At 43.7% G+C, this 143,115-nt stretch overlaps 4 protein-coding genes and 2 long non-coding RNA genes across 19 annotated transcripts; 3 read left to right on the forward strand and 3 right to left on the reverse strand.

Moving 5' to 3' along the window:
- Positions 1-258: 258 nt before the first annotated feature.
- On the reverse strand, positions 259-22,526 carry LRIT2 (leucine rich repeat, Ig-like and transmembrane domains 2). 6 transcript variants are annotated; one of them, XM_081861192.1, is made up of 4 exons: positions 22,472-22,526; positions 8,636-8,912; positions 7,279-8,060; positions 259-1,737 (listed from the first exon to the last, which is right to left on the reverse strand). In XM_081861192.1, the coding sequence occupies exons 1-4, from the start codon at positions 22,485-22,487 to the stop codon at positions 938-940; spliced, it is 1,875 nt and encodes a 624-aa protein (XP_081717318.1). In that variant the 5' UTR covers positions 22,488-22,526; the 3' UTR covers positions 259-937. The 6 variants fall into 6 exon arrangements, with proteins under 6 accessions (XP_081717318.1, XP_081717317.1, XP_081717320.1 ...); XM_081861191.1 differs by lacking the exon at positions 22,472-22,526 and adding an exon at positions 17,552-17,881; XM_081861194.1 differs by lacking the exon at positions 22,472-22,526 and adding an exon at positions 17,355-17,490.
- Positions 22,527-27,899: 5,373 nt separating this feature from the next.
- On the reverse strand, positions 27,900-50,968 carry LRIT1 (leucine rich repeat, Ig-like and transmembrane domains 1). 4 transcript variants are annotated; one of them, XM_081861197.1, is made up of 5 exons: positions 50,914-50,968; positions 47,333-47,571; positions 41,455-41,921; positions 32,645-32,950; positions 27,900-29,597 (listed from the first exon to the last, which is right to left on the reverse strand). In XM_081861197.1, exons 2-5 carry the CDS (start codon positions 47,452-47,454, stop codon positions 28,597-28,599), a joined length of 1,896 nt encoding a protein of 631 aa, XP_081717323.1. In that variant the 5' UTR covers positions 47,455-47,571; positions 50,914-50,968; the 3' UTR covers positions 27,900-28,596. The 4 variants fall into 4 exon arrangements, with proteins under 4 accessions (XP_081717323.1, XP_081717326.1, XP_081717324.1 ...); XM_081861200.1 differs by lacking the exon at positions 47,333-47,571 and having other exon boundaries at positions 50,914-50,956; XM_081861198.1 differs by lacking the exons at positions 47,333-47,571; positions 50,914-50,968 and adding an exon at positions 43,400-43,584.
- On the forward strand, positions 40,537-45,365 carry LOC309341661. The gene is made up of 3 exons (XR_014156510.1): positions 40,537-40,582; positions 41,434-41,566; positions 45,080-45,365. It is a non-coding gene; the product is annotated as an uncharacterized lncRNA (long non-coding RNA).
- A 20,213-nt stretch (positions 50,969-71,181) lies between the features above and the next one.
- On the forward strand, positions 71,182-87,894 carry RGR (retinal G protein coupled receptor). 3 transcript variants are annotated; one of them, XM_081861268.1, is made up of 7 exons: positions 71,182-71,490; positions 80,209-80,365; positions 83,167-83,288; positions 84,631-84,784; positions 85,514-85,631; positions 85,935-86,048; positions 86,752-87,894. In XM_081861268.1, the coding sequence occupies exons 1-7, from the start codon at positions 71,409-71,411 to the stop codon at positions 86,893-86,895; spliced, it is 891 nt and encodes a 296-aa protein (XP_081717394.1). In that variant the 5' UTR covers positions 71,182-71,408; the 3' UTR covers positions 86,896-87,894. The 3 variants fall into 3 exon arrangements, with proteins under 3 accessions (XP_081717394.1, XP_081717395.1, XP_081717396.1); XM_081861269.1 differs by lacking the exon at positions 71,182-71,490 and adding an exon at positions 76,489-76,640; XM_081861270.1 differs by lacking the exons at positions 71,182-71,490; positions 80,209-80,365 and adding an exon at positions 82,841-82,962.
- Positions 87,895-97,659: 9,765 nt separating this feature from the next.
- Positions 97,660-111,634, reverse strand: LOC309341636. 4 transcript variants are annotated; one of them, XR_014156477.1, is made up of 5 exons: positions 101,041-101,826; positions 100,697-100,936; positions 99,893-99,959; positions 99,114-99,162; positions 97,660-97,911 (listed from the first exon to the last, which is right to left on the reverse strand). It is a non-coding gene; the product is annotated as an uncharacterized lncRNA (long non-coding RNA). The 4 variants fall into 4 exon arrangements; XR_014156474.1 differs by lacking the exon at positions 101,041-101,826 and adding an exon at positions 111,342-111,634 and having other exon boundaries at positions 99,114-99,959; positions 100,697-100,881; XR_014156475.1 differs by lacking the exon at positions 101,041-101,826 and adding an exon at positions 102,081-102,190 and having other exon boundaries at positions 99,114-99,959; positions 100,697-100,881.
- A 15,509-nt stretch (positions 111,635-127,143) lies between these two features.
- SLC18A3 (solute carrier family 18 member A3) lies at positions 127,144-129,805 on the forward strand. The gene has a single exon (XM_081863855.1). It carries the CDS (start codon positions 127,149-127,151, stop codon positions 128,793-128,795), a length of 1,647 nt encoding a protein of 548 aa, XP_081719981.1. The 5' UTR covers positions 127,144-127,148; the 3' UTR covers positions 128,796-129,805.
- The last annotated feature ends 13,310 nt before the right edge of the window (positions 129,806-143,115 follow it).

Here is a 143,115-nt window from a genome sequence, read left to right on the forward strand (position 1 = left end):
AAGAGAGATCTACAAGAACCTAGGAAGAGGCTGCTGGATCTAACCAAAGCTGCATACATACCAGACATTGAAAGCACATCCCTGCCCCAAACAAACATGATAACTGTATTGTGCTAGGAACTGTAACTCAGTTAAGGGTAAACGCTGTTATGGGTGTGCTTTAAATGTTCTTTAATGTTCTTTTCATGCTGGTAGAGATGCATGTTTACTTCTGAAACCAATAGTCATTACACATTTGGACTGATGTGATTTTAAAACAAACAAACAAACAGTTTATTTTAAGAAAACCATTTTGTTTCTATTTCTTTAACAGTTTCGGTCTTTCTGAGTTATTTTTGTGCAGAAGAGTTCTTAATCTGAATTAGAAATCTCCACCACCTTTTGCACCTTTTAAATGCACTTGGACAAACTCTCCTGGTCTGACCAGTGCTATTGCTAAGGTCCTATTTCTGAACTTGCCTTATTTATTTATTTATTTATTTATTTATTTATTTATTTAAAAAAAAAGCCATCACCAGCAGCTACAATGGGAAGGAAAGGTGTGGGGATGTCCTAAAACAATTCAGTAATCTAAATTACAGATATGCCTCTAGAAAAAACCCTCTGGTTGTATATTGATAGATCATACTGTATGCTCGTTCAACAAGTAATGCAATTCCATTCATCTCCTGCATTGTTAACCATAAGTCACAGCTAGAAGGCTGGCAGAGGCATAGCGTTCCTGCTAAAATGATGACCCTGTGCGTTCCTCTCTTTGCCTTCCAACAACTTCAACCGCTGTAGGTTTTTGGTGGCCTCAGAAGTTCTGTTATATGTTTGTCACCTGTTGACACTGATGTATCATGAAAACCTACTGTCCACATGTGTGAGATATTTCCACCAGTCTTTCTATATTTACCTTTCTCTTATCTAACATGGGATTGTGCTTGGAGATCGGCTAATAGAGATCAGCGCTATTTCTGTGCTCGGGTTTCTGTTTGTTGGCCTTCTCCTTGTCCTCGCAAGCCTTCAGCTTTTTCTTGTCATCACTGGAGTCTCGGTGGCACAGCCCCTCTTCACTGCCCGTTGGCAAGCTGTCAAACGTGTTCTCTTTATTGACCGCCCGAAGATTTTGCCCTTTCCTGCTCTGGCGGCAGAAGTCAGCACATTTCTCCATGCAATTAAACCTGGTCTCGGTGGTACACGCGTACATCCCAGCAGGGACAGCGAGCACCATGGCACATACAATGATGATGATATGGATGAGCTTCTCCCGCTGCTCCAGCTCGCTGATGTCACTTCCTGTAACAAACACAATGCACTGCCCCTTTTGAGGCATCTGGTTCCTCAGAGTAACACACACTTCATACTTGGTGGCAGGGAGAAGGTCGTTGACAGAGTAGCTATTGATACCGGGGCCAATGTATATCATGTCTTTCTTAGAGTCATCATACTTCCCAAAATGGAGTGTATACCAGGCTTCTCCTGGATTCTCTGTCAAGCTGTACCACTCCAAAGTGATCCCATAGACCGTCTGCTTGGCAATCCTCACATCGATGTATGAATTCTCACCTGAGACTGAGGAAGAGAAGGAGGAGGCCGCCGCCCTTGGAGCTTGAACTTTCAGCATCATTGTGGCTGAGGTGTTGCCAAGGAAGTTAGCAGCTGTGCATGTATAATTGCCTTCATCCACAAGGTGGGCAGAAGGAATAATCAATTCTGACTTAATTCTATCTTCACTAATATGGGTGGTGGATGCTAGGGAGGGGGAAGGAAAAAAGGACACACATGTTAGTAGTACCAGCACTCTAGATCCCTGATGTTTTAATAGAACAACATAGAGATGTGCAAAAATTCCTTTAAAATTGCAGCGGTTTCAACGCAATGATTTCAGCTATTATTTATTTATTTATTTATTTATACCCCGCCCATCTGGCTGGGTTTCCCCAGCCACTCTGGTCGGCTCCCAACAGAATATTAAAAACACGTTAAAACATCAAACATTAAAAACATCCCTAAACAGGTTTGCCTTCAGGTGTCTTCTAAAAATCAGATAGTTGTTTATTTCCTTGACATCTGATGGGAGGGCGTTCCACAGGGTGGGCACCACCACTAAGAAGGCCCTCTGCCTGGTTCCCTATAACCTCACTTCTCGCAGTGAGGGAGCCGCCAAAAGGCCTTCAGAGCTGGACGTCAGTGTCCGGGCAGAATGATGGGGGTGGAGACGCTCCTTCAGGTATACTGGGCCAAGGCTTGATGTTCCTTAAATGGTTTGCCAAATTAGGAGAGCAGGTGTGATATACTTAAAGTACTGATTCTGGACTGGGGAGACCTGGGCTGAGATCCATGCTCATTCATGAAGTTCCCTCAGCGATATTGGATTAGGACTTACTATTTCTCTGCTTATGCCAGCCATTTCCTTTTTAATCTCTCTAGGGTTCAACATATCCTATAACTTATGATGATGCTGGTTGCTGTCATCATAATAAAAGTGTTGTATTTAATGCAAGTCTTACTCAGAGTAACCCATTAGAGCAGAGCTTTCCAAACTTTTCACGTCGGGTACACACTTTTTAGACATGCATCATTTTGCAACACAGTCATTCAGTTTCACTAACAAACTGGTGGTTAACCTAACCCCTTTCCAGCCCCAGGAGGAGTGCAGGGAGCGTTTGTGTGACACCCACACACTGCAGCCAACAGACAAATGTGTCACAACACACAGTTTGGAAAGCTCTGCCTTAGAGCTAGTGAACATAACTGACGTAGGTCCATTAATTTTACTCGGTAGAATTCAGCAGCATAAAACTCATTGTTTTGCTGTAAATGCAGATAATGGGTGAAATCCCACACTGTGCAAGTAGACTTGCTCATGGAATTTCCCTTCCACTCCTTCCCCCACGTAGCCGTTCAATACTCTGCAGAATATTTTCAGGGTATGCGGAGGGCTGTAAGAAGAAGGCGAGGCAGGGGAAGTCCCATTGCATGAGCCGATCCTATTCTGCTCAGGTAACAGGAGTGTGGATGCAACCCCAAGGGTGGAAGTCATTATTCTTCCCTTATCCCTTCTCCCATGATTGATGGATCCTTCAAATTCTCTGTTCCATGCTACCTCACCTGTGTCCCACGGTTGGGATTGCATGATACTGCTTCCAACAACACTCAATAAAATGTTTTCTTTTTATTTATTTTTAAATAAAAACCCCAGCCTAAAAGACTTCTGTTGTGAGGATCAAGTGGGAAACTTTATCCTCGCACTATGTGAAGGATAAAACAGGGAAGTCCCACACATGCTACTTAGGAGGAAAAGGAAGTATGCAAATATGACCAAACTAATCTCCCAGAAGGTTTGCTTTTTTGGAAAGTCTTCCCCAGAAATTTCACTGCCCTTCTTGTCACTTCTCTCACAATGACCTCAGGTGTTCTTGCCTGAAAAGAACCTCCAAACTCATCTTTGAAAGGTATCATACTAGACAATTCTAAACTTCCGAAGTTGAAAGACAGCTGTGTTGGCCCATAAGAAAAGCAGCAAATTCCACATTAGGGCAATGCCATGAAAAATGTCAGAAGAGTGTGCAAGCTTTCAATGAAGAGTTCTGGGAAACCCAGAAACTTGCTTCTTATTTTGGTTAGCCTTAAAACAGTCTTGCCTGAATGTGGACTCTGGAATTCAGATCCTGTTATTCTCTGAGGACCTCCTGAGCAAGATGGGACCCTCACTACAATCACCACTAGACCTCATCATATTCGTTACCAAGACGATGAGACGATGGCGGAGAAGGTGCCATCGAAGGGCACAGGCTGAAGAAGGCCTCAGATACCCCTACACTTATTTAGTGCACATTATCACCTAGTGATCGAGGAAATGACAGCTTCTGTACATTTCATACACCATGGAGACCCAAGAGAGCTTGCTATGAAGAACATGGATTTATCCAGTGATCGTAGAACTCTCAGGTGTGACATGGCAGGTCTTGACTGAAGGTAGCTACGCAGTGGCAAACCCTAACTTCAAAAATGATGAAGTGTCTAGTGTCATTCAGGATTTTTAAGTCAACAGAGCAGCAGTCATCCATACTGGTTGCCAACTGACCCCCAAATGCCAGAATAATATGGAACTCTTTTACCGTGCTCTTGAGACTTTCCTTTCCTCTCCATAAGGTCTATGAATCAAATCAAGGTCACTGTTTCTAGCTACAACCATTCAGGTGAACTGCAAAAGAAGCAATTAAGACCTATGGGAATGAATGTGTATATATATATATATACTCAGAAACTAGCTGAAGCAATTTCATTTCAACTGTCTAGAATAATTTACTTCAAGGCTGAGTCCAGCCTAGGAAAATTCCAGCCCTGTAGGAATCAGTTTAGGAAAGCTGCATGCAATTTAGCCAATACAGTAAGACTGCAAATGTGGCTATAGCAATCCTCACCCCCCGTTTATGGCTTGGAGGGGGTCAGGATGTGTCAAAGGATTCCTTCCACTTGGTTCCACTCAGCTCTACAAGGCTTTGCTATTAGGGGGTCCCTGCTGCTAGGGAGGTCCCTACTGTTTCTGCTGGCAACACATGCTACCAATTGGTTGGTTATATGCTCGCCTGTGGTAGCCAGCATAAACTCCCCAAATGGGGTCACTTTGTGGGAAGGGAGGATGCCCACCAAGCCTCTGCTGTATCCTAAGCCAGTGCAGCTACTGGCAATGGGGCAACCCAGGATTCTCTTCTGTGGCAGCCTGGAAGTGGGACAGCAAGAATCACCCGTTTTACTGATCTACTCTGCCAACTTCAGCCATGGTTGGCACGAGCAGCAGGGATTCAAATGCAGCTCCGTTCAGCCCTACTGCCTCCAATTGGAACTTTGGGTTGCAGCCTTTGGTTGTATGCAAGACTACGTCTCCTTGAAGTCAACGGAGCTTGCTTCCAGCTATAAGTGTATAGAATTGCTTGGTTGATATTGTTAACTCTTGCCTTCATTTTATACACCATTCAGATATTCATAAGCAGTAAATGGCTGTCTGAAAAGCTCCAGGATCAAATATGCCTTAAAGAGTCACAGTCCAGCAAAAATTTACTGACAACTATTTCTTATCAAAAACAATGGAAAGGGGCTTCATTGTGACTAATGAAACCCTCTGTGATGTGAGGGTGGTGACTCATGACAGGGCCTTCTCTGAAGTGTCCTCAAAACTGTGGAATTTTCCTCCCATAGGGGCACATCTTTCACCTCTCCTTTTGTAACTGAAGTATTTTGTCGTTGTCGTCCTCCCTGTAAATTGTATCATTAGTTGTATCTCATTCATTGCTACTGTTGTTTTATGGTTTGTGGGTTATATTTACTATTTCATGATTGTTTTTTAGCTTGTGTAAGTCATCCCAGGACATTAGAGGAAAGCACAGTTAAGAAATCAAAGGGTGGGGGAGAGAAAAACATAAAGAGGGAAGGAAGGGAAAGAAAATAATTCAGCTTCCCTTGATTTTAGCTGAATGCAGTTGTGGCTAATTTGTGCTGGATTATCCGCAAAGCCCACAATTCAATTTGTTTCAATTGGATGCTATACCATGGCCAATGTATAAAGTAATTAATAAACGAAGTATTGCTAATGAAGCAAGTCATACGAGATATAGAGAAGTCATTGTTACAAAATGGCACTCCAGTGATGGGTCAACCCAGAGAATGTGAGGGGGGGGGGTCTGGAAGAAGGGAAATATGAGTAGACTTGGCAATCTCATTAAGATGTTTCAAAGAAAATGTGAGAGAGCACATGGCATATGATGGATATATTCAGCTATTTTCAGCAATTCATTGACACTGGAGCAGTCCAATTAAAATCATTTGATGTACTCTAAGGAACATAGAGTGCTATTTCATATCCAGTCTGACTATTCACCCATCTACCCCATTATAGTCTTACTAGTACTAGTAAGATCTCAGGCAGGAATCACTGGGTACCTGATCCTTTTAGCTTAGAGTTTCCAAGGATTAAATCTGTGACTTTCTACATTCAAAGAATGTGATCAGCCACTGGGTTATGCTCCTTCCCTAAGTCACCGTGGTATGGGTTTCATACCCAAAGGATGGTATTTTTAAGCAAGTCATAATAAATGTGAGCATCCAGGAAGCTCAGCATATCCATCCAGGCATAGTATGTTTGTTTTTGTTTTAATTCCACCCCCCCCCCAAAAAAATATATATATTATGGAACCAGAGAAACAAGTAAACAACAATATAATTTCAATAATATAGCCAACTGAAGACAGGGCATACAAAACCTAAATCAAATGATAATACTCAATCTGAAATCATGACAATCATATTTCTCTTGATGACACACAGAGAGATTTTTGTACGTCTAAACCAAAACTATGCTTGTTTCATCAGTCTCCTGCTCATATAGAGGGGAGCCATTGTTGGTTGTTGGTTGTACCTGAAGGAGCGTCTCCACCCCCATCGTTCTGCCCGGACGCTGAGGTCCAGCACCAAGGGCCTTCTGGCGGTTCCCTCATTGCAAGAAGCAAAGCTACAGGGAACCAGGCAGAGGGCCTTCTCGGTATTGGCGCCCGCCCTGTGGAACGCCCTCCCATCAGATGTTAAAGAGATAAACAACTACCTGACATTCAGAAGACATCTTAAGGCAGCCCTCTTCAGGGAAGTTTTTAATGTATGACATATTAGTGTATTTTTGGTATTTGTGGAAGCCGCCCAGAATGGCTGGGGAAACCCACCCAGATGGGCGGGGTACAAATAAATTATTATTATTATTATTATTATTATTATTATTATTATTAATCAAACAGGACTGAGAAGACCCAGGTTCAAAGCCACACTCAACCATGAACCTCATTCAGTGATCTTGTGCAGTTGCTATCCCTTTGCCAGTCAATTTCACAGAAATGTTATAAGAACAAAATGGAGGGAAGGGACACGGAAATGTTGTAAGAACAAAATGGAGGGAGGGGACAATGCATGCTACCCTGAGCTTCTTAGAGGAAAGGTGGAATAGAGACATAATAGGCAGAGAAGGGACTGGTGGTGAAGTTATCTAATACTTCAGCCCTCCTAAATCAACATGATTTTTTAACAAGAATCTGACCGGCTTTACTCATATAATATCACACAATGGTTGTCCACTTTTCACCCACCTTTTCTATTTGGTAAGTGGCAGCCCATTCACAAAAAAGTGAATAAGCCAGTTTAGTCTCATTGAATCTAGTGGGCTAACTCAGCTTAACTGGTTTGCAGTCAGCCCCTGACTAGAAGTTCAGAGGCAAATGAATATAACTTTCCTTGGAGTAATCTTACCATTAAATCCTCGTAGGTGCTTTAACATATAGGTCCACCAGATTGCTGGGGAAGGGCTGGCCTGCACCAGACAGGTCAAGGTCACATTCAGCCCAACATATACAGTGGGATTTGGCTCAGAGGGTGATACCAACGGCTTCATGCAGTTATTCAGCTCCACTTCATGAAAGTACTTTCCTGCTCTGAATTTGGGGCTTGAGCAAGTTAAGTAAGAATTCATCAGAATGATGGGTGGGCTAATAGATTTGATAAACTGGACAAACCCTCGCAGGCGACAGTCACATATCCATGGGTTGTCATGCAAAGCCAAGACCGCGTTGGAAATAGCATCTAGCTTCTTCTCCAGCTGCTGGGTTTTTTGGTACACAGGCCAGTTATAGAAAACATCCTTGGAGATGACAGTAAGCTGATTGGAAGAGATGTCTAAATAGGTCAGGCTAGGCAGATAGCGGAGGGCATGTTCTGGAAGGACATCGAGCCTGTTGTGCTTTAGATCCAGTATTTTCAAAGCCGGTGTGTCTTGGAACGCTGTCCATGGTACTGAAGTCAGCTTGTTCCCCTGCAATCTCAGCTCAGTCAAATCCGTCAGGTACTCGAGGCTTTTCAGATGCATGACCGTGATGTTATTGAAATTAAGCCAAAGATATTCCAAGGCACTGACATTAGAGAATGACCCACGAGGCAATTCTGTTAGGTGAGAATTTTCTATTCTAATTTTTTTTATATCTTCAGGGATGCCCCCAGGGATCTTTCTCAATGATGTTGACATGCAAAGCAAACTCCTAGAAAGCAAAACAGCAAAGTTAACATATTGCTTAGTTGGTTTTAATCCATTACAGTGGTACCTCAGGTTACATCCGCTTCAGGTTACATACGCTTCAGGTTACAGATTTCACTAACCCAGAAATAGTGCTTCAGGTTAAGAACTTTGCTTCAGGATGAGAACAGAAATCGTGCTCCGGCGGCACAGCAGCAGCAGGAGGCCCCATTAGCTAAAGTGGTGCTTCAGGTTAAGAACAGTTTCAGGTTAAGAACGGACCTCCGGAACGAATTAAGTACTTAACCCGAGGTACCACTGTACATGGAATGACAGCAAAGTGAAGGTTTCTGTTTTTATGACACTGTTAAGAATGCACTTGCTTCATTTTCATCTTTCTTGTTTTAACACCCAAACAAAAGTACATTAACATCGCTATTAGCATCATATCCGAAGACTTACTATTTCAGAAAACTAATCATGCCCTAAAAATGAACTTGAAATTAAACAGAATTCTTAAAAATACTAGCAATATTGGGCACAATTCAGCCACTACTTGTTGTTCCCAGGTTTCTCTATAGTCCTACCAATGTTTCTTACCTTCCAAAGTTATCGTTGGAACAGGTGCATCCTGTGACACAAGATGAAATTGTTGGGTTTGTCCCATAAGAGAAAAGCAGCAGAAGAAGAAGACATGCATGACAGATGAGATCCATATTCTTCCTGAAGTAAACACTGTGCAGGTTTTGCAACAGACAGAACAACAGCCTCCAAGTAGCAAATCCTATTAGGAGTAATCTTCTTTGACGCAGGGATAGCTGCTTCTGAAGACCTGGTGGGATCCTATGGATTTTTGCACATATTTTTCCAAACATCACTGTATCAAGAAGTAACTGCTCTGTTAGGTAGCTATAAATCTGTCCCTAAGTAACAGTTATATTTAATTCAATGGATGACGTGAGAATATAGAATACGGCAAAGGAAACTGCAGTGGACATTCAGCCAGGAAGCCCATGGTTAAGTGATAGGTTAACTCTGTTTAGAGACCAGCTTTCAACATGACACAAGTTCCCAATATAAGAATAAACAGGCCTGATTTTCAGCTGAAACTCAACAAAACTCAGTTCCAGCACCTCTCAGGTGGGCGCCATTGCTAGAAAAATAGCACTGAAAATGTAATTAATTACCCTCCCTCCCCCCCCCCTCAAAAAATTGGAAGGTCATAAAAGAAAATAAAAATGGAATCTCAATCTAATTCCCAAATGTCTGGTGGAGGTGGGATGTTCACATGCCTGTGATAAGAGACCAGGGAAGAACATATATAGGCTTCTTGGGGGGAGGGGTATAAGGCTAAGGTGAGGTTTAAACAAGGGGCTTTCTAGCTCATAGCCACATTGCTTCACTGGCTCTGCTATACCATCTCTGGAAATGCAACACACCCCAGGTGTAAACAACACAGCAGAAAACAATCTAAATGACCCAAAATTACCTAAAAGCCTCAAAAGAAAATAACACACCCCAGGTGTAAATGACACAAGAGAAAATAAACCTCTAAAGTCACTAGATCTTCTACACAAGAAATTGGTGAACATCAAATGGAGTGGGAGAGTTCAGTGACACCGGGGGTAGTCTCACAATTTTCATCTAAAGGGGCCTGTGAGACGGATAAAAGGTGGTGCAAAGCAACAGTTCACCTATGACATTATGCCCACATGTCATAATGGAGGGCTTAGTGATGTTTGCATGGATCCACCGTCTGTAAAAGGGTAAAGGTAAAGGAACCCTGGATGGTTAAGTCCAGTCAAAGGCAACTATGGGGTTGCGGCACTCATCTTGCTTTCAGGCTGAGGGAGCCGGCGTTTGTCCACAGACAGCTTTCCAGGTCATGCGGCCAGCATGACTAAACAGCTTCTGGTGCAACGGGACACTGTGACGGAAACCAGAGCGCACAGAAATGCCATTTACCTTCCCACCGGAGCGGTACCTATTTGTCTACTTGCACTGGTGTGCTTTCGAAAAACTAGGTTGGCAGGAGCTGGGACAGAGCAAAGGGAGCTCACCCTGTCTCAGGGATCTGAACTGCCGACCTTCTGATCAGCAAGCCCAGAGGCTCAGTGGTTTAAACCATAGCATCTCCACCACTGAAACATACACGACACCCATGTTGGTGGTTCACACAAACAGTAATTCCTGTACAAGACTGTTAGGATATAGTTCTGTTCCACCTTAAAGGGTCAGGCATGATTGTTGTGTATCACATGCCTGTTTACTCCCAGCACTGTCTGCTGGGAACTTCCATTTTGTATATAGCTTTTGTTTCTGACTTACAGTATTTCCTGGACACGGAGGCAAGCAGTCATGCTTTCCTTTGTTCTGAACTACGTTGAATAAAGCTGTAAATATGCTCTCCTGTCTGCATCTTTCATTGTGGAGACTGCTGAAAGGGTGTGCACAGGTCTTGGAATGTCTCTGAGGCTCGTGTCGCTAATTGACTGATGCTGTTCCACAGGAGACCGGTGATCGTCTGGAGACAACTGGAGGCCTGACTGATGCCTCCGTCTCCCTGGCAGTATCCCAACAAAGACAGCCATGGCTGCAATGTTGCTGCAATGTTCTCACAAGCCAACTGCATGGGGCCCACTATTACGAATGAAATATCTCTTAAAATTTGGTGCCTAAGGACTTCCGGAGGCGGCGCGAAGGGTAATGGCTGCCCTTTCCTAACGGGAAGGGAAGCTCCGCACGAGAAAGGATCGTCCGCTACGGCGCAGCGGAGACCCAAAAACGGAAAACCGCAGGCAGCAGAAGCCTGCGGTCCCGGGACCCGGCGGGCGCCAGAAGCGGCCACCGAAACGTTGAGGGAGCCTCGTAAGGGGCTCCGGATCGCGGAGGAGGCTGCGGCGCTGTGGGTCGTTCCGCAATCGGCGGAGTGAAGCCGCGTAGCTGTTGCCAGTGAGCGCTGACCTTTCTTCCTGAAATTTATGCTTTAAAAACAACAACCCGTGAGTAAACAACTGACTGTATGTAATTCGGGACTTTAAAACATTAAATTTGGCTGAAAGCGGATTGACGAAAAACAGGAAGTCCGTCTTCCGCTCCCATTGAACTTGAACGCAAAGAGCGTGGAGGAGTGGAGGCAAAGAGAGACCTTTTAAACTATTTGATCTGAGCACCCATTGAACTTTATTTTAAGTGGAATAAATAACCTCATGTGCTGGACTCTTATGAATTTTAGTTATATTTTAATCTTTCTCCCTTTGGAGCTACATTTTAACTAAAAACCCCAGGCGCTGGAACTGCCTGAGAAACTGAGCTGTCAGCTTGCAGTTTGCAGCTTGGATACTTTGAATCTGAACTTTGAAACAATCTGAGAGAGTCTGAACTTGTTACTTTGAAGCATTTGGATTACCAGCTTACACCATCAGAAATACTGTTGTTGTACTAAACCTTAACTCTGCTGAAAAATCTTTTTATTGAAGGTTCTTGGACTTAGAAATTTGACTTTATTTTAACTGAAATTGATTTCTTCCCTGAAATATTTTAAACTCCCCCTAGAGGATTTGGGACTTATAACAGTGACTTTTATTTTACTTTCTTTTTCCCGGCCCCTTATTGACTGTGACCATCTGTGCCGGGGCTTTCTCATGGGAACAACTCAGCTTGACCTTGAATTTTAGATAACTTTGGAATGAGTGGTACAAGAAGGAGAGGAAGAACTAAACAAACAACTTTGACAACTTTAACCGCAGCCTCACAGGCACGTAGATCATCTGTGCCTACTTTGCCCTCTGAGGTCGAAACTGTTTCTCTGCCACGGGCAGGGGAGGGAGAAACTGAGGAATTACAACTGGAAGATATGGCCTCAGGGGCAAGCACTACTATTTTAGAGAAAATTTTTGAAAAATTAGAATCTTTGGATAAGAAAGTAGAATCTTTGGACAAGAAAGCTGATGAGCAAACATATAAAATTGAGCAGAACATAGAATGTTTAAATAAATTATCTGGACAAGTCGCACAGAATACTCAAGCAATCGGAGAATTGAAGGAGGCTGCAGGGGAAAATCGGAAATTGGCTGAAGATACCAGCCAAAAACTTGAAAATTTAGAACAAGAGGTAAGACCACTCTGCAAGCAAGTAGGCGAACATCAGACCTATTTGTCCATGCTTGAACTGCGGAACAGGGAGAGCAATTTAAGGATAAGAGCAATACCAGAAGTGGAAGAAGGCAACCTAGCTGAGTTTCTGACTAAAGAATTCTCCAAATTTTGGAGTTTAGAGGAAAAGGACTTTAAAATTGTTTCAGCTTTTAGGCTCGGAAGACTTCTAAAGAAAGAGAAGCCCAGAGACTGTTTGATAATATTGAGGTCAAAGGAGGAAAGGGATAAGATTTTGGGCCTACACTACGGAAAGTCACTGGACATTTTGGACAAAAGAATTGAGATCTACAAGGATATTCCTAAACAACTGCTAGATCTTAGATCTGACTATTTGGAGTTGACAAGACTACTAAGGAAGAATTCAATCATCTTTAGGTGGGAATTTCCTCAAGGACTATCTTTTACCTTTAGAGGGAAGAAGATCAAAATCAGAACATCGGAAGACAGAGATAAATTTCTGAACGTATACGGAGAGGACCTTCACAAAGGAATTGACCAACTTCCAGGGCCTGAAACACCAGAGGTATCTGCACCCTTGGACTCTGAAGATTCTCTGAACAAGATACCACCCCTTGAAAAATAACCAGATTTATTCAGGATGTCTCTGCAACTTTTGAGTTGGAACATTAATGGCTGCAATATCCCGGAAAAAAGGAGAAAAATTTTTCATATACTAAAAAAAGAACAATTGGATATTATCTGCTTACAAGAAACACACGTGACTAGGCTCCATAGAAAGGTGTTAATAAACAAAAGACTTGGCCAAGAATTTATATCTTCGGACAGAGTAAAGAAGCGAGGAGTGGTGATATATGCAAAAGAGAGCCTGTCACCTAAATTCTTATTCAAAGATGAACATGGAAGAATATTAGGAATTGAGATACAACATCAAGGAGAAAAGATTCTGATATTAGGAATCTACGCACCAAATGACGGGAAATCGGAATTTTACAAGAAGTTGCATGAGACTATGCTGGACTATCTGGACTACAACAACATCATTATGATGGGAGATATGAATGGGGTCGTATCGACAAACATGGATAAGTCACAAAATCAAAACGTTACAAAAGACGGCAGACTACCAAAGACCTTTTTTGAAATGGCTGACAATATGGACTGGATTGATATTTGGAGAACTAAGAACCCCCTGGGAAGAGAGGGAACATTCTTCTCTGAAGCCCAACTGACTTGGACAAGAATCGACCAAATATGGATATCTAGAGGTCTGGCACCCAAGGTCAGAAAAGTAGAAATCTGCCCAAAGACCTGCTCCGACCATAATGCGCTGAAGATGGATATGACACTATTGCCAACCGGCTCCTTTAGATGGAAGATGAATGATAGCTTGTTTAGAGATCAGGAGATTGTCAAGAAGGCCCAAAAAACTTTGAAGGATTATTTTGAAATAAATATGAACACTACGGTGGAAAAAAGAACTATCTGGGACGCAAGCAAAGCTGTGATGAGGGGGTTCTTGATACAACAGAACACTGTAAAGAAAAGAACACAAAATGAAAGGAAAGATAAGATTTTGCAGAAAATTAAAGAATTGGAGAAGAAATTAAGATCAAACCCGAAGTCACAGCCGATTCTGAGAGAAATTAAACTATATCAAGCCCAATATTCTAAATTGATAAACCAAGAAATAGAATGGAAGATTAAATTAATGAAACAAAAAACTTTTGAATCGGCAAACAAATGTGGAAAACTGCTAGCTTGGCAGTTGAAGAAGAGACAGAAATTAAATACAGTTACAAACCTAGAAATTGAAGGAAGAAATATCCAGAACCCCATGGAAATTAGAAAGTGCTTCCAGAGATACTTTAAAAAATTATACACTCAAGGGCCGCAAGATGAGGTTGAGATTAAACAATTTCTGGAAAGAAATGGATTAACAAAGTTGTCACAAAAAAACAGATTAATCCTGAACAACAAAATAACACAACAAGAGATTGAACAAGCTATTCAGAACATGCAACTGGGCAAATCTCCAGGGCCAGACGGTTTGACCTCCAAGTATTACAAGACATTAAAAGACTATCTGACCCAACCAATGATGGAGGTCTGTAATGAAATTATGGAAGGGAAGAAGGCGCCGGAATCGTGGAAGGAAGCCTTTATCACATTGATACCAAAATCTGAAGCTGAAAAGACACAACTCAAAAACTATCGTCCCATCTCCCTTTTGAATGTGGATTACAAAATATTTGCAGACATTTTGGCAAGTAGATTCAAAAGAGTGCTTAATGAAGTAATTCATAAAGACCAGGCAGGCTTTCTCCCAGGTAGACATATGTTTGCAAATACTAGGAACATTATTGACGTTTTGGAACTTTTGCAAACAGACATAAATACAAAAGCAGTGTTAATTTTCATAGATGCGGAGAAGGCCTTTGACAATATTTCTTGGAAATTTATGAAGGGAAATTTGAATGAAATGGGAGTGGGACGGGGGTTTGAGAATGGGATTGACGCAATATATTCAGAACAAAAGGCCAAACTGATAGTTAACAATGTGGTTACAGAAGAGTTCAAAATTGAAAAAGGAACACGACAAGGCTGCCCGATTTCCCCTTTGTTATTTATTTCGGTTCTGGAGGTGCTCTTGAACTTGATCAGAGGGGACCGGTTGGTGGAAGGGATTCAGGTCGGAGCGAAACAATATAAATTGAAAGCTTTTGCAGATGACCTAGTTTTGACCCTGCAGGAGCCAGAGTCTAGTACGAAAAGAGTATTACAATTGATACAGGATTTTGGTCGGGTGGCGGGATTTAAATTAAACAAACAGAAAACTAAAGTGTTGGGGAAAAATTTGACAGATATAGAGTCGGAACGGTTTCAGAGAGAAACAGAACTAACTATGGTTAAAAAAGTAAAATACCTAGGGGTAAACATAACAGTAAAAAACCTGAGCCTATTTAAGGATAATTATGAAAAATGTTGGTCTGAAATTAAGAGAGACTTGGATAGTTGGACAAAATTGAAGCTTTCTTTGTTAGGCCGAATTGCTGCTATTAAGATGAATGTATTGCCAAAAATGTTGTTTTAGTTTCAAACATTACAGATTGTGGACAAAACGGAGTGCTTCCGGAAGTGGCAGAAAGATATATCTAAATTTGTCTGGCAGGGCAAAAAGCCCAGAATTAAGTTTAAGATATTAACAGATGCGAAAGAAAGAGGTGGCTTTGCCCTGCCAGACTTAAAGTTGTACTATGAAGCCGCAGCTTTCTGCTGGCTAAAAGATTGGCTACTTCTCGAAGACACTGACGTGCTGGATTTGGAAGGTTTTAACAATGCTTTTGGTTGGCATGCATACTTATGGTATGACAAAGTTAAGATCAATAAGGCCTTTAAGAACCATATTGTCAGGAAAGCACTGTTCAATGTCTGGACGAAATATAAAGACTTATTGGAAAACAAAACTCCAAGGTGGCTCTCACCTCTGGAGGCTAAGGCCCGAAAAAGACCCAATATGGAGGCCAAATGGCCAAAATATTGGGAATTATTAGAAAAAGATGGAGACAATTGGAAATTGCAGAGTTTGGAGAAAATGAAGGATAAGGTGCGAGACTGGTTACATTATGCTCAGATTAAAGAAGTTTTTAAAAATGACAAAAAGTTAGGGTTCCAGGTGGAGAAATCGAAGTTAGAAACAGAATTGTTAGAACCCAAAACCAAGGTACTATCTAGAATGTATAACTTGCTGCTAAAATGGAACACACAAGACGAAATGGTTAAATCGGCTATGATAAAATGGGCACAGGATATTGGGCATAACATTATGTTTGAGGACTGGGAAAGGTTGTGGACCACTGGGTTGAACTTCACTGCATGCAATGCTCTGAAGGAAAATGTTATGAAAATGATATATAGATGGTACATGACCCCAGTTAAACTTGCCAAAATATACCATTCGTCTGACAATAAATGTTGGAAATGTAAAGAAAATGAAGGAACATTCTTCCACCTCTGGTGGACATGCCCTAAGGTGAAGGCCTTCTGGGAAATGATATACAATGAGCTGAAAAAGGTATTTAAGTATACCTTCACTAAGAAACCAGAGGCCTTCCTTCTGGGTATTGTCGGCCAGAAGGTGTTAAAGAAGGATCGAACATTTTTCATGTATGCAACAACGGCAGCAAGGATTCTCATCGCAAAAAATTGGAAAACTCAAGATTTACCCACACTGGAAGAGTGGCAGATGCAGCTGATGGACTATATGCAACTGGCCGAGATGACTGGCAGAATCCGAGATCTGGGAGAAGAAAAGATGGAGGAAGACTGGGAGAAATTCAAGATGTATCTACAAAAACATTGTAATTTGTTTGAATGTTAAGAAGGATGCTAGATTATAAAAAACTGGCCACCACTAAACTAGATTTAAATTTGATGATAAGTGAGACTAAAGAAAATATAAAAATTTTATTGGAAAAAGTGTTAAATCATATTGGAATGTGTGGACATGAGATTGTAAACAAGTTGATAATTTGTTTGGAAAAATTTTTTTTTTAATGATGTAAATGGGAGAGGGGGACGCGAGGGAGTCCAAAGAAGTGAAGAATTTGTTGTTATAAAAGTAAGATTGTTTTATGTGTGCATTTATATTTTAAAAAAAACCTTAATAAATATTTATAAAAAAAAAAAATAAAATTTGGTGCCTAAGTTGTTGGGCAAAGACCAAGGTACTCCCATCAGCCTAATCCTATATATAATTGTTCACCGGTGTTAACAGGGGAGAGGGGGACCCATCAGCTTTTTGCTCTGCAATGAAAACCCCAAACTAAATGCTTAGATGCTACTCTTTACTTGGTTCAATGGAGATCACCAAAAGTGATATGGCACTTAAAAAACATCGACACAGGGCTGAAACATTTTGAAATGAGAAATCTGTATTCCTTTGGCAACATCTAGTGCTAGTTTTGTAGTTATCAGCAAGCTCTCACAAATTGTAACCCAAATGTAGCATAAATATGGCTTAAGTAACAGAGCATAAATAAGAACAGTAACAAAAATAAAACAATAAAAACCTAGATATGTCATAAGCAAGGAGCAAAGGCAGAAACCCTGCTGATGGAACAACAATCCTTAGGAAGATGGGTCAGAAACAGGTATTAGCCTTCACCTGCATGAAAATGTGTCAACAACACAGAGCCAGCACCTTTTGGAGTGGGAAATGATCTATTCTTTTGGTGACATCTAGTGTCAGTAGTTGGTATTAGTGTTTTCAGAGAACACTATGTTGATGGAAAAATGATTAGTCTCATCCCCATGAAGCCTAGCTGAAAACAGAGATTAGCCTGAACCTGCTTAACCCATCACCTTAGAAGACTAGGATAGAAAAGTATTTATAGCTACCTAGGTGACAGATTTGGTCTATAAACATCTTTGTCCTACTTGGTTTGGAGAGAGAGAGAGAGAGAACACTGGTCCTGATTCTGTAGAGCCCTTTAAGTCACAGGAGCCTTTGAATCCCCAGTAGGAAATGGACATAGTCAACATGGCAGACATATTCTGGAAAAGTTCTGCTGTATAAAGAGAGCCCCCAAGATACCTGCTTTGCATATTTGGTTCTATGTGTCATTAGCTAACTATAACAAAGCCCATCAGGCTGTGTGCTCAGTGTTGCTCCCAAATAAGCTATTTAATTCCTGGCTGTTTTTACAGCATGAGCTATCCTCCTGTTATGCCGGCTGGACAAGGCAGGGTCACTCACTACTAAGTCCCCTAGCATGCCATAATCTGACATTGTGATGCTGCTGTCATGCTGTGCCCCGTGTCATTACTAAAGCATTGCAATGTCAACGAAGGTCAAAATGGGTGATGATGGAAAGGGTGCAAGCAGGGAGGGGCAAGAATGGGATAAGTAACCTCAGTTGGAATCCTATTTACTCAGACTGGATCAGTGCTATGTATAAACCCCCATACAGTCATCCTAACCACGACAGTATTTCCTCTGAGTGGGAAGTCCCTGTCTTGACTAAGCTGTTGTAGGGAGCTTGCTTTTGCTCTCACTTTAGATCTGCAGTACTTCTCGCCGCAAAATGTTGGTTTTGACACTGTGGCTATCCTATGGAAAAGTGAAGCTTGTATTTTTTATTAACTATTTGGAGAGTTTCTATATCACTTTTCACTTCTGGGACATCTCATCAAAGTGGTTTACATATAAAACATAAAGGTAAAGGTAAGGCCAGTGTGGTGTAGTGGTTAAGAGTGGTAGACTCGTAATCTGGTGAACCGAGTTCAATTCCCTGCTCCTCCACATGCAGCTGCTGGGTGACCTTGGGCCAGTCACACTTCTTTGAAATCTCTCAGCCTCACTCACCTCACAGAGTGTTTGTTGTGGGGGAGGAAGGGAAAGGAGATTGTTAGCCACTTTGAGACTCCTTAGGGTAGTAATAAAGCGGGATATCAAATCCAAACTCCTCCTCCTCCTCCTCCTCCTCCTCTTCTTCTTCTTCTTCTTCTTCTTCTCTTCTGGACAGTTAAGTCCAGTCAAAGGCGATTATGGGGTGTGGCGCTCATCTCACTTTCAGGCTGAGGGAGCTAGCGTTTGTCCACAGACAGCTTTCCAGGTCATATGGCCAGCATGACCATATAAAACATATAAAGATAAAACATATAAACATCGTAGCACATCATCAAGAAAACCCAGCTACTGTATTTGAAACCATATCAGAACAGGGGGTGGGATTAAAAAGGGGGGGAAATCAATACCAGATCAGCAAAAATGGTCAGGGGCAGGTTCATCGCAGAAATCAATTCATCACAGAATATGGGGCTGGTTCATTACAGGTGTTTTGCCCCACTGTTCTCAAGAGCAGCCCTCGGTTTCCTCCATAGATATGAATGGCAGCCATGCTCCACTGCCCTCAAAGACACCACTGAAATAAAAATTGGATCTGTCTGCTGTTCCTGGTGGCCTCAGTGTCTAGAGACATTGCATTGTGTCGATTTGGCAAGAGCAAATGGTAGGCTTGAACCATCCTCCCAAGGGACAATGTTTAGGTTTGATTTTTGAAGCCCAGTTCCACAAGTCACCTTCCTCACCACTCAGCAATGGGGACAGAGCTAAGAGGGGCCAACAAAGGAAGGGTACCGTTGTCCCCTTGGGGGAGTGGGCTAAGTGAGGTATGCTCTGCGTTTCTGATGTCATTGCCTGTTGCTTGGTGTAATGATGCATGCAAGTGATGTCATGACTGGTGAGGGTCTTCAAAATTGCCAGTGGCTGTTGTGGCTGCTGCAGCTTTTTCCTCCCGGTGACAGGAAGGTTGCCTTGAAAGGTGTGGTGTTTGCATGACTGCTAACCAAGATCTCTGAGGTGTCTGTGGGGACGGACGACTTTAGGGAGCAACCGCAGAGGTATCAGGAAACACACTGTCGCAAGGTATGTGTAGTGCTGCTGCATCAGATATTTGTATCACATGATACAAGACCAACCAAAAGATGAGATATAGAATAAAGGCCAACATATAGATCTCGCATCTGCCATCTCTCCAAGCCTAGGAATCACAAAAATGTGCAATCTGCTGTTAGATTGGGAAACAAAAGATGAGCTTGTTAAAGTTTCTATAATACAAGGGGCAATAGATATAGGACATAATATAGATTTGAATCTCTGGGGAAAACTTTGAAAGAGCGATTTGAAGTTCACTGCATGTTATTCTTTGCAGAAAAACTACCCGAAAATGATTTATAGATGGTACTTAATTCCAAGTAGACTCGCTAAAATGTTTAAGTCCAAATCAGATAAGCATTGGAAATGTAATGAGGTTGAGGGTACGTTTTATCATATGTGGTGGACTTGTAAAAGGGTAAAAGAGTATTGGGGAATGATATATAATGAATTGAAAAGTAAGTTTAAAAGTACCTTTTCAAAAAAAAAAAGTCCTTTTTGTTGGGGATAATTCAGAGGGAAACTCTCAGGTGTGTGTGTGTGTGTGTGTGTGTGTGTGTGCGTGCCACTACTGCGGCCCATGTTTTTGTTAGCCCAAAAATGGAAAACGAGTGAGGTCCCAACCAAAGAAGAATGGCAACTTAAACTGATGCAATATGCTCAGCTTGAATATTTAACATATAGAATTAGAGAACAAGAAGAATGCACATTTAAAGAAGACTGGAAAATGTTTACTGAATACATAGGTGAAAACTGTTCATTTCAAAATGCTGGTAGCATTAAGATAAATTCCACAGTGTAAATAAGTTTTGATGGATGTAACAATGGGTTACTGAATGGTTTAGCTCATGTAAAATATGCAGGGATGTACGGTATGCAAAATGAACCACGGAAAGATAAGGAGGGAAGTCATTGATTTAACGTTGTTCAAATGAATATTTTGAAATGTAAATTAGAAAATTTAATAAAAATTATATATACTATGTAAAGGAATCACTCAACACAATAAGCAGACATATTCTAGAACACTCTGTTACAAGAATACTGCTACACAACTTATAGAAAATATGAGAAACTGGGTATTAAACCAGAAGTAGACAACAATAGGCTATAATAAGCATAAGATATTAAGCTTGCATCTGCCCTCTGGTGGCCATGTGTCCAATTACATTTAAATTAGAGCAGCAAGAAAAAGAATGCTCTGGAGGAGCATTTCAAAATGAAAATTATATTTCAAAATGAAATCATATTTGCTCAATCCCACCACAATTATATCGCAAACATTCACCAAATGTTCTGTAATTTTTATGTTTGCTTCGGAGCCTAGCATTCAACACAGCGAAACAGATTGCCCCCTCGGATGCTTACCTTATCAAAATGCCGAAAAGATTTTTGTTTAGACAAGCCTAGCCGGATATTTAGAAAGTTGCTGCAAGTGTTAACTCTTTTTTTGGTTGATTGTTATTTTTTGCTTTCCAAAAATCTCAGAGTTTTGCTAATAATTCTTATTGTACAAGTGTGATCTTGCTCCCACGCAAAACAGTGGTGGCTCAACATCTAGATGGCTTTTAAAAAGGATTGGACAAATCCATGGAGGAGATAGCTATCAAGCTTATTACTAGCCAAACACTCCACAGTTGGAGGCCATAATGCTTCTGATTATTATTATTATTATTATTATTATTATTATTATTATTTGAATTTATATACCGCCCTATACCTGGGGGTCTCAGGGCAGTTCACAGAATAAAATCAAGATAGAAAACCACAAAATACATAATAAAAATAACAACCCAATAGCCCCCCCCAAAAAAAACCCACATTTTAAAAGAGCATAGGATGTAAATCAGATCAACCAAAGGCCTGGTTAAAAAGGGACATATTTGCTTGGCACCTAAAGGTGTACAATGAAGGCGCCAGGCAAACTTCCCTGGGGAGAGCATTTCACAGATGGGGAGCCACTGCAGTTGCCACCCTTCGGATCTCTCAAGGAGGGGGCACACGTTGGAGGGCCTCAGAGGGGTAGGTTCATATGGGAAGAGGCAGTCCTTGAGGTATTGCAGTCCTGAGCTGTTTAAGGCTTTATAGGTCAAAACCAGCACTTTGAATTGGGCCCAGAATCTAATTGGTAGCCAGTGCAGTCAGACCAGGATTGGTGTAAACTGTCTTGCTCCGGTGAGCAACCTGGCAACTGAACCCTGCACTAGCTGAAGTTTCTGAACCGTAATCTAACCTTGAGGTTACCAGAGCATAGACAACAGTAGGAAGAAGGAGGAGGAGGAGGAGGAGGAGGAGGAGGAGGAGGAGGAGGAGGAGGAGGAGAGTAGTAGTAGTAGTAGTAGTAGTAGTAGTAGTAGTTTGGATTTGATATCTTGCTTTATCACTACCCGAAGGAGTCTCAAAGCAGCTAACATTATTCTTTCCCTTCCTCCCCCACAACAAACACTCTGTGAGGTGAGTGAGGCTGAAAGACTTCAGAGAAGTGTGACTAGCCCAAGGTCACCCAGCAGCTGCATGTGGAAGAGCGGAGACGCGAACCCAGTTCACCAGATTACGAGTCTACCGCTCCTAACCACTACACCACACTGGCTCTCTCTGTCTGGATAGGGGAGCTGCTAGAAGCCAGAAATGGGATAGTGCTCTTGCGTTTGGGTCCTGCTTGAAGGTTTCCCACAGGAATCTAGTCAACCACTGTGAGGATAGGGTATTTAACTAAATGGGCTATTGGCCTGATGCAACAGGCTCTTGTGTTTTTTATGCTGCTCCTACACCTCGTCTGTATAACCACCTCAGACAACAGCATTTACAATAGCAGCTGTGCCCGCCACCCTAATCCCGCCAGACTGGTCAGGGCAATGTGATACAGAAAGAAATGTCCCTACTCTGAACTGGCAACATTGGCTTCCCGTGTCATTGCTGCACTGTTGATTCTGTTGAGCTGTTTGGCATTGTGACATCAGCAAAGTAATCCCTGATTGGCTGGAATAGCATTATGAAGAAGAATCCCCAATAGGACCAAAAAAAGGGGGCACCAAAACAGCCTCCTGGAAAAGAAGTGGACAACAGGCACCCTGGGAGTCTCTCACCACTTGGAGATTGGGGTGGGACAAAGCAATAGCCTGATCCTCATTCTAATGTGTGCCCTGCAGTTGCTGCAGGAAGGAATTGTGCTGTCTGTAGGTGGGACTAAAGATCTGGGCCAGGATCAACACAGCCAAGACTTACATGCAAGCAACATATGAAGAGGCCTTCTGTTGAATGTGTAGTACAGCTTCTTCTACAGCTTGAGATAGTTAAATTGTGTGGAAATGGACTGGATGGCGCTTGTGCCACTAGAAAAAGACGGGAGGTGAAGCAAGAGAGGAAGTAAAAGCAGGCAGAGGTCTACATGTAAAGAAGATCTTCATTCTCCCAGACAATCTCTGCTTAAAATATAGAAATGCTGGAGTAGCTTTGTCCAGGCAAGGTGGCTGCTTCTTATGCTGTCAATGGAATGCATGTTTAGGCAGGAGATGGAAGAGTTTTTATGCTGCTTGAAGGTTAAGTGGGACAGCCCTGCTTCTTAGCTCTTGCCTCTTCTGTGAGCTGTCCAAGGTACTGATGCTGAACTAAACACTACATGCCATCAGCTCTGCAGCCTATTGATAGTTAACACTGCACGTAATCCACCAGCTCTCCTATGAAATTCACTCTCAAACAAAAAACTATCTAGAGGTGATTGCTGGTTGGATGTGTATGTCACTTTCCAATTTTCATCTATTATCTTGCCTTGTGGCCTCCAACACACCTTATGAATTCAGCTCCAAGAGTTCACTGTGCATAGTAAATGGAATTCCATTATAATTTTCTCCTGTTTTCCAACTCCCAAATATATAGCACAATTTACATTTAAAAAAAATATTTTTAAAAGTCCTATTTAGCATCTCACATTTTCCAATCATCATTCCAAATTCAAATGTTGAGCTTGGATTTCATTATTTGAGGTCTGCGTGTCAAGGTTGATCTCATGTGAACAGTTGAGAGACAACAAGAGAGAATGGCTCCGATTTGGGTTAGAAGACTGTGTCCCATCAAAAAAGTTTTATGGAACTCAAATTTTATCACATTCCTAAAAAATCAATGCCTTTTTGTGTACAGTGGTACCTTGGTTTTCAAACGTAATCCATTCCGGAAGACCATTTGACTTCAGAAACGTTCAAAAACTGAGGCGCAAAGGGCAGCCTGCAAATTTACAGAGGAAATTGAGAAAAATACAGTGGTACCTCAGCGGAAGCTGTTTGACTTCCAAGGCACGTCCGAAAATGGAAGCCTTTACTTTCAGGTTTTCAGCGTTCAAAAACCGAAACATTCGACTTCTGAGACACTCAGAAACTGAGGTACCACTGTATTACAATTTTAACTGGGTTCACATTAGAGATCCACATCTGTTTGACTTGCATCCTGCTTGCAAGCTTCCCATAGGCATCTAGTTGGCCACTGTAAGAATAGGATGCTGGACTAGCTGGGCCTTTGGTCCAATCTAGCAGGGCTGCTCTTATGTATTCATTTATTTTATTATTACATTTAGATTCCACTCTTCCTCCAAGCAGTTCAAGGCATTGTACATGACTCTCCCCCTTCCCACTGTATCCTCATGACAAGCCTGCAAGGTAGAGTAGGCTGAGAGATCGTGACTGGCCCAAGATCACCCCGTGAGCTTCATGGCTGAGTGGGGTTTTGAACCTGCGTCTTCAGTTCAGCACTCTAACATTTGAGGTGTATACTTGATGCTTCCCGTTCCCTGTTATTTTATACCATGGTGTTGCAACATTAGAGATAGACTTGATGGTTTCTGTATTTTGTAACCCATTAGAGTAAGAAGTAGGAAGCAACTGTAACAGTCTGAACTTGTCAGTCTAGTAGTAGAATAATGATTATTTGTATGTGATTTGCTGAAAACTCCAATCTGAGTCTGGAATTACAGGTGATACTCTGCAATGCAGCACTTCTTGAATAACTGGGCTTTGAACATATCACCAGTTTTCTTTCAGCACTAAACTAACAAGGCTCCTTCATTTGCCTTTTCTCTTGACTAAAGCTGTCTTCCACAAAATTTGGCAGACAGTCAAAATATTGACTAAACAATGACGGGATTCTCAGTATATACAGTCTGTCTCCAGGAGACCACAGGAGTCAGTGGGGGTGGTGTGTGTGTGTGTGTGTGTGTGTGTGTGAGAGAGAGAGAGAGAGAGAGAGAGAGAGAGAGAGAGAGAGAGAGAGAGATGAAGCTGCTGTAGACTGAACATTTACTACTGTAGAGCCCGCATTTTACGCATCCTAGTCTTGCTGAAATTGAAGCAGTTGTAATTCAATCTACTCCACACCATTTCTCTTCATGGGCCTTGTTCCAGAACAATGCATCATTCGGGCTTTGCTCCATTTACCCCCCAAAAGCCATACATTGTCCTGACTATATAAAATCCTAGGCACAGTTGAGATGCAAGAAGCATCTGCAAGATATATTCACCCAGATATCTCAACAACTTTTTTAGAAGATGCAGCACAACATGAAAGCCACCCATCATCTTGGCGATCTTTCAACAAACTTAACAGCTGGTGCATGTCGGGGCAAGAGGTGTGATATGTTTTGGAAATACTTTATTCAACATTTGCCATAGCCAAGTCAGAGATTTTAGGTCATCTCATCATCTAGCCAATCTCCTTGAGGACCCAACTCTAAAAAAAGCGAAACGAAACGCAACATTGTCATTCACCCCCATCCACACTCAATACAAAGTTTAACTTTGTGCCATTGCTGGTGGGTTTTGACTTTGTGATCTGGCAATCAAAGTATTTTCTAAAAGGCCTGAAGCTGTTACAACATTCTCTCCACCACATGGGGAAGAGTCCAGCTCGTTTGGAATTATGAGGAGTGGAAGGGTGTCCCATTGATCAGCACTCTGACTTGTCAGCAGGGGAAGAGAGATTTCTAGGACCAATGCACAGCTCATCATATTGTCCTTTCTGGGGGGTGGCGGATAGGAAGGTGCAGAGGACAATGAGGAGCAATTGCCACTCCTTTTTAACCCTTCCCATTCAGCAGTTCCAGCTACCTTTTTTAAAAAAAGAAAAAGCCTATGAGTAGTCTGCTCTAGCAGCAGCTGATCTTGCTTAGCTAGACAAAGGCAGTGGCTGCTAGAAAACTTGATTCAGTAGCAGATATAACTGCTAAATAGTACTGTATTTTTTGCTCTATAAGACTCACTTTTTCCCTCCTAAAAAGTAAGGGGAAATGTGTGTGCGTCTTATGGAGCAAAAGCAGGCTGCGCAGCTATCACAGAAGCCAGAACAGCAAGAGGGATCGCTGCTTTCACTGCGCAGTGATCCCTCTTGCTGTTCTGGTTTCTGAGATTCATAATATTTTTTTTCTTGTTTTCCTCCTCCAAACACTAGGTGCATCTTGTGGTCTTGTGTGTCTTATAGAGCAAAAAATACTGTATTTTGTTGATGTGGAGCAACAACAGATGCAGCTCTTTGTCTTCCTCCCACTCTAAGAGAATAGAGAATGATGAGACACCCAGCCCTTGAAGTCACTCCTCTTTTAGGTCAGAAGGATGACTGTGAATCTGGACAGTAATTTAATTTTACCTTATCGTTATCAAAAGCCATTTCTCTGCGTAGCATCCTAAAATAAATTTAGGAAACCATGTTTTAAATTATTTAATGTACTTCAAAACTGAGAATAGACAACACACCATAATATACATTTAACAACGTGACATATATGTACATGTATTCATGGAATGGGGTTTATTTTGCAGAAGGGAACCATAGGCCTAGACTGCTTGGGGGACATTCCCACTATCCATCCTTCTTCCTTCCCTAATCTTTGATCACAAATTCCTTCCAGGAAACCATGCAGTTATTAGGAGCAGGAGTGGTGAGAGAATTTGGGACTAGACAGATACTTTAAGGCAGGGGTAGACATTGTGGTTCCCTCCAGATGTTGTTGGACTGCAACTGCTTTGATTCACTGACCATTGGTCATGATAGAAGTTGATGAAAGTTAGAGCCCAACAACATCTAGAGAGCATCACATTGTCTACCTTTGCTTTAAAGTATTCACCTAGATGAAGCCTTTGGTCGTTATCTCTTGTGAGTCCTTGATAAGTTGTCTCCTCCTTGGGGGCCCACTAGGGGGTGCATTGGAAGATGGCCGACAATACCATCTCTCCGACCCACACGGGGTAATTAAGAGGCTGTTATGGGAGTAGGCAGCCTCCCTTGTTGCCCCAAGGAAATGGGGAACACTGCCCTTGCCTGTTGTGCCCATAAATCACCTCCTAATTCGAAAGAAGGGGGTGAGGGCTCTAGGCAGAATGTCCCCGTGTGGACCTCGGCTCTCCTGGACGCTGTCTCTGATCACGCACTAGTTGCAGCAATTTGGAATAATTAATTACAAAAGAAGCAAATGCACATATTTCAAGTGAAGAAGGGGAGTGAAGTCTGCTAATATAAGTGACCTCTGTGAAAGAAGACGACGGGCTGGAGAAACAGGAATATTTTACAATGAAGAAACACCAAAGGCGGGGTATGTTGACAACGGGGCTGAATGGGGGGGGGACCTTTTTTACTTTCCTTCTATGTGATTTACAAGAACCCCTCCTCATTAGAACCGTCGGTTGAACTGACCCAAGCAGGATGATTAAGGTCTGTGTGGAGATAAACTTTAACCAAAAGTATGCTTTATGGAGAAGCAATAAGAGCTTTTGGGAATGGCGCAGCAATTAATTCGGAGTCGCCATCTTGCCAAAGGATTTATAGCCGGGAGGAAGAATGGACTTGGTTTTCAGACTGCATTCCTAGTGAATCTCCTCAGAGGTTTTGAGAAAGGAGGCAGATTGGTGAAGATTAATGACGCTAAGACTGTTTTGATGTATGGAAGTGATGTTATATGGAAAATGTCTGGATATGGCTACTGGATAAAAAAATAATAATAACCACGCAGGATTACAAACTGTTCTAACCAGCTTGCGGAGACTGTTAGCGGTCACAAAGAGAAAGGAAAAATATATGAAAATAACAACAAGAGATGTGGAAAAATAATAAGAAAGGACTGGATAGTACTGTGAACATCATAAGGTTAGATTTGTGGACATTAAAACAGCAGTAAGAAGCAAGAAGTTGATTGGATCCCTTCGGAACTTGAAATATGGGTACCCCCAACAAAAATTTAAAATTCGGCTGTGTAATTTGGAATTTATGTAATTTGGTTTGATTTGATGTGATTGGTTGGTTAATAAAAATTATTCTTAAAAAAAAAAAGATAAGTTGTCTCCTCCTTTACTTTGTATTTTAACAGGAGAATAGTTGTAATTGATTCCCTGAAGATGAGTGTTATTCTACATGTGTTCACATTTCATTTTGTCCTTGATCAGACTTTTTGTACTTGATAATATTATAACGTTTATTCTGCACCTGAGTCATTTCCCACATTTTCTTTCTATTTTTCTGTGATGGAGGTGTGTTCTTCCTTTTTGCATCATCTACCTGACAAAGACTCAAGTCATTCCCATATCAATCTGCTTCTTTGCATATAAATATACCCACTCATCTTCCATCCCCTCAGCCTAAACATTTTCACACCCACTCCCTTTCTGGAGTCCCAGGAAACTAGAATCCAGCCATCATCTGCTGGGTCCTAATAACTTACAATTTCCACTTCTATCCTCCTTCCTGCATGCCCCAACAGACAAAAATTAAAAACGAAATCTTCTCAGTGTAGATTCAATAAGTACTCCACTCAGTTCTGGACTGGATTGGCAGGAGGGAGGTCTCAGCAAATGTACACATAGACTTTTTGCTGTTGAAGTGTGAGGGGAACACAGTCCAGGTAGAGCTGTCCATTGTTCTTTTGACAAATATATTGAGACAATACTTGCGACATGTGAGTCTTCAAAGTCATGCCATTTCTGCACTGTCCAATGGAGGTGTAAGCACAATCGCTTTGCACACTAACAGATCAATGTCAGCAAAAGTACTCATTTGGCTGTCCCTCTGCCTTTGGTATTGCTTCTGAGTCCACACTCGACCTGGCAGAGAGCAACCTATTGGATTCGTCAGGTGTGTGTCTAGTCAAGTATTCCCCTTCCATTCCTTTGGCTTTGGCGCCTGGAGAGAGGCTTTCAAAAGTGACGTAAGAGTCCTGGATTTCCTTGGGTTTCCGGGTGAAACATTTTTTGCAGCGCCGTTTCAGCGCCCCGCAACACACCACTAACGTCAGAGGGACGGCAATGACGCAGGCCACGCTGATGACCACAACGTTGATAAGTTTCTGGGTTCCACCTGCACTGGCTACTTCATCTGTGGAAAAGATGATACACTGCTCTTTCTTGGGAATCAGCCCTTTCACACAGACACACACTATATATTTGGTCTTCGGCATCAAGCCATTGATAGTGATCTTGGTCTTACCTGGCTCCACGTTAATTCTACGCATGTCCCTTTCTCCAAAGATTGCATAAAGGATGCTGAAGACAGTTGTGTTCTTGGCTTGAGGAGCTTTCCATGCCAAGGAGACGCTGTGGTCAGTATCTCCTATGACTCTGACAGACCTCACAATGCGCTCTGGCTCCTGTTGGGCAGTAGGTGGACTCGCTAAGAGATTTCTTGGGTTGTTGATCACATTTAGTGCCTGATCTCGAAGTGCCAGGTTCCCTTCTGTGTTGGCACGAATGGACCGAGCACCCATGGTAGGGGAAGTTGACGTGGTGATCACGTACCTGGCTACCAAATTGTCGTTGTAAGCCGCTGCTTCCATCCCACTCACTTTTCCATTCCATGTCCCTTTTGAGTTTGTGGTGGGGTCATCTGTGCTTTCTGAGTCAGTGATGATAAGGGAGATGAAAGCTTCTGTTGCTCCCAGGAAGTTTTTTGCTTTGCATATATATTCTCCAGAATCAAGGTACGAAACAACAGGCAAGCCTAGAATAGACCAGCTCATTCCATCGCTGGAAATTTCTTGGTGCACTGGAAGAAAGAAACAGGATGGAATTCAGCAAAACGGACTGCTTAGATTCCATTCCCCCCTCTTTTAGATAATCATTTCATTACCTAAAAGTTATCATTGTTCTGATAACTTCATTGGATTTCTACTGAATTAGGACATTAGTTCAAATTTTTTTTAAAAAAAAAAAAAAAGGTAAAGGACCCCTGAACAGTTAAGTCTAGTCAAAGGCTGATGCTGGCTTAGTCATGTGTGCAAAGTCCAATCAAAGGTGAGTGTTGGGTTGCGGCACTCATCTCGCTTTCAGGCCAAGGGAGCCAGTGTTTGTCCACAGACACCTTTCCGGGTCATGTGCATTACTAAACCACTTCTGGCACAACAGAACACCAGAGCGCACAGAAACGCTGTTTACCTTCCCGCCACAACGGTACCTATTTATCTACTTGCACTGGCGTGCTTTCGAACTGCTAGGTTGGCAGGAGCTGGGACAGAGCAATGGGAACTCACCCCATCACGGGGACTTGAACCGCCAATCTTCTGATCGGCAAGCCCAAGCGTCTCAGTGGTTTAGACCACAGTGCCACCCAAGTCCTGCAGTTATCTTTACCTAGCCCATCTAGATCAGTGATGCATGTAATGACTGAAAGCAACTCTCCTGAGTTTCAAACAGGAAGTATTTTGCATCCCTGCCTGGCATTTTTGAGGAATGAACCTGGGACTTTCTACTTGCAAAGTGTGTGTTCTACTACTGAACTATGGCTGTTCCCTAAACATCAAAATACCGTATTTTTCACCCTATAGGGCGCACCAGCCCATAGGACGCACTTATTTTTTTGGGGGGGGAATAAAGGAAAATAAATTTATTGTTCCCCCCCAGCCCCAAAGAGCAAAGAAGCCAAGACAGCGAGCGGGATGGATCCCGCTCGCTGTCCTGGCTTTGTTTTTAGCCTCGGGGCTGGGGGTCCGGGAGCGAAGGCGAGGTTGCGCAACCTCGCCATTGCTCCCGGAGCTTGCGGGGCTGGGGGCGGGGGAGGGGCTTCCCCCGACCCCAGCCCCCAGAACGGGTCCCAGAGCGATGGAGAAGTTGTGCGCAGCTTCGCCATCGCTCCTGGAGCTTGCGGGGCTGGGGGCGGGGGAAGCCCGAGCTTCCCCCGACCCCAGCCCCCAGAACGGGTCCGAGAGCGATGGTGAGGTTGCGCGCAAGCTCCCGGAGCTTGCTGGGCTGGGGGGATAGCTTCCTGAAGTGCACACCGACCCCTCTCGCTCTCCAGGCTTCAGCGAAAGCCTGCCTTCGCCCCATAGGACGCACACACATTTCCCCTTCATTTTTGGAGGGGGAAAAGTGCGTCCTATAGGGCAAAAAATACGGTACATCAGATCAGAATAGATTTTACAGTGATGTCATTCTTAAGATGATAGCCCAGTTGAGACCAGAAGTGGTGCTCTGCTTGGCTGGACAAACTTCCATCTGCTCCACCCTGAATGCTTGAGCAAAACTTGTAGACATTACTCAAGTGAGCTTGGGAACAACCATAGCAGTGGCAAGAACCTCTGTTTAAGAACTGCCTCGCTAACTAGAACCAGTGTGGTCCAGCAATCTTTTTCCAATAGCAGCCAGCCAAGATGCCTTTAGGAATCTCAGAAGAGGATGACAGCCACCTTCTGCCATTTGTCTCCAGAATCCGGTTACCTGAGATATACCCCTCCCCCTGGACATGGAGGCATCCCTTTAGTTACGATGGCTAACATCCATGGATAGACCCATTATCCATGCAGTTGTAGAATCCTTTTAAAAGCCATCTCTAAGCTAGTGTCCAAAAGTCAATTCACACTGTGTGAAGAAGTGCTTCTATTTATTCAGTTCCCAAGGGTGACACCTGAGTCCCAGTGTTAATAAAAAGACCATCCCTGCAACCAATCTTGGAGCACCATTGTTTAATAAACCTCAGCCATGTCCCACTGAAAATCCTGAGATGCTTTTGCTTTCCTTAAAGGGAAAGTGCTCTGAACATATGATCATATCAGTTGCCGCTGTTTATTGCAAGAATGGGGTACCTGTACTGTGGTCCTCCAGGTGTTGTAAGACTCCTGTTACCATCAGTCTGATGATAGGAGGTATAGCCCAACAACATCTAGATGGCCACAAGTTCCCTATCCCTAGTGTATTTCTAAAGAAGTCTAATTAGGGCCCCATGGTATCTTTTGACATAAGAACAGGATGCCTTTGCAGATGCAAGATGCTAATGCAATTTAAAGTATATCTTTAAACCATGACCTGAGCAGCAGGCTTGGGCTACAATCCTATACCCATTTACATGAGAATAATCACCATTAAATTAACAAGGTCTTATTTCTGAATAGGCACGTATAGGATTGTAGCTGTGTAGCTCAAGAAATCATCTGCCCTTGGAGCAGATTATTTCTGCTGGCTTTAAATGCTGTTGTGCTGTTTATGTTAGTTTCTAGGCAGTGAACCACATCAATAGATTTTTAATGTCTCAATTAATGTTCCAATGGCTTAATTGAACATGGTTTGAACTTGATGTAAACTGCCCAAAGGACTTTGTTGAATATTCTAACAAATTATTTAGCAGAGCTAAAGGCAAAGGACCTCTGGACGGTGAAGTCCAGTCAAACTTGACTATGGGGTTGTGGCGCTCATCCCTCTTTCAGGCTGAGAGAGCTGGCGTTTATCCATGGACAGCTTTCTGGGTCATGTGGCCAGCATGACTAAACCGCTTCTGGTGCAACAGAATCTGGTGACGGAAACCAGAGTGCACAGAAATGCTGTTTACCTTCCTGCTGCAGTGGTACCTATTTATCTACTTGAACTGGTGTGCTTTCGAACTGCTAGGTTGGCAGGAGCTGGGGCAGAGCAACGGGAACTCACCCCCTTGCATGGATTCAAATCGCCGACCTTCTGATTGGCAAGCCCAAGGGGCTCGGTGGCTTAAACCACAGCGCCAACTCCGTCCCATTTACCTACTTAGCAGAATCCTTTAGGGACACCATGACACTCTTCTTTACAAACCACAGTCACAGGGCCTGCAACCGAAAAAGGAGAACCTACCTGTGCCATTTAGAGGGTTTCCATCAGCCCTCCTCCAGCTTAGCTCAGGAATGGGCACTCCCGTGGTGCCACAGCGCAGAAGCACAGTGCTTCCCAGTATGGTCCTCACTTTGGCGACGGATGTGTGCACGACGGGACTCTGACACTTCCGCAGTTCAACCTGGCTGAAGAAAACTCCGGCCAAGCTCCGGGGAGTGAAGCATTTCAGTCTGGATTCAATGAATGCTACATTAGGGGACTGGAAGTTGAGGAAGTGGACCATTTCATAGAGGCTGCAGTCGCACGTCCAAGGATTGTCCTGCAAACCTGGGAAGAGAAGGAAGCGTGTGTTACTAGCCCAAAGATGGAAAACAGATAAGGTACCAACAAAAGAAGAATGGCATATTAAACTGTTAGAATATGTGGAGCTTGCAGGAATGACCACTAGAATAAGAAATGTATTTTTATTGGATATATGAAAAAGTATTATAAGCAAACAATCTACCTAGCAGGATGGTAAGATTTTCAGCAGTGTAAGAAATAAATAAAGTTTATAAAAGTAGTTACAATAGATGGGGTGAACCAACAAAACATGGGGAAAAGAGATAAAAGGAACCATGGAAGGAGAGGAGAGGAAGTTGGCTAAGGATTGTTTTTTGGTCTATTTTTAGAAATTTTAAATTGCAACCTATTTTTTATTTCAGAGTTTCTTTTCTTATTGTGTTCTTTTTGTCCATATTTTGCTGACATGGAATTATACCAAAAATGCAAATAATTAAAATTATAAAATGGAAGAGCCTGCTGGATCAGGTTTGAGGCCTATCTAGTCCAAAATCAGGCGCCTATGTGACTCCCACAAACAGGACCAAGTGCAACAGCATTCTCCCTAAACTTAAATGTAGTTACTTCTCTTAATTTATCATTTTTCCAATATTAAATTGAGTTTTCCACATTTCCACAGCAATCTGCTTTTTAAAAAAAATTCCTCATCCAAATCACATTTTTGTGCAAATTTCTCCTGAGAAACACACTGGACTCAGCTACGTTAGTAAACAAAAAGCACTTTATATAAGTTATAACGCTGTGACACCAGATGGCACTGTGAATATCTTTTGCCAACAGGATTTCCCTTTACGAAGTTTACAAGGCGTTTAACTGCATGGCTTTTTTGATGTGTCTAGATCCAGCCACTGTTGAATGCAATCCTGCCTAATATACACATTTTTGCAAACCAATGTTCCCCAATATAGTGAATGCTATTTTCACCAAAATCTGCATCACACAAACACACACACAGAGAGAGAGAGAGCGCCAGCTTACGCTTATATGCATTTTTGCACACATTACATGGCTGGAAAACTGCACTGCAAAAATTCAGAAAAGTGCCATTTTCAAAGGATGGCTGTGTTTGAGTTTGAATATTGTTTCAGAAAATGCTTCAGAAAGCGAATTTCTCCTCCACCCTTAAGCATAGTAAATTATATGCCTTAAAAGGGTAATCCAAAGCTGGTCTTGATCTTGCAAATAGGTTCAATATTTACTATACTGTATTTAGATTCTGAAGAGTTTTCAACACACACACATTTTCTGTCCTTGATACAAACACCTTGGGGTGCAAAAAATGTGCTTCAAACATGTGCATCTCTGGAAAAGGAGGAAGATGAATCTCAGTAAGAGGATCTTCTGAATTGTATATTGTTGTTGTTATTTAGTCACATTTTTTCACTCAAGTGCCTCAAAGTAACACAGTGAAGTAAAATAGCACAGATATCAAAAATCAGATAAACATACATAATAACAATACACAAAAACAAAAATATTCATCTGACAATATATTTAAACAGAAAAAGTCCTCCCCACCCCACTTAAAAGATCACCACAATCAAGGCCACTAACATATCTAACTATTCTTCCTATTATCAGTAACAGAACATGCCCCATCCATGTTCCTATGCCAAAAATTACACATACTTTAGTACCTTTTAATTGCTAGCCAAAGGTACTTCTGTTTACCCAAGATCTTTGATAATATTCAGTTATGCAACTGTAATGTGATTATTTGTTCCTACTTTGGTTAAATGGTTTATTTTCCCCCTGATGTGATTTGAATGCCACCATGTGGCAGAAAGAGGGCACAAAACATCTAAAATGTTGCCGTTTAGTGTATCTGTGCACTCTCTGGGTTCCTTAGAAGCAAACAGGATGCAACCGCAACAAATCGTTATCATTCTTCTTTGAACCTGGAGTAGGGTTGCCATACTTCAAACAGTGAAAATCTGGACAGAAATGTTATTGAGTTTTTTTAGCAAAGTTGATGAGCTTTCTTTTCATTGTTTTTGGGGGGTTTCGGCCAAAGTTGTTGAGCTATTTTGGGTCTGGCCAAAGTTGTTGAAGTGAATTTAGTGATTTTTAAAATCTATTTTTATAGATGAACCACCATACGTCACAACATGAACCACCATACGTCCGGATTTTCCCGGACATTTGGGTGCCAACAACACTATTCTGGATATGTCCGAGAAAATTGGGATGTATGGTGATCCTAACCTGGAGTAACATAAGAATTTATACAAGGCATCAGGACTGTTGCTATTGAGACTCTTATGCCCCTTCTCTACCTTACCATTTGCTGGCTGGACTATTTTTTATCTGCATAACCAGGAAATAAAATTCTCCTATGGTATTCTGTTCAATAATTTGTTGATGCCCACCAAACCACCTTGACACAAACACATCATAAGAAGAGTCTCCCAAATCAGGGCAATGGCCTGTCTAACATCCTTTTCTAATTGTTGATATAATATTTATACCCCACCCATCTGGCTGGGTTTCCTCAGCCACTCTGCGTGACACCCAGCAGACCAGGTGGCGATGAGATGCCCACAAGCAGGAGCTGAGTGCAAAAGCATTATCACTGCCTGTGATTCTAGCAAATGATATTCAGTGGCAAATTGCTTCCAACAGCATAGACAGAAAATAGTCATTGTGGCAAGTAATAGCCACAAATTTTTGTATTCGTCTTTTAAAACCATCTAAGATGGTGGCCATCATTACCTCTTGTGTGAGGAAATTTAAATGCTTATGCACTTTGCCTCTCCTGGATCTTCCAGGACTCAACTTCCTGAGTTCTAGTATTAATGGAGAAAGGCCAAAACTTTCTCTACACTTTACACATGTGCATGTGCACACACACTATCTTCCTCCTTCATATCACCATCATCATCATCGCCTCATGTGGCTTTTATATATATAATTTTTATTAAATTTTTTGTTTTACAATTTAGGGTATTCATTTAGACAACCTTAAAATATCAGTGACTTCCATTCTTCTCTTTCCATGGTTCATTTTGCATAGCATAAATCCCTGCATATTTTAGGTAAACTAAACCATTCAGTATTCCATTATTACTTCCATCAAAACTTGTTTACACTGTTGAATTTATCTTAATGCTGCAAACATTTTCAAATGCACACAATTCCCCCCCCCATATATTCAATAAACACTTTCAAATCTTCTTTAAACATTATGTTCTTCTTGTTCTCCTATTCTATAAATTAGGTCCGCAAGCTGCACATATTCCATCAGTTTGAGCTGCCATTCTTCTTTAGTTGGGACCTCGCTCGTTTTCCAGTTTGGGGCTAACAAAACATGGGCCACTGTAGTGGCATACATAAATAACCTTTTTTGAGACCTGGGAATTTCCATCCGAATTATCCCCAACTAAAAGGACTCTGGTGGGTTTTGTGGGGGGTTTTTTAAGGTCCTTTTAACATTTTTTTAAATTCATTATAAATTATTTCTCAATACTCTTTTATCCTTTTACAGGTCCACCACATATGAAAGAATGTACCCTCGACCTCATTGCGTCTCCAGCACTTATCTGATTCAGTCTTATTCATCTTAGCAAGTCTCCTCGGAGTTAAATACCATCTGTAAATCATTTTCAACAATTTCTCATGTGGCTTTTACTTGCTGCTGCTGTTTTAAACTGTCTGGGCGTTTTTTATATCTGCACGATTTTACTGCTTCTTTTAACATCTTTGTCTGCTCCTGAGCAAGTTTATTGGAAAAGCAGTCTATAAATATCATGGGAGAGGAAGCAAAGATTGTCAAAAAGACTGCAGAGGGGGAAATGTGGCAAGCTTGCCTATTTTTTGAAATTACCCTAATATGTTTCTGCTTTAATTTTTAGGATAAAAATATCCAGTGCCGGTTTCTAAATCTCTTTAGGCTAGCCAAATTTCTCCTGATTATCTTCAACACTCAGAGAAAGAATAGTTCAAGATCACAGCTTCTGTGATCCAAAAGACAGATATAGCCCTGAAAACAGATCGCCAATATTATAGCTTCAGCTTGCAGTATGATGTGTTATTGTGTACCCATGTGGTCTGGTTGCCTTCTCCTGTTGCGTGCTCTGTAGCCTCAGGGGGGAAGTGATGTGTTTACAGCACAGACAGTCCCCTACATAGCCTTTAACCATCCTGAAAAGAGTGCTTTGAATTTGCTTTTAAATTCATTTGATGCCCTTCTAATGGCCAATGCACACTTGATGCAAGTCTCTCTCCACAGATGTTGACTCTTGGAATTTCTCCAGGTCAAACAGAGGTTGATTCTGGCCATTCCTTCTTCTCTGCTTCACTCCTTGTTTCTGGTTCTAACCAGCCCTGATTCCTCACCCAAGATCATGAATGACTCTGAGATTTGTGGGTTCAGCATGGCAAAGTCACAGCAATGGAAAGGTCAACACAAAACCTCGGGGAAGGGTCAATGCTAAAGCACACAGTTTGCACTCAGAAAGCAAGTTCAGTCCCAAGCATCTCCACATAACACTGAGAGATATTCCTGTCTGAACCCTTGGTGAGCTATTGCCAGTCATGTACTGAGCTGGATTACAGAGCTAGATTGATCAATGGAATAGCTGTCAACCTTCCCTTTTTTTGTGGGAAATTCCCTTATTCCAGTGCCATTTCCTGCTGCTTCCCATTGCTATCCCGGATTGTTAGATATCCCGTAGACTGTCCCCGGGACAGGTGAGGCTGCTGATCCCTTATTTTCAAATCTGAAAGTTGACAGCTATGATCAATGGCTTGATTCAGCGGCCTCATTCATATGTCACTATAAGCCAAACAATGTTATACTGGGACTGATCACACCCACTTTGTTTATCCCTGAACCTTTCAGCACAGCATAATGCAGCAGCTAAGTGAAGATCTGGATTAGGGTGCCATCGGAACTCAGGACCATGGTTAGACCATGGTTTTCAACCTTTCTGGATCCATGGCTCCCTTGACTAACTGCATTCATTCTGTGGCATCCCTGTGGAGCTCTGGAGCCCCCAGTTATGTCACCCTTTGCCTGCAGAGCTGGCAGCCTCTCACCCCTTTTTGAACACTCTCCCTTTTGGCGTGTTCCATCTGCCTCCTCTATTCTCCCTTCTCCATGAGAGTCCTTTGGGCAGCCGCAGCTGCCGCCCCTGGTCTCTGAGCTACCCCCCTGCCCCCCAAAAAGGTGCCTCCTCCCACTGCCCTACAGGGGCCTGGGAAGCACCCCCTGGCCAGCCCCAGAGGCTCCATTCACCTACAGAGCTTGTAGCCAGGGCTAATGCAACAAACAGCCATGCAAGACTTTGGGAGGCAGAGATGCAAAAGGGCATCACAGAAGGGAGGGAAGGAAAAGAGGGACAGAGGCCAGTGTTGCCCGCGGCACCCCTGACCATCATTCAAGGCACCCCAGGGTGCCACGACACACTGGCTGAAAACCACTGGTTGTTCTTTGATTACAGATTGTGATTCAGAAGGAAAAACCTTTACTATGACACCAGGAAATACTCTGCTAAACCTTGGATTGCTGTTCTGTGCTGAAAGGGCCAAGGAGGAGCAGATGGAAGTGAGCATTCTTGCATTGTCCCAGAAAGCTATAGTTGGGCTTACCATGATGTGCAAACAAGGAAAGGCAGCTTCCTGTGTCTTTATAAAAGAATCATCCCCTAGTCTACAGATCATTCCATAAAATGCTGACTGTCAGACTGTACAGAAACACTTCGGCATGGAAATATCCCCATACCATTATGCCTGTGGTAAAGTCATGAAGGGTTACTGTACAATGTATCAAAGAATGCAAGCATGTTCTATATGCTTATTTACTATGCAGAGGATTCTTATATTCCTCGATTCCCTAAGATGATCTGCACCTTACGATGTCTTCAAGGAAAGCAAAGATCAAGAAATGAAACAAGCATAGACCAGTAAAAGTTAAATGCTTTTTTTAAAAAAGAGGTATATGAGAAGTTGTTGCTCAGTGATGAAGGAAAGGCAGTGACAGAAGATATAAAGAATGGTGAATTATTAAGTGTCTACCATGCTTCAGACTTTACATACACACACACACAAAGAAAAAAGGAGGCAGGGTATGTTATGCTGAGATATGTGGAAACGCTGAATAAATCAATGGCAAGAATGAGCTCTGATCAGGAAAACAAAGGAATGTGTCAATTTGCCAGTTTGACAATATGAATAAAATTCATATTGGCCAGGCCTGTGGATTTTACTGCAACCTCCAGAAAAAGCCAACCTGGCAAATTTCAGTAGAAAGGTAGGTGTTTGGCAGCAACATTTTGCTGTGTTGCTAGCTTTGTCTGAGAAAAAAAGTTGATTTATAATGCCTAAGAGATGGAGCTGCAAATCAGGAAGGCCCCAGTTTGAATCTCACCTCTGCCATTAACTTGCCAAGTGGCCTTAGGCAAATCGCTCACTTTCAGCCTCGGTCTCTCCTGTCTGCAAGATGAGGAATAATCATATTTGCTTACGTGACAGGACATTGTTACCTTACAACTTGATAATGCATATGATGAAGCACTGAAAATTTGAAAGTGCTATATAAATGTTAAGTCTAGGTGGAGGTCGGTGAATGGGCTGGTTTTGAATTGTGCTGAATGCTGCCAGATATCTTTCATAAACCAGACAATCACTTTGTGACAAATGGTTGCCTAGAGGTTAGTCTGTGCTATGAGTGTGGATGGCAGGAATGCTTGAGTGATGGTGAAATTTACAGTATATGAGCAAGAGTGCTAAGGATATCTTTGGGAGATGTTACTGGGTGAGGGCAGAGCAGCTTCTATCTCCATTATTTTGTTTAGTGGCTAATAATGTTTCTACGTGGAGTTTTCATTTCATTTTCTATATTTGATTTTACTTGATTTTTATGTTTAGGGAATATCTTGTCTCCCTGTTAATCTTACTGCTTTAAATGCAGGTCTTTATTGTATCTTGTATTTGATTTTCATTTGCAATGTTTTCTTTTGACATTGTGTAATGTTGGAGCCAGCACAATGAGTCCTGCCACCACAACAGGAGTTTCTCCACCTCTCATTCCCCTGGGCCCCCAAGCCAGGTGGGAGTAGGAGTAGGGAAAAACCTAGAATTAGCTGGCTCCGCCTATTTTTGGCTCTGTCTCCATATACTGGCATCCCTGCTTTCTACCCCATTAATCCCATCTGGCTCTTCTGGTGTTGAAAAGTTCTGTTCAAACCTCTTCTGACAGATGGAAAGGGATCTCTCAGATCTCAGGCTGCTTCTCTAGAGTCTGTAAATACATTGTTGTCTAAAGCCACAGTTTGGGTTTCTTGTGCTAGCAGCAGCCTTCAGATGACAGAAAACCTCAACAAATTGCAAACACTTTCAAGGACAGCCTAGGCATTCAATGCAACAATTACTGTGAGCAGCACCAGACAAGGAACCACATAATGAAATTCAAAGTGTATACTTAAGAGGTAGCAAACGTACAAGCTGAAGCATAACTTGCTAGTCAGATGCATCTCTCAGAAATGTTTGGAGGTTGCACTGAATGTAGTCCTGAAAATGAGTCAGCCATGTAATGTTGTCTCACAAAAAGTTGCTGTCATTTATGCTTGTGTTCACAGGAGCATCATGTAAAAGAAAGGATACTGCTGTTCAGCTCTGGTAAGACCTCATTCATTCATGACATAATGTAATCAGCTATCTGGGACACTTGTAAAATCTCCTCTTTGGAGATCCTTCAGAGGTAGGTTTGGAAGCAACTATGGAAGTGGTCTTGGTAGTGCCACATCCAGAGTAACAAAAATCAGGCCAAATATTGAAGAATTTTGTTAACACAGTGGGCAGATCCATTACATTAATATATTTGTATTGATTTTTAGTTGTATTTTTATTGCTTCTTTTTATTCTTATTGTATATTATTGTACTAATGTTTGAAATTCATATAGATTTTTTAAATAACACTTTAGCATGACAATTGCTAAACAATACTCAGAAAAATCTTTGACGGAGACACATTAGTCATGATTTCCGTCCCATTGATTTCAATGGAAGCTAAATTCCTAGTAACTTAGTCTGGATTAGGTATGGAGGTGGGATTCGATGCTGTTCATGTTCAAAGGCAAACCCACCTCATTTTGCACACCCTGAAACCATACGTGAACAGAAACACAGGCAACCCTCAAAATTAGCACTTCTCAAAATTTTGCAAATCAGCTCTCCAACCAAGTAATGTGTATGGAGATGAATATGGTGGGATAAAGCAGGCATTAAGATGCAAATATTATTGACAATAATGTAGAATAATTGCTCAGCAAATGTGTGTGTGTAAGGAGAAATTTGCATGAAAATACTCATGAATTTTGACGCGGATATTTGTTTTAAATCACCAACTGATATGGAAATGAGGAGAGCTGCGGTTAAGACTGGAAAAATGAGAAAGTGAGAGAAATCGATCCAGCCCACTGAGGTATGGTCATAAATAATGTGAATAGTAGAGCTTTCCTTCGTTCAGTTTCATCGTTAAACCTCTTACCTAAGATGATCTTAGAATTGTCATTGGGGAAGTATGGAACTGCTTGGAGGTTTGACCAGACAGCGATGAGTTCTTGAGGAAGCGTCACCAGTTTATTGCTTGAGATATCTAGGTAAGTGATGTTCCGGATGTACTGAGCAGCTTCAGCTGGGAGAGAGGCAAGTTCGTTGTTGTGCAGATCCAGCAGCCTCAGCTGGGACATGCTCAGAAGGGCTTCCCAGGGGAAGGAGGTCAGAGCGTTCCCATCCAGCCTCAGCTCTTGCAACCGGCGGAGACCCCGGAAGTTAGTCACAGTGAGACTTGCCAAAGAGTTATAGGGCATCCACAAGAATTCCAGGTTGCGGAGGGAATGGAACGACTCCCCCGGGACTCTACGGATGGCTGTCTTTTCTATCCGGAGTTTAAATGTATCCGCGGGGAAGTTCACGGGTGTGAGAGTCATCTCTGGGTCATTGCACAGAACTGCTCTGTTGGAACAAATGGATCGCTGAATGAACATTTCTCAAATTGAAATCTTTTACTCATCGGTTCATTTATATGCATTTTTAACCTTTTTAAATTCCACACACACACACACATTCTTACTCTAGAACTTTGTTCCATTTTATAAGAATAAATAAGTGGGTACAGTCAAACCTCGGTTCTCAAACGGCTCCATTTTTGAACGTTTCGGCTCCCAAACGCCGAAAACCCAGAAGTAAATGCTCCAGTTTTTGAATGTTCCTCAGAACAAAATCGTCTGACGTGGCTTCCACTTAAGTGCAAGAAGCTATTGCAACCAATTGGAATCTGCACCTCGGTTGTTGAATGTTTCGGAACGGATTACATTCGACAAGCAAGGTTTGACTGTACAAATTTGCAAGCTATAAATTACTTCTGTGAATCCCTACTTGGGTCTGCCTGGCATGCTTTTGACAGCCTTCCCTTTCCCCCAGTTATTTCTGTTTGTCTTCTAAAGGCCACAGTATTGCAACGTTTTGTGGAGTCAGTACCAGTTGCATTATATGAATCATACAAAGAAAGGTGTGTAAAGGCTATACCATCAGTCCAACTACAGTGGTAGAGTCTTCTGTGAGACTTTCCTGGTCTTTCTATCTAAGATCATTTGATGAGAGGTGACACGAGCTGAACCTGGGAACTTCAACATGAAGAATACCATTTTGGACTTTGGGGAGAGGGAGAAAACTTCATTGCAGGATACGGTTCTCAGCAAGGGGTTTAATGGCTCATTTTTTTATATACTGCTAAAATGCCTGTGGGGGTGGACAAGAGAGGTTAATGGTCAAACGAGCTGGTCAGATCTGGCCTGACATCCTTTTGTTAGCCTTTGAGTGACCACAGGACGTGGTTGTCTTGTGACAAACTATATATATATATTATTAGTTTTCAATTACAATAATCCAATAATAAGTTCATTATAACAATGCCAAACTATAATACAATTACTATGCCAAACTATAATACAATTACTAAGACCAATCATGCAGATGCCAAATTATAAAATTTAGGTGGCCCCCTGCATGCTAGAATTTGTGGTTTGATTATTTACTTTATTTCTGTGTTCCAAAATCTTATTAATTTCAATTACACTCCAGTCAAAAGAACAATCCCTTATACAACAACTACAATATTAACAACTTCCATTCGTATCGACACATTAAATGATTTCTAAATCTGCAGGTGAAGCACTCAAACTATATCCTTATTCTTCCTGTGTGTGGCAATTGTTCTGTCCGTAATGTTTCTTCCTGTCCTTGTAAAATATTATGCCTATCTTTTCCTGGTTGTTGCTGTTCTCCATCATGCCTTGGGTGGAGCGTTTTTGTGACAAAGGAACATGGCTAAATCTTTGGGAAATCATAAGAGGAATTTTTGGAGCTCATGCCCAGTGTGAGCTGCATGTTTTTGGAGGACCTTGGCAAATGCTCCTATATCCTGTAATTACCTACAGAGCCAGGGTGGTGTAGTGGTTAAGAGCGGTGGACTAGTAATCTGGTGAACTGGGTTCGCTTCCCCGCTCCTCCACATGCAGCTGCTGGGTGACCTTGGGCTAGTCACACTTCTCTGAAGTCTCTCAGCCTCACTCACCTCACAGAGTGTTTGTTGTGGGGGAGGAAGGGAAAGGAGATTGTTGGCGCTTTGAAACTTCTTAGGGTAGTAGTAAAGCGGGATATCAAATCCAAACTCTTCTTCTTCTACTACTACTCGCTTCCCCTCCATCTCTGCCCCCCAAAAGGGGCACATGAGTGGGCAGGCAGTGGCAACTGCAGCTCCTTCTACTCATTTCCATTGTTTGCTGAAATTCTCACCCTTGGTCAGATAGGTTAGGTAGTTGGCAATGGCAACAGCACCACCTGGCTCTGGTGGCCACCAGTGCCCTCCCCCAAACTAGGGGTCTCAGCAGATGCCCAATGGTGCTGACCCATCATGGCATAACTCAATAGTAAGCAGTTTTCAACCCCATGACTTTCAAAGAGAGATGTTTGAAATCTAAGGCTAATTGTGTTGAAACCAGGGTGTGATCTGAAGGCATGTGTGGGCACCACCTTGCTGGAGCTAAGCAGCTCTGGGTCTGCTCAGTGCCTGCAGAGGTGAATGCTTGGGAACCACATACTGTAGGCCACCACTTTGATGAAAGGGAGATGGGCTATAAACGATACAAAAATAATGGAACTACTTGGGAGTCATTCCTATTGAAATCCAAGTGACTGTGCTTAGGATCACAGCCTAATGCAGATCTTTAACTCACCAAAATCAACAGAAGCATAAAGTAGCATAAAATTGGCTAGTTGTTGCCTCTTGTTCCTACACTAGTAGAATTTCTAAAGAATCCTGTTCTCCCAGGCATTTAATGGTGGAAAGATACTGTTCCCGGCAACATGGGCATTTTTTGTTGTACGAATACGTGACTTGATATTGGTTTCAGATTTTTAAAATTGATTGTGTTGTTGTTTGCTGCCTGGAGCTACACTGGGAGGAAGGGTGAGCCAGAAATGCAATTAATAAAATAAAATAAAAATCCTTGAACATGTCTCAATTCATGGAACACCTTCCACACCCATTTCATGTCTGCCAATGGACTCCTGTACACCACAGAGGATTCTGGGATGCATTCTAGGATACATACTGAGCTCATGCAGGGCATTGGCCACATCTTGTATTATGCAGTGTGACAGCACACTCTGTAATAAATTTAACCATCCTCTGCAGATGCCCATTGCAGGGATGAGCAGCCTGCAGCCCTCTAAATGTTTCGGACTACAACTCCCATCAACCCTATCCCACATGCAGGGCCAGCCCAACACATTTTGGCACCTAACGTGAACCACAAAATGGTGCTACTCTCCCTGCCAGGGAAGAAGCGGTCGATGAAGAGTTACATCAGGATTTACTGCCCCTGTGGATCCTGCCACCTGAGGAAGTCACCTCACCTTGCCCCTTGGGTGGGCTGGCCCTGTCCATATGGTTAGTAGCCTGGGATTATTGGAGTTGGAGTCCAACAACACCTGAAGAATCCAATAAGATTCATAGCTGTTTATTATATCAGATAAAAAGCTTGTAACACCTCTATATAAGTATTATTCCAATAATGTACTCAAAATATTTTTATCCTTTCTTTCCAAAGTACTCAAGTCGTGAAAGCCAGTCTCCAGTGTTCCAAGAACGACCTTCCAAGAAGCAGAATCCAGCATGGCTTTTTGTGCAAATAGATGATGAATTTCAGTGGCCAGGTCCACTCACTAGTTGGGATGGGAGATGTAAATGAGATTTAGTTCACGTTCAAGTTGAACCTACCTGATACTTTCCAAAACAATATGAAATCTGAAACAAAGCCATCTTTCGGAATTTGCACTTCTCCAAACTTTGCAATGTAGTTCTCCGGTCATGTAATCCATATAAAAATTCATATATTGGGGTTAATCATGCATATAAATACATGCATTTGTAAAGATGACATACAAAAAATGCATTGTGTTGGATGAAATTGCTTTGCAAAATTGTTTATTATTGGCAAAATTGCATAAAGAAACATATATATGAAGAGAAATCTGCTCTGGAACGCTGATGAAATTTTTGTGAGAGCTTAGAAAAAATAATTGCAAGCTGATGTGGAAATGTGGAGAAATGAACTTAAGAATGGAGAAATAAGAAACTGAGAAAAACTGAAATTTGCCCATCCCTCCTCACTAGAGGAAGGGAGCAGGCCTCAGTTGCTCCTGCTTCTTTCGTCCATATAAGGGAAACATCACCATTCATTCCTACTGAGAGAAAAATAAAGTGCTTTACCTGGCAATGCTGCTACCCTAAATGTGTGCTTTTCAGTATGGAACAGAAATCACTTCAAAGTTCATATATAAATTGCTCGGCTTGGAAGGATCTGCCCTAATGTCTTGTGCTGAGACATACTACTATAAGTAAAATCGCCCTGATAAAATTCATGTCCGCCTTCCTCTTTAAACTCTTAGGGCAGCTTGCTCCAATGCCTAATTGCTTTGAATATTTCTAACTAGATTAGTCTAGATTATATTCTAACACCCCAGAGCATTGATCATTCTTAGTGGGATCTGCACAGTAATTAGAAATAACTCTCCTTTTGTTCCTAAAATGGTAACCAAAGAACGTTTACTAGAGCCATTGGTTTATATGTAAGCATGGATGATATTACTGGATGATATTACTCTCACAGTAATCAAAATGCCTTTTTTCCTAATTGAGCATCCAAATATTCATATTATGTGCTACAATAATCAATGGTTCATTTCCTTCGGCTTAATTGTTCAACAGGAAACCTGTTGTGCGCACTGTATATCCATGCGCAATTGCACATGGGCATGTATAGATGTGGAGGCTACAAATGTGAGCTGCCTGCAAAGCCACTGGCACATACCAGGCAACCTTAGGCAAAGCATTATTTCTCAGGCTAAAAAACTTAGTCTGTAATGTGGAGATAATTCCGACCAGTGTTACTGGGTTGTTATAAGAACAGCCAAGGCAATATATGCAAAGTATTTTCGGCGGAGATCAAAAGGCACTATATGAGTCCTGAGTATTACATTTTATTTTACATGTTATTAATTCCTGCATATGGTACTAGAGATGTGGTGTGTGTTTCTTAAGTGCTTACAAACTTAAATAAACAAAACAAGTTCACATCTCTGCCAATCTCACTGGCTGCCTGTTCAGGCAGGCTCAGTGAAGGCACATATTGTTCGACGCTTGCAAGCATTTTACATAATACTTTGAATGAGCATCTCTGTCGCCATGATCAACATGTATGCCCTTGACAAAATGGAAACATCTGTTGCTGCTTTTCTTTAACAAGACAAAAAAAAAAACCAAATCTGAAAAAAAATCCTTAAACGGAGTAAGCTTCATATCTTAGCTAGTTTCAGAAACAAGCATTCAGCTGGAAGGTTGGAAGCAAAATAAAATATATAGGTACTGTTGCTGTCTGTTTTGTTGTTGTTGTTGTTTTTAAAAAAATGAAAAGTCCATGGTTATGTTACATTTGTTGGTCCAAGATGGTGATGAAACCCATTTCCCTGCACATATATTTTCCAAAAGCTCAATTTTAGTGCCCCTTTTGCCTAACATTGTACCAATGTTAATTATATTGCTTCTGCCTTTGGCATACAGAAAATCAGCAAATGACATCTCTGAAATCAGATTACAGTCTGCTCTGGAGCTAATCCGACTGTGCAGAAAGCTGTAGTACAAAGTGATTGGGAAAATAACATTTGCAACAAAGAGCCATGGAGTGACCCACGTCTACTTGGAGGGGGGGCGGTTCTGCTCAGGCGATGCGCTAACCTCTACTCACGAAACAACGCTTCAAAGCCCACCGAGGAATAAAAGAAATAGACAGTTGCCAACATACCTTGCTTTCGTCCCTTCGTTGATACTGTGGAAAGCGCAGCTACATTGGGAAGGGCACGAGGCGAGAGCCAACGGCAGCCCCCCAAACACAAGGCAACACACTAAGCCCACCATGAGCCACATTGCGACCTGGGCATGAGAACGACACCAGGGTGCTAGAAGAGGGTTTTCTCTATTTTATCCATGGGACTGGCCACATCTTGTTAACTCGCCTTCGTTTTCTGCCACGCAGTGATCTTCCTACCCGTGCCGAAGCCATCAGATAAAAACGGATAGGCAGGGGATTAAGGATGGAGTTATTTTCATGTAGGTGCTTATTGCTTCCTGGAAACACACACACACAGAGAGAGAGGGAGGGAGGGAGGGAAGGGGGGAGAGGTTTCTTTCTTCCCTCAGTACACAGTTTCAAAGCAAAGTTCCTAAAGATGAGCAGCTTTTTGCTTATGGAACAAAAATTATCCTTTTCACAATCCAGACAATAATATTTTAACAATCTGGGGGATTGGGTCTTCTGGAGCGACCTCTCTCAGTGTTAAATGTTTCACATGGATGAATGGATTGGAGTCGTGCTGTGGGTAGAAAATGTGGAAACTTTTTTGGGGGGGAATAGCTTTTAAAAAGGCATAATATGATGATTTTAATAATATTGTTCACACACACACACACACACACATACACACACACACACACACACACCTTTGCTGAACTGAAGAGAGATTCAGTGGTACAACAACAGCCTGGTCTGAATCTCAGCCAAACGGAGGAAGATTGACAGACTTTTCACACGAATGAGTAGCTCAGGTATGAGTCGCGACCTGCAAGGCAGAAAATCTCTGTCTCAGAGCTCCTCTAGGCCACGAGCTCAGGAGCTTGCCTTAGCCAGCCCACTGTTCTCAGCTTGAGCACCTCCCCTAGAACCAGCAATAAGGAGATAATAATATGGGCCTTTCTTCCAGGGTTATAAGGCAGGGTTGCCATATTTTGAAGAGCAAAAAAGAGGACTCATTTTACTTTTAATTATGGATCACTATGACAACTCCCATTTTGAATACTACTATATGTAGGCTATAGAAGCTCTGATATATTGCTAGCAGCAATGTTCTTAACTTTCAGCAACAAAATAATAATAATAATACATATTGCTCCCTCACTTGCCACATGAAAGTATTTGGGCTCATGTTCACATCTTTGTGAACATAAGTGTGCACAAAACAGTTTATTAAACTGTTTAACATGTACATATGGACTCTCCTTAATGGCAGGGGGATGTTAGCTCTTGCCCTCCCACACTCCTTCTCCAAGATTTTGTAGCTGAGCCAGTGTCCTTTTAGTTCAGCCACAAGGGATTTATACAGTATGTAGCTAGTTTAAGATGATGCTCTATTGTGATTATCTGCTGCAGACTAGCTTAGCTGGGTGCCTTAGATCTAATGCACTAGAAAAAAAATTCTTCGGTTACTATAAACAAAACTAATTAACTAACTCCCCTGGACATTTTTCCAAATTTAAAAAATCCTCCCAGGCAGAAATTTTAATCCTGGAAAGGAAGACGTGTCCTGGAAAAAGAGGTCATATGGCAACCCGAATATGTGCAAATATTTTACAAGTGCTACAAATGCCAAATATCACTTTAAATGCTGAGTAGATTACACAGTGAATACATGGATTGAGCAGCCACTGGGTTTACTGCAGGCAAACACACTGAGCTGCACTGGCTGTATATTGTGACCTACCTGGTGCTAGAAAGACTTGTTTTCACAAAGGCAAGAAGCAGAAACAGAAGGTTTGTTCAGGCTGGTGGATTACTGTACATGTTTGGTGGTGCAGGCCTTGCACCACCAGCCCAGTTTCAAATACAGTGGTACCTCGGGTTACATACGCTTCAGGTTACAGATGCTTCAGGTTACAGACTCCACTAACCCAGAAATAGTGCTTCAGGTTAAGAACTTTGCTTCAGGATGCGAACAGAAATCATGCTCCGGCGGTGCGGCAGCAGCAGAAGGCCCCATTAGCTAAAGTGGTGCTTCAGGTTAAGAACAGTTGCAGGTTAAGTATGGACGTCCGGAACGAATTAAGTACTTAACCCGAGGTACCACTGTATTACAGCACCCACACCTGTTCCTATAAGGAGTTGACACCACAAAAGTGTTTCGTCAATTTTGTATATGCCACCATTCTTGTCAAAGACACACCAGAGTGTGAAAAGTAGATAAACGTTTATTTATTATTCGTTGCTTTGTTTTATTTCATAAATTTATACACCACTTGATTGTTAAACAAAAAACAAAACAACAACCCCCGTCAAATCTCAGGTGCCACCCACCTGCTTGATCTCCCTCCCTCCCCTTACCAGGTGGTCTGGCAGCAGCAGCAACAGCTCTTACACCTTTTCCTCGTTTTTCTCGAAATGTTTTGCAGAGTGGGCACCAAACATTCATTCCTGCAATCTTCATTTCCCAGAGTGCCTCGGAAGTCAGGTGCCACTTGGTTTCCCTCCAAGGGAGATCTGGACCTCCATCCCATAGTCAGCCCTAACGGCACCATTTTCTACCAAGGAACATACATGTGAAATAGGAGACAAAATGCAAATGTGATAAAGTCCCTGCACTGGAAGAAGGAAGAAGGAAGAAGGGGCAGGGGCAGTGGCAGTGGCAGTGGCAGAGGCAGAGGAGTGCGGGGGGAGCACACCGCCCCCGGCAGCACGATCCCAGTGGGGTGCCATCGCAGCTGTCCCCCGCCCGCGCTGGGCGCCACGCCCCCACAGGCGGCGTGCCATGCCCCTGCGGGCAGCACGCCATGCCATAGCAGTAAACCTTTCCCTTTCTTTAAGGGAAATTCCCTTATTCCAAATAGGATTCCTCGCAAGAAAAGGGGAAAGTTGACAGCTATGCGCCACGCCCCCAGGACATCCGCCATGCCCCTGTGGGCAGTGTACCACGCCCCCAGGACACATGCCAGCCCCGCCAGCGCCTGCTCTTTGCCCCCCCCCCCCCCGGTACTGGAGCATGAAGCTCCGCCACTGTGCAGGGGTGGGTGTATAAGAGAGAGAGAAGCTTTGTAAAGGTTGATATTTTTATCCTCAGATTGTTGGGGAGAGGTACCTGACCCTGAAAGAAATGATTTTGCCCATGATTATTAAGTTTTCCAGACTCCTAATCAATATAATCAATTCTATATCCATCCAGGGACGTGGGTGGCACTGTGTGTTAAACCACAGACCCTAGGATTTGCTGATCAGAAGGTTGGCGGTTCAAATCCCTGCGACGGGGTGAGCTCCTGTTGCTTGGTCCCTGCTCCTGCCAACCTAGCAGTTCAAAAGTATGTCAGAGTGCAAGTAGATAAATAGGTACCGCTCTGGCGGGAAGGTAAATGGCATTTCCGTGCCCTGCTCTAGCTCGCCAGAAGCGGCTTAGTCATGCTGGCTACATGACCCGGAAGCTGTACACCGGCTCCCTCGGCCAATAAAGCGAGATGAGCGCCGCAACCCCAGAGTCGGTCATGACTGGACCTAATGGTCAGGGGTCCCTTTACCTTACCTATATCCATCCACATCCATACTCTACACCTAAACCATTATTATACCAACAGTTGTGGCTTTCTCCCAAAGAATCCTGAAAGCTGTAACTTTTTTAAGGTTACAGTGGTGCCCCGCAAGACGAATGCCTCGCTAAACGAAAAACCCGCAAGACGAAAGGGTTTTTCCGGTTTTTAGCGGCTTCGCAAGACGAATTTCCCTATGGGCTTGCTTCACAAGATGAAAGCCCATAGGGAAATCTCCGGGGACAGCGAGGAAGCGCAGCGCGCCTTCTCCTCTGTTCCCGGACCTGTCTTGAAGACTTGCGGTGGGAGGAAGGTTTTCCTCCCCACCGCCAACATTCAGAAGGCTGTTCTGAAGGCTGGCGGTGGGAAGAAAAGCCCTTCTCCCCCGCCAGCCTTCAGAAGAGTTCCCCACAGGGCTCTCCAGGCTGCGGATAGCAGCCTGCTGCCCCTATCTGCAGCTTGGAGAGCCCTGCGGGGAAGTCCTGCAGGGCTCCCCAAGCTGCGAATGTCTGCCCCGCGCCCCTGAAGCAGAGCGCCCCTCGCGCCGGGCAGCAGGCTGCTATCCGCAGCCTAGGCAGCCCTGCAGGAACTCTTCTGAAGGCTGGCGGCGGGAGAAGGGCTTTTCTTCCCACCTCTAGCCTTCAGAAGGCCGTTCTGAAGGCTGGCGGTGGGGAGAAAAGTCCTTCTCCCCCCCCCCCCGCCAGCCTTCAGAAGAGGTCCGGGGACAGACTGTCCCCGGACCTGGTCTGAAGGCGGTCTCCCTAGGAACGCATTAATTGATTTTCAATGCATTCCTATGGGAAACCGTGCTTCGCAAGACAAAAAACTCGCAAGAAGAAAAAACTTGTGGAACGAATTAATTTCGGCTTGCTAGGCACCACTGTATTGGGAGTTGTTGGGCGACTCCTGTTCTCCTTCAGAATTAAAATTCTTAGAGTGGTGTAACCATCCCTCTCCCCAGAGAACTCTGGGAACTGAAGTTCTGTGAGGGGAACAGGGGTCACCTAGCAACTCACCTAGCATCATTAACAAACCACAGCTCCCAGGATTCTTTGGCCAAAGGCATTACTGCTTAAAGTGGTATGATGCTGCCTCAAAAGTACAGTGCAGAGGTGACCTGAGATAGTCTCTCAGATTTTTTCCCCCAGGTTCTCTCTATACAGTGGTACCTCGGGGTAAGAACTTAATTCGTTCCGGAGGTCCGTTCTTAACCTGAAACTGTTCTTAAGCTGAGGTACCACTTTAGCTAATGGGGTCTCCCACTGCCACTGAGCCGCCAGAGCACAATTTCTGTTCTCATCCTGAAGCAAAGTTCTTAACCCAAGGAACTATTTCTGGGTTAGCGGAGTCTATAACCTGAAGCGTCTGTAACCTGAGGTACCACTGTAAATGGTTGGAAATGTTCCCTCACCCTTGGAGAATATTTGGCAAAATGCCCTTCAGCTTCTCCACCCGTTAGTAGGATGGGAAGTTTTGAGCACAACTTTGCATCTAGCCCAATATATTTTAAAATGATGGAAGGAAGCAATGGACTTTCCCCCTTCTTCTTCTTCTTCTTCTTCTTCTCCTCCTCCTCCTCCTCCTCCTCCTCCTCCTCCTTCCTTTGCCTATTAGTTCATACTGGTGAATGAAGGAAGTAACTATATACTGTAGTCCCATTCAGTCAAGGTGTCTTTAAAAAAGTGTATTAAATTTTCTGATAATTTTCTTTTTCAACACTCTTCTCTACACAGATGAAGAATTCTGTTCCTACCCCAAGAACATTTGCTAAAATGGCTACCTCTATTTTGCCTCCTGCAAACAAGGAAAATAATTTTAGGAGGCCATCATCTCTACATAATGCACTTTTACAGCTATGCAGCAACACAGCAGGGCCCCTAAGGGGGAGCGGTGGAGAGAACCACACAGAATAAATATACTCTGGACACTAAATACACTCTAAATTTGTGACACTTGTTCAGCCATGATTGCTCTTTTACATGCTTACAAAAGCAATAGACACACACTTGTTCAGAAAATCTGTATAAATAAACTACCAGCAACAACAATATCTTTTTACATTTCCTTAGACAATTTGAAAGCGGGCACTTTGCAGCCAGCTGCTCAAGCAATTTCATTAGTCCAATGTATCATGCCAAAGCTTCTGAAAGGGCACATCTTGGAATGTGACAGATCCTTCCCATTGGTGCAAGCCTGAGAGCACATTAATGCTTTATGTCATTTGCAATTGGATTTTGCACTTAAGGCTGATGAAGAAAGCTCCTCCAGACCTATAGGACTTAAGTCATTAAGTAGAACTTCTAGGTGTGCGAATGAAATAAAAGAAACCCTGATGCATTTTGGCATGGAATATTAAAGCCTATCAGAGTGGTTTCTTTGAGGGCTGTGCAACTGGAACATTACCTGATTAAAAGCAGGTTGAACCACCTGTCGCCATTTCCTTTCCTTTCCTTGTCTAAGGTTTTTTCTTTCTCTTTGTCCATCAGGAAAATCAAAGACACAAAGCAAGGGGGGGGGATAGGAGGAGGATGACTACAGCATGAAATAGCTAGTGCTCAGCACTTGTGTTATCAACAGCCAGTGCAGAATCCCTGGCGTGGTCTGAAAGCGCATGATGCGCCAATCTTGTGGAAGGAGGACTGGATCCACTCTGTGTCCAGATGGGAGGCTGTACCATGTGAAAACCTGTCCTCCAGTTTCTCAAACATTTTGCTCACCTGTGAAGAAGGCTTCCACTTTTCCGACTACTTCTCAAGGTGCTTTAGGATTGCTTCCAGTGGATGCAGGACTGACCTTAACTGCAAAGCATCCATGGATAGTTTCTTCCCAATAAATATTCCTTCAGGACTCTGTAGCCTCCCCAGCTGCCTGTGCTTCCTGATCTCAGAAATCCCCAAGAGAGGAGTTAAAACCACAGTGTATTCTTCCACTGGGTTTTAACTGACAGGCGATTGGGCTACTGAGCAACTTAGATGCATGCTGGGTTTTTTTCTTTTTTCAGGAACTCCTATTTACGTTTTAAAAAACCTATTTCTGCACTGATTTTCTTAAAAATGCAAAGACTTCACATTTAAAAGAGCAGCAGCAATGGACTGCAGTCAGACACATGATAGGCAGCATACTTGCCTTCTACACTTACAGCACAGTCCAAATGAGGATTTCCATAAGTGCGACACCCAGGAAGGCTGCAGAGCAAAGATGATTTGTAGAATGAAAGGCACTCACAAGCATCCCATGGCCATCTTGAAAATAAGGGGTGGGGGCACACACAAAAGCCCTGTACCAATGTGAATTCCTTCAAAAAATTCATTCCCTTTTGATAATTATCAAATACAGTTTTTCTCATTAATTGATGGAGAACAGCTGGAAAAGAATACGGGCATTTTCCACACAGCTCCTCTGGAAACTCAATGCACAGCCAGACCCAGTGGCAGCACCTGGTACTATCAGGCAGTTGCAAAGGGCCGAATGCCCCAGCATGGCCCACAATGGCTGATACCTTTTTTGGGCCACAGTCCCTCCTGATTCTTGTGGGTAGTTAAAATGACAAATGGCTCATGGCTGCCTGCTTCAGCTCACAGCAGATGCCCGCCACTGATGGTAAGCTAGCCCAGGGGGCCCACTGATCCCAAGGAGCATTTTGCCAATAGCACCTCACTTTGTAATAACTGGAGAGTTGGGCCACATTGAAGATCAAAGTGAGTCTGAGATAGTTGAACACATGGAGGGTAAGAGTAATAATATGCTACTACGAAAAAAATATTTAAAGTAAGTCAATATATCTGTATGACCATATTGCTTCAGCTGAAAGAGAAGTAAATCCATGACTCAAATAAGATGTGAATTGGGGACTTCACAACTCACAGTCTTCTGGTTTATTTAAAGAAACATTGGGCTGTAGCCCAAACTGCTAGGCCTATGTGAGCTCTCTGTTTTCTCCTACCATAAAGTCTGGTACACGTTGTCCCATCTATTGATGTCATTACACTGTACATTACACCCAATTATCCCCCAAACCCTCCACATCACAATCTATTCTACAGGTTCACCATCAGTAGTAGATTTTCTGGAGGGGAACAGGAAGCTGCAGTGGATGAGGTAGCTCATGAAAAAATGTCAGCTCCAACTTGCAAACGTGTATGTGCTTTCCACTAGGGCAAGGATACCATTGGATACAACCCATTGCCTTTTAGATTGGCTTTATTGCAGTTCTGATATGGCCATTGGTTGCAAACCACCCAGATGCCTTAATGGGCCTAATGTTGGCATGTAAATATTACATTTGTCCAGTGTCTCCAGGCAGGTCTGGGAAACCCTGGAGAGCTACAGCCAGTCAGAGGGGTCAGCAAACTTTTTCAGCAGGGGGTCAGTCCACTGTCCCTCAGACCTTGTGGAGGGCCGGACTATATTTTGAAGGGGGGAAATGAACGAATTCCTTAGCCCCACAAATAACCCAGAGATGCATTTTAAATAAAAGGACACATTCTACTCATGTAAAAACACACTGATTCTTGGATCGTCCACAGCCGTATTTAAAAGGCGATTGGGCCGAATCCGGCCCCCGGGCCTTAGTTTGCCTACCCATGGAGGAGTCAATACTGAACTAGACAGACCAATATAAGGCAGCTTCCTATGTCCCCACCTCCATTATTTTTACAAGGCATGGATGCATCTTCAGAAGAACACACAGTGGAGGAACAATGAAATGTGGTGGCGATCAAAAGAATTTAAAAGGATGGCACCTTAAATGCTTCTAAAATGTGCACATTGCAAATCAGATTTCTAAGGCATATGATTATGCTTTCTTCAAAATATTCCCCCTGCAAATAGAATAGAACATGAGGCACTTTTTGTTCAAAACATACTTTTTTATTTTGGGGGGGGGACACTAGACTATTCCTACATGTCACTTTATGCAGAAACAATCTATTCTGATTTGAAGCATAATAGTGTTACACTAAGCTCTGTCGGGTCACCTCGGATTAGGAGACGGTGCTTGCTTACTTCTGAATCAGTTTCTGTGGGATGTAAACACAGGAGCAGTCAATGACAACATTCCTAGAGTGTACATGTTAGAACATGGGGAGGGATGTCTGTCCAGCAAGCAGGTAAACTTCCTGGGGACGGACTTCCTCCGCATGTGACCAGAGGTGGGTGTGGCCTCACCTGTGCAGGTAATGATAAAAGCACAGGGCAGGCAGCCACTCTCTCTCTTGCCTCTTGCCTCTTGCCTCTCTGCCATCTTCATCTTCTGAAGGAGCAACATGCCCTCTTGGCTCCCAGCCAAGAGAGGACAGTACTATCTTGCTACAAGATAGATTCTAACTGCATGTAACCTTTTTAAGCCTGCCTACCTTCTGGGATCATATTGTGAACAGAACGTGAGTAAACTCTTTTATACTTTTATAAAGACTGTGTCGTGTCTTGTATTTTAAGAGGGAACAAAGGGGAAATTACCAGAGTAATTATTATAGAGGTTCTAGCGAACCTGTGCAAGCGTTACCGTTGCGTACTTAAAGGGGAATGTCTATAAACTCTGCTGATATTTTGGGAACTTGTTAGTACAAGTTGGATAAGGATATAATTAGTCAATATATCCTCTCCTGCACCCCAGAACATTCCCACAAAAGGGTTATTGGCCCCAGTATTGCATATTTCTGCGTATTTTTGAAGGATTGCGTTGGATTGTGATTTTGAGTTGAGTAGTATTTTTCTGAGTTAACTTCCTGGTAAGCACATGGTCCTTTGTTCCATTGTGCAGTGGGGATTAAGCAACCCCCCCCCCTTCCCTCAGAGTTCACAGTGACCCAAGGCAGTGAAGAATTGTTTTGCATTTTTGAGATTTTTGAGATTTTGATTTTAAAATTTTGAGAAATTTTGAAATTTTGAAGAATTTTCAAATTTTTGGATTTTAAGATGGCTAGAGCAGCTTTTGATAGTGATGCAAAGCTAGGAATGCCTGTGCTGAATGAACACAATTTCATACACTGGAAGCAGCGCTTGATAGCATGTTTAGATTATAAGCACATTTTGGAAGCTTTAAACCCTCAACCTACGGGATCGTCTGAGGAAGCTTTAGCCAAGATAAGTGCTTGGAAACGCATGAACAGCGAAGCTAGACACATAATTTTGAGTGGACTTCGTGATGAGCAGCTATCATTAATAAATAGTACAGATGATGCATCTCAAATCTTAAGAGATATTGAGCGCGTGTATGGAGAATCTAGCATAAACTGCTTCAGAAACTTGGTGTGTAAATTAACCAGAGTGAGGATGAATTCAAAACAGGAATTCACAGAGCACATCAACAAGTTTACTGAGATTATTCAAAGAATTGATTTGACTCCCAAAGCTTTTGATGAAGATACAAAGATAGCATTTTTGTTGTCATCACTTGGACCACGCTTTAGCGCATTTGTAAGTTTGATGGATCATAGACAAGGTCTGACTTTTAAAGACTTGATTGGTTATTTAAAAGAAGAATGCAGAGATAGAGCTGAATCTCCAGTGAGAAATGCTAGAAGCAAGGACAGCAGTTATGCATCTAGGCAATGTACAAAGTCCAAAGAGATGCCTAAGAAAGTGATTTGTTTCAATTGTAACAAAGAAGGACACATTGCAAAGAATTGCAAGGCTCCTAAAGCCAAGAAACCCCACCCCTTTCAGCCAAAAGGGGAAAAGAAGGGGAAATGTGAATGCACATGGCTACTGCAAGAAAGGAATTTAACTGTCCAGAATCGTGAGAATAGACGTAATAAATGGATAATTGATTCAGGTGCCAGCTCACATTTTTCGTATAAAAAGGACTATTTTAATGAGATAAATGATGAAGAAGGATCTGAAATTGAAATTGCAGATGGGAACATTGTTAAAGCAAAAGGTGCAGGTTCCATGAGTCTGAAATGCAATATAAACAATGAATGCATTGAGAACACAATCTCTAGAGTTTTGTATGTACCAGAGCTGAGCTGCAATTTAATCAGCGTGTCCACATTGGACAAGAAAGGTTTCCAGATCACATTTGGAAATGGAGAATGCAAGGTGACTAGAAATGGCAAAGTGTTTGCTCAAGCAGAGCTAATCAATGGTGTATATGAGCTTGATCTTTCAGAGAATCAGTCTGCAAAAGTGGCACATTCCAGCCAGAAGGATGAAGCAGATCTGGACCTATGGCACAGAAGGCTTGGACATAGAGACACCAACGTCATTCTGGATCTACAGAAAAGAGATCTTGTAAGAGGTTTGCAGGTAAAGCAGAGCAACAAAGCTCCAGCAAAGTGCATAAGCTGTATTACTGAGAAGGCTGTAAAACCTTCATTTCCACGTTGTGCAGAACAAAGAAGCAACAAAGTGCTTGACATAGTGCACACTGACATATGTGGACCCATGAGTGTTCCCTCACTGGGAAAGAATAGATATATTTTAATATTTCTGGATGACTTTTCAAGATTTTGTGTTGTGTATTTCCTCAAAGAGAAGAGTGAGACAGTGGACAAGCTCCAGGAATACATTGCCATGGTCAAGAACAAATTCCAGAGAGCTCCAACTGTGCTAATGAGCGACAATGGAGGTGAGTACTGCTCAAATGAAATGCAGGCTCTCCTGGCCAAGGAAGGAATTGCACACGTAACCACAATTCCTTACACACCACAGCAGAATGCCATAGCTGAGAGAAAGTTTAGGTCCATTATGGACATGACAAGGTGCATGCTAAAGGATGCATGTTTGCCACAGAAGCTGTGGGCCGAAGGAGTGTACACGTCGGTCTATTTGCAGAATAGACTGCCAACTAAAGGTGCAGAGCGCACACCATTTGAACTTTGGCATGGGAAAGCTCCCAATCTGTCGCACATACGTGTGTTTGGAAGTCCGTGTTACTTCCACGTGCCCAAGGAACACAGACACAAGCTTGACTCCAGGGCAAAAGCAGGTATCCTTGTGGGATACGCCTCTGGAGGCAAAGGATATAGAATTATGGACTTACAAACTGGTAAGACAAATGCATACCATGCGGTTTATGTTGATGAATATGGAAAGGTAGACACTAAGAACACTGTTGTGGATTCTTCAGATGAGTCAGAAAGGACTCAAGAGTTTGTATATTTCCCTTTTGAGACCCCACAAAGTACTAATCTGCCTTCGAGTGTTACAGCGCCCCCTACAGGCGACGCACCAGAAGACGCAGAGGACCAGAACCCTGGCGGCACTAGAGACGAAGATGAGGACTCAGATGGGGACATGCCTGCGTTGGAGGAGGATGAGGAAGCTGATGCGGTCGCAGTACCAGAGGTCAGGCGCTCGTCCAGAACCAACAAAGGTGTCCCACCATTACGGTTGTCCTACTTTGCAGGGTCGGCGTTTCCACAAGAACCTTCCACTTGGGAAGAGATACAGGAGATGCCAGCTGCAGAAGCCAGTCTCTGGAGGAAGGCCGCGCAGGAGGAGATGGATGCACTGCATCAGAACAAGACCTGGACACTCACTGAGCTGCCTCCCGGTAAGAAGGCCATTGGCAGTAAATGGGTTTTCAAGGTTAAGAAGGGGTCAGAAGGAGAAGTGCAGCGCTACAAAGCTAGACTTGTAGCACAGGGATTTTCACAGCATTTTGGTGAAGATTATGATGAAGTTTTTGCACCAACCGTGAGGTACAGCAGCGTAAGAATGCTTTTGAGCATTGCAGCCTCCAAGAAAATGAGAGTGAAACACATAGACATTGCTACCGCTTTTCTACATGGGCAGATTTCTGAAGAAATTTATATGAAACAGCCCAAAGGTTTTGTAAAACCACATGAGGCACATTTAGTGTGCAAACTCCAGAAAGGACTTTACGGACTTAAACAGGCTGCTAGAGCCTGGAACCAGAAGTTGCATAAAATGCTGATGCAACTTGGGTACAAGCAAGGCGACGCTGATAAGTGCTTGTACAGTAAGTCAAATAATGGACAATTCTCATATATCTTAGCATTTGTTGATGACCTGATTATTGCCACAGCAAGTGAGAAAGACTATACACAGATAGTAAAACACCTTAGCAAAGAGGTGGAGGTCAAGGAGCTAGGAGATGTCCAGTACTACCTCGGGATCCAGGTGGAAAGAGAAGAGGACGGCTCATTTCTTCTCAGCCGGAGACAGAAGATCCACGAGCTAATTGAGCACATGCAGATGCAAGACGCACATCCAGTTGCTACACCGATGGCTACTGACTTCCTGAAGAATCAGCAGGATTCGAAGCAGTTGCCAGACAACAATGACTACAGGTCGGCGATTGGTAAACTTTTGTATTTAGTTACCACATGTAGACCTGACTTAGCTAATGCTGTGGGGATTCTTAGCAGAAAAGTGAATTCTCCCACTGAGCATGATTGGGCAGGTGTAAAGAGGGTGGTGCGATATTTGAAGGGTACCATGAATTGTAAATTAAGGTTACCAGCCGTCAGAGACCCTAAGTTGGTTGGGTATACTGATGCGGATTGGGCTGGGGATAATGCTGATTATAAATCAACAAGTGGTCATGTTTTCATGTTTGGTGATGGACCTGTTTCATGGGGCAGTTATAAACAGAGCTGTGTAGCATTATCTTCCACAGAATCAGAATATGTTGCAGCAACAGAAGCCTGCAGAGAGATCGCCTGGCTTGATCAACTCATAAAGGACTTTGGGTTGGTGAGAAAAGGGCCTGTCAGCTTGCTAGAGGACAATCAAAGTTGCCTGAAGCTGACGCAGAGTGAGAAGTTCCTGGCCAGAACAAAACACATTGGGGTTAAATACCACTACATACGCCAGATGATCCAGGATGGACTTGTGGAACTATCCTACTGCAGCACCCAAGAGATGACTGCTGACATCCTGACGAAACCCCTACCAAGAGAGAGTTTCCAGAATCTACGTGTCAAGCTGGGACTCTGGGTGGTTGAATAAAGTTGTTTATGTTTTGTGTATGTTGTATTGCCTGAGAAGGGGTATGTGGGATGTAAACACAGGAGCAGTCAATGACAACATTCCTAGAGTGTACATGTTAGAACATGGGGAGGGATGTCTGTCCAGCAAGCAGGTAAACTTCCTGGGGACGGACTTCCTCCGCATGTGACCAGAGGTGGGTGTGGCCTCACCTGTGCAGGTAATGATAAAAGCACAGGGCAGGCAGCCACTCTCTCTCTTGCCTCTTGCCTCTTGCCTCTCTGCCATCTTCATCTTCTGAAGGAGCAACATGCCCTCTTGGCTCCCAGCCAAGAGAGGACAGTACTATCTTGCTACAAGATAGATTCTAACTGCATGTAACCTTTTTAAGCCTGCCTACCTTCTGGGATCATATTGTGAACAGAACGTGAGTAAACTCTTTTATACTTTTATAAAGACTGTGTCGTGTCTTGTATTTTAAGAGGGAACAAAGGGGAAATTACCAGAGTAATTATTATAGAGGTTCTAGCGAACCTGTGCAAGCGTTACCGTTGCGTACTTAAAGGGGAATGTCTATAAACTCTGCTGATATTTTGGGAACTTGTTAGTACAAGTTGGATAAGGATATAATTAGTCAATATATCCTCTCCTGCACCCCAGAACATTCCCACAGTTTCGTCATCGATTCATCAGAGCACACAAGCAGAATTAATATTGTGAATCACTTTACTGGCCTTTCATATTCCAGTATGCTCCAGCAATGTCTCCCTAAGAAATTTATTTATGTATGCAACTACAGCTGCAAGAACATTATTTGCCCAAAAATGGAAAGAAGAAGATGTCCCAATGAAAGAAGAATGAATACTGAAACTAACCGACTATGGAGAAATTGTGAAGCTTAACAGAAGAATAAGAAATCAAGACACTAAACTTTTTATAAAGGAGTTGAAATGGTTTGTTGAATATTTGCAAATAAACTGTAAACAGATTAAGACATTGGCAGGATTATTGTAAAAACCTGCAGTTTCAAAAAAACATATGAGAACAAATGAAATAAGTTAAGATAATTTGGAGTATGCAGAGAATGTGAAAATAAATATAAGGAACCGCAGAAAGAGGGGGGAGGAAGTCAAGATTCAAAATGTTAGAATTATTGTTGAACTGTTGTTGTAATGTATATAAATTAAAATTATAAATATTTATTTTTAAAGGCAATGTCTCCCTAGCTTCAGTAGAAATGGCATGCAGGAAAAAGTTACATGATTTGCAATGGAAAAGAAAACAATTACCTTGGGTATGCTAGAGACATTTAGCATTGCCTGCTTATCACGTATAATACAGTTTGCTTTTGGGGCCCTTCTCAGTCTTGTGGAGAGCTTGGTTTGCTTACCAGCATGACTGGAAGTTCTTAAGGGCAAGATGGGTTAGCCCTCGTCAGAATGAGGCAACCATCCCAATCAACAACAAAAAATGTTGCACTAGCCTGCATTCATGAATTGATGACAGTGCAACACTCTTTGCTGCACTCAGTTAATTTTTTTCAGCATTCCTTATCATCAGTAATATAGTTAAAAGTTTAAAACTAGACACAGCAGAAAACTAGCTTATGAAATTTATCCAAGTAAAATCCAGACCAAGCTGTCTTGGGGAAAATAAACATTTAAACTTACAACAATGGGTTTTTTAAAAAATCCAATTTTCAGAGCATTGAGGAAGAAAATGAGATTAGTCACACCGACGAAAGTTCTTGTTGCTTTGACTGGAATTATTATTAACATGATGCCAATGTGTGTTAAGAGACATCATTAGCCTGAAAACACCATGCGCTGTGTTCCATATCATTGCACTGTACCAATCATATGCTTGCACAAAGGTTGGGGCAGGTTCCTAGTTGGTATAGAAGAATTCAACCCAACTAAGCTAGCCAAATTAATTCAGGGAAATTCAAACAATATGCCACTTGTGCTAGCCCCCAACTCTTCAATTAGGAACATGGCCAACTGAAACTTCTCCAGCACTAAACATCTGGCCCACTGTCCCCCTGATTTTGAGACTGAGGTCACATCTTGACTAAACATGGAAGTACAGTGGTACGTCGGGTTACAGACGCTTCAGGTTACAGATGCTTCAGGTTACAGACTCGGCTAACCCAGAAATAGTGCCTCAGGTTAAGAACTTTGCTTCAGGATGAGAACAGAAATTGTGCAGCAGAGGTGCAGCAGCAGTGGGAGGCCCCATTAGCTAAAGTGGTATCTCAGGTTAAGAACAGTTTCATGTTAAGAATGGACCTCCAGAACGAATTAAGTTCTTAACCCGAGGTACCACTGTAATTTACTGATGATTCCATTTCCTCAGGAAACCCCATGGAGAGGGAGACGAGAGATCTTAAAGACTTTTTAACACCAGTATCAAATCATGCTTGCCCAGGTAGGCTCATTATGTGACTGATGAGAGCAGCAAAAAACCAAATTGTACAACAGTGATGGGATAAAATCAGCCTAAATCTTTATTGGCAGCAGCAGGTAGGCTAAGGGTTGGCATGACATTGGGGCCAGGATCAGCTCATTATTCCCTAATCCCATGTTGATGGAATGGATCCACCAGATTTGGACCGCCCAAAACGTGTTCCATGTGAGTCAGCCAGGGTTGAACCTTGCTGTGGGGCAAGCCAGGCAAGCAAGGTCTCACTGGGCAACCAGGGTGCAGATTCCAACAGTGAGATCTCCACCTTGCAGTTGCAGGTGCTGTGGTCAATCCTCCCCTCAGGCCTGTACTGTGTTGATCCTACCCAAAGCTATTTCCGCCCTCAGCAAATCCACTCCCCTTCCCTGGGGGGCGGTGTTGCAAACTGGCATCCAGGACCCCCAGCGACCCAGATTGGGGGCGGAGGGATGCCTCCCATGTCACCAAGACTCCCAGCCATGTCACGCCCCCGGCCAACCAATCTGGGGGACGTGACCTCAGTGTCAGGAGCTCATCCTACACTCAAGTAGGACCCTGGTAGAGACACATGCCCAACTGGCATGTCCTCCCTCCTGGTCGATCGTTCGGGAGCTTCAAAAGCTTTCTTCAGCCCAAACATCACAGCAACCGATGCCAACAGACACCGGCACACTTAGGGATCTGCAGAGTGTTCGCAGCTTGCGTGACAGACCTCAGCAACTCAGCATTTTGGCTAATCTAATGTATTTACATATAAACACACAAGGAGCACTGCAACACGGCTCCCTCTCTCTCTAGCATCAGACAGCAAAGAGAAAGGACAAAGGACAATAGTCCCACTTCACGGAACACAGTAACACAAACATCCTGTCTCCGTCACTTTCCACTTTGTGGAGTCAAAACATATACCGTCATGTGATAGACAACAATCCCATGACTGCAATCACGGAGCAGGAATTCTAACACTCAGGACGTTTAAAATGTGGCACGGCCGGGGGACAGCCTCCTTTTGCTTCCTCACCAGATCTCCCAGCCCACACGCTCTCTTTTTAAGCTTTGGTATGACATGAGCTTGCTATGGACATATGTCAGCCACCATATTGATGGGGCCGGGTAGGAATTTTTTCCCACTTGGCAAATTGGCAGCAGCCATTTGGTTTTTGCCTACCTTGTAGCAATTGCCACAACTTTGTGAGGTTAGGCATTGGGTAAGCTTTTGTGATGGGAAGGGTGGTTGTAGCCTCCGCCTGCCCCTCCTCAATAAGAGTATCCCTTTTAAGGGATCCGGGTGTGTGGATTCTGTCCGTAGCCTGGGTGTGGGCTAGGGCCATGCCACGCCCCCATCAGGGGCCCTGGAGGTGCCCCAATTTGATGTATATCATAGGGCTCCACCTACCAGTGGTTTGCCTTTAGGAGACTCCCTGCAGATGGGCAGGAGTCAGGATATAGTCTGAGTTCACCCAATGCCTAAGCCAAACCGCTCACATCTATAAACAGTAAAGTTATGGCCTATTTTTTGCACATTAACCTAAATTATCCATGTCCATGTGTATAAGGGAGCCACGGGGCACGAGGCCTTGTCATGCAAACTTTCTTCTACAAAGGAAGGCCATAATTTCAAAAAGAGAAAGGCAGGGAACCAGCGAAGTGCCAATGAAGTTGAGAGAAAAAAAATCATTTCTGGCCCTGTCAACCATTGGCCCAAAATTGCACATAGAATTCATAAAATTTTATTACAGTAGAATCAAAAACATTGAAGCTAGAAGCAAAGGAAATTCAGCCGGGTCTTCCATTGAAAGCAATGTGAATCATTTCTCTTTTCTTCTTCTTCTTTTTAAGAAAAAATATTTTATTGATTTTTAAAAGAAAAATTGTGATGATGAATTGACATTACTAAATGTTCAAAACAAATGCAGTGTTTCAATAACATGGATGGTTGTGTCCAACAACAATAAAAATTAAATACTAACACTAAATAAATCAATAAATCTCAGTGTGTATTCAGATTCCAAGCCTTTTCCATTGCCCTATCTATCTGTAATTTGAAGTGATGAATGCCATGAGGGGCTGCAAATGTCACGCCATTTGGATCAAACAAGCAGAAGTCATAATCTGGGTCTTCTGCAGAAAACAGAGGAACAAATGCAATTTTCAGCAAACTGAAAAAGAAACAAGCGAATACTTAAAAAGAAAACAAATAAAAATGAATTAGTTTTCCCCCTTTGCACGCCTTTAAATGTATTGGCTATAGTAAGCCACATAATTTTGTTTACAAGTATCCATCACATCATCATATCAGGTTTAATGCTGCAACAACTTTAACAAAATCATGTAGCTTTCCAAGGCCAATATGACTTAAATGGTTTTTATCCTAAGCTCTGTAGTTTTATTGTTTGTTTATTTTACAATATTGGGATTTTTATTCCTCTATAAACTGCCATGGGAATGCCAATTAGCCATCGAAAGGAAGCATACACATTTTCCATTTTTGCAGAAACAGAAATGTGAGGAAATAAGCATAATAGACAGACAAAAAATAACAATAAGCACCCCCCCCCAAAAAAAACCCAATAAAATCAGTACAAGTGTGCTCACAATGGACACGAAGAATTGCTGGGAATGACACAATTTTGACACTCATGGAAATGAATCTCAGATGAAGTGAGCAGTTTGGGCTCAGCCCTATCATGGCCACAACAGAATCATTGCAGATCCTTATTTTATTTTTTATTTTTTGAATTCTCTATTGGAAATTTTATTTACAACATAACATAAACCCCCCACCCCAATACAGAAATCCACCCTCATTAAACGTCAACATAACATACAATGAGCATAACATACAACAATACAAACAACCAAATAAAAGACTTCCTTTATCCTGTATCTGGCCTCCTTATTTACTTCTTATAAGCTGTTTCCTTTACAAATAATTATTAAGATTTTTCTAATTATAACTTAAATATCCACAAAGTCTCCTGCAGACATTAATCGAAACAAGTCCAGGTATGTATTTTAGGGCACTGTTTTCTCTGCATTTTCCCTATGCTTTTTAAAACTCTTGTCTAGTGTGATCTCTAATTGCCTCTGTTAATCTAGCCAGTCCAATATACTCTAACAGTTTGTCTTGCCATTCCTTTTTTGTTGGCACAGTTTCTTTTTTCCAGTTTTTAGCAATTAGGATACTTGCCGCTCCTGTGGCATAGAGGAGTATTTTCTGATCTTCTCTTGCTATACCTGTGTCCGTTATCCCTAGTAGAAAAGCTTCTGTATTTTTCATAAAGTTATACTTAAACATTTTTTTAAGCTCGTCATATACTATGTTCCAGAAGCTTTTGATTTTTTCACAGGTCCATCAAACATGTATAAGTGTCCCCTCTGTTTTACCACACCTCCAGCACAGATTTGTTTTTGCCTTATACATTTTAGCTATTTTGGTAGGTGTTAAGTACCATCTATAAAACATCTTGATTAGATTTTCCCTCAATACTTCACAGGCTGTAAATTTCCAATTCTTTCTCCATAGTTCTTCCCATGCTGTTAAGTTAATGGTTTTCCCAATATCTAAAGCCCACTTGATCATTACCTCCTTGACCTGTTCATCTTTGACCTCCTACTCCAATAATGTATCATATATTTTTGATATTACCTTGGTTTGGTTTTGTAATAACACTTTTTCTAATAATGAAGGTTTGTTTGAGAAACCTTTTTTCTTATCTGTCTTGAACACTTCATGCAATTGATGACATTGGATCCAACCCGTAAGATCCTAAAAGCATGGAGACAAACCTTCTCTAAAATATCCTTGCCATGGACTAAGGCAAACAGAAGAAGCTGCTGGAATGGGGCATTCCTAAGTTACTTACACTGGGAATACACTAGTACAGGCACAATGGTAGAAGCGAATTTTAGTGGATCCAAAGTTCCAAGAAGTCGATCGAATAACAAAAAGTCCCCATGGAGTTTGCTGAGTATTTCTCAAAGCCTGACCAATGTATAATTAATAGGATTCGTGAAACTGGCTATTGACTTCAGCTGTGACTTGCAGAGGTGGAGCTAGCTGCTCCGACACCTGGAGCAGCGCACATGCTGTGCACCCGGGGGCGGGGCTAGTCACCCGTGGGATGGGGCTAGCTCCCTGCAGGGCTAGCATCCCACAGGGGGAGGGCGGGGAGCACGGGGGATGTTGCCCACGGTGAGCATCCCAGGGAGGTGCCACTGCCTGCGGCGAATATCCCAGGGGGGCAGGGAAGCAATGTCACCCCCCTCAGGGATGACACCCGGGGCAGACCGTACCTACCACACCCACCTTCCTCTGCCAGTGGTGACTTGGCAAGGAAATACAAACTAGCTATTTCCAAAGCTTAATAAAAAAAATAGAAATATGAATTTAAAGATCTACTTCATATTCTTTACTTTGTTTGCCCTGGAAGATTTGTTGCATTCCAGGGCTGCCATACGTCCTGGTTTTCCTGGACACGTCCTGGAATCGCTAAGAAAAATGGCGCCTGGGCAGATTTTTGCTGAAGTTTTATTTTTAAAAATCTAATAAAACCCCCAAAATGAATGTCTTTTTGGGAAATGTTCCTCAAAAAAGCTCAACAACTTTGATCCCCCAAAACTGATCTCATAAAACCGGATTTTCACTCTTGGGGATATGGCAACCCTACTGTATTCCAATGAATGTGAGACAGAGTTAAAGTTTGAATGGGAACTCAAGTTCAGGTCTCCCCAGTTCAACATATTTTCTATCCCCTCTCACTCACCAGTTGCTGAATAGAGCATTTTCATTTCTGGAATTCTGACACTTGAAAGTCTATTTTTTGAATTTGCTCCGACTTTATTGGCTTATCAATAAGTGCTTACTAGCAAAAACAAAAGAAAGAAACTACTTTGTGCTGCAGAGAATGAAATAAATGTGAGACCAGAAGGGCACGGGCACAAGGCCAGAACAAGAGATGTTCTTTATTGATTGCACCCATACTGTTTGTACCGTGTAATCTCAGGAGAAATCAAAACAAGAGGCTTTTGGACCTCACCAAAAGAGCACACAGGGGACAATTGGAAAGGAGAGTTTATGCAACAGCCCTGTCCGCTCCCTAGAACACTCTGCTCTCCTTTTTCATGAACATCATAATGGAAAGGCCTTTTAACAATCGACAGCAGAGACACAGAAAAAAAACGGTTTTATAGCAGCACAGGCTCGTAATCCCATTTTAACGGTTTGTAAGTGGATGGCACTGAATAGGCTGCCGTGCCCGGATCTCTACTTCTGCTTGGATGTGTAGGAGAAAGAAATCAAGCCTGCAGCTCTTTTGTGAATGCACAGAATAGACAAAGGCCATGTGTACAGGACGTTTGAGATTGAGGTCATACAGTCTGTAGCCAAACAGAAAATAATGCAAAAAATAATGGGAAAGTATTATCGATTATCCTGCTTTGTCTGGCATTCCAATAAAGTTTAAGACATTTTCAGCCTCATTGAGACCTATTAATATGAGACCTATTAATACACTTTGACTAACCCAGATGGGGCAGGTTAGCATCCTTAAGATTGCTCTATCTCATAGCTTAAAAAGTAGAGACATCACCTTGCCAACAAAGGTCCGTATAGTAAAAGCTATGGTTTTTCCCAGTAGTGATGTATGGAAGTGAGAGCTGGACCATAAAGAAGGCTGATTGCTGAAGAATTGATGCTTTTGAATTATGGTGCTGGAGGAGACTCTTGAGAGTCCCATGGACTGCAAGAAGAACAAACCTATCCATTCTTAAGGAAATCAGCCCTGAGTGCTCACTGGAAGGACAGATCCTGAAGCTGAGGCTCCAATACTTTGGCCACCTCATGAGAAGAGAAGACTCCCTGGAAAAGACCCTGATGTTGGGAAAGATGTAGGGCACAAGGAGAAGGGGACGACAGAGGGCGAGATGGTTGGATAGTGTTCTCGAAGCTACCAGCATGAGTTTGACCAAACTGCGGGAGGCAGTGGAGGACAGAGGTGCCTGGCGTGCTCTGGTCCATGGGGTCACGGAGAGTCGGACACGACTAAACAACTAAACAACAACAACAACATCTCATAGCTTAATACATTATGCCCCCAATTTAGTAACCTGTTGATTTTTTATTTTTTTAGTGCTATCCCCACTTTAACAAAGTCAATAAAAATACTTTGCTTCTGTTGCAGATCCCTGTGACCATCCAGATGTTTCTGAGCTCCAACTCCCATCATCCTTGACCACTTCAGTTGGGGCTGATATGAGATGGACTCCAGCAACATCTGGAGGATCACAGCTTTTCCTCCTCTGGTCTAGAGATTGATTTATGAACTTCTAGTGGAAGTAAGAAGTACAAATGTTTAGTTCTTTTCTGCCTGGACATGGGTTGCCTGGCCATTTGAACACATTTCAGACAAGAGTAACATGGCATGTGCCTATCCAACCCATGATGACAACACTACTTGAAAACAAAGTGTTGGGTTTCATATACTGTGTTCGGCTTCATAGTGTTATTGCTGACATAGTTTGTGCAGAAGCAAGTGAGCTCTCCAGTGACACATCTGGCCAGGTTTTATGAGATCAATTTCAGCTGATGTGGATTGAGAACCCTGACAAGGTTCCTGTATCTATGCATCCAGCCATGTGCAGCCTTGATCCCTGTCCCTTGAGGTTAATAAAATCTAGCTGGCAGAGCATGTCTGGGTAGGTCCAGGATATGGTGAATGTGATGGAGTGGCGCCCTTTAGTCTACAATAGTTTTTGGCTAGGTGCTAATATGTTGTTTTTTGGGTAGGTGATTGAGCGAGTTGTGGTGAAGCAGCTGCAGGTATTCTTGGATGAAACTGATTATGTAGACCCATCTCAGTCCAGGTTCAGGCCCTGTTCAGGGATGATATCAGCCTTGGTCACCTTGATGGATGGCCACTATCGGGAGAAGAAAAAGGGGAATGCAATATTGCTTCTTCTGCTCAGTCTCTCACATCTGATGACAAACCTGCCAAATTCACACTTTCTGAAACAATATGTGAACCGAAAGGCAGCCATTCTTCAAAAATTGCACTTCTTCGAATTTTGCAATGCAGTACTCCAGTCAAGTAATGTGTAGAAAAATGCATATGATAAGGTTTAGTGTGCATAAATGGCTACACAGCAGTGAAAACAGCACACAAGAATGCATTGTAAGAGAAAGTCGCTTTGCAAAAATGTGTCTATTCAGAGAAATTTGCACTAACATGCGGATGAATTTTCACAAGCATTTTTTGTTATTATTGAAACAATTGCCAACTTGTTCAGAAATGTGGAAAGCTGAATTTAAGACTAGAAAAATGAGAAATGGAGAGAACCAAACCTGGCAGATCCATCCATCCTTCCTAGTGATAACGTAAGTTCTACTAGACAACAAATTTGACACATGGCCTAGCATTTTGTAGCAGCTCAGCTGAGCATTGGCCAGCACCTCTAACTGGTCCCAAGTTTGAAATGTATTTTGTGAATCAGCTTTTAGTGGGACTTACAGCAGCGGGCACCAACTTGCAAGGGGCTATGCCCTTTTGAGCAGGCTTTTTCTATGGGAGCAGCTCAGATATGTAACTGTGGTTTGCTCATCTGTAAAGTTATTAGCAGCCCATTACAAAACAAGACCAGAAAGGAGGAAAAAAGTTTCACAAAAATTGCTGGCCATTGGATTTCTTTCATAAGAACAACAAAATATGTGCTCCAGAAATTCCCTTTGTCCCCTTTCCCCTAATTAGACATTGAATAACATTTGTTGCTTTTATTCAGGTCACTCCCCAATTACCTCTCACTCCCCCACTGGCCGTTCCAGCATCCTTTAATTCTTTCCCAGTGTTGCAGAATTAACCGGAGGGCGTTCTTAAATTTCATCCCTACAAAGAGCCTGTTGTGATTTCCGTGAATGCTTCTCCTTTTGCCACAATACACAAATGCGATTTGCAGCAGTTGCAGGGGGTGCGGGGAGATGGGGATTCTGACGGACTCATTAAGGGCATTTTTGTAAGGATTGCCATGCTGGCATTAAAGCCCCAAAGCTTTTCTATAAGAACTTTCATGTGTCAGCACGCGGATTGGCCCTTTAAGAAGGAAGGATGTCTTAGACTACTGGGAAATTCAGTGAAAAGAAGTGATCGGGTCACTTTTGTGGCTGGGGTGGAGAGCCCAAAATAGGGTGCATTTTTCTTGCAGACATGGTTACTTCGGCATACCCTGTTCCTGAAGGCTTCACTGAATTAGAGGTGTTTAGTATTGGCACCGCCCTGCTGGTAGAAGGTAAGCTGGGGTAGCTCCAAATAAAAATGGCGTCAGAAATAGAAGTCAGCACATATACTTTAACCACCCCTATTTATCATGGAGGGGACACGGGTGATGCTGTGGGTTAAACCACAGAGCCTAGGACTTGCCGATCAGCGGTTCGAATCCCCGCAACGGGGTGAGTTCCCATTGTTCGGTCCCTGCTCCTGCCAACCTAGCAGTTCGAAAGCACGTCAAAGTGCAAATAGATAAATAGGTACCACTCTGGCGGGAAGGTAAACGGCGTTTCCGTGCGTTGCTCTGGTTCACCAGAAGTGGCTTAGTCATGCTGGCCACATGGCCCGGAAGCTGTCTGCGGACAAACGCCGGCTCCCTCGGCCAATAAAGCAAGATGAGCGCCGCAACCCTAGAGTTGGTCACGACTGGACCTAATGGTCAGGGGTCCCTTTACCTATTTATCATGGACGGGCCTTTATTTTCCTTTATGCTTTGCATTTGATCTTGATAAATCAGCTTTGTGGAACATGCTATGAATGGCTTTTTAAAATTGTTAACACGTTGCACAACAGTATCCTTCAAGTTTCAAGCCCCTCCTCTGGGTCTCTAGAAGATAGATAGTGCAATGGGAGGTGGGTTGCAACTTACTCTAGGACATGCACTCACAAGGGCACAATCTTCCAGTGCATTTTCTTCCCTTCCTCCCATCACTGATTGCAAGCATTGCTGAATTTATTTGAGTTGCAGCTGTTCCATAGTAATACCAGTGGTGCAAGTCAAGAATTCCTGCTATACACTGGAGGAGAGGGGAAAGGTTGCATGTTCCCTTGCAAATGCTGACTCTAGACCTCTTACCTGTCTTGTTGAAGTGGCGGTGGCATCTGTAAATAGTAACATGTATTACCGGTATTTCATCCCCTTCCAAATATGATAAACCAGGTTTGTTGCATCTTGTCACACTCACACCTTGTTCTGCTGAGTGGGGTCCTGGGCATCTATCCCCAAGACCTGTCCCTGATAACGAAACCCAGGTTCATTGTTAAACACTTTTAGGAAAAGGTTATGGCCAGTTTACAGATACGCTTGCAAGATAGACCACTGCAGAGTAACTTGATTCATTATATGTATCTTGATACAGCGTATGAAGAATATAATGGGCACTGATGCCCAGGCGGTGATTCTTAGTGAGAATATGAATGTTACAAAAGTGTCTCAGTTTTTCAACTGGGAAAAATGTTGGAGGGTTTGAAGCAATGAAAAATGGATGTGATGGAATACTGTTGGGTACAAGGTCATTGTAGTTACTGTGGTTACATCTTCTACAATTCAGATGAACTGGAGGTGGGATGGAGACAGGGTGAAATGCAGATATGACCTCGGAAGGAAGGAAGGAAGGAAGGAAGGAAAGAAAGAAAGAAAGAAAGAAGGAAGAAAGCCTGTGTTAAATAGAACTAATAATAATAACCACATTCATAATATGGCGCTTCCACTCAGAATTGAAGGCTCTCAATTCCAAAACCACAGACAATAGATCAGGAAATAGGATTACAATAGTAACTACTATATCAGACTGGTATAGGTGAACATCAATTTTGATTGCACCACCATATTTCACGGTTTCTTCCATACTTTCCTTGGAAATAAGACCCATTGATTTCATTGAAATATATGAGTCACGTCAAATACGAGGTCCAAATCCTAATGTGGATGCCATCAAAAGAGAATCCCACAGTGCAGAAGACCAAGCACTTGACATCTGCTCACCACTTGGTTCACCCAATGATTACAGAATCTCCATGCCAGGAATGTGCATCACTCGTGGAAATTCTGCATAAGACAGAGATGAACCATATAGTGGGAAAGCGTGTTCTCCTTCATGGAGAGCACGTGTTGCGGTGGGGGCCGGCAGGACACTCCAGAGTTGTGGGGCGGGCTAATTGATTTTTGGCCACTGTTGTGATGGGCTTCCCTTGTTGTTGGGAAGAAGTTAATGTTGCCATTTGTTGGTTGACAGCCAGAAATGTTAAAATTCCCTGCACGAGGCGTAGAGCTTCCTCTTTTCACCCCGTGCATCATATTGCCCGTCCCTCCCTCCCTATATTTAGGGTTGTTCGCTTTGACCTTGCTATGCCTGTCAGGGGGTCGTCTGCTCTTGGGGCAGGGGCCTGGTAGGAATTTTGTCCATCTGGCTGATTGGCTGGGGCCATTTGGTTTTTGTCTACTGCATAGCAAATCATCACAACTTGTAAGGTTGCGGTTAGGCATTGGTGTATGGTTTGGTTGGTTGAGGGGCATGGATTGGCTGTGCCTGCCCCTCTAATGCTGCTGCTGCAGGGTATTCCATTAAAGGAATACAGGGGCTCAACATTGCTTTTGTCTGAACCCTGTCAAGGGACTAAGGCCATGCAAGAGCCCCTGGTTGCATTTGGGGAGGGCTGAGGGCAGGTTCCCTGCTCCGTCGCTATCCCCAAATTTTATTCCCCTTTTCTGACTTTCGCAGGCTTGCAGAATGTCAGTCTGTCCCCCACTGGGGGGCAGATAGTCGCAACCAATGCCTAAGCAGCCAAAATTATATGCCAAAAACCTTTTTAAAAAATTCTGTGTGGTGTGTGAGTTATTTGGGGTGACCTGGGGACCTTGACACGCAATCAGTGTTAGAAACTGAGATATGAATGCTAGCTAAGTTGCACCTTAAACCTAGGTTATGGGCGCAACAACGGAATGTTGTGCTTTTTTATAACAAGGTGTGCTTTTTTATAACAGGTATGCTTTTTTATAACAAGAAAACAAAGCTGAAAATGAATGAACTTCAGCTAATATCTTACGTTCATTTTTCACATGGTCTAGTCCTTTCCCTGCCCCCCCCCCCCATATTCTTATGAGGGTCTCTTCTCCAGTCTTCAGAGAGTGGCTGGAAGTGGGGAGTCAGAAAAAGGTCCTCCTTTTCTTCCAGCTGTGGCAGTTTTAATCTGAAATCTTAGGTGCAGTACTGTACCCAGAGCTCAGAAACTGCTCGCGTTAATGCAATTGCCTGTCGCAAAACGTGCCTAGAACAATAGAATACCTTCAAAACACCTAGTACACCTTCAAAAGCTGGTGGGGACTGTAAATGTAATAACATTTAGCATTTATTTTTCAATTTAGAAGCTCAAAGCACTTTATATTATATCATCCTTAAAATATTACATTATACTTAATAATATACCCTGTAGGATAGGTCAGTGCTATTCTTTCCATTGTAGTTGAGAGACTGAAGCTGCTTAAGACCTCATAGCTCAGATTAAAAGGTCTTGCCATTTCTCAGATGCTTTGCATAGTTTATGAAGACCAGCTATGGATGCAAGAAGCAATCCTGAAACAAAAGAAACCTGGGAACTAAAATGATTTTCCAGAATAGCCTTTGGAACTACTGCTTAATCCATTGTTCGCAGGCTTTCAGGTGACAACCTAAAATCATTATGGGCATGGAGAAATGAGCAATTGTAGTCAGGTGAATTTATTTTATAGAGTTGTGTGGTACTTTATTTATGTAAGCTGGATGCCAAAGAGGCTTTATCAAAGTTTTCATAGCTGAGATAAGGCTGTGGGTTTTGCATGTTTCAGTGTTTTTCTGTTTTTCAACTATGGAATCTGCTCATCAGAGGTAACAGCTCTGCTGTTTATTTGATCATATATTTCATTGTGAAGGTCATTTCACACTGAGGTTATTTTCATGGGGAAAGGCCATAGTCAGCAATAGTGTGTCTGCTTTGCATGCAGAAGGTCACAGGTTCAGTCCCTAGCATCTCTGCGTAGGGCTGGGAGTGTCAGCCTCTAAAACCTTGAAGAGCAGCTGTCAGTCAGTGTAGGCAGTTCTGAGATGGATGGACTAATGGTTTGACTCAGCATAAGACAACTTCTCATGTTCCTAGTTTTTGAAAGAGTTTGGTTCGTTCTCTTAAAGTCTCATTTCATTTTCTGAGTCGCTCATTTAACATGTAAGTGAATTAAATGATAAAGGCAGCTTAACATTATGTAATTTTTTTTTTGTAATTAGTTATTTACCCACGATAAATGGATTTGTATGTAGGCCCAAGAAAGGCCATTTATTAAGAGAAAGAGATAGCAAGCTATGGTTACATATCAAATTATCTAAGAAAATTAAGGTAAAGGGACCCCTGACCATTAGCTAAGACAATTACCTTACTTCAAATAGCTGTTCACCACAGTACTTTATTTGGTTTTCAGACTAAGGCTGCCATGCCAACCCCACTTACCTGGGAGTAAGCCCCACTGAATTCAGTAGGACATTCTTCTGTGTAGACAAAGCTAGGGCTCTTCTGTGAGGTAGATAGCGATGGGAGTTGGGCTAGACTCCAGTGTTACTTGAGATTTATGTTGGAGCTAAATGCTTGCATGCATGGTCATATGAAGCCTAAGCTGTACACAAATGAGAGGAAAACTCTGAGGAAATAATGGTCACTCTGAATCTACATAAGCATAAAACCAGGAATGGATTAATTTGTTATCCATATTGCAACAGTAACTGCTGTAAAGACCAACAGCACATTCCTGTTTTGTTTCCCCCTCTGTGAACTATAATTTTCAGAACTTACTGGTAACGGCAGGTGACTGCTGTCACCTGCTTGTATTATGGGGATTTTGGAAAAGGTTGCACAGAGAGCTCATTTCTCATAATACAGTGCTACCTCAGGTTAAGAACTTAATTCGTTCTGGAGGTCCATACTTAACCTGAAACAGTTATTAACCTGAGATACCACTTTAACTAATGGGGCATCCTGCTGCCGCTGCTGCACCACACCACACGATTTCTGTTCTCATCCTGAAGCAAAGTTCTTAACCCAAGGTAATATTTCTGGGTTAGCGGAGTCTGTAACCTGAAGTATCTATAACCCGAAGCATCTGTAACCCAAGGAACCACTCAGTCCATGTCCATGCACCAACTGGCCCTTTAAGAAGGAAGCTGCTTTAGGCTTTCGGAAGAGTCAGAAGATCTAGCCAAAAAAAAAAGAGAGAGAGGGAGAGATTGTCACTTGGAGTTTGCTAGTAGTGGAGGCAGAGCCTAAGCTAGTCTGGCCTTGCTGCTTTAAAGATGGCAACATCACACACTCTCCCTGAAGGTTTCACTGAAGTTGAAGTCTTTGGTTTGGGCACCCTGATGATGGCAGAAGGTAAGCTGAGATGAAGGGTGGTGTGGTCAGAGAATTCTTAGATCAGATCAGACCTTCTTGCTGTTTCATTGCTCAAGCAAAACTGTGGTTTGAAGAAGAAGGGGGAAAGATTATATATAACCACATAACACTTTCAGTAGAGCAGTATAGGCTTCAGGGTAAATCTTGTTTCTATGGCTACGCCATTGTTCATTATGCCTTTATGAAACAGGGCAGAGGTTGCTTGCAAGGCATGTTATGCAACAAGACTATTGAGGAGCGAAAGTTAAGTTTGTTGTTTTGAAGGATTCCAGGAATAAAGATCTTTATTGTTTCTGTTCCGTATGGACTTAAAAGGTGGTTTTGCATTTAGGACTGAGGATTCATACAGATGGTTCATATCTTACTGTTTATTCTGAAACTCATCGCTTTCCATTTGTGCCCATCTTTTTTTCACCTAACAAGGTTATATAACAGAATCTTGTATACTTGAATGAAGATGCCTAAAATAGGCTGAGGGACGCATCGTTCAACAGCACTGGATTTTAAGCATATCTTATTCACAAAAGAAAAACCTGTCCCAAAAGTCCAGCTAAATGGATTTTGCCTCTATTTCTTCTTCTTCACATAACTTGTTGTAGGAATTTCAACAGACTGTGCAAATGCATTTGCATTAGTAATAAATTAGCTGGGTGTCTCAGCTTCACAGACAGTTGTGCTAGTGATAAATTAGCAAACAGCCTAGCTGAGAATTCTGATCCTTTTGGTTATTTATAGTTTCGTTTTTATACTTCGGCTGAAACCTGTTAAGTTTTGTACCATTTTTTTCCCTTTTACTGTGCTTTTTAATGTTGTTACTAAAAACACAGATAATTGCCTGCTGACTTTTAAAATGATATAAAAGAAGGCAATCTGGTAAAAATTAAACACACTTTTAGTTCCCAAGGAATGAAAAATTCAAAGAATTAAAAAATGCATCTTACTGAAATCAGTCACTTTGTAGCTGAAGTATACTTCATGTGTGGTGACTCTATGCATATGAAATTTGATGGTGGCATATATCATTGTCAAGCGGAAAAAATGCTTTCATTCCTGCTGATGTATTTCGGTCCTGTTCTAATGGTCAAAAAGAACTGTTCAATTCTTTGACTGGGGAAAATATTTGACCACCAATCCAGTTGTGTGGATGACAGATACATTTACAATACAAATCTGTAAATTTGCAGCCAGATGTAAGCCCCATTGAGTTTGAAGCATGGGGGGGGGAGGGTATATCAGGTAGGTGTATTTAAGGTTGCAGCCACAGTCTTAGTAAAAATATGTTGGTGGTGGGTTTTCAAGGGATTATCTCCGCCGGAAAAAGAACAATGTAAGTCGGATGTCCGCCGCTGAAGTTTTGTAATAAATGCAGGGCACAATCCAGTTTCATTGATATCCATGGCACAAAACTAAGCACGTGTGTTTAACTCTCTTGTTTAAATCAATGGGAATTAAAATTACTTAACTCTGGCTACATCATGTCTTAAGATGGAATTCAGTGTTGCTCTAGATGCAAGCATTTCTGCTGGCCAGATTGAATGATATACCCTCTCCCTCCCCCCCCCATGCTGTTCTGGGTGTTCTCTGGACTCCTCAGAGCTGATTTGGAGGGGGGCAGATATGGGGAAGCATGGGAAGTGAGGGGGAAGCCCTGTTGTGCTAACAGGACCCATGGCACTGGCTCTCACTAGCTTTATTTAGTTGAATCTGGCCCCTCGATTATAACTATCCAGCAATATAATGGATGTCACATAAAGTAGAAGAAATTATTCAAATTCCAATACTATGCACACTTAATTGGACACAGTGGGCCTCAGTTCTGAGCAAACATATATAGCAGGGGTTGGACTAAATGACCCTCATGGTCCCTTCCAGATCTACAATTCTATGATCCCCAACTAGCTCAGTATTATCTACAATGAATGATTGACAGTGGCTCTTCCGGATTTCAGGCAGGTGTGTCTCCTAGGCTTTCCTGGAGATGCTGAGGCTTGAAGATTTATTCTTTTGCATGCAAAGCAGAGCTGTGGCTTTCTCCCAATAATATAAAGGACCAAGGTCATTTTAGTTCACAGGTAGAGCAGTCCTAACTGGGGCTGTGGGAGATCAGAACGGTGTGAAGAGTTACGATTGCAGCCCCAGTAAACCATGATAAGTGCCTCTAATAATCCTGCACACTTGTGCTTTGGAAATTTGAGGATACTGAGAATTATTGCAGGGCAACTCAGGAAGACTTCCAATTGGTTTTGGCAATCTGCAGATAGCTTTCATGGGAGATCTGATTTTTCTGAAGCTTCAGTTATACCATCTTGCTCGAAGGCACACTTAGGATTGCTCCTGAGGCTGAGGGAGCGCCTAGCGATGTCAAACTCAAGATGGCATGCTTACAGTCACCTGACTGGCAGTACTAGTGGTATTAACATCTTACAGACAAGAGCATGTCTGATCCTTTTACCCACACATACTTTCCTACTGAGGGCCATCCATCAATACGTTGAGAATTAAACCAATTTTGTTTCAGCTATTCCACTGAATAATTTGTAATCCTTTCTCTCTTCCACCTCCTTTTAACCAACTTCCCCCTATTCAAGTTTTTTGTTATACCAGATTTAGCTTTCCATAAACCTGTTGTTTATCATCTATATAATCTATATATCTTTATAATCTGCATAATATAATTCCTTATTTATCTGTCATGATTGTTTGCTGTACATGTTTAGATTTTTTTTAAAAAAAATGCAAAGTATTAAAATAATAGACTGGGATCTATTGTAACCCACATTGGTCTCTTGGAAAATGAATTTAATTTGTTCCCCTTTTTAATAAATTGAGAAAAACAGAGGTGTGCTAGAGATACACAGACAGATGCTGCCTGGGGCTAGTGTGAATTTTAGTCTAAAACTTCTGGATGGCATCAGGTTGGAAAAGGCTGCATCTCATAACTGGGTTATTAACAGTTGGTTGTTGTTTGGCGAGGAACAAATGCCAATAAGGAAAACACTATGCAATTTTTATAGTTAAAAAATGCAAGTAAAAGCAAAGAACCAAATGACGCATGATGCAGGAAAACTGAGAATGTTTTTTGCCACAGTTATTGTGCTTAAATTTAAAAACAGCCCTGGGTGGTCAAGCCCAGTTTGCACTGGAACCATGATGAGGGAGTGAGGTTAACCCTTTCCCCCTTCTGATATTTGTCCCATTTTTTGTTCTTTCTCTTGACCAGTTATCTTAGTTGTGTGTGTGCGTGCAAAACTCTCTTTCACTAGGTAGAAGAATACCATTGGACACCACCCCCTATTTTTATGCAAATCAAATTGCCCCATGTTTCAATTTGATTCCTTATTCTTTTCTCTGGCTGTAGTTAATTGTCATAACTAGTCCAAGCCAACTCTGAATGTTATAGATAGATACAGGGATACAAAAGTAACTATGTGAGTAAGAAAAGTTGGGGCATTGTTGAATGCTTGGTGGTATAGCTGGTGTAGTTTCTTGAGTCCAAGCACGAGCAAAAGTTTTAAAACAACCCTTTTAAACCTGTGCTTGTTTTCAGCGCTGCTTGGATTCTCTCTGAATTTGCTGACCATCATCTCTTTCTGGAAAATCAAAGCACTTCGAACGCCTGGCAACTTTCTGGTTTTCAACCTTGCACTATCCGACTGTGGAATCTGCACCAATGCATTCATTGCAGCTTTCTCTAGTTTCTTAAGGTAGATTTTATTTATACATTTATTCAAGAATATAATGTGCCTTTCCACTAATGGCAATTGATGTGTTTTATCTGTCCTTTTAAGCCACTGATAAACTAATGTATTTCAGAGGCGTGATACTCACGCATGCTGCTTTGAAAATAAATTAGGGTGCTACAATGTCTGGACATACAAAATTCAAAATTCTATATAGTAGAAGCTCCCAGTCTTCTTAAACTGACCATTCCTATACTTGGGGTTAGCTCCTGGTAAGAAGTGTCAGTGTGCAGTGAGTCAGGAGAGAATGGAGCGATGCATCCAGATTCCATACAGTTTGCACAGCAGATACATCTTATTGCATGGGCAGGCGGAGTCCCCCCAAACCCCAGGCGACCCCCGAGCGGAATAATGACTCAAGACAACATGCTATGGGATTAAAATTGGCCACAACTTTGTTAAGTTTCAGATGTAGGGAGACCTTGGCTCAGGCATTGGGCATTTATCCTTCCCAGTCCCCAGCCGGGGATCTGGGAGACATCAGAGCTATCCAGAATGTGTGGGGATTGGGCTGGCTCTGGGGAACATATGTTCAAGCAGAGAGCCTGCCCCCCATTTCACCGCCGTCGCAAGGGAGAGTAATGACAACTTCTTGGCGCATGGGCAATGCCTCCCCCCTCAAGACCCCTTTAATGGGGAACCCTGGGATCACCACCACAAGGGGGGCGTGGATCACTGCTTCACGCCCCCCCCCCCCATTTAGGAAGATAGACTAAAGGATTCCGCCCAAGGCCTGAAACCGCCAAAGTTGTGACGTTTTGCTATGGGGAAGGCAAAACCTGCCAATGCAGGAAAATTCCTTTCCGGCCCATCAACAGTGACCATGATGTAGCAGTGCGCGCATACCTGTGGAGAAGAGGTTAACCTGCAAAAGAAGGCTTAACTGAGGGAGGGCAGGGTAGGAGAAGCTCTGGAGCCAACTGATGCTTCGCAGGTAAGATTCACCTTCCGTTGTGTGGGCAGGGCGGTCCCTCCCCCTACCTGGCCAATCCCCTGTCAACGCCTCCCCAGGCAGGATTGGGCAATTGGCTGAGGTAGGCGGAGACCTCCAGGTATCCAGCCTGTGGTGGGCAAAGCCAGCCCGTACTACCTGGAGCCGCACTGGGATCCAGGGGGGCTGAGCACAACCATGCAAAAGGCGCCCCCCATTTGATGTGGGGAGCGGTCATTGCTTAAATCTGCAAGCTCACACAGTCTGTATGAGGCATTCCACATCCCCTTAGCTGTATCATCTTTCCTTATGTGAATGAGCTGGTCATCTTCCACATCTTCCATTGCCTTTGCTTGCCTCTTCTCTTTGGCCCAGTTTTTCAGGGTTGTCAGTAGGTCTGTCTGTACTCAGCACTTTCCACAGGTGGGTTTCCAGTAGGATTTCTAGTTTGGATTTCCATAGTGGGTTGTTCCAGTTGCTCAGCTTTTCAGTACCCAATTTGAAACCTGAAGTGCTTCCAATTTTCCCCTCAGATGCTTTGTTCTGCTTCAGGTTTACTTTCCTTTTCTCTCAGAGCCAGGCTCGCTTGGGAATTATAGGGACAGAACTACCTAAATCGTATAGAAATTTATTTATTTATGCTGCTACAGCAGCAAGAATGCTACTTGCCCCAAAGTGGAAAGAAGCAGAAATCCCTGTAAAGGAAGAATGGCTACAGAAACTCATAGAATATGCAGAAATGGCAAAACTTACTGGAAGGATAAGAAATCAAGATAACAAACTTTTTATAAAATGGAAATGGTTTATTGATTTTTTTCAGATAAATTGTAAACAGATAAAAACATTAGCAGGATTATTGTAATAACCCACAGTTTCACAAGAGTATATATTTACAGTAGATAATTAAATGAGCAAGTGAAATGAATTTGGATATGCAGAAGATATTAAAAATAAATAAGTTTAAGGAACCACAAAAAGAGGGGGAAGCAATCCAATTTTGAAATGTTAAATTGATTGCAAAACTAATGAAATGTATAAACTTGAAATGTATAAATAAAAACTTTCCAAAAAAAAAAAAAAAAGACACGCTTGCTTGTGACAGCAATAGTGTTTCTGAGCCCATAACCAGTTAGCAGAGTGACTGGATTAAAGAGAAAAAGAAATGGATAATACTTTACTTAGGGTAAAGTGAACAAGAGCAGGGTATAACCTGAGGAGAAATATAGAGAAGGGTTTTTCTTTTCTTCAGCCAGACCTGCACAGAGGAGAAGCTCCTTCAGAGCCGCTTTTCCCAACTAACGCCACTAACTGTCAAATATCAAATGTCTTCCACGCTTGCAATTCTTTCCCAACTGACTGGAACCTCCAGCCACTCAGAGTCTGCTGTGAGCCAAAACAGAAAGAGAATTAACGCCTTAATTCACACACTGAATGTTCCCTGCCGTTGTACTTCCAACAACACAAACATACAGCATGAGTGGACCCACATAACTCTGGTGGGTCTTCCTATCAGGGCTGGCAAGATGAGGAAACTGCCTCAGGTGGCAAGATCCACAAGGGCAGCAGATTCAGCCTCCAGGGGATGCATTGCCCACTGTTGCTGCCGCTGCACTCCCCCCTTGTTCCTAAAGTAAATCTTTATTTTCCCCCTTGTTCCTGATATAAGTCTTCCCTCACCCCTTCTTCCCAGGTGGGTTGGAGCCATTTTGTGGTTCATCTCAGGTGGCAAAATGTCTTGGTCAGGCCCTGCTTGCTATCCAGGTAGGGCGTGAGATCAGTGTCCTGATCACTCCACCTACGGCAGGTTCCAATGTTTTCATTTATCTCTTTTCAGATACTGGCCCTATGGCTCTGATGGTTGCCAGATTCATGGATTTCAAGGATTTTTGACAGCACTGACTAGCATTAGCTCTGCAGCTTCCATTGCCTGGGACCGATATCATCAATACTGCACTAGTAAGTACTAGTCTAGTATTTGTATAGATCTAGATCAGGCACCCCCAAACTCAGCCCTCCAGATGTTTTGGGACTACAACTCCCATCATCCCTAGCTAGCAGGACCAGTGGTCAGGGATGGTGGGAATTGTAGTCCCAAAACATCTGGAGGGCCGAGTTTGGGGATGCCTGATCTAGATCATTAGTTCATTGTAAATTACACCCACCTTGGTTTACAAGAAGGAGCGCTGATGTAAAAGTATTACAAACTGGTATGGACACATGACAAATAAAACATTTAAGAATTTGAAAAGAGGTTTGCTGGTCCGTGGTAGAAAGCAGAATGAAGTTTTGCCACTTTAGCACAAAGACCTCCCCCCTGTGCAACAGGACTTTCTACCCATCTCCCCTCGTGCCCTTCCTGAAATCTCCTCCAGAGAATGGGGGGAACCCAGAACAGTCTGGGGACATGCAGGGGCAAGGGCATATGGGGAGAGGAGAGACAGGGGAAGTCCTGTTGCACAGGGAGAGGTTCTTGCACTAACCAGATGACTTTATTTGATACAAACCTTCATCTTTACCTATCAGTTTAAATCATATGTGCTTTTAAAAAGCATCAGACATTGTTTGCAGTAGCTCTGAAAGGGTGTTAACATTCTGAGAGCATAATCTTCAATGAAATATTTTAGAAAATAACAAGAACTATGGATGTGATGGTGCTGCCTTGGGGTAGTGGGGGAGGGGGGAAATGTCCGCATGTCTGGATTCTGGTAGATGCACCAGATATATTGCAATTTTCCAAGGTAGAGGAGATGCTTTTCTGGCATGAAGAGCAGGAAACATGAGGAACATCTGCTTCTACTTCATTCTGCCACATTACAAGTCCAAAGCATGACAGTAGGACAGTAACTTCTCGGGCATGACAATAAATTGCCTGTAGAACAGGGCTCGTGCTGCAATACTATTGTTATGAGGCATTGTAATTGTCTCATGCACCAGTAGGGAAGACAGTGTTATCTCTACCTTAAATTGGATTCAATTGTCCATGAACAATTTAAAGTCAGAATTTTAAAAAATTATCTTGTCCTAAGTATCCATCTTGAGTCAATCTAAAGCAGCCTTCATTGGAGTGTAGAAAAACAGATATTAGAATTTTTAGATATATCCAAAATATCATGAAGGTTGGCTTTTTCTTTCACCATCCATTGCCGTAAAGAAGAAACTCGCTGTTTCAACATAGGTTAGTCACTCCTTTCTCTAACCGCGGCCTACTCTCTCAATAGAAATCCCTGGTCAATTGACTCAGAGTTGCTGCTTTTATTTCCATTCCAAGTTTATGAATCTGATTTCTTCTCATTTACAGGAAGTAAGCTACAGTGGGGCTCAGTGATTTCCATGGTGATATTTCTATGGCTTTTTGCTGGCTTTTGGGCTGTGATGCCTCTTCTAGGATGGGGTGAATATGACTACGAGCCTCTAAGAACATGTTGCACATTGGACTATAGCAAAGGAGACAGGTGTGTTCCATCTAGGCATTTATGCGTGGCTTTAAAATAAAAATAAAAAGAGGCGCAACTAGTAAAAATGAATTTTACAGACAAACATATACATGGCAGTGGCAAAAGGTTGCCTGGCAGAATATCGCTCTTGTGCTGCTAAAATGCAGCCATCCTTTGACATTCTGAATGGTGCAATGCAGTTCTCTGGCCATGTGACATGTACAAAAATGCACATACTGCGGTAAAATATGCATAAAACACACACGTTGGTGACAATCACTTGCAAAAATGCATTAGGGGAAATTGCTTTGCAAAAAAAAATGTATATGAGGTGAAACTGAAATAAACATCATGCATATTCAAAGGATTTTGCATTGAAATGTTGGTGGATTTTCGTGAGGTTGTTTTTAAAAAAAGTTTGCAAGCTAATGTGGAGAACTGAACTTAAGGCTAGAAAAATGAGAAAGTGAGAGAAAGTGAAATTGATGGATTTTTCCATCCCTGTTCCTCACCTGCCCCACCTCCACTAATCTTATTGTGCCTCCTAAGAAATCAGGCAGCCCACCAGAGAGAGTTGTCCTACAGAACTATTATTATGTTTAACACAGAGAGCTGCCCCTTAAGATGTTTTGCTAAACCTAATTGAATATATGATTTCTCTCCTAAGTGGTTTTTAATATCAGTTATATAACATTGCAAACAGAATAACAGATCTCTGTCCTTTCCTCTCTTCCCTCCCCCCTCCAGGAATTATATTTCCTATCTTATTCCTCTGGCCCTTTTCAATTTCTTGATTCCGGTGTTCATCATGCTAACAGCCTATCAATCGGTAGATCACAAATTCAAGAAAACAGGACAGTTCAAGGTAAGAAAATACCCCAGCATATAAAGGGTTGTACACAGCTTCCTTTCCTGCTCAAGGAACCATCTTCTGTAGCTTGGTTGTATAGTCTGATACACAAAAGAAGCAGTCTTTCAACTTCCTCATGGTTGCCATCTAAAGGGGGCTGGAATCTGTTTGTGGCAAAGTGCTGGAAACTTTTATTTTGTCTCAAAATCAGGTGCTCCTGTTGTAACCCAAGGGTTTTTGTGTGTTGTATCAATCTTAACTTTTTATATGGGTTTTATCTACGCAATGCCACACTCTCTGTTCTTGTTTTTTTTCCAGTTTAATACTGGTTTGCCAGTGAAATCTTTGGTCATCTGCTGGGGTCCCTACTCGCTTTTATGTTTCTATGCTGCAGTTGAAAATGTGACTTTCATCTCCCCAAAAATTCGAATGGTATGTAAAAATAGCCTGAGATCACAAAGATCTTTTGTGCAATGCAGACAATTCTAAGCACTTGGTATCAATGGGAGAGTACAAGAAAGAACACTCAGAAGCCTGAGGCAAGGAGATTGGAGCATGCAGCTCAATGGCAGAGCTTATTCCTTGCATGCAGAATGCCCCAGGGTCAGTCCCTCGTGTCCCCAGATATGGCTAGAAATGTCCCCTGTCTGAAATCCTGTAGAACTGCTGGCAGTACTAAGCTAGATGGATCAATATTCTACCATGGTATAAGGCAGCTTCTTGGGTTCCCATCCATTCCTTTCTTCTCCATCCCCCCCCCCCCCCTTCTGCTGTCTTCCCCAAGCACAATCCATTTTAGACTGTAAAATCCTTGGGAACAGGCCACTAACCCTTTTGCCTAATTCTGCAAAGCACCGTATAAATGGATGGCAGTGGGGAAATAGAGCCAAGAACGGTTGTGTGGGCCCAAGATTTAAGGAGCGCAAATGGAAGTGGCAGAACATAGGAATAGAGAGAGAGTGGACGAATGGGAGAGGTTGTTCCATCAGTCCCAGCTTAGTGAAAAACATGGCTGCTGTTAAAAATTAGTTGCTGATCAGGGTACCACCCAGACCTCATACATTTCATTATGAAATTCTTTGTTAACACGAACCCATCCTTATCTAACTTCCTTAAATGCTCTGCTTCCTAACAGATCCCTGCTGTTATTGCCAAAACCTCACCAGCTGTGAATGCTTTGATCTATGCTCTTGGGAACGAGAACTACAGAGGAGGGATATGGCAGTTCCTCACAGGACAGAAGATTGAGAAAGCTGAAGTTGATAACAAAACGAAGTAACACACTGTGGCATTAAGCAAGGGCCTCTTCACATACACACGCTACATCCCTTAAATGTACACCTAGGTTGGGTTTTGAAGTGCACACTCGAAAATATCGTGACAAATTGGTGTTTGAAACTTTGTACGTCATACAGGCATGCTCGCCAGGGATCCAGGTTTAGCTGCGTACTCTCATTGAGTCTCCCACTCTGTGTTAGGCTTGTTGCTGTGTAATGTGTGAAACAGTCCCAAATTGAGGCAGGCCCAACTGGAGGCATCCAGTAGCAGAAACCACTTACTATGACTCCAATCGACTGCGGTCTCACACTAGAAAGGCTTTGCATTGTCTACCAGCAATTGTCGCATTACTGAAAGGATGCCGTGCAGATGTCGCTGCCGAACTTGCCTCTCCATCTGCCCCGTTCCACTTGCCAAATAAGATGCCTCTAACCTCTGCAGGGCACTCTCATTTTACATGTCCCTCAAATGAACTGCAAGCTGTGAGGCACATTGTTTTGTTGTTGTTGTTGCAAGATGGAACTGCAGGAAACCAAACAGGGGGGGAAATAGTGGGGATCTGTTAAGGCTTTCTGCTTGTTTGTACATAGGGTATTTCTGGGTTGTTGAGAGATTAAGGCAGTATCCAGTATTTAGGCCATATGTTTGTGCCTCTGTTTTCCTATTTGCATAAAATGGGTGTTTGCAAAAGGAGGGATTTGTTTCTAAAATTCTTAAATGAATACCATTTATTTAAATCTGGCAACTGATGGAGGGATGCCTGACTGGATCTCTCATCAGTCAAGCCTGCCAAATCAGTCTTCATTATGTAATGTGTTGTGCAGGTTTAATGTCTCTCATCTTAGCAATCTGCCTGTCGAGTTCTGTATTGCTATATTAATGTTGTGAGATGTATTGTGATTTCAGTCAAAAGGCTGAATGCTTACGCTGATGCTGTTCCCACCTGCAACCCCGGAATGTTTAATAACACAAAATGGCTCTGTGCAGGTGTTATGCCAAACTATGGTTTGGTGTTATGTCTGAAACGGCAACAGCTTACAAGCCATAGTTTGTGAGGTGCTGCCAGAGTAGATTCCAAACTATGGCTGGAAGCTGGTTTGCAGTAATTGTAGCTTTCTGCTAAGTCTGAGGTGCTAGGCCACAGATTCCGGCATTGCTGGAGTTGAACATTCTTTAACCCCAGTTAGTGGAAATATAATCATCTGATGATGATGAGATAGAAGCAAGGAAAGTGGGGGGGGGGGAGTTCCCTCTTGGGGCTGCAATATACAACAAAAATTGTCTTTCCCATGAACAGAATCTCCCATGCTAAGCAGAGTTCCTAAGCAACTTTGGATTGAATGCCTTGTATAAGAGAGACATGGATGCTAAAGTCCTTTCATTTTAGCCAAGGCAGGAAGGAACACACACCATCTTGTTTTTAAACTGCCTTGTGTCAAACTAACTCATTATTGCCAATGGGGCACTCTTAAGAAGAGCTTCACACTGAATTTTACTCAATGAGTGTGGGGTTTTGTTTTTTTTGTACCACAGCAGACTTCAGGCAGGGCCTAATGTGACTGAATACTCTTCCATTCAAAAATTAATGCTCTCCAAATGGAAAGCTAGGTCTAAGCAGGTCCAACTAGTGTTGGGATAGCTCAGTCGGTAGAGCTTGAGACTCTTAATCTCAGGGTCATGGGTTCAAGCCCACATTGGGCACAAAGATTCCTGCATTGCAATGGGTTGGACTGGCTCATCCTTGTTGTCCCTTCCAACTCTACAATTCCATGATGCTATGATTCTATGATAGACAGCAAACCAGCTGCCTCCTCCCTGTGCCCTGGACCCCACTCCTGGCACCACACCACCATCACCTCTTCATTTTTCCCCTGCTCCCAATGATGCCCCCTCAGCCACTGCTTCCACCAGCTACCTTAGAGCCACTTTGCTCTGCAGAGCATAGTATCCTTCCTCAGAGTGAGGCATTGTGGGTAAAGAGGCCTGCCCCGCCACTGCAAAATATCATTTAACGTGTTGCGGTAATAAACAGCATCACCTGAAACAGGCCTTCTCTGCAGGCTCACCTTGCTTTCGATGCCTTGTTCTGAGGAAGGGACCTCAAAGGCAGAGGCAATAGCCAAGGGCAGTACTTTGGGACCCCTGCTACCACTTTCCTGCAGCAGTAAAGTGGTGGCAGAACTCCTGGCTACCTGTCACTGGGCTGGAGGTGGTGGCCAGCTGGCCATAGCACCAGCCGCAGTCTGCTAGCCAGTCAACAAAACAGGAACAGACAGTGCAGGCCTCTGCAAATGGTCGGAACTGGCAAACAGGCCAAGAGGACACCAGTTTGCTGCACCTTTCCATCTGAGACAAGCGGTTGCCTTGCCTTATGGTGGGGCACCATCCCTGGTTCTAGCCTCCCTGACATGCAAGTTATCTATGTGAAGCACTGTTTTTCATATGATACACACAGAGACTTACTACCTCACTAAGAAGTAAGGTGAAGGAAACATGGGTCAAGGTTGTGGGAAGCCTGATATATGTGACTTTGGCTTTGGGTTGAACAGTAGAAAATGGAGGGGGGATAATCTGTTATTTCCTTGCAGTATTGGAAGGAGGGGGGAAATAACAGCCCTGATTGCTATATCCCAATGTGTGAACAATTTCCATGGCAAATGAGGAATTTGTGTAAGTGCAAATACGATTAAAGCAGCATAGCCAGAGCTTAGTATAAAACAAGTGCTTGCTTTATATTTCTCCATACTTTAAGCCTCTTATATATTCAGAAAAGGATTAAGAAGACTGTACTCTTGTGAGGACAATGCACAGTGTCAACGTGCTGCAGCCAATTCAACGGCAGAATAAAACATGAGATAATAAACTGGAACCGGCCAGATGTCCATCTTAGATCTGGATTTGTCATTGTATCCAGAAAACCAATAGCAAGGAAGGGAGTACATTATAAGGAGTGTATGCACTGCTACCCAGAAAACCACAAAAATAGTTATTCCATCCTAAGACCTTTGCTGCTGACTGATGCTTCAGAAAGTCCATCAGTAAGCAGCGGCAAATAACTTTTGTCCACAGAGAACTTTCAACAGATCTTTTCCAGAATTATTATCAACTGAAATTGTCAGTTGCTTGTTGCACAAAAAAGTTTTTCCAGCAACTTGCAACATCTTAAGAGCATAAGCATTGTATATATATCCATACATGTACACACACACTATAACAGAAGTGTGCAATTCTTTTAAAAAAAACAACAACCCACAAACAACCCACAATTACAGCAGCAGAAAAGCTTCAGCAGCAACATTTACAGGAAATAATGTTTTCATAGCCCATTGGAAACCCAGGTAAACAGGTACAGTGGTACCTCAGGTTACATACGCTTCAGTTTACATATGCTTCAGGTTACAGACTCCGCTAACCCAGAAATAGTGCTTCAGGTTAAGAACTTTGCTTCAGGATGAGAACAGAAATCGTGCTCCAGTGGTGCGGTGGCAGCAGGAGGCCCCATTAGCTAAAGTGGTGCTTCAGGTTAAGAACAGTTTCAGGTTAAGTATGGACCTCCAGAACTAATTGAGTACTTAACCTGAGGTACCACTGTACATTTTTATCTCGTGCTGAGAATATGTCAGCCAAGGCACAAGGTAGACCTTGCTTGGGGAAATTTCCACAAATGGGGAGCCACCATTGTAAATGTTCTTTCCCCCATCAACAGCTTCCAAGACTCCTTCAGAGGAGGTCCTCAGATGAACCTCCAAGAGTCTAAGTAAGTTCATATTACAAAAGGCATTCCATAAGATATTGGGGTCCTGAACCATAAAAGGTAGAGGACCCCTGGACGGTTAAGTCCAGTCAAAGGTGACTGTGGGGTTGCGGCGCTCATCTCACTTTCAGGCCGAGGGAGCCGGCGTTTGTCCACAGACAGCTTTCTGGGTCATGTGGCCAGCATGATTAAACCACTTCTGGTGCATCAGAACACCATGACGGAAACCAGAGCACACAGAAACGCCATTTACCTTCCTGCCACAGTGGTACCTATTTATCTACTTTCCCTGGTGTGCTTTCGAACTGCTAGGTTGTCAGGAGTTGGGACAGAGCAATGGGAGCTCACCCCGTCGAAGGGATTTTAACCACCAACCTTCAGATCAACAAGCCCAAGGGGCTCAGTGGTTTAGACCACAGCACCACCCATATCCCCTGCTGAACCATAAGGTTTATAGAGCAACTTACATTGGGGGAAGCAAGTACCTTGGTGGGTTGCTCTTCTGCAATACCTTCATCCTTCCTTGTTCACACCATTCTGCAGGATACCATTTATCCAAGCTTCCTACTACCATGTCCCTCCCACCCTCCCTGTCAACAGCAACGACACACAATGTTGGGAAGCCAGGAGAGCAACACAGCCCCAGTCATGTTGGCCCACTGGCCATTACTCTCTGGAGGGTACCAGGTAGGGGTAGATTGGCCTAGAGGAAAGAACATGTGGTAGAACTCCCCAGACCAATACGTAGACACCAAGACCCATCAACGTCAATTCCTGCATGTGTTACAAATCCCAAGTTCTCTTCAATAACAGTGACCTGTTTACTTGAGGTGACTGGTAACTTGTAACTCGCCAAGAGGATTTGACCGATTTAGAAACTGAGCAGACCTTATTATAGACGTCACACTACCTCCAGCCAGACTGTGGAGGCCGCAAGAGAGCCTTGCCAGCTAATATGCTTAAGGGAAGGCACTATGGCGAAACCGGATTAAGCTGGAACTATTTCTCTGAAAGCAGAAATGGGAAATTCTAAACAAGGTTTCTCAGATGGTTCATTGCTAGTTAGTTGAGCAGAATGGAAGGGAGGGAGGAGGAAGGAAGGAAGGAAGGAAGGAAGGAAGGAAGGAAGGAAGGAAGGAAGAAAGAAAGAAAGAAAGAAAGAAAGAAAGAAAGAAAGAAAGAAAGAAAGAAAGAAAGAAAGAAAGAAAGAAAGAAAGAAATTAACCAACCTGGGAAAAGTGAGAACGATTAGGAGAAAGTACTGAGGCCCCTTTTTAGGTTTCAACATGAAGCAAAAGGAATAGACAAGAATCAGAGAAATCTTCAAAGGCCTTCACTATGGAAGATTAAAACTGAAGACAAAAGAAACCTATCTTCCCTAAATTAGCCTGTCTGACATACATTATTGCATTAATAGAACCCATGAGTCAGAATGTCTGGGAGCCAGAGCCTCCCCAAAGGCCACATTCACACCATGCATTTAAAGGGATACCATTTAAAACAGTGATGGCTTCCCCCAAAGAATTCTGGGAGCTGGGGTTTGTTTAAGGGTGCTCAGAGTTGTTAGGAGACCCTGATTCCCCTCCCACAGCTACAATTCCTGGTGTGGTTTAACAATCAGTGATTCCTTGCAGGGAACGCTGGGCATTTGTACAGTCAAATGTTGATTCAGGTATTTTTATGACATTGGTATTTCATTCAGCGCTTTGCTGCTGTTTATTTCTTTCCTTCATTCAATGTGGTTGCCATATCTGACAAATTGTTTTGGGGTTTTTTTGTGATTCACATTGCACTTCAATCACTTCCACACCTTTGCCATGCCCCCAAAAGATTTAATTTATGTAAGGCTTTTTTATTAAAAAAAATAAAATACCTTGGTGAGCAAAAATAATATTACAAGCTGGATTGTGGGAGAAACAGGCTGGGCGACCCCTTACGGAAGAAATTCCTCTGAGGAATAATCACATGTACTGTGAAACACTTGTGTTTAGGGCAAGGGGGAGAGACTTTCTTTTCTAAATGACAACCTTGAAAGCCAAATGAATTTTATATATAACTTGTGTCTGAACCATTTGTTGCAACTTTTTAATTGATGTTTTTATGAGATTAGCTCATTAAGTGGTTACCTGTGCTTTGATTTCCACAGGAAACTCAAACTAGTATAATCTTCTTACGCTCTTATATCGCACAACCAGCAACTATGGCTGATGTTTCAAAATACCAACTGATTCTGTCCCCCCTAAAATGAAATAAAAAGATTTAAAGCGGAAAAGAAGGCTGGTTATGGTTCCTTTTGTCCTGAGTATTCATCGAGATGAGGAAGTAGCATTTTAGTTCTCTCTCTCTCTCTCTCTCTCTCTCTCTCTCTCTCTCTCGCACACACACACACACACACACACACACACACACACACACACACTGGGGGAAGGGGACAAGTGACTAATTTAAGGAGACAGCTTAATTTTATTAAATACTTAGGGGCACTCCCAATAAGGCTTATGGAGTGACTCACCTGTGGACATGACCTTTGAGACCTGGCAAATCTCACCTTCCGTGAACACGACTCACTTGCAGGCTGGGCTTCCCACTTCCTGTTCTCTTTCCAGAAATAAAGCAAATCTTTGTTTTATCCACTGCCATAAATATATATATATATATCACATGCCTCTGGTTCTTCTTTCTGTGAGTGAATACAGGCAAGTGACCAAGTGGTAATTTACTATGGCCTTCATGTAATGGCAGGGTAAACCAGTTGCCGGAACCTGTGTGTAACTGGGTCCTCTTATTCTGGAGAGATTTATCATCCGCAGTCAGAGTTTGCACACACTATTTTTATTATTATTATTCTGCTACAAAATTGTACCCACATGACCATGACATGACTAACAGAAAATGGTTCACTAGGGGTGCAATTGAAAAATGAGGTATGCTTTAGACTACATGCTATTTCAGAACATGAGTGTAGGACCATCAACTGACCGTCGTTGTCGGACATATACTAATAACAAATTTATTCTCCAGGTATGGATCACATGTCCCTATTGGTGCAAGAGGTAGACATCCACTCCCAGTCACGGCAGCTAGACTGGTGACTGGGAGTGGCCACCAAGACCATAAAACACCGGTCTTGAAAGACCTACATTGGCTCCCAGTACGTTTCCGAGCACAATTCAAAGTGTTGGTGCTGACCTTTAAAGCCCTAAACAGCCTCAGCCCAGTATACCTGAAGGAGCATTTCCACCCCCTTCATTCAGCCCGGACACTGGGGTCCAGCTCCGAGGGCCTTCTGGAGGTTCCCTCCCTGCGAGAAGTGAGGTTACGGGGAACCAGGCAGAGGGCCTTCTTAGTAGTGGCACCCACCCTGTGGAACACCCTCCCATCAGATGTCAAGGAAATAGACAACCATCTGACTTTTAGAAGACATCTGAAGACAGCCCTGTTTAGGGAAGTTTTTAATGTTTGATGTTTTATCGTGTTTTCCATATTATGTTGGGAGCTGCCCAGAGTGGCTGGGGAGACGCAGCCAGATGGGTGGGGTATAAGTAATAAATCATCATCATCATCATCATCAATTGGTTTAGAAGTACAAAAACATCTCTGTGTGCCCTGAGCATGCTCAGCAGGTACTGCATGCTGATTGACAGTTTGGAGTGGGAAATATGGGAAGTGGAATGGAGTATCTTGAAAGAAGGCAGGCAGGCATGGCTGGCTGGCAGGCAGGCAGGCAGCAAGAACAGGAGCACTCAACACTGCAACGTTTTGTTGTGAGTCCCATTTGTCAAGCACATGTAGCAACTGAACTTTATAGTCAAGCTTATTGTTACAGGGTTGGGGGAATGGATAATGCTGTGGGTCACCTTTAAGCCTTTCATTTTGTATCTGTAGGATGGGAGTCTATAGCAGAGGGAACTACTGAAGTGGTCAAACCAGTCCTTTGTTGGGTTAATGGGTCTCACCAACCTGTTAGACAGCTTATTTACATGTCTAAAGAGTTGGTCAAGCACAGATATGTTGCCAGCGATGTCTCTAGAAGGAGGGGTAGGCCTCCCCTCCACACCTGGTTGAATTCTACCTCATCCTAGGAATAGGAGAACAATAAACTGGGACCTTATGAGACTGCATGAAGTTGGCAAAGTCTTGTTTGAATTAGGAAATATCTGAGTCAACTTTAGTTTTATCTAATCTGCATTCCGCAGAGATACTTTTCAAACCCCTTTTTATACAGAAATGATCTTTTACTAGGAACAGAAACAAGTATATTGATGAAATGTTCCCCACCGCCAGCACAAAATAAAAAATAAAAAGACATGTGCACCCCCTACTGGGGAAAACAATATTGACTGGAATGGCATCAATCTCATTTACAACACAAACATTCTCTGTTGTCTAGGAGCTGCAATTCAGCTGGAATGTCATGCTTTGTCTCCACAGGATTCTTGTGTATACAGATACAGGAAAAATACATTTTTGTCAGAAATGACTACCCTCCAGATCTAGCCAGGTATCCATCCTCAGGTCATAGGGTCATCGAGCATGAAGTCTTGTAAACTAAATCAACATTTTTATGTCTGGTAAACGTCTCCGTGCATGGGAAAAATATTGAGAGCTAATCCAGGGAGACAGAATGTTACAGCAAAAAATAGTGCAATGCATCAACAATGTCTGGGAAATAGTCAAAGGGCTACATGACTGAAGGTTTATTCCCTGACAGGAATTGCATTTTACATTCCTTAGCCTTATTGCATAACCATATGTGCAACAATATGTGAAATTAACAAGATATGGGGAAGTCTAAATGCCTTTCTTTCAGCAAGAGCCCAAAAGGTCATCATTATCAAGCTTTATTGTGATGACTGCAAATACTTATTTTTGTTTGTTCAATTTGATATGGGGAAAAAATCATATGTAAGCCCAAAAGGCATGTTTTATATATTTCAGGGGGGAAACAGACACATGCTGTAGTAATTAATACACATTAGCTAATTCAATGACTTTTTTAAAAGACTTACGTGTTTTGCAAGCTGTTTTTCTACATTTCAGGGTTTACCGCTCACAGTAATGGGGTCTTAAGTGCAATTATATTTTTAAACACAAGGTGACAGTAGATAACCAAAGATATTGTTGAACTCTTTGTAATCCGCTGTCCGCCATTCCCTAGTGCTGAAGTAAGGATCATTTTTATGTGAGCAAAACTGATAAATGAACTATTCTGTGTCTAATGGTTATTCCACAGATTATATAGCAGAAACATCTGGCTTTGGCCCAACAGTATCCGGAAACCATTCCTGACTCCCTGGTGGGCATGCATGTAGGATAAGCCGCCCCTTAAATAAATTTGTCTCATTGACATATTATAGGTTGTATGTAAAATGGGTCCTATTCCAAAAGGTAATACTAAACATGGCTTCAGGCGGATTCAGATGCATTCTACCTTTCCAGATGGTTTATACTGCACAAAGGGGAATTTTATATGCTGTTTTAATAGTACACTAATGACTATTAATGTTTCACTATATCTCTCTTCTCTTGTGCTTGCCTGGGAGTCAGAGCAGGGGGTTGTCCCACATTGTCAATGTCTATGCAAAGTTAAGGGACAGCCAAGTCTGTTTTGACTGATAGCTAAATGGCCTTTGTTTCCTCCATTCACGAATAACCACATTGGCTGGGAAATAAAACTGGGGAGCTTGCTCAGCCTGTAGCATCCTCTGCTTTGCTTATTCAGCAAGAGAGAGAGCAACCCAATGAACTTATTGATAAAGCTATTTGAGCAATTATGTAAAAGAGAAGTTATATCCTGCCTTTAGGAAGCTATTTTAGACCAGATCAGGCTAGATCTGTTCATCTAGCTAGCTGGCTGGTCTCATTTCATTCCACTTTCGTGGAATTTAAGGGTGGGGCATTTAGACTGAAACCACAAAAAGGGGTGTGATAAAATGGTTCAAAAATTGAACCAATGTGATTGATGGGGAAGAGCTTACAATTCTTGGTGGGGGGGGTGCTCTTCTCTGTCCACCACCACCCTTTCTCATTTCTCTTTCTTTTTAGAGTTTTAAACTTCTGAACTTTGTTTGTTTCTGGTCTTGCCAACAGCTTCGGCGGCACAGAAACTGAGCTCCAGCAGCTGCCCCTTCACCCACCCGCCTTCCTGCTACCATCCTTCCTTCACGCTCTAAAACATGTTAAAGAAAGGAGGGGGCAGTTGTCTAGTCCCATTGCTAGTGGCTCTCTAGGGTGTCAGGCAATTCTTCGCCTGCTCCCTGTTCCTTTAAAGTGGAGGTGTCAAGTATGGAACCTTGAACTTCCCACCATTGTGCCTTCCCTTATCCCGACTATACAATACCAGACCACCCTTCATGCTAATTAATTGTGTGTGCTTGAGGGCCTTTCAACGGATCACTTTTAGTCTGAAGAAAAATCAGCCAAGGAGCATCAGAAAGGGACATGATCCCAGTCACAATCCACAGCAATTCCCAGCTGAACACAATTCTCTGAGCACACTTATCTGCAAGTTTTTTCTGCGAGTGCAAACTCCTGTACCTGAATGAGAATTTGCTTTCCTATGCCCTTATCACTACCCAATATCCTATCATTTTGCCTATCTCACACAGAAAATGCTCCCTCAAAACCTTGTTTCCCAGATCAGACTGTTTGTGACTGAGAGGAAAGGGCTCCATCACAGCCTCTCTTCCTAGCCTTTTCCTCTCTTGCATGTTCCATTCCCTAATATTTCAAGTTTCCTTTTATTGTATTGTGACATATTGTATTGTCAAGTTGTTTTCAGATTTTCCTCTGCACTGTGTTTTCATGTTATTTGTGTTTTTTTTTCTATTTCTGCTGCATTTGTATTGGTTGCACTTATCCCTTTTAATATATTTTGTATGTGTTTATATCAATAATTTCTTTATATTAAAAAAAGTTTCCTTTTATGAAGCAGGAGGGTGGGGGAGCATGGTTTTAGTCTTCGTTTGTAAAACAAGTATTATTTGAATTGATTGAGAACAAGGAAACACATTAAAAAGAGATGTGTGTTTATTAATGGGGTGAGAACCAGGAAATCTTTCACTGTAAATGGGCGTTGTTTGCCAACCATAAAAGGCATTCATAAATAGAGATGATGCTCTCTGACAATAAAATAGACCTGCAGAGAGACTCGCATTAGCCAGTTGTAGCCAATCTCCAGACTGAAGCTCTTTCGGAACTTGAGGGTCCCATCTCTGCTTCTGAAGAGATGGCGACATGCTGGGACAAAGGTGCGCTCCAGCCCTCCAGTAAAGGAAATGACATTCTGTCACCAACATGATAAACCAAAGGGGCCGTGCCAAGTCATCTTTAAATAATCTGTTGGTAACCTTGAAGGCTGATCACGTCAGGTGGGAACAAAATGATCTCTGTCCCTCTGACAACCACACTGAGGAGACCCCTGGGGGGTAAGCAAGCCTTAGCAGATGCTGGATGAGACAGGGCTGTTTGTTTCTTGACACGCTATTAGTAAGCTAAACATAACTCTCAGCACTTAGAGGGATGGTGCAGGTGCAAAGGTCGGACAGCAGAACCTTCCCAAAGGTACCTTGGGAGAAAGAAACAGCTGCGCGCAGTGGCTTCAGTACGTGAGCTTCCTAATGGGGGATGTGTGTTTGTGTATAAACTGGGTGGGTTTGTATGCCAATGGCTGGGAGCCACAAGAGGGGAGACTGTTGTTGTGCTCAGGTCCTGCTTTCAGGCTTCCCATTAGGCAACTGGCTGGCCATTGTGAGAACAGGATGCTAGACTAGATGGGCCATTACTCTGATCCAGCAGACCACAACCCTCCAATGTTAACTGTCCCCCTCTGCATATAGTTTGCCTCTGAACAGGGAAGGTCCATTGAGTTGCCTGCAGACCTATTTCCCAAGCATTGATCTAAACTTAAAAATCTAGACAAGGGGCCATCACACATCTACATTACAACTCCATTAACAGTGTCTACTCAGGAGAGCCAGTGTGGTGTAGTGGTGTAGTGGTTAAGAGCAGTGGACTCGTAATCTGGTGAACCAGGTTCAGTTCCCCGCTCCTCCATATGCAGCTGCTGGGTGACCTTGGGCTAGTTACACTTCTTTGAAGTCTCTCAGCCCCACTCACCTCAAAGAGTGTTTGCTGTGGGGGAGGAAGGGAAAGGAGAATGTTAGCCACTTTGAGACTCCTTCGGGTAGTGATAAAGCGGGATATCAAATCCAAATTCTTCTTCTAAAAAAAACAACAACAGTGTCTACTCAGAAGGAAGCCCTGCTGTCTTCAATGGACCTCACACCAAGGTGAATGGGTATACAAGTCCAACAGAATATTCAAGTGCCTTAACTTGAACTAAACTTCTACCAGTGCAGGTAGCTCCCTGGGCTGAGGCTGCAGGTGTCAATGCTCCACATCTATTATTATTATTATTATTATTATTATTATTATTATTATTATTATTATTATTATTACCCCACCCTTCTGGCTGGGTTTCCCCAGGCACTCTGAGCGGCTCCCAACAGAACACTGAAAACACAATAAAACATCAAACATTAAAAACTTCACTAAACAGGGCTTCCTTCAGATGTCTTCTAAAAGTCAGATAGTTGTTTATTTCCTTGACATCTGATGTGAGGGCGTTCCACAGGGTGGGCACCACTGCCGAGAAGGCCCTCTACCTTGTTCCCTGTAACCTCACTTCTCACAGTGAGGGAACCACCAGAAGGCCCTTGGAGCTGGACCTCAGTGTCCGGACTGGACAATGGGGGTGGAGACGCTCCTTCAGGTATACTGGGCTGAGGCTGTTTAGGGCTTTAAAGGTCAGCACCAACCCTTTGAATTGTGCTCAGTATCTAAGTCCCAAGATGAGGTGACCCAGCAAATCCTGGTTCCTCGCTGCTGCTCACCCTGTTATGCCTTGAGGGAGGCTTCTCCAGGTCCCTCCACCTTCCCTCTGACTATTAGTTTTGGGTGAGCGAGGCAGGCAAGTTCGAAATAGACTCCATCCCTTGCCACTCTGGACCTAGTAGCCCTGAAGCTTTGGTCTAGAGGAGGAATGGGGAACCCGTGGCCCTCCATATGTTGTTGGACTCCATATCCCATCAGTCCCTCCCACCTGGGCCAATAGTCATGGATGATGGGAGTTGTATTGTTTAGAAGGTGACAATTTCCCCCACCTCTGCTTTCTAACAACCAGAGTTGTGCCTCCACACTGAACTGGCTGAACAAAATTTGTACACATGTCTGTTCCCTGTACCTCATCCATTGCTGGGTGCAAAGTTGTCCCGCTATTCACAGTCTGAAGAGGCTGGGTTGGGTGATACCTATTATATAGATATACAATTAGTAACCAGTTTAATTCAGCATTGCCAAGAATTAAGGCAGCATGTAGATATTAAAGTCAGGGCATTCCCATGATAAACAGCTGGTTGCTCTGAGCTTGGAAGATAGTGATACAGGAAAAATTGTATTGATTGAAGTTATTGTGCTAATGGGATGATATGGTTTGCCCCAACCCAATGATCGCATTTAGCATACCGCAGTGGAATAGACAGGGAATGTGCTCGAAACGCATACCTATATTTCATTTGGCAAACTAATGAAAAGAACTTAAAACAAACTTAAAAAATGAATCTTAAAATTAAACGTAGTCATTAATCAAATTCAGCGACTCTTTAGCAAATATTCAAACCATCAGCAAATATCTGAGAAGCAGCAAAAAAAATTAAAAAAACCTTTTCAGCTGAAAATATCCTATAAAGAGCAGAGTTTATTCCACCCAATGGAAAGCATGTTCACCAGCCAAAAACAATTCAATCTTTGCAGCCAATTAGCCTTTAAAAACCCAAGAGGCTTCGCTCAGATATCTTTGGGACTATGTGGTTTTTTTAAGAGAGAGAGATTTGGATAGTTCCTGTGATCCTTATCGTAGTGGCACTGATCAGAACATTAAGGGATGCATCATATGATTGCATTGATCTGCACTGCCCCGGGTTAATTTTTTTCATCACTCCTGCATATTGTTTCCCATTAGACTAGCCCAGCCTTCTTAAGTAGATACAGTTTGATTTATGGCAGGTCTCCAGATGTTAATCATAGCACCAGAATCCATTCATGAGCTGTCCACAAGAGTACAAGGTCAGACACACTTGTGCAGGTTTCCCACAGCTTTGGTGCCAAGTTTGAGTGGTGGAGGAGCATGTAAAAGATCATGCATCAAGAGAACAGCACAAAGGGCTCATACCTCTGGAAAGGAAATAGCAGATGAAGACCAACTGGTACATCAAGTGTTTTTACTAAACTGCAGTCTGGTGCATTATTATGATTATTATTACATTCCATTTGAGGAACACAGGGGGGTTTACAATATAAAAACACAAAAATACATAGCATATCCACATTTACCTTTCCTCCACTCTTTCTAGGCATGGTCCACAAATTAAAGCTCTGCGTATAAGCATCCTGTTTTGCTCTGGAGCAGTGTTTCCCAAACTTCAGTCTCCACCTGCTTTTGCACTATAATTCCCATCATCCCTGACCAGTGGTCTTGCTGGATGATGGGAGTTGTAGTCCAAAAACAGCTGGAGACCCAAGTTTGGGAAACACTGCAGTCTGGAGCTTTCCTCACGAAAAGCTGCTCTTTAAAACTCAATTGGAGCAAACAGCAATCCGTGGGATTGCTCCAATTCATCTTTAAAGAGTGGGTTTTCATGGGGGAAGCTTGTGGCACACACACACACACAGAGAGAGAGAGAGAGAGAGAGAGAGAGAGAGAGAGAGAGAGATGGAGCGTTAAAGCGCAGACATCTGCCTTGAAAGAGCAGGGCAGAAAGGTGAGTGTTAGCCCATAGTAACAAACAAAACACACCCAGTTTAAAAGGACATTGGTTGTTTAATTGGCCAAAGGCCTGGGAGAAGATTATGAATGTGGTACAAGCCCAGATCACTCAGAAATCAGCTTATAAGCAGGAACAGCTCAGTTCCTTGAGAAAATGTATTAATTATGAATCATGCACTTGGCTGTCCCCATGGTATCAAAGATTACTTTGATGCTTCTAAAGGAATCAGCGTGGATACCTGACCTTTTGACACCTGCCAGGACAACTGACAGATTCGGCAAATCTACCTTTAAAATGGAACGTGCACTTCAAGTGATAGTCCCCAGGCAATCAAAGGGAATAAGTCATTCTTTTATTTTTATTTTTAAGTCAACTAAAAGGAGAGGCTGTTGTGTAAAAAAAGAAAACCATTTTCCACGCTCAAGCTGTATTTTTTTTCAGCCACAAGGTGTCACAAGGACTACTGGGTAGATTGCTCCTTTGTTCCGCTCTAGATAGACTCCCCAAACATTAGAGTCCTTTCACATTCAGAGCTGCGCAACACATAGTGCTCTTTGTGATTATTAGCATTTGTGTAATTTATCGTTCAGAATAGTATTCCCATACCTGTTACCTTCTAGATGTTCTTGTCCCATGACTCCCATAATCACTCATCTTTTTGGCCATGCTAACAGGGGCTGATAAGAGCTGGCATTCCACAACATCTGAAAGACCCTTAATTGGGGGAAGCTGAAGTAATCGGGGGAGTCTGATAGAACCATAGCTGGAGGGAGGCTGGACGGGGTTTTTTTAATCATTTGCCCTTACTATGGTCCCAACCTCTCCCACGGCTGCTATGTGCCTCAAGCCATTGGCACCAGTCTTAAAAAAAAAAAGTCATCTAATGGATCCACGGTCCTAAAAGGGCAGGTTGCCAGGTTCACACATGTACATATTTATTTTTTTTTATTATTGCTTGCCAGTCAGTTCTTGCTGATATTCAGTGATTGACAGCTGAACCACTGAACCACTGGAAAAGCATTGTGTGTTGGAGGCAAGAAGGAAGTCCCATTTGTCGTCACCTGAGACTGAGAAAGTTTTAAGAAGAGGTTGTATCGATGCTGTTTTCTATTTTGTTTTACATGAAGTTATATATTTTGAAAGCTGTAAGCTACTTGTAAGGAGTTGTCCTGAAAGGTGGAGTATAAATAAATAAAATCATGATTATATAATGATGGAGAGGACCTTCCAACAGTTTGACTTCACCCCCAAAGGGACACTCCTCCATTGTCTTCCGAGACAGATGACAAGAAGAAGAAGAAGAAGAAGAAGAGGAGGAGGAGGAGGAGGAGATAGGTGTGTGTGTGTGAGAGAGAGAGAGAGAGAGAGAGAGAGAGAGAGAGAGAATACAGTGGTACCTCAGGTTACATATGCTTCAGGTTACAAACGCTTCAGGTTACAGATTCCACTAACCCAGAAATAGTACTTCGAGTTAAGAACTTTGCTTCAGGATGAGAACAGAAATCATGCAGCAGTGGCGCGGCGGCAGCAGTAGGCCCCATCAGCTAAAGTGGTGCTTCAGGTTAAGAAAGGTTTCAGGTTAAGAACGGACCTCCGGAACAAATTAAGTACGTAACCAGAGGTACCACTGTACTTGCCAGGCTGACAAGCCTTTTCACATTGCAGATAAGGTTACCTAAATGAAACTAGAAATCTATCCCCTCCCCCCCCCCCAATTTTCACATGAATTGTCATGACCCAAGTAGCAAAGCGCCTGCTTTGAATGAAGATGATCACACCTTCAATTCCTGCCCTCTCCAGGTAGGGCTAAGAATACTCTCTGCCCAAAACCCTGGACAGCCCTTGCCACTTTGTGTACACTGGACAAGATGAATCAAGGGTCTGCCTCATTAAAAGGCAGCTTCCGAATCCGTGAGACACTTTCTTCTAGGAAAAAAAAGGAAGAAAAGACTGCATATACAGTATGTAAAAGTGTCGTGGTTGTTGTTTAAACTTACACAACCGCACCTACCTCACTGGATTGTTGTACAGACGAATGAGCTGACATATGGGAAGTTATTGCAACATTCAAAATCTCTGGCCACAATGTTGATCTCTTTTTTTAACTTGCCGTGATACTGGAAAATGCGGTGATGAAAATGACTGAAATATGTGCCAGGCACATATCTGTGCATCTGTCCTCTGCCTGCCTGTGTCAGCAGCACATGTCAAAAGTCTTTTAAGCCAGAAGGCAGTTGTGCGCCATGAAGGTGTCATAAGATTAGAGTCACTAGACACTTTGTTCCGTGAGCGGCGGAAGTTCCCTGCTTCTCTTTCCACTGCATCATCCATTCAGCCTGACTGCCAAAGCCAGTTTGTTCGTGTTTTGGATGCACGAGACCTATCAATCATCCTACTGGTTGCTTAACATGACTCTCCAGATTGCTTGTTTATGACGCTGCTCCTGAACCTGAAGCATGATCAGAATGCCCACAATGCTGGAAAACATCACTCGGTTAACTACAGTAATCAAGAAACCTGATTCTCTGCATAAGGCATTGAAGTTGGCTGAAAAAGCTGTTTTGAAGCAACTTTTACAGGTAGGGAGAGAATAGGTGTGGTTATATGAAGGCAGGCACATATAGCCTGCATGAAAACTGAAGGTCCTGTCAGAAACCACAGGTGAATAAAGACAGCTTGGTTGCCATGAAGGAAAGACGACTTCCTAGCAAGAGAGGCTTTGATCGGATTGGTAATGAGTCGCAAAGGTTAGTTCTAAGCTAACAGAAAATACATTTGAGTCTCCTATTGTTGCTGATGAGATTTTACAGAGATGTGCATAAGCTAGCTGTTGTATTTTTAGTTCTGAGACTGACAATTAAATGCTATTTATGTAGCCGAATATGAAAGATTAATTATTGGGCATGGGGAGGTGTGCACTGCAAAGTCTCCAGGGCCCAAAGGAGGGCAGTGGTATCATCATTTCATCTACATGCTGAAGAATTTGGAGCAAGTTTACGGGGGCCTAGGCATTGTGGGTCTCTCAGCACATGCCAAAAACCAATTGCTGAATCTGTTCCATATGTCTTAATCCACCCCAGGGGTTCAGCAGAGAAGAGTGCTAATGCATTCATGCCCCTTTCTGCCAAAACCCTTTTAAAGTGTTGCTTGCATTTCCATTCATCCCTATTAATTATCCGCGGTATCTTACTGCAAGGTAACCTAACAGAATTTATAACACGTTGAATGGCGGGCATGTTGCCACACTGAATTTTGTTTCATCTTTGGTAGGTTTTCATGGCATTTTTAGAGATGTCTAGCTGAAAGCCTCTGTATGATCCCGTGACTATTCTCTTGATTGGATTTAAGTCAAGACTTTCTGTTGAAGTGACTTGTGGGTATTTTATACCTGAAAAGCACTGCGTATGAGCTGATGTGGAAGCTCTACCTGTAGAAGAAGAAGAAGAAGAGTTTGGATTTGATATCCCGCCTTTTACTCCCTTTAAGGAGTCTCAAAGCGGCTAACATTCTCCTTTCCCTTCCTCCCCCACAACAAACACTCTGTGAGGTGAGTGGGGCTGAGAGACTTCAGAGAAGTGTGACTAGCCCAAGGTCACCCAGCAGCTGCATGTGGAGGAGTGGAGACGCGAACCCGGTTCCCCAGATTACGAGACTACCGCTCCTAACCACTACACCACACTGGCTCTCAGTTCTGGGGTCACCAATAGATGCTGGAGCTGTCATAATGCATAACCATGCACAAACCAACCCCCCAAGTTATGAGGAAAAGGAGCAGGTAGAATAAATACCTAAGGTAGAATAAATACCTAAGGGCACATTGTACCCTGTTTTGCTGAAGCCAAGCAGATCTTGGTCTGGCCAGTGTTCGGATGGGAGATTTGTGGGATGTAACATAAGCAGTCAAGTACAACACTTCCTATTTGCCCAGAGTGGAGGTGCGGTGGGGGGTGTTACTCCACCCAGGAGGACTTCCTGTGACACCTGGGCTGGAGCTTCCTCCCCCTGCATGTGACCAGGTAGGTGGAGATGACCCTGAAAGACCCCATAAAAGGGGCTGGTCACACAGCCATCTTCCTCTTTTAACTCTTCTTCTTCTTGATGCCGTCATCTCTTGATACTGATGTATTTTGCTGTCTGCTGGTTCTCAGCCATCAGGACATGGGCTCATTCCCATATGGGATGAACTCAAACCCTTTTCTGTAACTCTAAGCTAAAGCCTGCCTTCAGGGATCCAACTGTGAACTGAACGTAAGTAAACTTCTTATTACTTTTAAAAGAAGATTGTTGTGTCTTTATTCTTTTTAGGAGGAATAAAAGGGGACTTACTGTGGGATGTAAACACAGGAGCAGTCAATGACAACATTCCTAGAGTGTACATGTTAGAACATGGGGAGGGATGTCTGTCCAGCAAGCAGGTAAACTTCCTGGGGACGGACTTCCTCCGCATGTGACCAGAGGTGGGTGTGGCCTCACCTGTGCAGGTAATGATAAAAGCACAGGGCAGGCAGCCACTCTTGTCTCTTGCCTCTTGCCTCTTGCCTCTCTGCCATCTTCATCTTCTGAAGCAGCAACATGCCCTCTTGGCTCCCAGCCAAGAGAGGACAGTAATATCTTGCTACAAGATAGATTCTAACTGCATGTAACCTTTTTAAGCCTGCCTACCTTCTGGGATCATATTGTGAACAGAACGTGAGTAAACTCTTTTATACTTTTATAAAGACTGTGTCGTGTCTTGTATTTTAAGAGGGAACAAAGGGGAAATTACCAGAGTAATTATTATAGAGGTTCTAGCGAACCTGTGCAAGCGTTACCGTTGCGAACTTAAAGGGGAATGTCTATAAACTCTGCTGATATTTTGGGAACTTGTTAGTACAAGTTGGATAAGGATATAATTAGTCAATATATCCTCTCCTGCACCCCAGAACATTCCCACAAAGGGTTATTGGCCCCAGTATTGCATATTTCTGCGTATTTTTGAAGGATTGCGTTGGATTGTGATTTTGAGTTGAGTAGTATTTTTCTGAGTTAACTTCCTGGTAAGCACATGGTCCTTTGTTCCATTGTGCAGTGGGGATTAAGCACCCCCCCCCTTCCCTCAGAGTTCACAGTGACCCAAGGCAGTGAAGAATTGTTTTGAATTTTGAGATTTTTGAGATTTTGATTTTAAAATTTTGAGAAATTTTGAAATTTTGAAGAATTTTCAAATTTTTGGATTTTAAGATGGCTAGAGCAGCTTTTGATAGTGATGCAAAGCTAGGAATGCCTGTGCTGAATGAACACAATTTCATACACTGGAAGCAGCGCTTGATAGCATGTTTAGATTATAAGCACATTTTGGAAGCTTTAAACCCTCAACCTACGGGATCGTCTGAGGAAGCTTTACCCAAGATAAGTGCTTGGAAACGCATGAACAGCGAAGCTAGACACATAATTTTGAGTGGACTTCGTGATGAGCAGCTATCATTAATAAATAGTACAGATGATGCATCTCAAATCTTAAGAGATATTGAGCGCGTGTATGGAGAATCTAGCATAAACTGCTTCAGAAACTTGGTGTGTAAATTAACCAGAGTGAGGATGAATTCAAAAGAGGAATTCACAGAGCACATCAACAAGTTCACTGAGATTATTCAGAGAATTGATTTGACTCCCAAAGCTTTTGATGAAGATACAAAGATAGCATTTTTGTTGTCATCACTTGGACCACGCTTTAGCGCATTTGTAAGTTTGATGGATCATAGACAAGGTCTGACTTTTAAAGACTTGATTGGTTATTTAAAAGAAGAATGCAGAGATAGAGCTGAATCTCCAGTGAGAAATGCTAGAAGCAAAGACAGTAGTTATGCATCTAGGCAATTTACAAAGTCCAAAGAGATGCCTAAGAAAGTGATTTGTTTCAATTGTAACAAAGAAGGACACATTGCAAAGAATTGCAGGGCTCCTAAAGCCAAGAAACCCCACCCCTTTCAGCCAAAAGGAGAAAAGAAGGGGAAATGTGAATGCACATGGCTACTGCAAGAAAGGAATTTAACTGTCCAGAATCGTGAGAATAGACGTAATAAATGGATAATTGATTCAGGTGCCAGCTCACATTTTTCATATAAAAAGGACTATTTTAATGAGATAAATGATGAAGAAGGATCTGAAATTGAGATTGCAGATGGCAACATTGTTAAAGCAAAAGGTGCAGGTTCCATGAGTCTGAAATGCAATATAAACAATGAATGCATTGAGAACACAATCTCTAGAGTTTTGTATGTACCAGAGCTGAGCTGCAATTTAATCAGCGTGTCCACATTGGACAAGAAAGGTTTCCAGATCACATTTGGAAATGGAGAATGCAAGGTGACTAGAAATGGCAAAGTGTTTGCTCAAGCAGAGCTAATCAATGGTGTATATGAGCTTGATTTTTCAGAGAATCAGTCTGCAAAGGTGGCACATTCCAGCCAGAAGGATGAAGCAGATCTGGACCTGTGGCACAGAAGGCTTGGACATAGAGACACCAACGTCATTCTGGATCTACAGAAAAGAGATCTTGTAAGAGGTTTGCAGGTAAAGCAGAGCAACAAAGCTCCAGCAAAGTGCATAAGCTGTATTACTGAGAAGGCTGTAAAACCTTCATTTCCACGTTGTGCAGAACAAAGAAGCAACAAAGTGCTTGACATAGTGCACACTGACATATGTGGACCCATGAGTGTTCCCTCACTGGGAAAGAATAGATATATTTTAATATTTCTGGATGACTTTTCAAGATTTTGTGTTGTGTATTTCCTCAAAGAGAAGAGTGAGACAGTGGACAAGCTCCAGGAATACATTGCCATGGTCAAGAATAAATTCCAAAGAGCTCCAGCTGTGCTAATGAGCGACAATGGAGGTGAGTACTGCTCAAATGAAATGCAGGCTCTCCTGGCCAAGGAAGGAATTGCACATGTAACCACAATTCCTTACACACCACAGCAGAATGCCATAGCTGAGAGAAAGTTTAGGTCCATTATGGACATGACAAGGTGCATGCTAAAGGATGCATGTTTGCCACAGAAGCTGTGGGCCGAAGGAGTGTACACATCGGTCTATTTGCAGAATAGACTGCCAACTAAAGGTGCAGAGCGCACACCATTTGAACTTTGGCATGGGAAAGCTCCCAATCTGTCGCACATACGTGTGTTTGGAAGTCCGTGTTACTTCCACGTGCCCAAGGAACACAGACACAAGCTTGACTCCAGGGCAAAAGCAGGTATCCTTGTGGGATATGCCTCTGGAGGCAAAGGATATAGAATTATGGACTTACAAACTGGTAAGACAAATGCATACCATGCGGTTTATTTTGATGAATATGGAAAAGTAGACACTAAGAACACTGTTGTGGATTCTTCCGATAAGTCAGAAAGGACTCAAGAATTTGTATATTTCCCTTTTGAGACCCCACAAAGTACTAATCTGCCTTCGAGTGTTACAGCACCCCCTACAGGCGACACAGAGGACCAGAACCCTGGCAGCACCAGAGACGAAGATGAGGACTCAGATGGGGACATGCCTGCGTTGGAGGAGGATGAGGAAGCTGATGCGGTCGCAGAACCAGAGGTCAGGCGCTCGTCCAGAACCAACAAAGGTGTCCCACCATTACGGTTGTCCTACTTTGCAGGGTCGGCGTTTCCACAAGAACCTTCCACTTGGGAAGAGATACAGGAGATGCCAGCTGCAGAAGCCAGTCTCTGGAGGAAGGCCGCGCAGGAGGAGATGGATGCACTGCATCAGAACAAGACCTGGACACTCACTGAGCTGCCTCCCGGTAAGAAGGCCATTGGCAGTAAATGGGTTTTCAAGGTTAAGAAGGGGTCAGAAGGAGAAGTGCAGCGCTACAAAGCTAGACTTGTAGCACAGGGATTTTCACAGCGTTTTGGTGAAGACTATGATGAAGTTTTTGCACCAACCGTGAGGTACAGCAGCGTAAGAATGCTTTTAAGCATTGCAGCCTCCAAGAAAATGAGAGTGAAACACATAGACATTGCTACCGCTTTTCTACACGGGCAGATTTCTGAAGAAATCTATATGAAACAGCCCAAAGGTTTTGTGAAACCACATGAGGCACATTTAGTGTGCAAACTGCAGAAAGGACTTTATGGACTTAAACAGGCTGCTAGAGCCTGGAACCAGAAGTTGCATAAAATGCTGACGCAACTTGGGTACAAGCAAGGCGACGCTGACAAGTGCTTGTACAGTAAGTCAAATAATGGACAATTCTCATATATCTTAGCATTTGTTGATGACCTGATTATTGCCACAGCAAGTGAGAAAGACTATACACAGATAGTAAAACACCTTAGCAAAGAGGTGGAGGTCAAGGAGCTAGGAGATGTCCAGTACTACCTCGGGATCCAGGTGGAAAGAGAAGAGGACGGCTCATTTCTTCTCAGCCAAAGACAGAAGATCCACGAGCTGATTGAGCACATGCAGATGCAAGACGCACATCCAGTTGCTACACCGATGGCTACTGACTTCCTGAAGAATCAGCAGGATTCGAAGCAGTTGCCAGACAACAATGACTACAGGTCGGCGATTGGTAAACTTTTGTATTTAGTTACCACATGTAGACCTGACTTAGCAAATGCTGTGGGGATTCTTAGCAGAAAAGTGAATTCTCCCACTGAGCATGATTGGGCAGGTGTAAAGAGGGTGGTGCGATATTTGAAGGGTACCATGAATTGTAAATTAAGGTTACCAGCCGTCAGAGACCCTAAGTTGGTTGGGTATACTGATGCGGATTGGGCTGGGGATAATGCTGATTATAAATCAACAAGTGGTCATGTTTTCATGTTTGGTGATGGACCTGTTTCATGGGGCAGTTATAAACAGAGCTGTGTAGCATTATCTTCCACAGAATCAGAATACGTTGCAGCAACAGAAGCCTGCAGAGAGATCGCCTGGCTTGATCAACTCATAAAGGACTTTGGGTTGGTGAGAAAAGGGCCTGTCAGCTTGCTAGAGGACAATCAAAGTTGCCTGAAGCTGACGCAGAGTGAGAAGTTCCTGGCCAGAACAAAACACATTGGGGTTAAATACCACTACATACGCCAGATGATCCAGGATGGACTTGTGGAACTATCCTACTGCAGCACCCAAGAGATGACTGCTGACATCCTGACGAAACCCCTACCAAGAGAGAGTTTCCAGAATCTACGTGTCAAGCTGGGACTCTGGGTGGTTGAATAAAGTTGTTTATGTTTTGTGTATGTTGTATTGCCTGAGAAGGGGTATGTGGGATGTAAACACAGGAGCAGTCAATGACAACATTCCTAGAGTGTACATGTTAGAACATGGGGAGGGATGTCTGTCCAGCAAGCAGGTAAACTTCCTGGGGACGGACTTCCTCCGCATGTGACCAGAGGTGGGTGTGGCCTCACCTGTGCAGGTAATGATAAAAGCACAGGGCAGGCAGCCACTCTTGTCTCTTGCCTCTTGCCTCTTGCCTCTCTGCCATCTTCATCTTCTGAAGCAGCAACATGCCCTCTTGGCTCCCAGCCAAGAGAGGACAGTAATATCTTGCTACAAGATAGATTCTAACTGCATGTAACCTTTTTAAGCCTGCCTACCTTCTGGGATCATATTGTGAACAGAACGTGAGTAAACTCTTTTATACTTTTATAAAGACTGTGTCGTGTCTTGTATTTTAAGAGGGAACAAAGGGGAAATTACCAGAGTAATTATTATAGAGGTTCTAGCGAACCTGTGCAAGCGTTACCGTTGCGAACTTAAAGGGGAATGTCTATAAACTCTGCTGATATTTTGGGAACTTGTTAGTACAAGTTGGATAAGGATATAATTAGTCAATATATCCTCTCCTGCACCCCAGAACATTCCCACACTTACCTTAGTGAGGACCTCACTTGGGAAATCAACATAGGTGGTCAGAAAGGCCCAACAGAGACTCCATTTCCTCAGGGTCTAGCGAAAGAATAATGTTAAACAACAATTGATGAACTCCTTTTACCGGTCCACAATAGAAAGTGTCCTTTCATATTGTATCACAGTGTGGTATGCTGACCTGACAGCCACAGACAGAAAGTCTCTACAGAGGGTGGTGAATACAGCACATGATCTCATGGGCTGTCCCTTGAGTCCGCTCAATGACATTGCAAGGGATAGTTGCCTTAGGAGAGCGAGAAAAATTCTCAGTGATGACTCACACCCCGCCACCACCTCTTTAATCTTCTACCCTCAGGCAGGAGATATAGAAGTATAATCAGCTGTACCAACAGGCTAAAAAATAGCTTCTATCCATGAGCTGGTAGGCTGTTGAATGGAAAATAACATAGCGAAATTGACTTGTGAGGTGGTATGTTGTTCAATAAGAGATTGAGTGTTGTGGGTGGGGGAGGCTCATTTAATTTCATTGTACACGGGTTGTGACAATAAAGGTATTATTATTACCAGGAACAAAACCCAATCAGGACAAAGCCAGATTGGATTGCTTAAGTAAAGAGATTCAAACAACTCTACCAACTAGCTTCCTGTTATATGCTGGGGAATATATTCTGCTGCTGTCTCACAAGCATGAGTGAGGAAGGATAATATTTAATCAATATATCCTCTCCTAGTATCCACAACATTCCCACAAGATTGCCTCGGAATCCCATGTGCATTGTCTTGAGCTTCATGAAAGAAGAAATATGGAGTATAAGACGTAGTAAATAAAAATAAATAATACTCCACAGTCATGGGTCAAGGTCTTTGCCAACATTGCTGATGGCGATCCTCGGTTGGATATATGTAGATGCAGTGAAATTTTTCGGAGGGGAAAAGTTAAGGCTAGAGGGGGCAGCTTGTGAGGGTGATGGGGGGTGACTTTGTGACATCACAAACATCACACCTCCCTCCCTAAGCTGGACAGAAGCTTCCTGGGCTTTGGGGAGGAGGCGCCAGGCCTCCAACAAGATGCTGGAGCCCTCCTTCTCAAACCTGGTTTTCGGAAGGTGGTGGGAGGCTAGCCTAGTCTCACTAGTCTACTGACTACACACCACTCACTTCCACCCTGTATTCCCTTGCCTGGAAGTAAGCCCCATTGAACACATTGCACTGCCTGTCTGTATCTTGAGTCTGTTTCCTCCATTCCCTGTCCAAGAGGACCTAGTACAATTGCTTTAAAATAATTATTCCTCTTCTTCACCACCCCACTCCCACGTAAAGGAAAAAGACATTCTGGGCCCAGTGAGAAAGAAGAAGTCAGCTCGGAGATGAATGCCAAAATGTACTGCCAGATCCTTAAAAGGATGAAATCTTTATTAAAGACATTAAGTACAGGAGGAGCCATTAAGGAAATGGGTATTTTGAAAGATATCAACGACCTTAACTTGATGAATCATTAAGTGTCCTTACACCAAAGCGTTTCCCCCGTCTGCCGTGCAAGGGGACGGGCGAGGTGGAATCCTTAACAGCTGCACTGCCAGGGGCTACTATGTTGTCCGCCTCCCAAAAGCACAGGAGCCCCACTAGAAGAAGGTTGGCAGCCCCTTGCATCTGCCTTGCTTTCTGAGGTCACTCCATCTCTGACTTCGGGATTGTCAGGCTGATCTTCAGGTTGTCCTCAGGATGGGACTTTCACTGGGAAGGTCCCCAAAGAGTTCTCCTCTCTCTCTCTCTCTCTCTCTCTCTCTCTCACACACACACACACACCCCAGGCTCGGGACCTGCATTTTATCCATACTCTGGAAGCCTGAGAGAGAAAAGGGGGCAGGATCCTAAGAGCTCATGAGCCCCCTGGTTCCTGGTGGGGTGAACCATATCACTGGGCTGCAGGACAAATAGAAGCAGGGTGAGGCCTTGCTGGGTTAGTAACCAGCCAGCATTAGCAATGAAGCAAATGAAGATGGGGATGGATTGAAGGGGAGTAGGCCAATGGACTTAGTAAACCTGAGTCACAGAAGAGCTAGGCAGTTTTAACACCAGGTGTCAAAAAAGGTTATTTATGTATGCTACTACTGTGGCCCTTGTTTCGTTAGCCCCAACATGGAAAATGAGTGAGGTCCCAACTAAACAAGAATGGCAACTTAAGTTGACAGAATATGTGCAGCTTGCAGACTTAACATATGAAATAAGAGAACAAGAAGAACATACGTTTAGAGAAGATTGGGCAATGTTAATTGAATATATGGGAAATAACTGTGCTCAGCTGAAAACGCTGGCAGCATTAAGATAAATTCAATAGTGTAAATAAGTTTTGATGGATGTACTAATGGAATACTGAATGGTTAGCTTACCTAAAATATGCAGGGATTTATGATATGTAAAATGAACCATGGAAACAGAAGATGGGAAGTCATTGATGTTTTAAGGGTTTTTAAGTGAGTATTCTAAGTTGTAAAACAGAAAATTTAAGAAAATTATATTTTTTAAAAAAGAAGAAGAGCTAGGCAGTTAACTACGATTGAGTATTGCACTGCACTATTAGTGCCTATGATGGTGGGTCTCCTCAGTGGCGTAGCGTGGGGGTGCCAGGGGTGCCGGCCGCACCGGGCGCAACTTGGGCAGGGGCGCACTCGCACTAGCAGCTCTCTGCCCCTACTAAAATCCACTGGTTAGGGAGCCCGCGCTCGCTCGACTTGGCGAGGAGGTCGCAGAAGGGGGAGAGCAAAGCCTTCTGCCGCTGGCAAAAAAAGGAGAGGAAGCCGGGCGGGCGGGCGGGCTGGCTGGCTCGCGGGGGTCTGGCTGCGCTTGCTGCTGCCGTTGCCGCTGCTGCCGGGCTTTGACAGCTTGGCGAAGCGGAGGGAGAGGTAATTGCGTCTCTCTTTCCACTGGCCGCCTGGGTAGTGAGCCGAGCGGAGCAGGGAGTCTGGCGAGGGGGCGGGAAGAGACTTTCCCCCCTTTTTCCCACCTCGCCTGGTCAAAAAGGAGAGCGGAGTCTCCTCAGGGTGCCCTCAGGCAGGGCAGGGCAAGGCAAGCAGAGCGAGGAGGAGAGAGAGGGGAAGGGGGGGGAGCAGCCAGGAAACGACGCGGTGTGGAGGGGGAATCAATTAAGGAGAGAAGCCTCGCTGCTGCTGCTGCTTGGGAGAGTAAATTACTGTACTTGCCTTGCCCCGGGTTAGGGGGCGCAAATTATTTGCCTTGCCCCGGGTTGGGGGGCGCAAATTACTTGCCTTGCCCCGGGTGCTGATAACCCACGCTACGCCGCTGGGTCTCCTCCCAGCTCTTGATACAGAGTGCTTGAATCAAGGGTTCAGTCTGGTGACCTCATGTGTGACCAAACCACCCAGACCTGGTCCCTATAGCTGGTTCCATAGCTGGTTCCATCCTGGTTAGGCATGGGTTTCTTGGTTAGATGCCTGTAGGGTTTCAAAGGCTCATAAACCTCTTCAATGAAGTACGCTATGGTGTGGGAGGTTATAGATTCTATCGTGTGGGAAGTGGTAGGTTGTGATCCTGTCAATCATATGGATGAATGTCAAGGTCTAAAAAAATGTAATATTTATATATTATAACATAGGATTAAATAATTTAAAAACATAACAAAAAGAGATCTATGGCTAGTGGCCAAAAGAATGTACAATAATAACCAGATAGTCTTAAGCGGCTTCACAACACTGCAATGTATAAAATGCCCTAAATATGTTGTAGAATATCTGTGCTGATATTTATGTGATATTACATACCATGTCTGCATTGCAATGTTGTGAAGCCACTTAAGATTATTTGATTATTATTTGTCACCAGTTGTAGACCTATTTTTTCTTCTTGATAAAGATCTAAAATTATCTCATACCTCTGTGATTAGATAGGTGAATAGATAGAATTTAAGCCAGTGTGGTGCAGTAGCTAGAGTATTTGGCACAAAAAAATGAAGTTCACAAAATGTTGACTCAGCTCTGTAGAAGATGCTTGCAGTCACCTGCGGCCACCAGGAGTTAACTCCAGGTGACTATGCAAAACTTTACACTCTTAAAAGTTGATGTAAAAAGTGAGGGGGGGGAGGGATAGGAAGCTGGGAGCACTCAAATTCTGCTCAATTACTTCAACCCATCTTTTTTCCAAATAGCATTGCATTCATTTCCTTTTTTTCCCTCCCCCCCCTCCCATGTTACTGGAGCTTGGTTATTGGAGCACAGTGAAGAGTGGGGAAAGGCGTTTTTCACCCTTTCACCTTTGTAATGGTCCCAATCATTATGGGCTTTGAAAAAGAGAAAAGAGTGCCAGAAATCTATAAACAGAACAGTGACCCCCACTTCCAGCTTAAAGCAAGGGCAGCAGTGGTTTAGTGCTAATAAATCATCCACATCTGCAAAAAAAACCCACACACATTTATTTTGTCTTTGGACTGCAAATGAATAATGTAAAATAATGTAAAAATGGAAGGGCTAGTTAAAAAAAATATTACCCAGTAGTTTTTACCATTTTAGTTCCAAAGATGTTACAACATTTTAAAAATCTTACAGAGCATAGTCCATTAAGTGCTGAAATGGCTAAAATGACCAGAAGAGTCAGAAATCAGGAAAACCAAAATTTTAACAAGGAATGGGGGAATTTTATAACTTATCTTAAAGACCATTGTAAACAGTTAAAATTGTTAGTAGGATTGGAATATCACTTGTAGTTTAAGGCTGATTCCGGACATAATGGAAAAGGTAAAGGGTTTGGATTATCATAAAAGATGCGGGAGGAATTGATTAATAATAGGACCTACATAGGGAAGGGTGGAAGTCCAGGAGATTCCTTGGAATCTTGTTTTTATTATTTATGTTTGATATATCTCTGTAAAATTTTAAGTTGAAAAATTATATATATATATATATATATATATATATATATATATATATATATGACATGCTATTTTGCCTCCAATCAGCTTGCGGCCCTTTGTTAAAATGAGAATTTTGGCCTGTAAGCTTCCCCGCATTGATATTTCATTCCAAAATACTGCAGTGGCGCCTTCAAGGATAGTCGCATTGCAAAGGTACCCTTTGTGTTGCCCACTCAATGAAGTCCACGTACAAATGACTCATCCACCACAGCTGTAACCAAATCGGCTGATCTGATTTGTCCAGAAGGCTAAATTTATTATGCCCCTCTTAGCAAATGTAATCCCAGCTTCTCCTTGCTAATAATAATAATAATAAATGTCGCTTTTGGTTCCCTTGAGACTGGAAAAGAGACCTTTGCATTTTCCAGACACAACCCGTCCTCTTCCACCCCTCCTTCCAGCTCGGACAGATTCCATTTTCGTGATGGGAAATGGCTTTATCTTTGATTAAAAGAGGGACTAATCAAATAGAGTGCATCGTCAAGCAAGGGCCAAGATTCCAATACTCTTGGCTGCCCACCCACAGCAGTAAGGCAAAGTCAATGTCCCTCTTCGTACTGCAGCCACAAAACCCATTACTATTCATTGCGGATGTGACCTGCATCTCAAATAAAGGAGAGCGCCCTTCAGCTAGGTTCCTCTTTTATACATTATTGGTTTTGTCTGTAGAGGACCTCTTTTTAAAAGCCCCATGACAACTTAATGCATCCATCTAAGACCTGCAGACATTGACTCAGGTATGGGGAACCTGTGGCTCAACTACAACTCCATCGTCCCTGCTCATTGGGCATGCTGGCTGGGGCAGATGGGAGTCGGAGTACAGTAGCATCCAGACAACCACAGGTTCCCCATCCCTAATTAAGATTGGTGTTATTTTTCTAGAAAAAGAGGTGCCAGAACTCACCATAACTCTTAAAACGGTATTGGCACCCACCTGAGAGATGCCAGAACTGAGTTCTGGAGAATTCTGGCTGAAAAAAAGCTCTGGTTAAGAGGATAAGAGATCCTTCTTGATGAGAGACACTTTTGTAAAGATGTAAAGATACAAGCTGCCTTAGAAATGGATGGATACAGTGACTGGCATTTGTTCTTTGTTTTTTAAAAAGGATCAGACAAATTCATGGAGGGTGGCAGCTACAAAAGCTGCTAAACAGACTCTTGAGCTGAAATATTGCTTAGGGGTTTTAGTTGGGGCAGAGTTGTTGCTGCTATTATTTTGTGAATCTTTATTTTGTATTTTTATTATGATTTATGTGGAAATGGTTCAATTTGGTTGTGTACTTTTTGATGTTTCATTCATTGCGGATGGCTATTTTTGTAGTGTTTTGAACTGTCTAACTTTTTTTCATGCTGTAAGCTCCTTGAGCATGGTTTTAACTGTGGGAAGGCAGTGTACAAATGAAACGGTATTTGCACATAATGAATCTTGTCTCTGATATTTATTCATACCTTGCCTTCCAGTTCAAAGAATTCACAAGGAAACTTCCAGTCACAAAACAAAAATAAAAGCATAGTTACCAAATATGCAACCAGTAGAAGCAGCTAGTAAAAACAGCAATAAAATGGCGGTAACAGTGCTTTAAAAACCACTTCCTTGTTCATTAAATGCCTGGGTAAATAAAACAGTTTTAACCTGGAGTCCACAACACAAAAAGGTAGAAACCAGGGGAACATCTCCGGAGGTAGTGATTCTGCATCCGGACTGCCATTATAGAAATGGTTCCATCCATCCGCCATCTCCTATCTAATTCCGGGACATACACTCTAAAGCTAATCTAAGTAAGCAATTTCACATTGAATCAGGCATTCCTTTGTGTACTTATGTCATAGTTGTGTCCTGATCATGCGGTAGAAATGTTCCTGGACTGTTCCACTTCAAAATGGGGGGGGGGCATATGTTTTGATGCGTGCGCGCGCGCGCTCTCTCTCTCTCTCTCTCTCTCTCTCTCTTGCACACACACACACACACACACAACATCCTCCCCACAAAGAAGGCTAGAAACCTTCTTCATGGGATCTTGCCTGCTCTGGTCAAGAAGCAATTGACACAAGGAAAGCAATTCAGTCTTGCAATCTCCCAACTGCAACAAGACGGGACACCAGCCAGCAGGAACTGCACCTCATGATTCTGCAGTTTGGCACAGATGAGCTTTTAAGACTAAACCAGCAATGACAAACTGGTAGCTGCCAAGCCACCAGGTCTTATTGGGCGCATAGCAAGCTTACCAAACTTTACTCAGGGGTTCGGTCAGGGGTCTCTATTTGGATTTTGCATAGGACATCTCAGCCAGGGGTATATACATGCGCTACACAACTCAAACCTAATGACACACAAGGGGGTCAGATCCTCTGACAAAGTCTCCATCCTGCCATGGAACTTGTAGGGCAGCTCACTGAGAAAAGACATTTGACCATCCCAGCTAAATGTTAGTTTTGTTTCTAACACAGCAGCCTGCTACTGCCAATGGGATTCCCTGGTCCTTAATGGGGTAACTGTGCCCCTGAAGGACCAGGAGCACAGCCTGGGAGTCATTTTGGACTCACAGCTGTCCATGGAGGTGCAGATCGATTCTGTGTCCAGGGCAGCTGTCTACCAACTCCATCTGGTACGCAGGCTGAGGCCCCACCTGCCCGCTTGGACTACTGTAATGTGCTCTATGTGGGGCTACCTTTGAAGCTGACCTGGAAAGTACAACTAATCCAGAATGCAACAGCCAGACTGATGACTAGGAGTGGCCGCCAAGACCATATAATACTGGTCCTACATTGGCTCCCAGTACATTTCTGAGCACAATTCAAAGTTTTGGTGCTGACCTTTAAAGCCCTAAATGGCCTTGGCCCAGTATACCTGAAGGAGCGCCTCCACCCCCAACGTTCAGCCTGGACACTGAGGTCCAGCTCCGAGGGCCTTCAGGCAGTTCCCTCCCTGTGAGAAGTGAAGTTAGAGGGAACCAGGCAGAGGGCCTTCTTGGTAGTGGCGCCCGCCCTGTGGAATGCCCTCCCACCAGATGTCAAGGAAATAAACAACTACCTGGCTTTTAGAAGACATCTGAAGGAAGCCCTGTTCAGGGAAGTTTTTAATATTTGATGTTTTAGTGTGTTTTTAATATCCTCTTGGGGAGGCCCGGCCAGATGGGCGTGGTATACATAATATATATTATATTATATTATATTATATTATATTATATTATATTATATTATATTATATTATATTATTATATTATAATAATAACCACTGCCTTTCCTGCTGGCCTCAGCAGACTGATAACACAAATAAAGATGGTCTGGACTCCATACTAATGCCAAAAATTGTACCACCGGCAGGGTTAATGAGCTTCAACAGCATTTCTCAAAGTACTTCCTTGAATTAGCCTAGTCATAATTCTGCAACATCAAGGCATTATCATTTATTATAGATAGTATGCAGATGTCAACCTCCTTGGCATTACTTAGGATCGGTGGCCTTATGTGTCTTCTCAGTGCTCCATGGAACTCAGTAAGACTTGTATATAGCTTTATTTGGGCTAACTTTTTTACATGTTACTTTGCTAAACTTTTGCTTTGTGGAGGTCTGGTGGCTATAGGTAACTAATAAATGAATCTGACAAACTTCTTTTTTTTTTATTGGTTTTCCTTTAGTACTCACAAATGTATCTTTACATCGTAACTTTACATCTCGCAATTATACATATTCTTGTTTTCAAAGTAGGTTCATGATTGTTATGATCATAGATCGGCAAACATTGCTGTACACAAAGAAGAAGAAAAGAAAAAAAGAAAAAAGAGCAGGGAAAGAAAAAAGATGTAATTTTAAACTGATAATATTCTTCATAAATAAGTGAATTCCTGTCCTGTCTCTTGTATTTTGTACCAATAAACCTATTACCTATATCCATCAATTGTCTTTTTATTTATAATGTTTTCATATATATCAGTTTCCCTTTTGAAATTATTATCCACAGAAACTACTCAAATGCTGTCACCATTTTTAAATTGCAGCAGTTACTCTTCAGGTATTCCTTAAAACAATTCCAGTTTGAAACAAATTCCTGTTTGGATTTATCTTTGATTCTTTCTGATAAATAGTCTAACTCTGCATACTCTGTTACCTTTTGGATCCAATCAGATCAGGTGGGTATATATCTACTTTTCCAATGGGTAGCTATTATAACCCTTGCAGCTGTGGTGGCATACAGAAAGATTTTCCTTGTTTGGGGGGGGGGATATCCAAACCAGTAATACCTAATAAGAATGATTCAGGGGTTTTTGAATATTCACTTTCACAATTCTTTTTAAGTCCAAATATATGTCATTCCAAAATGGTTTAATCTCCCTGCATGTCCACCACATATGTAATGTATTCCCGCCAGGTTCTCCACATCTCCAGCAGTTACCAGAGAGATTTTTATACATCTTTGCAAGTTTACAAGGTGTCAAGTGCCATCGATAAAAAACCTTTTGGAAGTTTTCCCTTATAGTTTAACAAGACATAAACTTCCAATTTACACTCCAAAGTTTTTCCCACTGAGACATCTCTATAAAGGTAAAAGTAAAGGTACCCCTGCCCGTACGGGCCAGTCTTGCCAGACTCTAGGGTTGTGCGCTCATCTCACTCTATAGGCCGGGAGCCAGCGCTGTCCGCAGACACTTCCAGGTCACGTGGCCAGCGTGACAAGCTGCATCTGGTGAGCCAGCGCAGCACACGGAATGCCGTTTACCTTCCCGCTGTTAAGCGGTCCCTATTTATCTACTTGCACCCGGGGGTGCTTTCGAACTGCTAGGTTGGCAGGCGCTGGGACCGAACGACGGGAGCGCACCCCGCCGCGGGGATTTGAACCGCCAACCATACGATTGGCAAGTCCTAGGCACCGAGGTTTTACCCACAGCACCACCCGTGTCCCTATTGTGGCCCAAATCTTGGGCCCATCTAATCATCGTTGGTTTGACCTTCTCCTTGACTTGCCTGTCAAGGAGGAGTCGGTATACTTTCAAGAGGGCCCTAGTTTTTGTCCTAATTACGTAAGTCTAACTCAAATCTTGAACTTTATTGAGCAAAGCCTTCCCCTTTGTCCACTTTAAATCTCTCAAGTAATTGATAATATTGGAACCAATCAACAACATATTCTCTTACTTTTCAATTTTTTTCAGCTTTAGTTGGTTCTCTTCTTCTTTCAGTAATATGTGGTATGTCTGCCAGTTTCCTTCTGTGTTTTTCCTTTTACCCGCTAGTGCTTTCATTGGTGATATCCACCTGGGCATCTTAGGTTCTATAAGATCTTTATATTTTTCCCAGATACAAGGATTTCCTAACAATATGATTCAGGAAGTTTTGATGTACTTTTACTTTCCCATATGCTAGGTACGCGTGCCAGCCGTACCTATTGTTGTGTCCCTCTAAGTCGAGCAGTTCTGGATTTTGGTGTGTACACCAGTCTTTTAACCATGTTAGGCAAGCTGCCTCGTAATACAGTCTTAGGTCTGGCAGGGAGAGGCCCCCTCTATTTTTAATATCCATTAAGATCTGATGCTTAATTCTGGGCCTCTTCCCCTGCCAGATAAACTTTGAAATAGCTTGTTGCCATTTCTGAAGGTGGTCCGTCTTGCCCAGTATTGGGATCGATTGGAATAGAAAAAGTAGTTTTGGCAGAATGCTCATTTTTATGACTGAGATTCTTCCTGTAAAGGATAGTTTAAGTCTGGCCCAAATATCCAAATTTCTTTTGGTCTCCTCCCAGGTTCCTACATAATTATCATGAAATAGGTTAATATTCTTTGAAGTTAGCCAGACGCCCAAGTATTTTGCTTTTTGACAGATTTTCAAACCAAACATTTTTCCCAGTTCTTCTTTTTCTTGGTTTGATATGTTCTTAACCAGTAGTTTTGTTTTAATTTTATTTCATTTCAATCCTGCTCCTTCACTGAAGTTTTGTATTATTTCCATTATTTTTGATAAGCCCTCTTTTGGGTTTTCTGTCATTATGAGCAAATCATCAGCGAATGCCTTTATTTTATAAGACTTATCTCCTTTGATTTGTCTTTCTTCTCGTATTCTTCTATTTAAGATTTCCAAAATCAAAATAAATATTAGAGGAGATAAGGGGCAGCCTTGACATGTGCCTTTGTTAATTTGGCATTCCTTCGAGATATTGCCATTAATAATTATTTTGGCTTGCTGTTCAGCATATATGGCACTTCTTCCTCTACAAAAAATTTGTCCAAACTTCATATTTTCCAATAGTTCTTTCATAAATTTCCATGAGATGTTGTCAAATGCTTTCTCAGCGTCAACTAACATAATCACCAGAGGTTTGTCTATTTTAAGGTCCAAATACTCTAATACAGCATCTTAAAAAGCAGAGACATCACCTTGCCAACAAAGGTCCATATAGTTAAAGCTGTGGTCTTCCTAGTAGTGATGTATGGAAGTGAGAGCTGGACCATAAAGAAGACTGATCGCCAAAGAATTGATGCTTTTGAATTATAGTGCTGAAGGAGACTCTTGAGAGTCTCATGGATTGCAAGAAGATCAAACCTCTCCATTCTAAAGGAAATTAGCCCTGAGTGCTCACTGGAAGGACAGATCGTGAAGCTGAGGCTCCAGTACTTTGGCCACCTCATGAGAAGAGAAGACTCCCTGGAAAAGACCCTGATGTTGGGAAAGATGGAGGGCACAAGAAGAAGGGGACGACAGAGGACGAGATGGTTGGACACTGTTCTCAAAGCTACAAACATGAGCCTGACCAAACTCCGGGAGGCAGTGGAAGACAGGAGTGCCTGGCGTGCTCTGGTCCATGGGGTCACGAAGAGTCGGACACGACTAAACGACTAAGCAACAACAATGTAGATGTGTGATGGCCCCTTGTCTAGATTTTTAAGTTTAGATCAATGCTTGGGAAATAGGTCTGCAGGCAACTCAATGGACCTTCCCTGTTCAGAGGCAAACTACATTCAGAGGGGGACAGTTAACGTTGGAGGGTTGTGGTCTCCTGCATCAGGGCATTGGTCCATCTAGTCTAGCATCCTGTTCTCACAATGGCCAGCCAGTTGCCTAATAGGAAGCTTAAAAGCAGGACCTGAGCACAACAGCACTCTCCCCTTCAAAAACCTGCAAAATTTGTTTGGCCAGAGACCACTGATGGAGAACAAAACAATGAATGTGTATGTACAAGGATCATTGTATCCAGCTGCCTTTAAGTTTTGGGGGAACTAATGCCCCATATATTCAGTCTGATTTTGTTTCTCTATTGATGGGAATTATTCAGATTGATGAAAACTTGCACTCTCTAACACATGCTAACAGAGGTTGCACTAATAAAGTCAAACCGCTGCAGTAGTATTACTGAAATGACCTTCCTGGGGCACAAGTCTGAGCAGTGTGTATGGGGGTCCTGGGCTGCCCAAACAGCAAGACCCCCCTCTTGGCCTCACTGATGTGGTCCAAAGGAAAGCAGAGCAATACGTTTGGCAGCAGCTTGTCTGCAGGAGTTGCCAGAAGGAGTACAAGGCTCCACCCAACTGCCTTAGGATTTCACTCCTTTCTTTATCTCGAAGATATCCTGCAAAGCAATGAAGTCTTAGGATCAGAGTTTTCCTTCTCTCGGGTGGGCTACCTTCCCAACCTGATGACCCCATCTGCCCCTCACTTCCCTCTACAACATGTGCTTCTTGACCATTGGACCCACTATTGGTCTAGTCCACTCAATCCACCAGAGAGCCTGTCTTTGCATGCAGGGGATAGCCTCCCACAGGAGTGTATTCCATAGTTTAACTATGTGTTGTTGTCAGGGACTGGACTGAAGGGGCTGAGACTGAGAAGGAATGGTGGAGATTCCCCCCCCCCCTTCTCTCCCTGAAGTGCCCAGAGAAGAGGAAGGCAGTACCGTTCCGGAACAGCAACCAAACCAAAACGTTCCAAAACCAAGGCACACTTTCCCATAGAAAGCAATGCAAAACGAATTAATCCGTTCCAGACTTTTAAAAACAACCCCTAAAACAGCAATTTAACATGAATTTTACTGTCTAACCAGACCATTGATTGGTTCTGGCTGTCTTGGCTTTGCCTTTCAAGACCTTCCCCTGGATTTTGATCTTGCTCTTTACTAAAAAAAAAAAATCACACCTTTTGCTTGTGAATGAAAACAAGCTGTCATCCTTCAACCTAAATGGTCGCTGAAAATTGGCTGTGCGAAGTGTTCTCTCCAATGAGAGTAAAGGCGGTGATTGTGCAGTGCTGTTCAGCCCGTAGTTATTGTTATCAGCCTTTGCTACCATCAGTGGCTTGGATAGAATAACTCCTAATCAATATACGCACCCATCCTACTGCAGCCACCATGAGCTCAACGGAGCAGGGTATAAGCTCACTGCCATGTTGAACCTTCATCCATTCTGAATGAGGTGAAAGACGGGCTCTGAAGCAGCAACCGGCTATTGCCATGTTGTTACCTGGTTAGCCAACAGCCCTGCTTTGAGTTAGTAAGTTGGAGAGAAGTTGGCGGCAGCGGTGGGTTTAACACATTCATAGAGCACTTTACCAGCACGTTTACTCAGAAGTAAGTCCAGTTTGCTTCCATCATTATAAAAAAGGCATTTTCGTGTTGCTGTTCATTACACAATCAAGGCATTTGAATTCGATAATATTGTTGGTGGCAGCGGTTTTTTTGTATGGGGAGCGGGAATAGAAGATAATGCAAAGGGATCTTTTCTGTAGGGTCTGTAAAGAGTTTTCTCTAGGTGTTGTGCAAGGCTTGGTATCTAAAAACGGAAAGTCTCACAGCTTGAGCTTGAGCCAGCCTGTAAATCACAGTTGTGCTCTCTGCATATGCTGTCTGCATATGCTTAAAATCACTTTGCTTTCTGTTAAACCTAAGACTCTGCTGTGAACCGGGACTCCAAGGCTGAGCCTTAATCCAGCCCTGTCTGAATGTTCCCTTTGTCCCGACTCTGCCAATAGTGCCCGTGAGGACGGTGAACCCCCTTCTCTTCCCACCCACCCGCCTGCCTGCCCCTTTTCCCCCAGTGAGTCAGAAATCATTTCAGGGAAACTGGAAATTATCCTCTTGGGGTTGTCAGATTCTCACGTTATACAGTCCTCTTCAGAGCTGAATCTGTTTCTACTAAAGCAGGAGGTGGGGGCGGGCAGGGAGTGTGTCCTGGCTGGCTCAGAACAAGGGCTCCTCCTGGCCCCACATCCCGTTTCCAGCAGGAACCCAGTCCAATGCGTCTGAGAAGCGCTTCAGTAAACGCACTCGACCCTCTCCTTTCCTTTCCTTCCGAGTCTTCCGCGGTAGACTGCTTCTGAGCTTGGAGGCTCCACTCTGCTAGCCTGATTGGTGGCGGCTACACTCGCCTGCGCAGACTTGAGCGGATTGCGACTTTCTCCGGGTTTTTTTAAAGCCCTTTCCAGCTCCAGCAGGCTAGGCATTCTTCTCTGCCGAGCGGCGCAGCAGCGCTGCACTCAACACACGCGTCCTCTCTCTCTCTCTCTCTCTCTCTCTCTCTCTCTCTCTCTCTCTCTCTTTCTCTCTCTCTCTCTCTCTCTCACACACACACACACCCCGGGCCAGCTCTCTCTCCCTCCTTCCGAGGGGGGTCTGCTCCCGGGTGCGGACTCCCCGCTTAGCAATTGGCTAAGACTCCTCCATGTGTTAAATTAGCATAAAGAAACGCAGCTGGCGAAGGAACCACTCGGGGACCGGAGCTGAACTGTGCGTCACAACTTGCGCGGGGTGGGAGGCCAGTGTGTGAGTGCGTGAGGGTGGGGGGAGCCGGCTTTTTTTTGGAGAGGCGGGGCGGAGTGGAAGGAAAAAGTAAGAGCTGGCAAGTCCATCCGCGCCGGTGGCACCAAGAGGCAGGCTTCTCCGTCAAGGAAGGCAAAGAGAAGGCGCTTGGAGGCAGCCAAGGATGGAGTTGCCAAAGGGACGGTCTGAGCTCTCCAAGAGTCCCTGAAGTGGAAGGAGAATCAAGGGGGCTAGGGGAGAGAGAGAGAGAGAGAGAGAGAGAGAGAGAGATATCCTTGCCCTCCACTCTCCAGATTGGACGGATTGATGGGCAACCCTCGGTTCCTGCCACCTCACCAAGCCTTGGCCAGGGGGGGAAAGGCGAAGGCAAGCGCAAGAGGACGCGCCTTCGGATGCTTCTTGAGAAAGACTGAGAGCACTCAAGGAGCGCAGCCACGGAGCGCCGCTTGACCAGAAAGAGTGTGCGTGAGCCAGAAAGGCGAGAGGGCGAAAGAAGAGAGAGGCTCAGCAGGCGAGTGAGGTCCGAGGGAGACGGATAGGAGGAGGAGGAGGAGGGGAAAGACAGGCGGAGAGAGGGAGGAGGGAGGGCTCCGTCTGGAAGTCGAGCCACCAAGGTGCGCGTCTGGCTCCAAAGGGCAGCGCGGAGCACCGGAAGGAGAGGAGCCGGTAGGAAAGGCTTGTGGGTGGGGGGAGCAGAGGCAGGTGAGCGGGCCTCTGGAAGGAAAGCCGGAGAAGCCCGGGGTGGCGTCGTGGAAGGAGGGCTGTGTTTAAGAACAGGGGAAGGCGAGGCGTGAAGGGAGGCGGCCGAGCCTCCTGGGGAAGTGCAGGAGGGAGGGAGAAAAAGAAAAGAAAGAAAGTTCGTTCTGGAGAAAGGAGGGAAGCTGGGTAAGACAGGAGAGGAAGCATTGTTAGACCCTGGGAAATGAGATCTGGGGAAAGAGGGGGTTGAAAGGCACGGAGAAGTGAAGGGAGGGAGGAAGAGATAGATAAGAGAGACAGATACTGGTGGGACAGACGAGGCTCCTCTTGCCGCCACCTCCACCCATCCCAGCAGGGCTCCTCTGCTCCCCTCGCCCCATGCCCAGCTAACGCCTCCTGCGGCTGCTGCGGCTGCTTCTCCTTTCCCTGGACTCCCAGCGGCTGCGGAGGATGGAGGAGGAGGCCTCCGCCCCGTCGGGGCCCCGCTCGGCGGTGGAGAAACTGTCGGAGGCGGTGGGCCAGCGCACGAAAGCCCTAAGCAGCGCCCTGCATGAAGCCAACCGCCAGCGGCGCCTCCTGCTGGTCATCGTGTGCGTGGCGCTGCTGCTGGACAACATGCTGTACATGGTGATCGTGCCCATCGTCCCGGACTTCGTGGCCGCCCTCAACGTCGCCGAGGAACGCCAGCAGGGAGCGCAACAGCAGCAGCAGCAGCAGCAACAGGCGCCCGCCCCGGCCACCGCCGCCTCCAACATCTCCACGACAGGTGGTGGCCTGGGCTGGTCCCTCAATAGCACCCGGCCCATGCTGAGGCCTCGCTACCCGGCCGACAGCGACGACATCCGGATCGGGGTGCTGTTCGCCTCCAAGGCCATCTTGCAGCTGCTGGTCAACCCGCTGAGCGGCACGTTCATCGACCGCGTGGGCTACGCCATCCCTTTGCTCATCGGCCTGGGCGTCATGTTCCTGTCCACCATCATCTTCGCCTTCGCCGAGAACTACGGCACCCTGTTCGCGGCGCGCAGCCTGCAGGGCCTGGGCTCGGCGTTTGCCGACACGTCGGGGATCGCGCTAATCGCCGACAAGTACACGGAGGAGTCGGAGCGCAACCGCGCGCTGGGCATCGCGCTCGCCTTCATCTCCTTCGGCAGCCTGGTGGCGCCCCCTTTCGGAGGCATCCTGTACTACTTCGCGGGCAAGAGGGTGCCCTTCCTGGTACTGGCCTTCATCTCGCTCCTCGACGGCCTGCTCCTCCTGTTGGCCATCAAGCCTTTCAGCGACAGGTCTCGGGACAACATGCCCGTGGGCACCCCCATCTACAAGCTCATGATAGACCCCTACATCATGGTGGTAGCCGGGGCCCTCACCACGTGCAACATCCCCTTGGCTTTCCTGGAGCCCACCATCTCCAACTGGATGAAGAAGACCATGGACGCCAACGAGTGGGAGATGGGCCTCACCTGGCTGCCGGCCTTCATCCCCCACGTGCTGGGCGTCTATGTCACCGTCAAGCTGGCAGACAAATACCCCCACCTCCAATGGTTCTATGGGGCGCTGGGCCTGGCCACCATAGGGGCCTCCTCCTGCATGGTGCCCGCCTGCCGGAACTTCTGGCAGCTCACCGTCCCTCTGTGTGGCATCTGCTTTGGCATTGCCCTGGTGGACACCGCCCTGCTTCCCACCCTCGCCTTCCTGGTCGACGTCCGCTACGTGTCGGTCTATGGCAGCGTCTATGCCATCGCCGACATCTCCTACTCGGTGGCATACGCCCTGGGGCCTATTGTGGCCGGGGAGATCGTCCACTCCTTTGGCTTTGTGCAACTCAACCTGGGCATGGGGCTGGCTAACGTGCTTTACGCCCCCATCCTCCTGGCCCTCAAAAACATTTGCCAGATGAAGCCCTCGCACTCGGAGAGGAACATTCTCCTGGAGGAGGGGCCCAAGGGACTCTACGACACTATTAAGATGGAAGAACGCAAAGGCAAGGGCAAACACCTCCACCCGGTAGGGGGCGCTGAAGAGAATAGTGTAGACTCTTTCCATAGAGACTTCAGAGGGGCGTCTGAAGAGGACTCTTCAGACTATGACTATACTTAGAGGGTGGGCGGAGTACCCCAAGAGGGAGTTATGGAGAGCATCTTGGCTGTTATGCCCCAATGTGCCAATATACTACTTTAACCTTTGTCTTGATGTGATGGCTTTCTTCTTCTTCTTCTTCTTCTTCTTCTTCTTCTTCTTCTTCTTCTTCTTCTTCTTCTTCTCTAAAAGGTATTACCTTAAAGACCCTGTCAAGATGAAAGCTCCAGATAACTATCCTAACATGAAAGGTGCATTTGCAGAGATCTGTGATGGTCTTTTCCTGTTAAAAGAGGGAATGACACACGTCCAAAACTCCCTGACAAAAGCCTGTTGTGCCAAGAGGTTTTTCTCGCAATGTTTGTGTGTGGCTTTCGGCTGGTTCACACATGCATGTACATCACTAAGTTTGCCACATATACGGGGGTAATGCTATCCCTTGGAAGCGTTTCACACAATTACACGGGTTTTCTTTTTCTTTCTTTTTCCCTACACTTGACTGCGGCACACTTGATGACTTGAATGTGTGAACTGACTCCGCCGAGAAAGCGTTGTGTTTTTGAGGTGGTCTGAAAATTATGTCTGTGGTGTTGGGCTTGTGAGGGTCTGCTCCTCCTTTGTGAATCATCCCCTGGATTTTGTAGCTCGAGGGAGACAGGTGTCAATCACCCTGTCCTGCATAAATTCTCATAGAAACACCTTACAACACCAATGAAGTATCTTCTTAAAATTGTAAGGGAGAAAAAAGTAAGTTGCAAAATGCACATCCGGGGTCTCAATAAATATTGTACATTTTTATAAATATATATAGGTACCTGTGTGGAAACTGTCGGTTTCATATTTAATGCCAGCAATGGAAATCACGTCGTATTATTTCTCCTCTCAGTGAGGGGGAAAGAAATCTGTAACCATTTATTTATTTTTCCTGTTGTGCTGCTACTCTGATAAATGCAATATACCGTACCATGTTTTAGTCTGAAACTGCTACACTGGTTGTGCCGGCTGAATAAATGGCGTTCAGGGGAACAGTACGTCTTGGCTTGGTTGTTTGTTTGTGTAAAGACCCGGGTGTAGTCCTAAGCATGCTTATTGAGCAAATTCCATTGCATTCGGTGGAACGTCTAATAATAATGCACGTGACTGTCAGATGGGTCCATATAGGAGCTTTAATTCCTGGCTGAAACAGTAAAGTTATAGGAGTCATTCTGGAAATACAACTTCCGTCCCCGTCAAGAAATCCGCTTGAAATCATATACTCCTGCCACCTACCCAAATACTATAGAAAAAAAGACGAAGGCAGGCTGGCCAGATCCAATCAAAGGGAAGCACTTTAATTTTTTTTTTTTTTTAAGCCACTGCCATTAATGTACACCTATGTGCTTAAGGCTACAATCCATTACCCACTTTCCTAAGAGTAAGGCCAACTGAAATCAGCTAGGAACCTCTGAGTAGACGTGCATAGGATTGCACTGCCAGTCTGGCCCCTGGAACTCAATGAGACGTGCCTCCCTCTTGCCCACGGTTTCTCAAAAATTAGTTGCGCTGAGCTCAAGAGGACTTGCCTCCTGGTGAAGGTATGCGTAGGATCACAGCCTTAGCAATGGTTAAATGAAGATTTGGAATCAATGGAATTTTCAAAACTGCGCGTCTCCAGCTGGGCGCACCGCTCTCCGCAGCATTTATACAAAGTAAAAGTATATTGAAAAGTTTTGTGAGCGACAGCAGGGATCGGAAAGATTTTGGTGACGGGTCTGGATCAGGAGAGAGAGCTATTGCGCGCCTCTCGTTTATTTCCATGGGGCTTGCGCAGGATAACTTCCCGGTGGGTCCTGAGGTTAAGCGTGCAAGGATTGTGTTTCTTATTATGGAGTAAGTGTGACTTACTTCCGAGTAAGCAGAGTCGAGTCTGCAGTGTGCCTCCTAAAGTCCACTGGATCAACCAAGCGGCACTTAGGATCCCGCTGCGCATCTCCTTCCTTGCAATCTTGCGCAAGGATTAGGATGCTTAAAACCGCGGTCCTAAAGTTGCTTCCTCGGAGTAAAGTCTCAATACATTTACTGGCGCTCACTTCCCAACAAATGGATTATGGAGAAGGGCTAGAGCAGCTGTTTTTCATGCAGAAGATCCCAGGTCAGTGGGACCACTAGGATCATCTAATCCAGCGCCCTGCAAGGCAAGAATCTTTCGCCCAACGCGAGACTCGAACTCACGACCCTGAGATTAAGAGTCTTATGCTCTCCCAGCTGAGCTCTACCTAGATGGAGCAAATATCTGGCTCGCTATAAGGCGGCTTCTTATGTAGGGATGAGACTCTTCATCCCATGGGTTTCTTGGGGATGGGTCGACCCCATCCTAAATGATCAGGCTCCCGGTTTTTGAACTCGTGGTCCTGTGCAACTTTACTCGGAATTAGCTCCCTCCTGCGTGCTCAGCGGGGCTTACTTTCGAGTAAGTGCCTCGCTCCTCAGCCCACGTGCCCTCGAAAGACAGAGGCAACTTCTGGAGCGTCTCCAGTTCACCTGGTGTCGTCGCTTTCATTCTGCTCCTAGACCTACAGAAGGGCACTCACTTTGTTCATGGCTTCCCCCCACCCAGCTTGGATCCGGCAGATTAGTTGTTAATCCTCTCCCCACCTTCCCACCCACGTTTGCACTTCCCAGTATTCACGTGCGCAGTGAATACTCCCCTTAATTCACTCGGGGTCCTCAGCTAGAGGGAAAAGGACCAAACGAGCTCGCGACCCAAGAGATCGGTTGAGAGCGTTGGTGGACAGCTTTCGAGAAAAGTCAATACAATTGACTTCATAATTGAAGGGAAAAAAGGGGGGCGGGGGGAGAGAGAGAGATCTCACAACTCTCCTGCAGACAAGCTATGAGAAGGAGGTTGGTGGAGCGCTGTTCAGCTCCAGATCAGCCTCTGTCAAGCTGGGGGAACCGGAGGTAGCGCTGAGCTGCTGAATAAGCGATTAGACGGTGGCATCTCCTTCCCGCCCTTGCTTCTCCCTGGTGCTGTTTCGCGCGGGTGTGCAGGAGCATCGCAAGAGCTTCGCTGGGTCTCTCTCTAGCATCTCAAGGGTTGTTTTTGTGTGTGTGTGTGTGTGTGTGTGTGTGTGTGTGTGTGTGTGTGTGTGTTGTCTAGTATCCCGTTCCCCAAACTGGTCACGCAGATAACCCAGGCAGCCTAAACCTGCCCGTACAACAGGTCTTCAGTGGCGGACTGACTCTGAACATGGCGATTATTACACTCGGTGACCCCAGCCAAGAGCACTTCATCTCCGCTTGCCCTCTCTCCACGAACCCCTCCCCACCAATTCATTTTTAGCCCCTATCATTCCCAGGGCAACACAAAACCGGTTTACATTCGGATCTTAAAGACGCCTGCTTTGGGGCGGGGTGGGGAGGGGAATCCAGCCGATGAGAATTACCCAGGTCCCTTCGTTCCCGCTCCCAATAAAATATTTGAGGGGGCTGCCCCCCCCCCCACAAAACTGATGAGCATCGCCATTCAAATAGTGTCCGTGCACCTGTTGTGTGATCGATTGTGCGGGGCGGGGCTTACCTGCCCCCCCACCCAATATTTTATTCAAGTTGGCACCCCTGTGAGAGAATATAATATCGCAGCCCTAGGTCCCTTTCCCAGGGTTGATGGGGGGGAGGGACACACCTTTGTATCTGCAGCTCAGGGGGAGTTGTAGGATCTGACCTCCTGCATTCACATCCAAGGGTTTATTTCGTGCCAGAACCCCGGGGAACCGAATATTTCGTTCCCCCCGAGAGCCCCGGTTCTTTCTCTCGCCGCGCGCCCCCTTCTCTCCCCCACCCACCCTCGGAGCTCTCCAGCTGTGGCTCAATACGATTCAATCATTTCCTCGCAGACACACAAGTTGGTTATTTTCTCCGCAGCTCCGTTGAAAAACCATCTGATTCCGACGCACGAGAAGGGCCCTGTCGAGCTGTTGGGGGTGTCTACGCTAAAGAGCGCTTTGGAAATGCATTTTCAGCCACACTTGACAAAGGAGCTCGTGGTGGGGGGTTGTTGGCTTTCGATTATGCAGCCAAAAGAGGGGGAAAGAAAAAAGGAAAACTGACGCCACTTTAAGGTGGCGGTGGTTTTTATTGGGGAGGAAAGAAAGAACCCCAACAACGAATTTTCCTCTCCAGCTCGCTCGTTTGTCACCTAAGCGCAAGAAAAGGTTCCTTCTAAGCCCGTTGAATGTTATTAATACTTTAAAGGCTGAAAGCCGATTCACGCTTACTCGCGAGGAGGCCCCTCTGAATTTAGACAGCCCGCCAGTAGGAGTGGGATGCACAGGATCAAGGGTCCCTAAATCGAATTAACACCGTGCTTTTCACATTGCGAGTGAAACAGATCGCAGATTACACATTGTTGGGGAAGGCCGCTTGGATCCAGGGAAAGCGCTGCTTTCTTATTTTTATCGTTGCTTGATCATTCTGAGATCCGTTTCAGGGGGAGGGACAGTAGCCCCACGCTTATAAAAAGGAGGCGGTGAGTCTGGATATGGGACTGAACTGGGGCGATGGCGGGAGCTGGCAGATTAGCAAGATCATCGCTAACACTTCCCCCACGGAGAAATAAGTGGTGCAAGCCTTCGCCTGCCTCTTCATAAGTAATCCCCATCGAGTTCAGTAGGATTTACTCTCAGGAAAGTGCAGATAGGATCGCAGCCCTGGGTCTGCAGCTTCTGCTTCAGAAGAGTAACGTGCTGCGAGATCACCTGCGCCTCATGTGCAAGTTTAATCCGAACGAAGATTCACCGGGTTGGGTTGAATAGGACTTGCTCCCAAGTAGGGGCCAGCAGGATTGCCCTGTTGGGTTTTAGAGAGAGAGAAGCGGGCACTTAACTGGTACCATGATTGTTGCAACGTCGCAACGAATGTCCAATACATTTTTTTTAAATTGCAATTATGTCCCACCTTTCTTCCAAGCAGCTCAAGACAGCATGCAATAGTCTCCCTCGCAACCCTGTGAGGTAGGATAGGCTGAGAGACTCAATCCTTCCAGATTCTGGGAGTCTTTTGCAATCTCTCCGCCCCAGAACTTGCATCCTACAGTAGGGGGTTCAAAGAGATGTCTTTCTTTGTCTCCTTGGAGCAGTGAGGGACAGTCTGTGTTTTCCCCTCGGCTGTGAGGTTCAGTGAAGAAGAGCGCTGGACTTGGAATATCTTTGCCACAAACTTTGAGCAAGTCTCCTAGCTCAGTTTGAGAAAGGGAAATATTCTTGACATATCGCAGTTGGGTAGGCGAGTTTGAACCCAGAAAGCGACAGGAAACATCTTCGCCAACAAAGAGTGTTACATAACCAGTTATTATAAGGTTCGGTTATATTTACGGAAGCAATTACTGTATCTCTGAAATGTAAGTCTGGAGGCGAGGAGCGGAGAGGGGCGAGGTTACGTGCCTATGGAAATCCACTACAATCTCCTTTCTGGGATTACTCAAAAGCAGGGCACGTTTAAATTACAGCTGTGGTTTGGAGGAAGGATGCTAAGAATTCGCGCTCAAGAGACCTCCAGCCCCTTTGAAGGGAGCCCTAGGAGTGAAACACCTATGACCCTCTTTCAAATGTGCAGACTCGCCCTAACTTTGCCCAAAAAGCACCCCTTCCCCCACGCTGCCTGACGCAGCGCTCTGTGTAGTTCGGCAGCCAGCTTGCTTTTCACACAAGCACTTGGTCCAACCAGAGAACGCCTTCCTTGGCCTATTGCAGTGGTCTTTTTCCTGGCCCACCGCTACCGCCACCGCCCTTATCAAGCAGCAGCAGCCTGCCTTTCATCCACAAGCAGCGACCCTCTTCCACCTGAGAGAGGTAAACATTTTCGGTGAGCTTCTGTTGCTCGTCGGGTTCCCTAGTTTGGACCGCCTCCTCGCCCATCCCAGGCTGCGCGAATAGGAAGGGCGAAGGGGAGGAGTTTCCACACCCAGCCGCGGGGGGAGGGGTAGGAGGAGGAAGGTGGGTCGCGTGGAGAGGGGGCAACCCTCCGAGCGCTCGCGCGCGTGGCCACAAGGCTCGCCAAAGCGCAGCTGGCGGCGCCGAGGTACCATGGACAGCTCCGCTGGAGGCTGCTGAGCAGCTGCCCCAAACCCGAGACTTCTTCGCTGGCAGGTTCTTGCTCATCAGCACCGGTCCTCGGGAGAAACTTTGCCTCGCTGCGATCGGTATACGAGAGCCAGGTAAGGAGAGGTGCCGCTGCGGGTTTCCAAACTCATGGCCTCAAAGGACGCGCGCTGCGAACGCGTGTCTGGCGCCTGCGTCGCATTGAAAAGCAAGGAACCGGTGGTCGCCAGGAAAAGGGACTTATTTGCAAACAAAACAAACAAACACACACGGCAGAACTTTCTGCCGTCTCTATCCTATCCTGCCTCGTCTAGGAGGGAATATTTTTTCTTTTAAAAGCCAACGAACGCCCGTTTCCTTGCTGATCTGCGCGATATTTGGTTTCAGTGGGACTCTCCGTCTGCTCAAAATGTCCATATTTTAAGTGGGTGGCGGATCCGGCTCTGGGTTGCTAACTAGGGTCGCCTGGTGGTGTTGGTGGGGAGTATCTTACTAACCTCGCTCCAGTCTGCCATTCCCTTTCTCAACTTCGGGGAAGGGGAGGAGTGTAAGGGAAATATTTTACGCTAGCGCTGTCTTTGCTAACTGTATGCATGCGCCAAAATAATCCGATCTGGAACCTTACGCTCCCGGTTTAAATAATTCTTCCCGGCTAGGGCTTCCCAAGGAGTGAGGCCCATTGAACTCAGTGGGGCTTACTCCCGAGTAAACGTGCCGAGGTTCCTGCTGGAAATCATCCTCAGGCCCATCTATCGTGATGCTGAACTACTAGAGTGGAGAGGAACGCGATGCTCAAAGACCATCGAGGCTGCGGTCCCCTAAATGCTTAATCCGGAGAAGTGGCCCTGAAACGAACGGGAGCAAGTAGCTTTGGGGGTTGAGATCGCAGCAGCCCACTTGTTTTCGAAAGCTGCAATAACCTGTTGCATCCACGCTACCCCTTCACAAGGCGCCCTTGGCTGGGGACAGACTTTCACAGGAACGATTAAATCCTTCCTCTCTCGCATCGTTTTCTCTTAAGCTTCCTACTTCTGGTCTTACTTTAGGACTTGGTCGCTTAGTAGTAGTATGTCTAGGTAGAATTGAATTCAAGACTCTGATCTCCCGAGAGAGGAAGAGCATGCGGATATCAAGCTTTACAGATCGGCATTTTTCTTGGTCCCTTTGACGTTGCTTCGGAGCCTGCCCCATTCCTCCCAACACCTCGCCCCCTGGCGCACCCCACACAGTCACCCCCATGCCTCCAATGCAAAATGCTCTTCTCTTTATGCGGGATTTCTCAGCGTGCGCTTCCAAAGTCAAGAGCAGTGCTTCCCAAACCTGGATCTTCAGCGGTTTTTGGAGTACAAGTCCCATCATCCCTTGCTAGCAGGACCAGTGGTCAGGGATGATGGGAGTTGTAGTCTAACAACAGCTGGAAACCCTGGTCTGAAACAAAGGCACCTCGTCCTCATTCTCTTCTACCACTTCCAGGAGTTAAAACTTCCCCTCCCACCATCCTGGTGAAAATGGATAGCCAGCAGCTGTAAATCAATGGGTGTTGGCAATTCATCTTCTATTCCTCTCCTATATGTTTCCTTCCTGGTGAAAAATGGATAGGCAGCAGCTGTAAATCAATGAATGCTCGCAACTCCTCTCGTATCCCTCTGCTATATATGTTTCCTTGAGTATAACCATCCTGACCATGTCTGCTCTGAAGTAAGCCCCCATTGAATTCAATGGAACTTACTCCCAGTTAAAAGTTGCATAGGATTGCCTTCAGAGCACATTGATCTAGATGCCCCCTTGCGATGAGCAAACATCCACAGGGATGGGGAAAATATCGGCGCCTTCACAGTAAGTTTTCTCACTGGGAAACTAGGTATGAAAATTGTGTACAGTGTAAAAGGCAGGAAAAATGTTTTCTAAGGTCTGTTTATCATTGCAGCGCAATCAATCCAGGCTTTTCCTTGTCTTTTATTTTGTAAAGTTTACAGAATGAAAGAAAGAGACAGATTCCTTCCTTTTCAACAGGAGCTTACAGCTAAGCTCTGATAAGGACTGTTGCAAGGCTCAGTTGTCAAGAGAAATGGATGTCAGGACATGGTGGCATGTTGTTGTTTTGAAAAAATAAATAAATCCGCATACTGGTGTCACCACATATTGTCTACGATGTATTGCTTGCTGCTTTCTAACTACCATATACCACATCTACGCTCCTCTTGTCAATTCTGATGCACCTCTTGCAAATCACCGTGCTTAGCTCAGTTGGCTGCAGCATGGTGCTGATAACACCAAGGTTGCAAGTTTGATCCATATATGGGACAACGGCATATTCCCACATTGTAGGGGGTTGGACTAGATGATCCTCAGGGTCCCTTCCAACTCTACAAATCTATGATAATAATAATAATAATTTATTATTTATACCCCAGCCACTCTAGGCGGCTTCTAACAGAATATTAAAAACACGATAAAATATCAAACATTAAAAACTTCCCTAAAAAGGCTTGCCTTCAGATGTCTTCTAAAAGTCAGGTAGTTGTTTATTTCCTTGACATCTGATGGGAGGGCATTCCACAGGGTGGGCGCCACTACCGAGAAGGCTGTCTGATTCTATGCCATACTCTACAAAGATAGGCTTTAAGCTATCTACAGGCCATGCTGCATCTAAATGTAACTGGAAGCCACTCTCTAGTCCCAAGTTTTGCTTTGGGGGAGGGGTGTTCATGCCCTTTGCACATGCCAAAAGCAGCTACCACCCTCTTTAGTTCTCCCAAACTTGAACCAGAACTGAGCTGGCCTTGGAGCGCTAGAGCTCAAATGGGGGGCTTTCTAGAGGTGAAGAACGTAGTGAGTCAGATTGTTCAACCACCTGGCTAAGTGATACCCCAAACTGACCGGCAGTGGCTGTCCACTATTTCCAGCAGGATTCTCTGCCAGCCCAACCTGAAAATGCCAGAGATTGAACCTAGAACCTTCTGCATGCAAAACAGATGCCTTGCCACTGAGCTATGGGCCTGCATGGATGGCTCAGTTGGTTAGAACGTGCTGCTGATAATGCCAAGGTTGCAGGTTCAATCCCCGTATGGAACAACTGCATATTCCTGCATTGCAGGACGTTTTACTAGATGTTCCTCGGGGTCCCTTCCAACTCTGCAGTTCCATGATTCTTCATGTTACCTCTTGATGCAGTTTCTGAGAATGTCCATCATATCACATGTGCAAGTACTAAAATCTGCTTCTGGAACACACCTGGATTTTCCTACCTGTTTTGCTTTATTTAAAGGACAAAGGGCACTTGAGAAACAAAGTGAGTTGGCTTATGCATATAGGCAGACCAAATACAGATACAAAATACTTAATAAGACCATTATATTCTGTCTTCGGCTGGAAGCAGACGATACTTGCAACTATCGTGGAAGAGGTATTATCATTGCCTTTTGTGTCTCCATGAACATTCTTTTGTTCCACTGGACAAACAAGGTTATAAAGCTCTACAGAAAGCTCGCAAACCCTATATACATCCAAGGCCCCATTCACAAATAAATTAAAAAAATAAATGTCTACCCCAGCCGCTGTCAGCTAAGAAGAATTCGTCTGACCTTCAAAGGTTTGTGGTTTTGGTAGCAAAATAGATGTCAGGAAGTATTAAAGCTGCTTATGCCTTAGTATTATCTTAATAAAATATAAATCATGCTGTTTTCATTGAATTCCATGCACCGAGCTGCAGTCCGTGTGGTGTGCTAGTTAGAGCAACCTTCTCCAACCTGGGGTTCTCCAGATTCTTTGGACTACAACTTCCAGTCTGGCTGGGGCTGATGGGAGTCATAGTCCGAAGCATCTGGAGGGCACCAGGTTGGCAAAGGCTGGATCAGACTATTGGTTTAGCAGTGGGAAGAGTTGGACACAGATCCCCTCTCAGCCACAGAGCTCACTGGGTGACCTTGAGACAGTCACTCTCTCAGCCTAACCTACCTGACAGAGCTGTTGTGAAGATAAAAGGGAGGCATGAAGAACTATGTGCCTAAACTTGAGCTTCTTCTTCATCATCATCTTTTTAAATGAGCTTCTTGGAATACAGGCAGCATATAAATGTACTAAAGCAATCAGTAAAAATAAAGCACATTTTCTGAGATTACAACCGGTTTTGGTCTACCCTTTCCCATTGGAGCAAGGTGTTGTTGACGCTGGTCTGTGACCGTATTAATAAATTCATTCATTCATTCATTCATTCATTGGAGCAAGGTGTGAGTTCTGTCATTTGTTTTAGACACTGCATTTTTGCATTTCTGTTATGGACTATGATAAACGTGAAAATGCATAAACCGAGCTATTTATCAGACATGACAGTGTGGTGACAATGCCAATATTGTACCATCAACACTCTGAAAAACAATGACTGCCACTATCAGAGGCCACAAAGACAAAGAGAAAGGAAAAATATATGAAAATAACTAGAAGAGATGTGGAAAACAACGAGAAAGGATTGGACAGAATTGTGAACATTATTTGGACAGATTTGTGGACTTTGAAAGCAGCAGCAACAAGAGGATTGGATCCCTTTCGGAACTTGAAATATGGGTACCCCCAACAAAAATTTAAAATTTGGCTTTGTAATTTGGAATTTATGTGATTTGATTTGATTGGTCTGTTAATAAAAATTATTTTTAAAAAAGAGAAAAACAATGACTGCCTGTCTGCAGAATCTGCCTCTCTCCTCCTAAATGGAATGACATTTGACTATTCAGTAGTTTGTAAATTGCCCAGCTGTACAACACAGCATCTTTAATTTCATGGCCACCTGATCCCCAGCAGAGGGCTCCATCCATCACCAAAGTTGTGGAACAGTGATGGGGAGCTTGTGCTCCTCCATGTTCTTGGTCCTTCTGGACCATTGGCCATGCCAGCTGGGGCTGATGGGAGCTGGAGTCAGACACCATCTAGAAGAGGGGTGAGGAACCTGGCAACCCACAGACCAAACATGGCCCACTAGGCCTCCCCATTTGGCCCATGAGGCTGTTTAGAAGAAGCTACACTTGTCCATGGGGAAACCATGCTCATACATGATGTCAGGTATGGGACAGGAAAGGGTGGCCCTCAGAGGAGCCACCAGGAGCTTAAAGTGGACTTCCAATTGCTCCTTCATGCTGGAACAAGGTTTGTTCCCAAGTGGGCATCAGCTGGTGGGTGGTAGGAGCCTCTTTCACTCAAGGAGGTGGAAGAGGTTTGACTGCAGAGATTGAAAGGAGAGGTGCAAGAGGGACTGAACCCCACTCTGCACTGATGCTCTCAATCTACAGTTTTGAAGTTGAAAGAACCAGTGCTGGGTTTTGGCCGATGGGCAGGGAAACCCACCTGTCATCCATGTGCTAATATATAATATTATATTATTATGTCAAAGTTGGCCCACAAGGTTGGGAGCAAACCTTGTTCCAGCACAAAGGAACATTGAGAAGCAAAACAAATATTTCACACCCTATCCCTGTCTGAGCCAAGTCTCAATGTTGAGCCCTTTGCAAGCAGTGCCTCCTAATCACCCTTCAGAGTAGGGATCCTAACTCTGAGAGAGTGCAGGATCAACCCACACATTCAGCAGAGGTGTTGATAATTGCACGACCACATCTCATCACTTGGCAAGCTCGCCTTCTCTGATATAAGCTCTGTTTATGAAAGGCAGTTGCGGAGAACCGTTTTGCATACCCTGCCAAGCTGTCAAGCGATGATGGCCGCAGCTCTCAGTTAAGAAACATGTTTTCATGCAAATTGGCCTTTTGTTGCTCAACTGTGAACATTCTCTAGCCTGACATATTGTCTGAAGCATAGGAGGTGCCCAAATTGTGGCGGGAGAGGGAGAAAACACTTTTTCCATGGTGGGGCTCCAAGATTGCATTGATAGTTTACATGGATCACCCAGGTCACGTTGTTACTTCCCACATCAGCTGGAGATGTGATACTGGTCTGGATGCAGCCATGTGACCTGGGAATGCTATGTGGTCATCATTAGAAATGGAAAGTTCCACCAATGTGACATGTGAAAAAAGCCCATTCCCTGTGGCCCTCACACCACAAAGACAGCTTGCTGTGAATGGGGCTGCTGACTAACATTAATTACAATACTGCAGTTTCTCTAACTGGGCAACAGAAATGTACATTATTTAACCAATTGAGCTCTCGTTGCTCGGTCCCTGCTCCTGCCAACCTAGCAGTTCGAAAGCATATCAAAGTGCAAGTAGATAAATAGGTACTTCTCCGGCAGGGAAGTAAACGGTGTTTCCGTGCGCTGCTCTGGTTCGCCAGAAGCGGCTTTGTCATCCTGGCCACATGACCCGGAAGCTGTACGCCGGCTCCCTCGGCCAATAAAGTGAGATGAGCGCCGCAACCCCAGAGTCAGCCACGACTGGACCTAATGGTCAGGGGTCCCTTTACCTTTAATCTGCTTTCCAAGAATACGCTTCACAAAGCAGCTTACACATAGGTATAAAAAATAGAATCACAAAGCAAGATAAAACATACACCCCACACACTTTGCACTGTCCTTTTAAATGGTTATCTGTAGAAACTTCTTATTGAAATTTTTTTCCTGTCTTTGCATTTTCGTACGTATTTGTTTTCAGGCATCTAATCTACACTATATTTCGTATGAATATCCAGTTCCTATTATGCAAATGTGACCTCGTATTTTAAAAAAAAGCAACAACAAAATGCCAGTTAGTAAGTCTCATAAACTTGTGTTTTATTTGTAAGGTGACTTTCAAAATACCCCTGCCCCACCCCCACAAATGAACCTTATTTCCATTAACTAACTGGCCTATTATTTACCCCAGTTCAATTCCGTTTCTTCCTCCTTTTTTCTCGGCATCACTGCCCTGCCCCATACTTCAAATGATGCTGTAGATCCGTACTGTGTGCATACCTTGAGTCTACCTTTAGCATAAATACAGGGACAGATGGCAACTACACCAGGGTAAATACTGCCAAAAGAAAATGAACTGAAGTGCAAGCAACTGTGATATCAAGGGAATAACTCTGCCATGCTATTCACACACACACACACACACACACACACACACACCTTTTGGGCAAGTGCATCAAGACCAAATAGAGATGCCAAACTAAAAGAAATCCAGCAATATTGTCAGGAACAGAGATGTTAATTAAGACCTCTTAAGAACAGATACCTCCCTTGTGTCATTGTGATTTCTTTCCTTACATTTGTGTAATTGTCATTGACAAGCATATCTGTTTTGCTTTGCTTTGCCTTTTAAAACTATGACCATAGTTGTTGGTTGTTGGTTTTTTTAAAAAAACCCAACTACAACCAAATCAGATTGTTTCCTGAGCCTGAAATATTATGTACACTTCCTGGGAGTAAGCCTAATTAAACACAGTGCAATTTACCTCTGAGTAGGCACCCATAGTATTGGAATCAAATACCGTATTTTTTGCTCTATAAGACTCACTTTTTCCCTCCTAAAAAGTAAGGGGAAATGTTTGTGCGTCTTATGGAGCGAATGCAGGCTGTGCAGCTATCACAGAAGCCAGAACAGCAAGAGGGATCGCTGCTTTCACTGCACAGCGATCCCTCTTGTTGTTCTGGTTTCTGAGATTCAGATTTTTTTTCTTCTTGTTTTCCTCCTCCAAAAACTAGGTGCATCTTATGGTCTGGTGCGTCTTATAGAGCGAAAAATACGGTAGATTCTTCAGTCCCCATATGGGACAACTGTGTATCCCTGCATTGCAAGAGGTTGAACGAGATGGGCTTTTGGGTCCCTTCCAACTCTACTATTCTATGATTCTATGAAGCGTTTTCTACAAGGGTAGAAAAATTAAGGAGGGTTTTGTCTTGTTTTTTCACTGACAAGCGCAGTAAATGTCAATCAAAGGATGATATAAAGTTCAGATTGACCTCTCTCGTCTATACTGGAGAGGGTTCCTCTGTCTGCCTCCTCCTCCACAAGTTACTGCTGTCGCTTTGAAGAACAGTGAAAACCACAGGATCCTTTAAATGTCACTTTTCCCATCACAGGGCTAACTGGAAGAGAGGCGCATATGGAGCTGGGCCTAATCAAAGTAGCTGGCATTTATTTGTCTCCAAAGTCCTCTGCTCTTTTCAGTCATTTGGGCGACTGGCTGTAAAGCCATCCAGGGAATTGTTTCCATTGGCATAATCCAGTCTTCCTTTTGCAACACGAACCACTTGTGAAAGAAGCTGCCGTTTGACATTGAAAATGCGAGACGCAGGAAATGTATCAATACCGAGACTTTCTGTTTTGCTTTTGCTT

The sequence above is a fragment of the Podarcis erhardii genome, assembly GCF_964252035.2.
Source record: "Podarcis erhardii genome assembly, chromosome: 5".
Taxonomy (NCBI): Eukaryota; Metazoa; Chordata; class Lepidosauria; order Squamata; family Lacertidae; genus Podarcis; species Podarcis erhardii.

What these genes read in the sequence shown, in the direction of transcription:
- LRIT2 (XM_081861190.1), bottom strand. Translation starts at nt 9,627, where the DNA reads ATGTTCACCAATTTCTTGTGTAGAAGATCTAGTGACTTTAGAGGTTTA. An exon ending in AGGCTTTTAGGTAATTTTGG is followed by an intron (nt 8,879 to 9,514) that starts GTCATTTAGATT and finishes AAAAATCCATAG; the next exon opens with GATCCCACCAGGTCTTCAGA. An exon ending in TCCAACGATAACTTTGGAAG is followed by an intron (nt 8,061 to 8,635) that starts GTAAGAAACATT and finishes TTTGCTTTCTAG; the next exon opens with GAGTTTGCTTTGCATGTCAA.
- LRIT1 (XM_081861197.1), bottom strand. Translation starts at nt 47,454, where the DNA reads ATGTGGCTCATGGTGGGCTTAGTGTGTTGCCTTGTGTTTGGGGGGCTG. An exon ending in AACGAAGGGACGAAAGCAAG is followed by an intron (nt 41,922 to 47,332) that starts GTATGTTGGCAA and finishes TTGTTCCAACAG; the next exon opens with AGCAGTTCTGTGCAATGACC. An exon ending in AAACCCTCTAAATGGCACAG is followed by an intron (nt 29,598 to 32,644) that starts GTAGGTTCTCCT and finishes TCTTTCTTCCAG; the next exon opens with TGCACCAAGAAATTTCCAGC.
- RGR (XM_081861268.1), top strand. Translation starts at nt 71,409, where the DNA reads ATGGTTACTTCGGCATACCCTGTTCCTGAAGGCTTCACTGAATTAGAG. An exon ending in CACCGCCCTGCTGGTAGAAG is followed by an intron (nt 71,491 to 80,208) that starts GTAAGCTGGGGT and finishes GCTTGTTTTCAG; the next exon opens with CGCTGCTTGGATTCTCTCTG. An exon ending in ATATCATCAATACTGCACTA is followed by an intron (nt 83,289 to 84,630) that starts GTAAGTACTAGT and finishes TCTCATTTACAG; the next exon opens with GAAGTAAGCTACAGTGGGGC.
- SLC18A3 (XM_081863855.1), top strand. Translation starts at nt 127,149, where the DNA reads ATGGAGGAGGAGGCCTCCGCCCCGTCGGGGCCCCGCTCGGCGGTGGAG.